The sequence below is a fragment of the Tripterygium wilfordii genome, chromosome 5 (assembly GCF_013401445.1).
Source record: "Tripterygium wilfordii isolate XIE 37 chromosome 5, ASM1340144v1, whole genome shotgun sequence".
Classification (NCBI taxonomy): domain Eukaryota; kingdom Viridiplantae; phylum Streptophyta; class Magnoliopsida; order Celastrales; family Celastraceae; genus Tripterygium; species Tripterygium wilfordii.
This window is the reverse complement of record NC_052236.1, coordinates 9,768,446-9,879,714: the sequence shown is the minus strand read 5'-3', so window position 1 is coordinate 9,879,714 and position 111,269 is coordinate 9,768,446. Positions and strand designations below refer to the sequence as shown.

At 36.8% G+C, this 111,269-nt stretch overlaps 10 protein-coding genes, 2 long non-coding RNA genes and 1 pseudogene across 21 annotated transcripts; 4 read left to right on the top strand and 9 right to left on the bottom strand.

Annotated features, from left to right (window-relative positions):
- Positions 1 to 6,640: 6,640 nt before the first annotated feature.
- Positions 6,641 to 8,684, top strand: LOC119999107. The gene is made up of 6 exons (XM_038846628.1): positions 6,641 to 6,734; positions 6,915 to 7,227; positions 7,370 to 7,446; positions 7,541 to 7,577; positions 7,679 to 7,784; positions 7,973 to 8,684. The coding sequence occupies exons 2-6, from the start codon at positions 6,960 to 6,962 to the stop codon at positions 8,580 to 8,582; spliced, it is 1,098 nt and encodes a 365-aa protein (XP_038702556.1). The 5' UTR covers positions 6,641 to 6,734; positions 6,915 to 6,959; the 3' UTR covers positions 8,583 to 8,684.
- A 10,584-nt stretch (positions 8,685 to 19,268) lies between these two features.
- On the bottom strand, positions 19,269 to 24,271 carry LOC119998217 (pre-mRNA-splicing factor CWC22 homolog). 2 transcript variants are annotated; one of them, XM_038845482.1, is made up of 8 exons: positions 24,123 to 24,249; positions 22,920 to 24,042; positions 22,612 to 22,801; positions 21,830 to 21,933; positions 21,611 to 21,713; positions 21,211 to 21,515; positions 20,432 to 20,737; positions 19,564 to 19,929 (listed from the first exon to the last, which is right to left on the bottom strand). In XM_038845482.1, the coding sequence occupies exons 2-8, from the start codon at positions 23,988 to 23,990 to the stop codon at positions 19,564 to 19,566; spliced, it is 2,445 nt and encodes an 814-aa protein (XP_038701410.1). In that variant the 5' UTR covers positions 23,991 to 24,042; positions 24,123 to 24,249. The 2 variants fall into 2 exon arrangements, with proteins under 2 accessions (XP_038701411.1, XP_038701410.1); XM_038845483.1 differs by having other exon boundaries at positions 19,269 to 19,929; positions 22,920 to 24,271.
- A 123-nt stretch (positions 24,272 to 24,394) lies between these two features.
- On the top strand, positions 24,395 to 24,930 carry LOC119998220. The gene is made up of 2 exons (XR_005468213.1): positions 24,395 to 24,550; positions 24,674 to 24,930. It is a non-coding gene; the product is annotated as an uncharacterized LOC119998220 (long non-coding RNA).
- A 2,072-nt stretch (positions 24,931 to 27,002) lies between these two features.
- Positions 27,003 to 29,736, bottom strand: LOC119998218 (pyruvate decarboxylase 2). The gene is made up of 6 exons (XM_038845484.1): positions 29,059 to 29,736; positions 28,756 to 28,919; positions 28,009 to 28,659; positions 27,811 to 27,928; positions 27,539 to 27,727; positions 27,003 to 27,434 (listed from the first exon to the last, which is right to left on the bottom strand). The coding sequence occupies exons 1-6, from the start codon at positions 29,581 to 29,583 to the stop codon at positions 27,264 to 27,266; spliced, it is 1,818 nt and encodes a 605-aa protein (XP_038701412.1). The 5' UTR covers positions 29,584 to 29,736; the 3' UTR covers positions 27,003 to 27,263.
- A 4,272-nt stretch (positions 29,737 to 34,008) lies between these two features.
- LOC119999046 (importin-11-like) lies at positions 34,009 to 50,647 on the top strand. 7 transcript variants are annotated; one of them, XM_038846542.1, is made up of 25 exons: positions 34,011 to 34,497; positions 34,619 to 34,728; positions 34,873 to 34,945; positions 35,547 to 35,608; positions 36,029 to 36,170; positions 37,882 to 38,097; positions 38,223 to 38,289; positions 39,703 to 40,102; positions 41,126 to 41,273; positions 41,397 to 41,557; positions 41,903 to 42,002; positions 42,703 to 42,777; positions 42,923 to 43,057; positions 43,435 to 43,524; positions 44,938 to 45,120; positions 45,228 to 45,332; positions 46,512 to 46,670; positions 47,156 to 47,200; positions 47,322 to 47,543; positions 48,931 to 49,037; positions 49,133 to 49,189; positions 49,278 to 49,350; positions 49,602 to 49,856; positions 50,219 to 50,252; positions 50,366 to 50,647. In XM_038846542.1, the coding sequence occupies exons 1-23, from the start codon at positions 34,357 to 34,359 to the stop codon at positions 49,761 to 49,763; spliced, it is 3,033 nt and encodes a 1,010-aa protein (XP_038702470.1). In that variant the 5' UTR covers positions 34,011 to 34,356; the 3' UTR covers positions 49,764 to 49,856; positions 50,219 to 50,252; positions 50,366 to 50,647. The 7 variants fall into 7 exon arrangements, with proteins under 7 accessions (XP_038702471.1, XP_038702473.1, XP_038702475.1 ...); XM_038846541.1 differs by having other exon boundaries at positions 34,012 to 34,497; positions 50,219 to 50,647; XM_038846543.1 differs by lacking the exons at positions 49,602 to 49,856; positions 50,219 to 50,252; positions 50,366 to 50,647 and adding an exon at positions 47,787 to 47,961 and having other exon boundaries at positions 34,009 to 34,497.
- A 1,241-nt stretch (positions 50,648 to 51,888) lies between these two features.
- Positions 51,889 to 55,275, bottom strand: LOC119999101 (ran-binding protein 1 homolog b-like). The gene is made up of 4 exons (XM_038846622.1): positions 55,003 to 55,275; positions 54,744 to 54,895; positions 54,216 to 54,341; positions 51,889 to 52,345 (listed from the first exon to the last, which is right to left on the bottom strand). The coding sequence occupies exons 1-4, from the start codon at positions 55,167 to 55,169 to the stop codon at positions 52,125 to 52,127; spliced, it is 666 nt and encodes a 221-aa protein (XP_038702550.1). The 5' UTR covers positions 55,170 to 55,275; the 3' UTR covers positions 51,889 to 52,124.
- A 2,400-nt stretch (positions 55,276 to 57,675) lies between these two features.
- On the bottom strand, positions 57,676 to 62,399 carry LOC119998411 (annotated as a pseudogene).
- A 1,024-nt stretch (positions 62,400 to 63,423) lies between these two features.
- On the bottom strand, positions 63,424 to 67,139 carry LOC119998371 (mitochondrial succinate-fumarate transporter 1-like). The gene is made up of 3 exons (XM_038845691.1): positions 66,584 to 67,139; positions 64,470 to 65,006; positions 63,424 to 63,880 (listed from the first exon to the last, which is right to left on the bottom strand). The coding sequence occupies exons 1-2, from the start codon at positions 66,989 to 66,991 to the stop codon at positions 64,470 to 64,472; spliced, it is 945 nt and encodes a 314-aa protein (XP_038701619.1). The 5' UTR covers positions 66,992 to 67,139; the 3' UTR covers positions 63,424 to 63,880.
- Positions 67,140 to 70,179: 3,040 nt separating this feature from the next.
- Positions 70,180 to 74,449, bottom strand: LOC119998306 (protein SCO1 homolog 1, mitochondrial). Its single transcript, XM_038845602.1, has 7 exons — positions 74,181 to 74,449; positions 73,842 to 74,048; positions 73,656 to 73,746; positions 72,509 to 72,721; positions 71,593 to 71,682; positions 71,362 to 71,494; positions 70,180 to 70,524 (listed from the first exon to the last, which is right to left on the bottom strand). The coding sequence occupies exons 1-7, from the start codon at positions 74,328 to 74,330 to the stop codon at positions 70,416 to 70,418; spliced, it is 993 nt and encodes a 330-aa protein (XP_038701530.1). The 5' UTR covers positions 74,331 to 74,449; the 3' UTR covers positions 70,180 to 70,415.
- A 2,236-nt stretch (positions 74,450 to 76,685) lies between these two features.
- Positions 76,686 to 80,013, bottom strand: LOC119998267. Of its 3 annotated transcripts, none has more exons than XR_005468217.1 (3): positions 79,953 to 80,013; positions 77,482 to 77,675; positions 76,686 to 77,381 (listed from the first exon to the last, which is right to left on the bottom strand). It is a non-coding gene; the product is annotated as an uncharacterized LOC119998267 (long non-coding RNA). The 3 variants fall into 3 exon arrangements; XR_005468218.1 differs by having other exon boundaries at positions 77,482 to 79,801; positions 79,953 to 79,980; XR_005468216.1 differs by lacking the exon at positions 79,953 to 80,013 and having other exon boundaries at positions 77,482 to 79,944.
- Positions 80,014 to 81,978: 1,965 nt separating this feature from the next.
- Positions 81,979 to 84,473, bottom strand: LOC119998392 (protein trichome birefringence-like 3). Its single transcript, XM_038845711.1, has 6 exons — positions 84,250 to 84,473; positions 83,942 to 84,161; positions 83,674 to 83,848; positions 82,994 to 83,193; positions 82,762 to 82,920; positions 81,979 to 82,688 (listed from the first exon to the last, which is right to left on the bottom strand). Exons 1-6 carry the CDS (start codon positions 84,404 to 84,406, stop codon positions 82,358 to 82,360), a joined length of 1,242 nt encoding a protein of 413 aa, XP_038701639.1. The 5' UTR covers positions 84,407 to 84,473; the 3' UTR covers positions 81,979 to 82,357.
- A 4,637-nt stretch (positions 84,474 to 89,110) lies between these two features.
- On the top strand, positions 89,111 to 91,820 carry LOC119998266 (omega-3 fatty acid desaturase, chloroplastic-like). Its single transcript, XM_038845550.1, has 8 exons — positions 89,111 to 89,727; positions 89,845 to 89,934; positions 90,040 to 90,106; positions 90,226 to 90,318; positions 90,410 to 90,595; positions 90,711 to 90,791; positions 91,053 to 91,190; positions 91,303 to 91,820. The coding sequence occupies exons 1-8, from the start codon at positions 89,201 to 89,203 to the stop codon at positions 91,486 to 91,488; spliced, it is 1,368 nt and encodes a 455-aa protein (XP_038701478.1). The 5' UTR covers positions 89,111 to 89,200; the 3' UTR covers positions 91,489 to 91,820.
- A 7,358-nt stretch (positions 91,821 to 99,178) lies between these two features.
- On the bottom strand, positions 99,179 to 100,732 carry LOC119998245 (trihelix transcription factor GT-3b-like). The gene is made up of 2 exons (XM_038845520.1): positions 100,269 to 100,732; positions 99,179 to 99,914 (listed from the first exon to the last, which is right to left on the bottom strand). The coding sequence occupies exons 1-2, from the start codon at positions 100,560 to 100,562 to the stop codon at positions 99,354 to 99,356; spliced, it is 855 nt and encodes a 284-aa protein (XP_038701448.1). The 5' UTR covers positions 100,563 to 100,732; the 3' UTR covers positions 99,179 to 99,353.
- Positions 100,733 to 111,269: the final 10,537 nt, after the last annotated feature.

Here is a 111,269-nt window from a genome sequence, read left to right as displayed (position 1 = left end):
ATATGAAGACTGAGGGCAAATGCAATGGTAAAATGTCATTGGGCCAACAAAGATGTTGTCTTTTGCTGATGTGGCTGTATTATAAAATGTGTTTTGCTTATGTGGTTATATTGAGGTAAATGTTTTGCTGATGTGGATGTATTGATATTTGATGTTTTGGTGTAGTTTTGTTGTGGATAATATGGAGGAATGGAATGTTGTTGGCCTCCATGTTGGGTGGGAAGAGAAATTATATAGAAATTTGTGTTTTGTTGATGTGGTTGTATTGGAATATGTGTTTTACTGATGTGGCTGTATTAGAATACGTGTTTGACTTGACTTTTTGTGTAATAGAGGTGGAGCCGGGCCAATGTTTTTGTTGGCCCAACAAATAAGCAACCATTGCATTTGCCCTGACTCCACTTAGGATATATTATGTGACGTGAGGGAAAATTTTATTTATTATTTTTTAAATTATTGATAAATTTTTTTTCACACATTTCCACTTTAATAAGGACATTTTTGTGACTCTCATCTCTTAAACTCTCCTTAACTCTTATCTATCCAAATAAAGTGCGTCAAGATAGTTTCCCTCCCATAACTCCCTATCCACTCACTCTACTCTACTCTTCATTTTTCAATCCAAGCAAAGTCTTGTATATATATATATATATAGTGATGACGTACAAAACTTTCTCTGGTTTTGATGACGTCGCTGGTCAAGAGATGTTATGTTATGCTGAGTTGTGTTATGTTATGCCAAACCTCGCTATGCTATGCCAAGTTTGTCCTGCACAATGAAGCATGTAAGCTATGGGGGTCCCCGAGGTTGTGACCTCTCCGACACTCAAGTCAGTACTTAAACAAGAAGGGAGAGTACTCGGTGTTTGGAGCTCTCTTCTCTCAAATGTACAAGAGTAGGAAAAGTAGCGTGTGTCGTTTAACTATGGTGGAGGGTCCCCTTTTATACTAGTTACGGGTTGGCAGTTACGAGCAGTGGTGGAAGATCATGGGTGAGGACGTAGATTTGTCAGCTACTCTTCTAGTAACCATTTCTATTGTGGAGCATAGCACTGGGGTAGATCGTTCTATGGAATCGAGCATGTATGCTCAGCGGGGTACCGAGGGTGGTCCTATGGTCATGCTATTGAACTCTTCTCCTCGCCCTCTTAGATATTCATTCTCTGGTATGCTTTCCATTCTATGCTAGATGTTAGGATATGTGGCATGTTCTTAGTGGAGGTTATTTTTGGTATTATCATATAGCATTTGATGATTGCAACTAGGGATGGCAAAAAAAATCGATCCGAGCACTATTCGCAGAGTTCCCGATCAGTTTAAAACCCGAAAACCGATCCTATAGGTTTTGGTTTAGTTTTCAAACCCATCATGGTTTAGGGTCGGGTTTGGTTTTTGATGTTGGGTTTAGGGTACCCGAACCGTTTAATAAAAAAATTCATTATAGTTATAATATTATAAATCATCTATAAAGGTATACCACTAGAATACTAAATTATAATATGATAAAGCATATTAAAATGTATATATTTATAGAAGCATACTAGTAAAACTATAAATTAAACTAATTTGAATTATAAAATCATAATTAATATAAATCATACTCAATATTAATTTATATTAATATAATCATAAAAAATATATATGTGGGGGAATATTCTCCCAATGACATGTGGCATAAGTCTATTGGTCATTCCAATAGGTAAATCAAGTCATTAACATCGGGTCCGCAATATCAGGAATTGTTTTTTAATTAAGTTAAACAATTTATCGATTGGAGGAAAGCTCCAAGAATTGCTCTGATAGAGTTATATACGAAGTGAATCTCTTTCACTATAAAAGGAGGTAAATTGTTAAGCATTTTTTCCTTAAGCTCTAATCGTGGTGATATTGGTTTGATTATCTAGGAAGCTAACTTGAGCGTCGGAGTGCCTACGGTCGAACAACGACCGTCGGGCCAACTGACAATCTTTGTTTTCAGGACTCAAGCGATCGTATCAAGGAGGAGCATTCATTGAACGTGGTGATCAGATTTTATTCACCACAATATATATTAAAAGTTAAATGGTAAACGGTTATGGAACGGTTTCGGGTTTGGAAATTTAAATGGTTTTTTAAATGGTTTTGGAACGGTTTTGGTATAGAGTATCGTAAATGGAAACGGTTTCGGTATTTCCTAATTGGAAGGATACCTAACCCATTGTCATCCCTAATTGCAACCCTTGGGCTGAGTTCAGTATCCAACAACATATACAAGACCAGAAAGGCTTTTTCTGAGGCCCAAACAATCCGGCCGTAGACCATCATGTTTAGGCTTTTACAACCTCCCGTCAGCCCAACAAAGGCTTTTTTTATGAAGAAGGATAATTCAAGGCCCAAATAAGCCCATACGAATTCGAAATAGTTGCCCAATCCAAGTCCAACCCCTTTCAATTTTCAAGTTTCAAGTTTTAATTACATAAATAATTAAAAAAATTACATTTGGCATACTTTTTTGAACTTCTAGAAGGTAGATATTGACATTTCTCCTGAGTGAATATTACTGCACATATATATTTATTTCCCACTGAAAACAACCTCTTGATACATAATTAATTAATTAATGTCCCATCTTCATCAATTAAAATAATTAATTAATAAACTATTTATTAAACTGTCCAATAGGAGTCTTAATTGCAACTTTGAAGAGTTATTGTTTTGGAAGGACGGTTTCTTCCCTCTTTCAAGGAATCGACCAAGTAATTCTTTTTTTAAATACCGTCGAGAAATATGATTTTCATTGAAATAGAATTTTAGGCACATATATACCTAGCCTAATCAATTGGCAACCGAGCCACCTCTCATTGGTTCGACCAAGTAATTCTTAAAGCTTGATTAGGCAAGATGTTTTATTTTTTCAAATTAATTAAGTGGTAAGCAAGCAGCTAGTGGGGCTGGTTTATATTTCTAAATGGACAAAGATACCAATAAATTTCAATTATTTTCGTGATGACCATACATGACATTGCCTCTGACATAAGAGCAGAATAATACCCAAAAGATAATATATGTAATTTGGGTTATTATATGTACAAATAAAAATGCAAGAATTAAAAAAGAAGTAGCTAGAAATTAATCAAAGAAATTAGATTAGGGAATGAATTAAAACACAAAAGGAATTGGACAATCTAAAAATAGGTAATTAGATATTAACATTAGTTGGGACGGGAGTTGAAAGGATTAACTCTTGTAAAAGGTAAAAGATATTAGGTTCAACTCCTACGTCCAATAAATTTCTTTGGAGCTACCCCATGGATCAAAAATCCTGTCTGGTGTATATAAGACGAGAGACTCATGTAATTAGGGTTTACCATATAGACCGTGCGACCGTGTCTTGGATGGATTCTCGAGTATGGTCGTGTTTTGGACGGATTCCAAGTTAGGGGAAAAACACATTAGGTGGAATATATGAAAAGGAGACAATTTATACCTTCGACGCTAATTAAATGATTTTATTTTATGCTCTTCAACGATGCATAAATGTTGACGTGAAGACCACCTATTACTTATTTGTTTTGATGCAAGAAATTATTTGTCTTGGGCTCCTTTTTTTACAACTAAACTACTTGAAGATGTAAAAAAAAAATATAAAGAACGAAGAAAATAAATTAAAATAAATATTGTTGAAAAAAAAAAGACGACCTAAAACCGGAAAATAAAAAAAATAAAAAATGATGTTTTTTTTTTTTAAATACCGCTAAGAAATATGTTTTTTTATTGAAATTTAACGTTGGATACACATATGTCTAACCCAATCGATTGAAAATCGAACCACATCTTCTTGAATGATTGAATGACAAGAATATTAGTCTACTTAAAAAATGAGAAAGAAAATCACAATAAATAAATAAATAAAATCCCTTCTTGAGATTCGTTGGCATGCATTGATAGGTGGGACTAGTATATGCATGAAGTGCGTGGACCTTCACGAAAACAGCAGTCTATCTACTTTATTCCAAGCCCATCCTATTCTCATATTACTAAATTTGCATGGCATGTTGTAACCTTCCCATTTCAATTGTTTAGTCTAAGATAAGAATTACAATTTGACCTACCGAATAAAATCAAAAAAAAAATAAATAAAACAAAAAAAGAAAGATCATAGCTGTGAAATTGAAAAGCTAGAATTAATGATATTACCAAAATAACACTCAACAACGAGATTGACACGTGGCGTGTGAAATCGAGCTCACGTCATTAGAGAAGTATCGTCAGTTATCAATCGAGATAGAGCTAAGAATCCTAACCAGGGAGAAGATATCCGAGGAGTCAAACCACGACACGATAACCAAGGATCGAGTATCTCGACAAGATCGAGATGCCTCCTTAGTATAATACCGAGCATAGTCCCTCGATAACCTGTTGTGAACAAACACCACGAAAGTCAAGAATCAAAAAGGATACTTAAGGAAAATAATTAGTAAACGCTATACGTTCTTATAAATTTGTCTAAGATCAAGAAAATGAGATATATTCTTACCAAAATTGAAACTCATCCAACTCATATAAAAGGAGGCCTTTCGCTACAGGTTAACCCTTATGAATTTCTACATTTTTGCCTGCTACTAGAGAGAGAGTTCCAAGCATTGAGCACTCCAATTTGATAATTTATTGAGTTGAGTGTCAAGAGGTCCCCCAAGCATACTCTCGAGTCTCGGGGCCTCCTTAGATTAAGGGTTATCCTGTGTAGCCATCCTCATCAATACTGAGAACAACATCTGACATCAAACCTATCGCCTGATACTTCATCAAGACCAAAGACAGTTTTGAATGTTATCAGACAACATGTAAGCATGGCATGCATGACTACCATGTCTGTGATGATAAATTAAATAAATTGGGATATATGTATATATACATAAATTATTGGTATTATTATTTTAGCTTAGGTGCATAAATTACTATATATTAAAGCCGACAGAGTGAACAGCCGAGTTGCAGAAGAAGACAGACATCCTCATTCTCAAATCTCAAACTGAGGGTAGATCCGCATTAATAGGTTCACGTATTCTCATGCAAATTGATAAAATATTTATATGAAATGACAAGAAAAAGTACTGTTAGGAGTTGACTTCACAGGCTCTAGGTGTGTTGGAGTGAATCTTTTCTCACCAAACACACACGCACACACAGACATTTTTTTTCGGAGATGTTAGGGCTCCTCATGTGCACCATGAATTGCTTTGATTTAAATGTTATCAAGAAATTAGGGTTTTGTCTTCATCTTGAGAAGGGGGTGAGAAATTTCTTCTTTTTTGTTTCTTTGTGTAAGGGGATATTAATAAATCTTGTTTTTGTGGTGCAAATGTCCATTGACCAACACTTGCATGCTTATCAAAGACTGGCTCCAAAAATCCTAACCCCTAATCATGTGTAGGGAACTTTTGAGATTACGATGTAAGAGTTCAAGAGTTATTACATCGAAGTGAGTTCAAAAGGCCTTATCTTAAAGAGGTTAATTTTCATAATATTTTTTAAAAAAACCGACTCCAAATACACATATAATGTCAACATTTATTTACTCTTACAACTTGATGTTCACACATGTTAGTTAATTGATGACAAATAACCAATATTTGCATCAATCTATAGTATCTAATTTAGAATACATTAATTTTTGAAGATGCTATTCGTGACTCTTAAGTCATAGTTGTTTGACTATGGTGGCCAGAGATTGGAGAAAATAATATATATATATATATATATATACACACACACAAAAGAGATTAAAAGTTAAGAAAACAAGACATAAGGGATCTTTTCTTCTCATGTCCGCTCACAGGATCTCTATGAATAAAAGCATACTAAAGTGAAACAACACTTTTGTTCCTTATCGCATGCAATCGATCAGCGTCTTAAGAGCCTATACACGTGGGTGGAATGAAAGGGCAACTCAAAAGTAGGTGTAAATTCACAGCTCTAGAATGTTGCAATCGGATCGATTTATGCAAAAAAGATAACAAATTGGAGGAAGAGGAGTTGATTTAGTGGTGGAAGGAAAAAAAATAATAATAATAGGGATTCCAGCAGGTGGTTCCTGGTTATCCCAATTATTGAGTTGTACGCACATGATTTCATGTGCATTATATGTTACATGTGAAATCCATGAATTTACTTGAATATCGTACGTCCAACTCAGCATCTGAGATATTAAATGTTGTGATGAAAGATTTGTTTCATTAAATTCGTAATTTATAAAAACATGTAGGGCTCACCTCACATCTAACACTTCACATTAAATGGATGTCTTTTAAGGTCACTTTTTAGGGGTCTCAAGCATTATCCAAACAATAAATCCAATCTCACACATCCTTGTCAAATTACCAAAATATCCCCCAAAAGTTGCAAAAAAAGTGAGCTCTTGAGCTGTCCTGAAAGGGGATTAAAGAGTCTAATTACTGCACAGTTGCTTGCTCTACCACGAGATAAGACTTTTCCATGAAGTTAGGTGAACCAAGAATTGGATGCATATGATGAGCCAATTATGACATCCATGCATGAATGATATATAGTAGGCATGTCAAATATATATATATATACACACACAATATAAAATCTTTAATAAAAAAGTATTATTGGGTGTCCAAAATTTAGGTGAGGAATTGTTTACATGTCCCAAGAGAGAAAGGGAGAGACAAAAGAGGTCTTCTGTCTTCTATGTCCAGATCTAGGGTTTCTCATCACATACATCTTACACAGTAATTTACTTATATATCCTGTCTTCCAGTAATTAGTTGATTGATTTTCCATTTTCTCTTGCCTTCTATTAACATTTATTCTTGCTTCTCAATGTCCTTTGACAAATCTTTCTATGATAGCTAGCTAGCTATAGTTACTATGATCTGTAACCCTAAATCCCTGTATGTGTTGATCTTCAGTACTCAAGACATGCGACTAGATTCCTAAACCCGGATTTGGAAAAGATGGAGGGGACTTCCGGCCACACGAAGTGCTCGAAGACAAGCCCTTCTAACCAAGAAGGGAGCGAGAGTGGCGAAAATGATGAGGACGAAAGTAGCAGGCCTAAAAATGGAGGAAGTTCAAGCAACAGCACAGTTGAAGAGAACAATAATGAGAAGAAATCATCATCAGTAAGGCCTTACGTTAGATCCAGGATGCCGAGATTGCGGTGGACGCCTGATCTTCACCTTCGCTTTGTTCATGCTGTGGAAAGACTTGGTGGACAAGATAGTGAGTATTAGGTTCATCATCAAAGTTTTTATCCCAAAAGTTTGGGATCGGCTACATCAGTCATAGATTATAGTTTCTATATAGATTGGAAGATTTTTGTTGAATTATTGATTCTTAATCCTTCCTTTTCTTTTGGGTGAAGGAGCAACACCTAAGTTGGTTCTCCAATTGATGAATATCAAAGGACTTAGTATTGCTCATGTGAAGAGCCATCTACAGGTTAGTATATATTTTCAATGAGTTTCATGCATATTTGATTTTGATTTCCTGTTGATACTCAATCCGTCTTGATCCTTGATTGGTTCTTTATTAGATGTATAGAAGCAAGAAGATTGATAATATGGGCCAAGGTAAAGAATTTTTCCTTGTAAAAAATGGAAAATAATAATATTTTCCGAATTGGGTTTGAAGCAAACAAGTTAATTTCTTATGTACATCTATATATGAGCAGTTATAGGTGATCATAGGCATCTTGTGGAAAGCAGTGGAGATCGAAATATTTACAACCTAAGCCAAATTTCTATGCTGCAAGGATATAACCAAGCTCATCTCTCCAGGTATATACATATGAACATATCAACAATTCATACAAATTTACAGTTATTCTTTTGGTAATAATCGAAAACGATATCATATAAGTTTATCTGTTGCACATCCGATATGGGTGTAAAATCAAGTTGTCAGGTTTTTTTTTCTCGGTCAATTAAATGTCATGGTAATGACAAATTTTTTCTCATTTTCCAAGGTATGGAGATGCTTCTTGGAGTGCTCGCGAATACTTTATGCATAGTCCTCGAATATGCCAGAGTTTGATCCCGGAAACTAAGCCTGGAATATTACATGGAACAGTCGCGGATAGGATCTTCAGTAGCAACAATGTCATGAATCGGACTAACTACACATTCCACACAAATGCACAACCAGTTACCTGGACAACACAAGAAATATTGAAGGATGCTTTGAGATCAAGAAATCGCTGCAGCGACCAATACAGCAGGATCGAGCTACAATCAAGTTCAAGGCTAATTGAGTCACAGCCAAGCATGAATCTTAGCTTATCAAGAGATTTCAAAGAAACAACTAGTAATTATCTACAAGAGTGGAAGACTGTGAAAAGAAAGGCGATCGATGGCGACCTCAATCTGGATCTGTCATTGAAGCTTACAACAAGCAATGTTGGGGAAAGAAAGCCAGGAATGTTATTGAAGGAAGGTGATGTAGACAGTACTGAATTGTCTTTGTCTTTGTTTTCGTCTTCTTCGTCGTCGTTGGCATCGAAGTTTAGCAGAGTGAATAAGGGAGGAGGAGGAGATGAGGAAGCAAAGAGGGCAAGTACTCTGGATCTGACTATATGAATGAGACAATTCTAAGTGAGATCTTGAGGTACTTGCTCCAAATTAATTAAGAATATGCATGCAGTACTTGATCATATATATATATATATATGATTATATATATATGCTGTCTTATACAAATTAATACCATGCCACTGCTATTTCTTTCCTAGCCTGTTTTTTTCTATTGTTTGCATTATATGTAGGTTCAATTTGTTTTTTCCGTTGTTTGGTTGTTTTTTCTTTTTTTTTTCTCCTGTTTTCTCTATTTCTCGTGTTTTATATTTTTTAGAAAACTTTTTTTTTGTTTTCTATTTTCAAGTTGGTTTCAAGCGATTTATTGTTTCCCCGTGGTTTTTAAAATGGACAACCGAATGTATTTTCGGGGTTATTAATACCATACCATTGCTATTTTTTTTCAAGCATCTAGGAATTAGGATTTGCAACTTTCTCCTCATTTATGTGCTCTATCTTTCAATGAGCTCACGTTGCACTTTAAGGTAAAACAGCATATAATGAAGACACTTTAGCTTATAAATAGATCGTCAAAAAACTACTAAGAGGTGACTCTATTAATAATCAATTGGGTTAGACGCAATTACATGAAGGTTCGATTTAAACCAACAACATTATGTAGGTTCAATTTGTCGACTACAGTATATATAGATACAACTATATATCACACAATTATTTCCAACAGTGAATTAATCAACGACTAAAGTGACATGATTGAAAATGTAAATCTTGGTTTGTTTTCTATTTTTTCTATTTCTTGTGTTTTCTAATTTTCCAAAAAACTTTTTTAAAAGCTGTTTTCAAGTGATTTCTTTTCTTTTTTTCTACATATTTTCAAAAATGAATAATCAAACGTGTTTTCGGGTTTGTAGAAAAATAGGAGCAATTGTAGAGAAGAATAGAGGCAATATTTGATGTGTATGTATATTGATGAAACATTACAATTACAATCTCATATATATAGGGATCAAACATTACACCCTAAGACAAATGTTCCATAATTTGAGGAGCAATTTATGGAACAAAGGTTCCATAATTTGAGGAGCAAATTGTGGGACAAAGGTTCCATAATTTGTTCCATAATTTGAGGAGCAAATTATGGGACAAAAGTACCATAATTTGAGGAGCAAATTATGGAACAAAGGTTCCATAATTTGAGGATATCAATAAGGTCAATACTCCCCCTCAAGCTGGATCAAGGGGATTGATTGAGCCAAGCTTGGACAATAATCGGTGAAAATGACCAGAAGACAAAACCTTTGTAAAAACATCAGCAAGTTGATCATGACTTCGAGTGTAAACTGTTTGAATAACTTGATTCTGAACTTGATGACGAATAAAATGACAATCAACTTCAATATGTTTTGTGCGTTCATGAAACACGGGATTAGCAGCAATATGCATAGCAGCCTGATTATCACAAAAGAGAGTCATAGGAAGACTACTTGGAAAACCCAAATCTGCGAGCAAACTCTTAAGCCATATTAGTTCACATGCACTGGATGCCATTGCACGATATTCAGCTTCAGCACTAGAACGAGCAACCACATGTTGTTTTTTGCTACGCCAAGAAACAAGATTTCCACCAACAAACATACAATAGCCGGAAGTGGACTTTCGATCAAGGGCATTTCCAGCCCAATCAGAATCACTATATCCTGTAATCCGTAAGTGACCGTGCTTAGCTAGAACTATGCCACGACCAATAGAACCCTTGAGATAACGTAAGATTCGTTTGACAATGCCCAAATGGAAAAGAGTAGGAGCGTGCATGAACTGGCTAACAAGACTTACACCATAAGCAATGTCAGGTCGAGTAATAGTGAGATAAATGAGCTTACCAACCAACCGTTGGTAATCACTAACTCCTTGTAAAGGTTCACTGGCTGTATCAAGATTTAATTTGCTATCCAGTGGAGTGGATGCTGGCTTTGAATTCATCATTTCGGTTTCCTCTAGCAAATCAAGAATATACTTCCTTTGATTTAGAAATAAACCTTTGCTGGAAACTGCCATTTCAATGCCAAGAAAGTAATTTAAGGAACCAAGATCCTTAATAGGAAATCGATATCGAAGAGTGGTTTTGAGTTGAGAAATAGCATCAATACTATTCCCAGCAATAATAAGATCATCAACATAAATTAGGACCACCACTATAGTATTGGAAGAATGACGAATGAACAAGGAAGAATCAGCTGTACTGCGAGAGAAACCAACCTCTTGAAGAACGGTACTTAACTTGGCGTGCCAAGCACGCGGAGATTGTTTCAACCCATAGATTGATTTGTGTAGGTGACAAACCAAGGAAGAATCTGAACTCTGTGGATGTCCTGGAGGTAGTTTCATATAGACTTCTTCTTCAAGATCCCCATGAAGGAAAGCATTTTTGACGTCCATTTGACTCATAGACCATCCACAATTTACGGCAACTGAGAGGAGAGTACGCACTGTATTCATCTTAGCAACAGGAGCAAACGTCTCTTTGTAATCTACACCAAAGGTTTGAGTAAATCCCTGGGCCACAAGGCGAGCTTTATGTCTATCAATGGTGCCATCCGAGTGAAATTTAGTTTTATATACCCAGCGGCTCCCCACTGGTTGTTTTCCAGGAGGAAGTTTAACAACACTCCAAGTTTGATTTTCAGCAAGAGCTTGAAGCTCTTCACCCATAGCTTGTCGCCATATTTCCTGAGAATTTGCTTCCTTGAAATTCTTAGGTTCATGAACAGTAGAAATAGCGGTGAGAAATGCCACATGAGCTGAGGAAAGACGATGATAAGTGACATACTTGGAGAGAGGATGGCAGGCAGAAAAAGTGACATAATCTTGAAGTTTTGTTGGAGGGACGCGATTTCGAGTAGGATTCCGTCGAACCAATGACGGTGAAACCTCATGATTATTAGTGGAAGCAAGCACATGCACATCTTGGAGATTCTCGGGCTGTTCGACTGGAGGATTTTCAACCAAATTTTCAGCTAGCACATTTGGAAGGAGTTCAGCTTGTCCAGTTGGAGGATTTTCAGTGGCCTGGTGCGGAACAAACTCAGCAATATTAGGCTTGTGAGGAACCCCTTCAGAAATAATCTCGGATATAGGCAAGGGAAACACGTCCTCTAAATCATCTTGAGAATTTGTATAATAAGGTGTTGCTTCTTCAAACATAACATCTCTGGAGACAAATAATCTTCGAGAATCAGGATGATAACATTTATACCCTTTCTGGGTCGAAGAATACCCCAGAAAAATACACTTAGCAGCTCGGGCATCAAGCTTATCACGATGAGCTGCTTGTATATGCACAAAGCAAGTGCAACCAAATACTTTCAAGTGAGACACATCAATAGTTTTCCCCTGCAAAACTTCAAGGGGAGATTTAAAAGACAGCACTCGGCTCGGAAGCCGATTAATGATATAAACTGCTGCTAATACTCCATAAGACCAAAAAACTTTTGGAACATGCATGTGAAGCATCAAAGCACGAGTTTTTTCCAACAAGTCTCTATTTTTGCGTTCTGCTACTCCGTTCTGTTGAGGAGTACCAACACAACTAGTCTGATGCACAATGCCATGAGAATATAAATACTGTGTCATATTTTTAGACATGAATTCTGTGCCATTATCAGAACGAAGTGTTTGAATTTTAGAGGAAAATTGAGTCTGAACAAGCATATGAAAATCTTTGAAGATATTCATAACTTCACCTTTTGATCTCAACAAGTACACCCAAGTAACACGTGAGAAATCATCAATAAATGTAACAAAGTATTTAAAACCATCAATTGATTCAAGAGTAGGTCCCCAAACATCGGAGTGAACAAGTTCAAACATTCTAGTAGTTCTAGAAGAAGAAGACACAAAAGGTAATCTAGTAGATTTTGACAAATGGCAAATTTCACAAGAAAAATAATTGGTATCAACATTTGGCAACAATTTAGTGAGAATATTATCTGAAGGATGTGCTAAACGCTGATGCCAGAGAACATGATCTGCCGAGGAAGAAGGAAAAAACGAGACTTGAGTACTTTTGCTAGGTTGAAAATTTCCTGAGATGTAGTAAAGACCTTGTAGAAAAAATCCTCTACCAATGATCTTCTTAGTGACAAGATCTTGAAAAAGTACCTCATGAGGAAGAAATATAACACAGCAATTTAAAGCTTGAGTGAGTTTTCTAACCGAAAGTAACTTGACTGGAAAAGATGGAACATATAAAGCCATTGAAGTCACATCTTTAGACAACAATTTAAGTTTACCTTCACCAAGAACAGGAACACCATTCCCATTGGCAATTGACACATGGGATGGAGTAGAAAATTTTTTGAAGTCAGACAAATTGGTTAATTTATTTGTCATATGATCGGTGGCACCAGAATCAACAATCCAAAAATCATGCACGGTATTAAATTCTATAGCAGTAGAGAATGCACTGAAAATACCTTCAAAATTGTCATTGGATTGATGTCCCGAGTTTGATAAGAACCCAGCAAACTTACCAAGGAGGGTTGTGGAATTAGAGTTTCCTATACCAGAAGCTCCATGTATTGAATTTGAGGTGCAATTTACTCTTCCCTTCTCCTGAAGATAGGTTGCAAACTCATTTATAAGGGAAATTGGATTTGAGGTATAATTTACCATATTTCCCTGTAATGTTTCTACAGCATGACCTGCTCCGATACCATGTAGAAAAATAGGAGCAATTGTAGAGAAGAATAGAGGCAATATTTGATGTGTATGTATATTGATGAAACATTACAATTACAATCTCATATATATAGGGATCAAACATTACACCCTAAGACAAATGTTCCATAATTTGAGGAGCAATTTATGGAACAAAGGTTCCATAATTTGAGGAGCAAATTGTGGGACAAAGGTTCCATAATTTGTTCCATAATTTGAGGAGCAAATTATGGGACAAAAGTACCATAATTTGAGGAGCAAATTATGGAACAAAGGTTCCATAATTTGAGGATATCAATAAGGTCAATAGGGTTATTAATTAATACCATGTGACTGCTAATTTTTTTCAAGCATCTAGGATTTGCAGATTTTCCCTCATTTCTTTGTTCTCTTTTCCAAGGAGTTCACCTTGCACACTTCAGCAGATAGTGAAGACACACTTCAGCCTATAAAGAAATCACCAAAAGAAATTAATTAAGAAACTATATATATATATTCTGTGTTTATATATAACATCGTGATTTGGCTTTCCAAGACATTATATTTATAATATATGAGTGTGTGTCCATATATAGACATTCAGAAGTACCTGTATTCTGTGTAGCATCTTGCTTGAGCATTTCCTCATAGAAAAGCCCTTCATCAAACCCAGGTATTCGGCGAATGATCATAACAAAAGAATTGGCAAAAAGGTTTTTTTTTGTCCCTCAATTATGGGGTAAGTTTCATTTTCATCCGTAAGCTTTTTATTTCTCCCATTTTCATCTCTCAACTATTGAAAATTACCATTTTCATCATTCAAGTGAGATTGGGGTTGAAAAATGCTTATGTGACAGCTATGTGGCACGTCAAAGAAATCTGATCTGACGAACAATAGGATGTCACGTTGAATTTTTTCGTCGACAGATTTATTCGAGGAACAAACGGGGTACTTTCCCATAGTTAGGGGATGAAAAGGGAAGAAAAAAATGTTAAGGAACGAAAATGAAACCAGACCAATAATTGAGAGATGAAAAGTATCCTTTTGCATAATAGAATTCAATTGTTTAATTATGTAGAAGCAATATTTGTTCCTGTAATTTTCTATTAAAATCAAAGTAAATTATTATTATTATTGACAAGTAGGCACATATGATTTACCTTCTCATTCTGTGCTCTATTTCGATGCTAACGTTAGGGTTCTATAATTGGAATTAGTCAGCATAAAATTCAATTAATCAGAGAAAACATTAATAAAAATAAGCAATAAAAGATTGAATCTAGAATTAAATTTTGTAAATGGTACCTATATCTGTAGTTAGAAGGTATAACCATGTTACCGTATATAGCATTTGCATTATGAGTAAATATGTTAATGTTGAAAATCCCAAGGCCCACTCACATCATAGATATTGTCTGGTTTGAATTATCCAGTTCTTATAGATATATCAAACCCGCATGATTTTGTTTCCCCTAGACGCAGTAAGTGGGCTAAGCCCCAACTCCCTTTAGCCTAGGAAAAGGTCTCTTATGTGTAGTAGGGACTTGTGCAAGCTTATATACCGCATGGTTGGATATGCCCCAACTGATGTGGTACTATAACACTTCCTCGCACTTGTGGGCTGGGTCTTATGTGTGGTAGGGACTTGGGCAAGCTTATATACCGCATGGTTGGATATCACCCAACTGATGTGGTACTATAACACTTCCTCGCACTTGTGGGCTGGGTCATGATAAACCCAACAAGTGGACAGATAAAGGTTATGCCCATTTAACTAGACCGAGACATGCTCCGATACCATGTTGTAAATCCACACCCCCCATATACACCAACAATATTGTTTGCATCGGGTTCGCAAGGCTTTGTTTCTCCTTAAACCCAAGCAAGTGGGCTAAGCCCAAACCTCTTAAACCTAGGAAAGTGTCTTGTTATGTATGGTAGGGACTTGGGCAAGCTTATATATCGCATGGTTAGATATCACCCAACCGATGTGGTACTCTAACTGTTATATATTATGCTTGATTCATTGGTTATACCCAAATGGATTTGCTATTGAAATAAATTTCAAGATTAATTATATTTTCATCATTGCATGCTTTGTTATTATTTTTATAGCTATGATGGGGATATCAATCGTTAGTATCTCAGCTACTAAGTTGTAGTTATCTCAACTATTGAGTTGTAATTATTGTGCTAAAATCACTAATACCCACAAACAATAGCACCAAATTGATTGACCAAATCAACAATTCAACCTTAGTATGACAAAGGCCCACCTCCATGGGCATCAGAGAACTAATTTCACTATATGGAGAAGTTACAAATCAAGAGAGACTACCCAATACATGTAGAACAAGCCCACCCTAAATGTTATCTTGTTCCTACAAGCTCTCTCAACAAAGAAAACCAATGGAGAAGACAACAAATACAAAAAACCTACTTATCCACAAGGCAATCGAAATTTCAAGAGCCGCTCTCTTGGATCTCTCAACTTTCTCTCAAGTGTTTTCCCTTTATAAGTGCTCTCTTACTCTTTTTCTCTTGCTTGACGGCATCCCAAAACCTAATTAGGGTGAAAACCCTTACAAATTTCCAATTTATGCAAGCTGGCCCCAACAGTCCAGATCAATCAGACTATGTTCCGATCGATCATGAAATGCCTCTGAGTCCAAAAAATTACTTGTTGACAAGAGCTATTCAGACGACACCAAGGGGTGTTCAGACGGCCACTCCAAAACAGTGCTAGAAAGTGCAGGAAACGGGCCAACAAGCCCACAGTAATTTACCCACATGATTTCATGTGCATAATGTATGACGTGTAAAACCATGAACTCACTTGACTTTTGTCTATCCAACGCAACAATTGGAATATCAACTGTTAAGATCTTTTATTATTTTCGTTATTTTTACCCCGTTTAAGTGTGCATTGTACGGTGTAAATTCACCAAATAAGAGCAATAACAACCATTTTATATATAACAACCTTTATACCACCATATCAAACCTAGGAAAGCCACCAGATCAAACCTAGGAAAGTACAGGTGTCAACAGAGCAATAACAACCATTTTATATATAACAACCTTTATACCATCAGATCAAGCCTAGGAAAGTATAGGTGTCAACAGGCCTCACGCAGGAGGTCCAAACAAAGCCCACACAGGGGCACAAACCAAGCCCACACAGGGGCACAAACCAAGCCCACGCAGGGACAGACTAAGCTCACACATCTCCTTATAAATATTTAAGAGGAGGTGAGACTAGAACCCATGACCTGAAATCAAGGACATGCGAAGTCATTGTCACTCAACCAATGGCTCATTTGCACAAACAAACATAGCTTTTAAGTTTGACGTTATAAGTTATGACATGGAAACTCACAATCACTATCCTTAGTTTGAATACTCAGGGCAAAAGCAATGGTTTGTTATTTTTTGGGCCAACAAAAATGTTGGCCCGGTACCACCTCTATTACACAAAAAGTCAAGTCAAACACGTATTCTAATACAGCCACATCAGCAAAACACATCTTCCAATACAACCACATCAACAAAACACAAATTTCTATACAAATTCTCTTCCCACCCAACATGGAGGCCAACAACATTTCATTCCTCCATATTATCCACAACAAAACTACACCAAAACATCAAATATCAATACATCCACATCAGCAAAACACTTATCCCAATATGACCACATAAGCAAAACACATTTTATAATACAACCACATCAGCAAAAGACAACATCTTTGTTGGCCTATTGAATATGCACTTAGTAATGCTAATAATAAAAAATGTCCGGGTTTACATTTGTGTGCAGACAACTATTTTTTTTTTAAAAAAAAAAAAAACTAAGGCCGGTGAAGTTGTAAATCTGCCAATAATGAGAGAAAAATAAGTAAAATCACAGTTTGTTTTGATCGGAGGCACAACGGCACCATCGCCACCGTTTTGATGTTGATGGTGGGGAATTGGGGATCATCGTCCCTCCTTCGTACCAGCATCCCACCAGGCCTGACCTCCCACTCGAGCTCCTCTTCATTCATTCTGCCCTTCGAATCCGAATCAAGCGTTGAAATACAAGGGTTTATCGCTATTATGTTAACTACTGATTTTACTTCTGCAGTACTCAGGTAAGACTATTCTTGACACCTCGCTAGAGATACAGTAATGGATCGATCAGACACCGGAAGAAACTATCTATGTGCAATATAATGAGAAGGAAGCTTAGAAGAGATAGAATAGGCAGAGAGAAGAAGAAGAGAGTTGGGAGAGAAAGCAAATCTCAATTGTATTCATTCAAGCAACTTACAAACCAAAGAGAAGATACACAGCACATAAACTGACCAATCACCAATGGTCATGTTGGTTTGAAAACAAATACAAGTAATGGTCATAAACTTAATGAAATGAGGTCGTTCCACTGCAAAGAAAAACGACAAAGAATGATGAGACTATTTACACTCCCCATTTTCCCATTCACATCCCAAAACACCCATAAAACCAAAGTTTGAAAACACTCCACCGTCCTACAACCTCTCTTCCATGCTCTTGATCCCATAGCTCTTTATTCTGTACGAGATGATGTATAGTCTTTACCTTCAACTTCGCATCGCCAACGAATATGCATCTTGATGTGATAGTGTGCCCATTGTTTAACGGCCACCCTGCCTCACTGAACATTTCACCATCTTCATTCGCTTTAAATACACACCAGAGTTGCTTTGGAAGCAATATCAGGTCGCGTTCATCTCTTCTTGTCTTATGCTTACCATCATCTACAAGTTCTTGAAGGTTGCTCCGCCATTCACAGGACAAGTTCAAAACAAAAACAAATCAAGAAGGAAATCAAACAATTCAAGTTTTTAATGCGTGATGCTTCATCAATGAAAAAGGTTTAAAATTAACACTCATATAAGAAAACAAAATTAACACTCATACAAACAAAAATAGGGAATGCAACTCGAAAGTTTTTTGTACTCTGTTTTTTGACAAGAAATGTATATGGGGTGTGTTTGATTTTTTTTGAAAAAACATAAAAATTGGTTGTATTCAGACCAGACTAAATTTTAGTGGGAATTTTTAATTTTGGGGTGTGAATGAAAAAATGAGGAATGCAAATAATCCCCACCCAAAGAATAATGAATATACAAAACGGTGCGTATTATATATATGAGGTCTAACACTATTGAGTTACAAAATTCGTGGTTGATCACACAGTTTTTGCGTTGTGAGAACTGCGAATCACAACAACGACGTCGTACTATTGCAAAACGATGCCGTATTTATTTTGATATTACCCTGTGAACTTGCTACTCCATGAGCCATAGATGGAGCTGGACCCGCTGGTGCCTGACGGTGGTTAGAAGCATGATATTCATGTTTTCTCATGAAGGTTCAATTATTTCCGGAGACGTAAATTTAGGTATGAATTTTCTACGAGTTTAGTTGTCATCCATGATTTGAGTAATTGCGCACGTTCGATGAGTTTACTCAATGCACACCCAAATGACAGTGATTACAGGTTCCTCTGAACAAAAAAAAAAAAAAAAAAAAAAAAACCAAGTGAGTCGCATAAAATTATCTAATGAGCTTTCAAAATACTAAGAAGGTTCTCTCTTTTAAAAAACTTATTCTTCAGCTCAACCGTAACCAATTTGCTTGTGTCAATGGCCTGCTCCTCATCTCAACAGCAGTACTATTCCTGGTTAAGGGAGACATTGGACTGTGTCATAATGCATCTACCAAAATTAGCAATGTGTCAAATAGGAACTACTCAACCCGCAATCCCTGGAGACGTAAAAACGTAAGAACTCCAATCTATAACCAATATGACCTGAAATGCTGAAGTTCCTAGCAAACAGTAACCTCTCTCATGTAAACAATCCGCTGTTGGCCATAAGATTCATAAACGCCGCTGCCACTTGATAACCATCAATCCAACCACCCAAGCCTGCTAAATTCAAGCTAAATCCAAGCTTGAAAGGTTGAATTCACTGCACAATGTGCTCAGAAATTCAGAGCCAACTACAAGCTAAACCAACAAACAATTCAATGTAGCAATAAAATCTTCCCGAGTCCCATGCAAATATTAGTCAAGAAAAGAAACCAACCTAGAAATATGCGTGTCAAGTGCTACAAAAATGTCAATACAATTGAATAACTCCCCCGATTGCCCGATTGTACTCATGAAGAAGGATTGGCAAGAACATATAACACGCGAACAGGCGCACAGCCATTGCGATGTACATATACAAAAGGCAAGACAATTTGTAACACTACCTGAATACAGCACATCAAACTTTTTAAACAATGCAGAGGGCAATATCCTTAATCCCTCTTCCTTCGTTTCCGGCGTCTGTCATCCCTGTCACTTTCTTTAGAGCTCGAAGATTCTGTCTCCGACTCGGAACTAGATGTATCTGAACCCAATGAACTAGAACTTCCAGAATCATCAGATTCTGGTTCCGATTCTAACACTTGCTCTTGTTGTTGCATGATCATCCGCGGCATATTCTTCAAGTACTCTCTCAAATTTTCAGTAATTCCTCCAAGCCCAATGGATGTAAAAAAATTGATGGAAAATCGTGTGTTCTTGGGGTTATCCCTCGGGAAAATAGATTCAAAGGAGTCCTGCATTGTTGGATCCATAAGTCGCTCATTTAGTGCACGTATGCCTAGATGTTCTGACAACTCCTGCATCGCAAACCATACAAAGGTTAACTTGATAGCTTGTCACACACATTATGAAGCTTCAAGCAGCATGAAAAAGTTAAAGGAAATATATTAGCAAGAAACAGGGGATAGCTTGAGTTGAATATACTACGATTGCCCGGTATCCCTTAAGTCAAAGATAATATCCCCAAACACAACCCACTGAAAAGAGATTGGGGGATCCTCACCAACACAGTATTATCTATAATTTTTCCAGGCAGAACCAAACTAATTTATCTGGGGCATTGATAACCCTGGCTACTGAACAATGTCGGGGCCAATCTACATCCACACATATCTGCTCTCTATACTTAACAGCAGTTTATCTATCTTCAAAAGAAACAGGTTGTTAGCTCCTTTTGAAACTTCCTACCATTCATGTCATGTATGGGCAGGAAAATAGCAACTAGCACTCTAGCATGTGCAAACAAGGAAAAAAAAAAGGGGAATATATCCAAGATTCAGTTATTCCATCTTTTCTTACCTGAAATAGAATCTTGATAAATATACGTGAGGAGGAAGTAGTGTCCTCCTCGGTTAAGCGTATGTATGCTAGAACATGCCAAGGCAGAGCATCTGTACCAAGTAAATGGGCAAAAAACTTCGCCACATTTCGTAGCTTGTTCGTCTCAAGTCGATGAATCATTGAATATTGACTGACAAAGCATTTTTCAAAATTTTCCTGGTGTACTTTGTTGATCATGCAAAACCGCTGCCCCAAAAGACCATAGTACCGAAGGTAAGTTCTCTCCTGACTGCAGCATTCCAAGAGCATAACGCATAACTCCATCTGCATACACCAAAACCAAGACAAATATAAGTACACAAGCATATGAGAACTTATAGAACAGCTGATCAAAGAGTGCAAAGTTGGAATGCCTGCAAACATCCAAAGAACAATAGGCAGTGAATAGAGAAAGAAAGTAGAGAAAAATAAAAGCGACAAAACAAATGGAAATCGTATATTTTGCGCAAACCTATGGCCTATGTTAAATATTGTTCATTCCAAAAACTTATTTGCAACCTCGTGCAATATGAGTCAATCCAATAATTCATAGAAAGTTTGGAATGCTCAAAAGAATTTTACCCAAAAATAAATGCCAAACGAAAAATGTATTTATATTCATTCTTCAAAAAAATAGACCAAAGATTTTCTGCATGAACCTGCCGTATTCAATTTCCTACTTAGCAGACATACATAAACAGATAATAATGTGCCTTCGCATGTGTAGGTAGATTAACTGCAGAATTCACATCACTTACCTCTTGACCTGGCTCTAACTTTATCTTCAAAAGTTTGTGACCAGCCTCCTCGAAATCTACACTCGACATAATTGTTAGATAGATTGTCCTTCGAAGATTTATTAGATTGGTCTCTGTCTCATCTTTTATTTGCATCTTCTCCTCTTCGTCCTCTGATTCATCTTCATCGTCGTCATCCTCATCGTCATCACTCGAAGCTGCATCAGAACCATCTTCATCTTCCGAATCTTCACCAAGGATTTGTTTCTTTAGTTCTTCGTACTTCTTCTCATTCTCCAAAAAGTTGGGATCCGGCTTGAAGATATCTGAACAACAACCAAAACTATTGATATTTGCAGCCACATCAAAACAAAAAAAGACGAATTAAGTACACGAAGATAAATTCATGTCAACAACATACCAAGAGTAATCTCCGGATCTATCTCAACCCCAAGAGATACATCATGAGTTAATTGGTCTTCCTGCTCCACAAGATCCAGTTCTGGACGGACTGCTGGGTGACCCTGAAAATTCCGTATGTTTACCCGAGAAAAAGCTTCAGCTCCCATGTTCAGTCGAATATAATTGTAGGTTAATGTCACACAAGAGGTCCAAAAGAAAGAAAGGAAACAAAATGCACCTGAAACTTGGCCTTTCTTATTGCAAATAGGCCTTCAATCAGGAACTGAACACGCTTGTCAATTTCCCCTTCATGAAGAATGCCACGAAACCGCTCAAAGATACCTATACCCATCCCAGGCAAAAGCTACAATATCAGCCTCAACATATAATATTTTACAGGCCACATTTTCAGTAATTCGATCATCGATGAGGTATATGAATGTGTGTGTGGTACGAAATAAGTTACAGGCTAACATAATCAAACAATAAAGTTTGCCTGAATAAGTTTCACAAAGATGAAACATTCAATAAATCACATCCAAACTGAAACGCAGTCCCATTTCAATATTCAACCATGACCTAAGCCACTTGAAATTATAATTACAGGAATTCCCCAAATGGATTACGATAATGCATCAGAATGTCAGATGAATAGTTCTTTAAGTTTCTCATGGTGGTAGAGGTCTAACTTCTGAGAAATTTCAACAAGAAAAGCAGAGGTCTTCACTCTTGTTGATGAATGGTTTCTACAGGTATCAATTATAATCTTCCTTTAAACGTTATCAATTAGGTAGAACATTTGGAAAAGAAGTAGATGATGTACCAGGATGCATTGTGAATAACTTTACAAGAGTAACAAGACTAAAAGAGTAGCATGAGCACACTGAAATTTCACAGAGCTGATAGCTGATAAATAAATGCAGAACTTCCTTTCATTCAAAATAAATGCACAACTTCACCAAACAAATTAATGAAAGTCAAAGCACAGCACAAAAATCTAGAAAACGAACAACTACCCACCATGCAGGCCTTTTGGTGCAAGGTCTTGTAGTATCGATCCGCACTCAGTGACAAAACCCACTGCCACCTCAACACTGTCATCAGTAGGCTCCTCCAGCAAAAGAGTGAGCAGTTCTAGAGCAATGAGCTCATCAGCAACTTGCTGGTTCACCAGATGTGCTATGAATTTAACAGCAGCGAGTAATTGAGGCTGCCCATGGAATCAATCACAAAGCCATCAGAACCGATACCACGTAGAAAAAAGAAAGAATCCTACCAGCATATGAATTGTCAAAATAGCATATGGCAGATAAGGGAAAGAAGCCCACCTTGTCATTCCGCTTGTAAGCTCTTTTGAGTTGCAAAACTATTCTTTTCAATAGAAGTTCACCCACCTCAGGAAATTTAGTGTTAACAACCGCAACTAATGCAGCAAAGACGTCAGTGAAACCTGGAGATGCCATCTGAGACTTCATACATGACCGACAAAAAAGACCCCTTCCCCTTATCATATTTTCAGCAAACAGCTCTGGAATAATGTTCTTTATATTAGTGGCATTAACTTTGTTCACAAGACCATTTATACTCTTCCTCAAAGCATCCCAGGTCAAACGTTGATACTCATTGCTACTTTTATCTTGAACATCTTTCATCATCCGAGCCAACTTAAATGGAGGAATGTAAACTCCACCGCTCTTCCCCAAATTAGCGGCATCAATATTTACTTTTCCTTCCCTTGATGCTGATTCCTTTTTAGGATTTGAATCTTCAGCTACCCCGCTATCACTTTCCTCTTTCTTCCTGGAATGCCTATGATCACCTTGTGATTGATTTCTCTCACCATTCTCTTTATCTCTTCGATACCCAACTTCTTCATCATTGTTTCTCTGTCTTCTATACTCATCTGTCCTATCCCTCTCTCTTTCAAATTTCCTTTCTGATCTCCTATCATTCCCATTTTCCCGACCACGACGAGAATGCCTCCGCTCATCCTCAAGCACATGCTTTCTCTCTCTTTCGGACCTCTCTCTCCTTGCCTGCTTATCAGCATCTTCATTGGAATGGACAGAATCTTTAAATTCCTCCTTATCCCTGCCTACTCGCCTACCATGCTTATCTTTGTCCCTATCACCTCTCCCCCTCTCCGGTCTGCTTCTTCCTCTCTCCACCAGCTTTTCCTCTGCATTAGAACCTTCTCTCATATTTCCACCCTCATCTCTGTGACTCTTCTCCTTCTCTAGTCCACCCCTTTGTCTCTCAACCACCTCACCATCCTCAGATCCTTCACGCCACCTTCTTCTATCATCGGGCCGGGTTCTCTCCCTCTCTCTTCCGTCCCTTCCTCTTCTTGCTACTTTACCCTCCTCATCACTGGATTCACTGCTGTATTTCATAGCCATAACAAAACAAAAGCTAATCTCACTCTTCGCCTACCACCCACTTTACCTACACCTTGATTCAGAAAGAAAATCTACCGAAATTATCTCTCTATATCAAGAGAACTTGATGAAACCGCAAAATTAAAACAATACCTAGCTAGGTTGAGACTTTATGTGGTGGAAATTGTAGAAACCACCGGTTGTCACAGGCGAATTCGAGGATCTCCGATTGGCAACTCGCCTTCGGGCTGGGATTGGGAAGACATCTCAGTATCTGTATGCACGCAGTGACGCTGTTCAAATTATTTTCCAAACCTATTTTGCATAAACCAAAAGGCCCTAGCGGATATTAAGGCCCAATAGAGATATCGTAAGGCCCGCCCGTTTTCTACAAACAAAATGAAATAAAAGGCCCATCCGTAATGTTCTCCTTAGTTTTCGCAGCACTAGGGTTTAGGTATAAATACTAAAACTCTTCCGGATTTCTGTGCTTCCTCCGTCGCAGTGTCACTAGGGTTTCAAAAGCGGCTAAGAAAGAGAGAGTGCGAGCTTCTGTGTGCCCTACGACAATGAGAGCCAAGGTATGTTCTGAAACCAAATGGTGCAAACATATTGTCTAATTGATTTGTAAATTCATCTCTGTTTCCTTCTCGGATTCATTCGGTTCGTTCACTCGGGATCTTTTGGTTAATTCTCTGTTACAGTGGAAGAAGAAGCGCATGAGGAGATTGAAGAGGAAGCGCCGAAAGATGAGGCAGAGATCCAAGTAGACGATTGGCTTTCTTAGGGTTTATTTCATTGATTGCCGTTTTTTGGTCCTGTGGGAAGGTTTTGTGACATTTAAGGTTTCAATTCGCTGTTCGTTGAGTTTTTTCTTGCAACTTAATGAAAGATGTTGGATTTTGCGTTTCTGTTAACGGTTAGTTGATCCATCAAATGGAATTTTTAGCTTGGATCTTAACTTTGTTGATGTATGCATTTTCCTGAGACCCTCTATTCACAGACGTAGAATTGTGCCCTCTGTAATTTACGAGGATTTGTTTGGTTCTCCACTACTCGGTTAGGAAGAGAATAAGGTTATCTTGTGGCCTCTGTTTTAAATAAATTAGCAAGACAAATGTGCTTCTTATGTTTAGGGTGTGCATTTCCTTGTTCATTTAAGGAATTGATTTAAATCCAGAGATTCGAAAGAATTTTAAGAGTCTCAGGAATAGGTATTAGGATTTAACTTCAATATATTTTCACAGTTTGTTTCAGAATAACTAGACTTATGTGATGAATGTTTCTCACTTTTAAGAGTCTACTTCCCTGAATTTTTAATCTGATCAGATTATGCATGATCTATAGCTGGTATTGATAGTGGAAATATTGATAAGGATTTAGTTTCGGCACTCGGTCTCTTTGGAATTGACTTATGTCATGGTCTATTTCTATAGTGAGTTATAGTTTTATAGCTGTTCCAGACCATTGCACATCAAAGATTGATGGCAACATTGTATTATCTGCACTAGAGATGAAACTGCACACGCATTTTTTTCCTTGGTGAGCAAATTCAGATTCTGATATGCTATGTCATAGGGGTTTGTTCCATTAGTTTGATTATGCTTTAGTATAGATGGCAAGATGAACAGAATCATCCCTGTGATATGATAGGTTCTGGATTCTTTATATGCTAATTGCTAAGTTGATTTTGGTAGGTCTGTATGAGTGAGTTTGCTATATAGATTGCTGGAATTATGCTTGCTTATATTTATTGTGCACAAGGTAGACCAACTGGTTGTACTATTGTTGCAGGAAGTTATTTTAGTTCCCTTTTATACAATGGTTGTCTGCAATTGAAAATTTTTTTTCCCTTAAAAATTCAATTTTGTCGTATCTGAATAATCGATTCATGAGATCTTTGGTTAATAAGTGATAACTAGTGGTTTGATTTTTGAATCTTGGTTCACAATATAAGAATCCCTATGAGTTGGACGAGCCATGTTCCTTTCATTGAGATTGTGTAATGTTTTAGGAATTAGCTGTGACGAAGTAGGACAATTACATATTTATGGCCTTTTGGATGCCTCTATTTACTTGATTTGTTATAGATTAATGCGACTTGGTTCCAGCTTTAGCTTTTGGGTATATTCTTGATAGTAGATGTGGATTCTTCTGGCTTTTTTTTCCTGCTCTGCCATATGTGCCTTTTGATTCACATGAAATTAATTCTGACGGATCAGGCGTTGGGGAAATGTACTTTGCATTTGGCTTTGACTTCTCTTTTTATAATTTGTTTGGAGTGCGAAAATCAGATTCTAAGGGAAGCTACAAACTCTGCACTAGCTGTGGAGTTAAGGAGGTTGGATGAATTATGAACCCAAAAGGGATTCATGAGAGTATTTGGTTGGATTTGTGAACCTAAAGGCGATTCAGGATAGTATTTTACTAAAGAGAAAGAGGTCAAGACTTGAGTATATGGTCGACACTGGCGGGTGACTGGTGGCGGGTACCAGTCACCGTCTACAAAGAACCAAAAAATTGCTCCTCAATCGCTACAGGCTGGAGCTGGTGGGATCATACCTTCATGGTTCATACACAGCCACCAAGTGGGCCACAAGTTTTAAAACTCCATAAATGTTGAACATAAAAATCACAGATATTTTTTTCCAATAATTGATGCACTCTGTCCCCCGCTTGAAAATTCAAATGTAGGTTAAACAATGACAAGGAATACACTACCAAGTTTACTCCAATGGTCTTTTGTCAATTGCCAACCACAACACAAAAATCCCACAAATGATAAAATCTCAATTGTGGGCTGCACGTCTCAATAATTAGAATATAAACTATTGAGATCCTTATCATAAACTCTTGAGATCCCCATCAACACTATAAAATATCGTACGTGCTAATTGTCCCAGCATTGGGATCAGGGATCACTCACTATAAAATATGTTATTTGTCCCAACTATAAAATATCAAAAGTGCTACTTGTCCTAACAACTGGGATCAAGGATCACATTTAAAGAGAGAGCATGTGATGGCTCCATATGTTCTTTAATCACTGAGACAAATATCATTTTCGATAAAATATTCATGTTATCATGTGGATCAATTTGTGCATATAGCCAAAGACAAGATAGTACAACGGAAAAGAGACCATAAAAAAAGATAGTCAACTCAAAAAATGAATACACACACTAACCCGCAGCACACTAGCAAGCATCGAACAAATTTGTTCTGCAACCGATCAATATAAAGGAAAATTTAACAGCTAGCAACTTAATAACAATGATGCAGTAATGCCCAAGTTTACTGAGGATTTGGCGGGCGACTATTGGCAGCTGATACCCTGGAGCCCCATTCCAGCAGCTCTTTGCTTGTATCATCCTTGTGAACGATCACTTCAATGAAGCACAAGCAATCCTTCTTAGGTCCAGTTGCTGTCTCTATTGCTTCAATCAGATCCTCCTCACATAAGACCTGGCAACATTAATTCAACAAGAAGTTTTATATTTCTCAATTTTCCTGCCTCAGAATTTGAGGAGATTACAGCAAAGTGTAATTCAGAGTTGCGAAAAGTTAACCTTGGTTGTCCAGCATTTGCCTTCTCCATTGTGGATTGCATCAACCAAACCAGTGTAGTTCCAATTCTTAATCACATTGTAAGGCCCGTCGTGGATCTCAACTTCAATGGTGTATCCACCATTATTTATAAGGAAAATGATGGTCCTCTGTTCACATCGCAGCATTGTCGACACATCCTGTGCAGTCACCTGGAAGCCAATCCCCGATTACGAATTAGTACCATAAGATTATCTATTAATGGTAACGTGCTTAACTGACTGACCATGCATACCTGGAAGCTACCATCACCGATGCAAGCAATAACACGCTTCTCTGGCTTAGCTTGTGCATATCCAAGGGTCGCACCCACAGACCAACCTATTGATCCATACTGCATCTGGAACTCATACCTGCAATTTCAAATTCACATGAACCATCTAACGTCATAACTCCTCATATAATTGATAATTAAGCATAATACAATTCTTACCCACAACCCTTTGGCAATTTGAGTTTCTGGCAATTAAACCAAGAATCCCCTGTCTCAGCGATCACAGCTGTTTCATTAGACAGCATTTTCTGTATGTGTTCAAATAACACATTAACCCTCAAAGGTTCTTTTGGAGCACTCTTCAAAGGATGCCCCTCAGGAACATAAATCCTGTGGTAATTCTCATAAGCAGTGGTGTTGCGCTTGAGCTTTTTCGCGAGTGCTCTCAGAAAATCCTTCATCAGAATGCACCCAAATGCAGGGCCATTCGCAATTGTGACCCTATCAGGCTCCACAATGACTGTCTTCTCTTTCTTGAGAAGAAGAGAGTAACCCACAGAGCTGTAGTCATTGAAAATGGGTCCAGCAAACAGGTATGCATCAGCAGATTCCACAATCTCAGCACAGAATGCAGTGCTCACAGCTCCCCAGTAAGTGCCAATGAAATGAGGGTGGTGCTCGGGCACAAGCCCTTTGGCCGATGGCATCACAGCAAGTGCATATCCACAAGCATCAGCTAGTTCAACAAAGGCCTCACATGCCTTCGCAGATCGCAGCTTAGGCCCAGCCACCATAACCGGTTTCACTGCTTTGTTCAAGAACTCTACAGTTGCCTCCACTGCTGCCTCTAAGCCCATCCGATTGCTCAGTCTGCAATCCATTCCATATAATTCAATAAGCAAACATAAATTCTAAAAAAAACATTTAAGAACCTCAATCAATTATTTAAGTAAACAAAACACTCACTTGGGAGTCAGTGAATATGGCACTGGATCTCGGATAAAAGTAGGATGGGGGATCGCCGGCAAGTTACAACTTATGCTAATATAAACAGGCTTGCTTTCTTTCAACGCTGTTGATACTGCAGTATCTATCAACTCATGTGAATCCTCCAAGTTATTCACCACAGCCTAAGAAAGAAGAAATCAAACACCCACAGACAAATTCAATATAAATAATCAATTGTTCTCAATTTCATAATCTTAGAAGGCAGTGGCATTCAGATTATTTGACAGTGAACAATAAGCACCGAGAATTGTGAGTTTTTACCTGATAGCAAGTGACATTCTGGAAGCACCGCAATTCTTGACTAAAATCAGGCAACCCAATTGTGTGGTGAAGAATTCTGTTAGTACCGTAATCGTTGGAGTTGGGCCCACCAACGATGCAAATGACGGGCAGATTCTCACTGTAAGCTCCGGCGATGGCGTTGAGAACACTGAGGCCACCGACTGTGAAAGTGACAACGCAGGCACCGACGCCACGCGATCGCGCGTAACCGTCGGCAGCGTACCCGGCGTTGAGCTCGTTGCAGCAGCCAATGAGGTTGAGCCCCGGTTCGGCGAGGAGGTGATCAAGGAGAGTCAGATTAAAGTCGCCGGGAACCGAGAACACGTCGGTAATGCCAACTTGAACCAACCTACGAGCGAGGTGGCGACCCAGTGTTGACTCGGACGAGTTGACAAAAGTGGTGGGGACGAAGCTCTGTATGGCCGAAACGCCATCGCTGGATAGACACCCAACGGTGTTGGTTTCTGCCTTACAGGTGTCGAGGGATCCGATCTTAGTGTCCATGAGAGCAAATTTAGAAAGAAAGCGTCAAGTTCTTGAAGAAAGAAGAAGGTTCAAGAAAGCTCGTTCGCTATCGCGAGAACGAAGAGTGAAGAGAGGATGAAAGTGTTGAGGGAATTTATAAGGGAATGTTTGGAAGGCGTAGTATTACCGGGGGCGGTCATCGTTTCTAGTGATGCGATGGCATCTCTCTGTTTGGATTCCATTACGACAACGTATTACGCGTAACCAATCCAAGCGACCCCTGTGTTGGGCAAGTAATCCAAAAAAAGCATGAGCTTACCAAATTTAATACCGCCAAACCAGATGGGATAACCTTAAATGGGCATAATTTTGTGGATTGCACAAAAAGGAGAATCCTAGTTTGCCACAACTTTGATCAGGAAAGACTAGGTGGTCTGATCAATTTTATAATTATACAATTGCTTGGGTGATAGTCTAATTAGTGAATATCTCTTTAAAGCGTATGAACTCAGGAGGTCCGCTGAGTTTGATTTTTACTAGAAACAATACCCCTTGTAGCAATGCGCACTTCGGTTGGGGCGGTACAAGGGACAGAATGGGGTGTTCAGATAAATCACTCAAATTCCATGAACAACGTTTTTTTGCGTGCGACGAACTTGAGACACATCCTACTTTTTTGGCTTTATGCCCGACCTGGTTTGCCGCTAAGCCATATGTCATATGCCCTGGGGGCGTAGCAATGCGCACTTATTATGTTATCAGGGGAAATTCTATGCGTGCGACTTGACGGCTCAAATTTAGACTCGTATGGAAGATTCAAGAGCAAATTTGTATAGTATCGTTTATCGATTAAAAAAAACAAACAATGATCATTACACATTGAAGTTTAGAACGACTACCTAGAAGTTGTGCTAAAATGCATGGTGTGGTAATTGAGTGTAGTTTAATGGAACGTGTTACTGGTTTTGTCATATCCACGATCGGGAAAAAAGTAGTCATAAATAAGCTCACGAGAGTTGCCATTTTTACCACAAATCCACGTCTTTGAAAATTAAAACATGGGCTGCCAAACGAGCCACATCAATGTCATCAAAATGATTAGGAAAATGCAAGGTCAACATTAATTAGACAAACTTTAATGTAGTAATTAGGTAGATATTAGCGTCGTGTACCCGAAGAAAAAAGAGAGGTCAAACGAAGAGTCAACCCCAAACGCTAGAACCAATTGCAAAATTGAGCTTTTCTTTTGCCAGCCACACATGCGTCATGCTTGGTGGAGTGGAGTGGAGCGGCAAAACAACGTCGCTGGCGAGCCCGCTTTCCGTGTTGCTCCACCAAATAGGCAAAAATTGTCGTCGATGCGTTGAGCCTTTGGGTTTGATCATGGTTTGTTTATTTGGGGCTTTACTTTTGTTTTAATAAAAACAGTACTTTGCAACAACAAGGGCATTATAGATTAGTTTCTCATCACAATATGTTAGCACCATGAGTCGGGACTAAGTAATTTTCTATATGTTATTGTGATGAATAAACTCACATAACATATCTTATGTGACATATCTTAATACATGTTTTTGAAGATGATATAGTTATAGTATATGAGACAATATTAATTAAGGGGGCTACACCCTAGACTCCATTTGAGGCATGCTATCTTGACACTCAAGCCCTCTCATTGGGGAGCGTGCTTCTCCCACCACAATATGGATCATGACCCAAACTGATTCAATCCATTATTATAACATGAAAAATGCTTGAAATCCTCTATTTATGACCCTCATTTTATCCATAATGTAAGTGGAGTGTTGAATGTTAAATGCGCTCTATTTGTGGACTGTCGTACATGCCATGTATAATTGAGGGTAAAATAATGGTCATAAATTGGGGTCTATAGCATTGCTCTTCTAACATCAAATGTTAGTACCAATGCACCATAATAAGATCCTTATGGCTTCGTTTGGTTCATTTGCTCGTCTGGTAAGAAGTGTGCTACCGTGGATGCCTAGGTGTCGTTTGATCAAATCTATTTTGACCCAAAAAAAGACCCCTTAAGATCCCCAATAATTTTGCAGAAATCTAAGTAGTTAATTGCGGACAGCCCATAAATGAGTGAATGAAGAAACCATGCGCAAAAGCTTTTGTTCGGCGTTAAAATAGAAAGCCAGTGGTATTTTTAGAAACCATAGAAGAGTTGCTGGTAATTGCAATTTGCAGTATCTTCTTTTAACCTAAAATAAAAGTTAAAAAGTAGGAGTAATAATCAATAAAGACAACCGCCCACAAAACCAACCGCCCGGCCATGCAAAACACGTAGTGACTCGAGCGTGCCTATGACGGACACGTGTCGTAGGAGCGCAGATAATTTCGTTGCCCCGTTGGTTTGACTTTTCAAAGATGCCACGTGGAATAAAAGCTGAGAATAAACAGGATTAGCAACCCGAGGACATTAGTAGAACTTGTCCTGTTATTAATATATATGTTGTTTCCAATGTAATCTTTGGTTAATTTTTGCTGATACTAATATATAGTGTTTTAAATGTTCTGACAAATTACTTACATGAGTATTATGTAATTTATTATAAAATAGAAACAATAAATTATCAAATTATTCTACATTTCATGTGAATTAGCAACATATTCAACCAATGGACATACGCAACACTAAAAAAATAAAATAATTATATATTATCAAACAAAAACATTTATTATTTACATATTATAATATTTAAATTTGTATAATATTATATTAATATTATACAAATTCAAATAAATCATTTATGTTTATATTTATTATTTATAGATGAGGTGTGGATACTTGAAATATTAGTAATAAAGTGAGGGTTTTTCATGTACTTAGTGGTCAAAATATCGAAATGCTACAAAAAAAAAAATGAACAATTTGAAAATACTATTAAGAACTGGTTTGGATGTTACTTCCAAATTAGCATTTGGTTGTTAAAACCATTTGGAATAGCATATATGTTACTCCAAATGATTTATCAAACGGGGGCTCAAGGTGATGTAATCTTATTTACTATTGTTTTTATGTGAGTAATCTTATGGAACTCTATGCGTGCTTGATCATTTTCTTTTTGTTTTCTAATTAAGAGAACCGCAAACTTTTTCAAATTTAATTTTTCCAAATAGGTTGGAGTTGGACAATTCTAATTTGCCCCCCAAGAATGTTTTTTAATGGAAGACAAATATTATTAGGAGAAAAAAAAATCAACAGGTCTTAAAGCCCAATACAACCACACAATCTAGGAAAAACGATCAGCCCATTGGGCCAAAACAGACCATTGGGCCCGTCAGTAAATCATGGGTGGACTATCACCATATCATGGTTTTATGCAAACACCAGACATTATGCATCAATGCAAACACCAAAAACGCAAAAAACAGTAACCAATGATCATGCTAAAACTACAATCCCACATAATATTAGGGGTCCGTTTGGATGAGCTTTTTTTGGAACATTTATATTAGTAGTTAGTATAAATGTTTCATGTCATCCAAACAACAATTTGTTGACACCTATTCCGAGACATTTTTATGAAGCATTTCTACTACTTTAAAAATGCTTAAACTTTGTACAATTTCACAATTTTTGACAAGCTTTTTCCTATTTTGTCCTAAGTCTATTATTGATATGTCAAATATACCCTTATTTGACTTAAGTTACGAACTCGACTCTCACCTCTAGTTACCGTATTGCTTGTACTGAATAAATAAATAAATAAAATAATAAATAAAATAAATTGATAATTTATTAAGTAATTTATAATTTATTATTATCTTTAATTCATTTAAAAGTCATTATATTATTTTTAATAAGTAAATTGTTTGTTTTGATACAGAGTATACAACAAATATGCATAATACCAAAATGCTACACAACACAAATGTTAATGGCAAAAGTACAACCAAACACCTACTCAACATCCAGTCGACATTTCTGCTATTAAAATTGTCCAACATTTTTGCTACCACCATTTTTACTGACATATCTATTACTTTATAAATATTCTACCAGACTAACCCTAGGTCTAACCACTTCCAGTTCAAACTCACCATCTACACCCACACCACGCTCAACTCCTATATATTGTTCTCAGTCATTCCTCTACTGCACTGTTTGCTTGCTCTGGTCTGAGTTGACAAAGTGTTATTTTAATCTATGGGTCCAAACGTGTCGAGTAAAGACTCAATGAACATCATATTTCAATCCTTATGTTTAAGTTTCATTAAATATTTAGAGTAAACTTATAAAATATCGATATAGATTTATGGGACTTTTAAGACTATATTTGAGGGACTCTAGCATTTTTCGGTTAAAATAAAAGGTATAAATTTAATAATTTATATGGTGTAAATTAAAATAAAAATAAGACTGCCTTCAAAGGAAAAGGAAAAAAAATTAATAACTTTTGTTCCTGAGAGGAGCGCTATAAAACAGCTATAGAGTCGACCACGAACATTACCCAGAGTGTTATAGAGAGTCAGAGCACGGTGACCTTCCTCCTGCTGTTTGATACGATTTCGGCCAAGTAGCGACCAACATACTTTTCCGCCCTTTTAAGTTCTCACTTCTATCTCTCTTGTCGCGAAGATGCAATCCCTTTAGCAGTCAAGATTTCTACTGGTTTCGTCTCTATTCGTCGCCATTCTATCAGAAACGTAGACATCAGGATTTTGCGAACCAGTGTCACCTAGCCATTTTTGGTGATTTGGTCAAATATTCAACGATTGGATTCTGGAATTCGATTACATTAGCTACAAAGAGCGGGCGGGAGATATTTGAGAGGCACAGGAATGGCGCTTTCGGCTTCGGATTTGAATGCGATATACTCGTTGCTGACCAATTCGATGAGCGGCGATGAAAGCGTTCGCAAGCCAGCAGAGGCGGCGCTCTCTCAGTTCGAGAGTAGGCAGGGCTTCTGTTCTTGCCTCATGGTATTCTCTTGGATTCTCCCTTTTCATGGGTTTCTTGGCTTTATTTTTCACATATAATGTGTTTACTACATATGCATATGTCGATGATATTTCCGGCGAAGTTAAATTCATGTAAATGCAGGAAGTGATTACTGCAAAGGATTTAGCGCCTCAGGTTGCCGTTCGATTGATGGCGTCGGTGTACTTCAAAAACACTATTAATCGTTATTGGAGAATCAGACGTGATTCTGTGTGAGAAAAATCGTTACTCTACTTTCCTGTCACCGTTATGCTTTAATACGAGTCTTGATATTAGTATTGCTGCCTTTTGTTGAAGAAAACTTCATACAACTTTTGATTTTAGCCTAGTCATTGATCCTTATGTTTTTCTTGTAGAGGAATTAGCAATGAGGAGAAGTTACATCTCAGACAAAAATTGCTGTCACACTTGAGAGAAGAAAACTACCAGGTTGTGAAGAAAGTTTCTTCTATTTCTTTTTGGACCATAGAAAGCTTATTCTAATTCTAATTTACCTTGATGCTTGTCTAATTGTCTTTTTAGTGTCACTTATTATCAAGCATTGTGAAGAGACACCCATTGTTCTACACTATCAAAAGCATATTATCAAATGGAAAATTGTTTTGAGTGATTTCTTTACAGGAAAAAGGAACACTGCATAAATTTCCAGAGTTCTGTATGTTCACCTCATTTTCTTTTTTTCTTTTGTTTTTAGTTTCAAGGTTATCAGCAGCTCATTTAAAATGTAGCCTGAAATTTCAATTGCAAACCAAATTTATGAGGTAAAATGGAAGGGGAAAAAATGGGGCTGGGGAACCACATTAATATGAGGTGAGAGGCTTCTGAATAACACAGAGAAGTTTTATTAGTAGTAATCCTACGGGGATAGCTAGGGGCCATGACCCTTCCAGGCCTCCCTCCCTCTTGCTTTTATGTAATTTTCTTTGAAATGTAAATTTCGTCTTATCTAGCTATACAATGCTCAAAAAAATTCATTTGGGTCGGTTGTCTATTTCTCTAACCTCGTATCCTTTTCGTTGTTCCGACCCAGATAGCTGTGATATTAGCTGTGCTCATTTCAAAAATTGCCCGCGTGGATTATCCCAAAGAATGGTACAATTTTTCCCCATATTTCTCCATTGACAGTTCCATTGATTGCAAAAGTCACAAGCTAAAGCTCTCGTATAACATTAGATTTAGTGGAAGAGTTTCAGGGGTGCAACCTAGAGGCCATATGTTCAATTCTTAATAACAGACTATCCACATATTATGTGGGGATGAGATTTGCGAACATTCTGTATGTCCTTGACCCCGCCCACTACTAGAGCCTTGTGCACAACATTGTTTACTTTTTACATTTATTTCTCTGTGCGTACAGTTTGCTTCCTCCTAAATTCTTGTGGCGCAACTATTTTTCCTTTTGTTTTTGTAGAATGTTATAGAGAGGTTTCATATCCAATTTTGTTCATTCGTTGATGGTTCTTTCATTGAGCTCATGAGTGTGCTAATCCACTGGTTCAATGACTTATATAGGCCGGAGCTATTTTCTGTCTTAGCACAACAGCTTCAGTCAACAGACGTTCTTACTTCTCACAGGATTTTTCTAATTATTTTTCGAACATTAAAGGAATTGTCCATTAAACGCCTACCGGCTGATCAGAGGAACTTTGCTGAGGTATACAATGTTTTATTCTATTCGCTTGTTAAGTTTGCCTATATTCTTTCTGATAAATATAAGATTTAAGGATATGTATGAACTATCCGTAGTTGGTATTAGGACTAATAGAGGAGTTACCCGAGAGTTTCCCATCACAATATGTTTACAACAGTAGTCGGCATTAAGCTCGTTCTTATTTGTTATAATGATGGATGAACTCACATGAAATATACAAGGTGAGGTACCTTGGTGCTTGTTTGCGGATGATATAGTTCTAGCGGAAAGACAATAGTGGGAGTTAACTCAAAGCTCGAGATGTGGAGGCAAACCTTAGATTTTTAAAAGATTTAAATTAAGTAGGACTAAAACAGAACATGCGAATGTAAGTATAGTAAGAGCATACAAGTGAATGAACAAATGATTGAATTCGATGAGGGAGAAGTAACAAAAAGTAAGGTCTTTAAATATCTTGGTTAGATTTTTCAAGATGAAGGAGACATTAGTAAATATGTAGGTCATAGGATTAAAAAAGGTAGATGAAGTGGATGAGTGTATTCGAGCTTTTTTGCATATGAAGGATTCTTTTAAGGTTGAAGGGAAAATTCTAGAGGTCCGTTATACGACCCGTGATGATGTATGGTTATGAGTGTTTGGCTATTAATAGAGAACATATTCAAAAAATGCAGGTAGTAGAATTGCGAATGCTTCGTTGGATGTGTGGCCGCACGAAGAAAGATAGGATAATAAATGAGACGGTTAAATTTAAGATAGCAGTAGCACCAATATGAAAATAAGTTGTGAGAAAAAGTTTAAGATGACATGAGCATGTGCAACGTAGAGATAGCGGTGTGGTGGCGAAGAGAATTGAGAGAATTTGTATAAGAGATAGTGGGAAACGAAGTGAAAGACCTAAAAAAATATGACTTGAAGTTGTAAGATAGGATATAGGTTCAGTAGGAGTTGATGAAAGTATAATTTTGGATAGAAATGAATGGTGGAAACAAATACACATAGTGGATTCCTATTAATTTTTCATAAACTCATGTATCTTATCCAAACTTTTGGGATAAACGCTCGGATGATGATGATGATATCCTCATCTTGTGCTTCCTTTCCAATTAAGCTGCCTGTCTTACTTAGATAAAGAGTGATGTCACTTCCATCACATGATTTTAGAGAGGTATCCTATGTGGAAGTATAAGTCTGTGTTTTGAGTCTTTGCGCACCAACAAAGTTAGATGTCTGGCGTTAAGTGGCCTTGGTAGTTATTTGGTTCTTATTGTACGACTGATATAGTGTTCTTTGTCTTTTCTCTCCCCTCCTAGGTCGGGTATTTTGATAATTCTGATTTTCTTCAATGGTCCTTGATTTGGTCCATCAAATCTTACTCCAGTCATGTTTGGCTACTGGACTATTGGAAGTAGCTCTTAAGTATTTTATTTTGAGTTTCACATGCATCCCGTAATGGACTCAACTTTGGGTCGAAGGCCTAGCTACATCAGTTGAGTTGCTTCATTACCTTGAAGTAGTTGTCTTCTCTTATCCAATATTGTAATAAATAATTGTTGCTATTATAATTTCAGAAATATTAAACCTCTTTCTCGTTTTGTCATGTCGAGGATGAAGTTAGCCGTTGCAACATATAGTTTTATTGTCATTATCCCTACCTTATGCTTTTATCTTCATAATGTGGGAATAATGCCATTCATTCACTTGCTTCCTTTGGCAGATATCCTCCCATTTATTTGATTATAGCTGGCGTCTATGGCAGAACGACATACAAACCATATTGCATGGTTTCTCTATGCTTGCTCAGAGCCACAAGTCAAATGCTTTGGAGCAGCATCAAGAACTTTATTTAACATGTGAGAGGTGGCTGCTGTGTTCAAAAATAATACGCCAGTTGGTTACTTCAGGCTTTCCAAGTGATGCAAAATGTGTACAGGTATTCATTCAATTCTTTCTCCCATTTGGTGATGATAGTTTTCTTTCTGCCTGATGTGGAGTTACAAAATGATTGGTCATGTTTTTTTTTCTTTAAATTTAAATTTTTTCATTGTAAATTTTTAGGAGGTTCAACCAGTCAAGCAGGTTTGTCCTGTGCTCTTGAATGCCATCAAGTCGCTGCTTCCGTACTGTGAGATTTCTCTCTCTCTCTCTCTCATTTTCTGCTCTTGAAATAGACATCTGCATCGGTCCGTGCTTTGTCTCGTGTTCTTGTTTGTCTGATTTATGAAATATCTAATTTTAAATAAGAAAAAAAAATTGAGAATAAATAATGTCTTTAGATAGCACATGCATGTCTAATTTAATGCTTTTACTATTTAGTTGCCTTTTTCGACTGCCTAGTGAACTTTCTGAATATAGTAATACTGAGCTGAGCTGCAGTTACATAGTACTTTCCAATTTTTTCTGCATTTCCAGATGTCTATTGTTTGCCTTTTCCTTTGATTAGTATAGCAGTAAATGCATACAAAGCGATCCTATCTTTGAACAGCAGAACAGGAGATGTATAATCCCAATGAAACAGTTGCACGCTGTATATCTAAAATGCATTTCATTAAGCTTAAGCTTAGAGCATCCACATTAGATTACCTAAACATAGATCCGTCTGTAAAATAGGGAACGATTATAGAGAACTTGTCAAATAGAGGTCTGCATCAGATTACCTAGAGGTTCCCTATTTTACAGAATATGAATAGTGATTCCCTACATCTAGCCACTATTCACTTTCCTAAACATAAAATAACTTTTTATTACTCTCCTCTCTCCTCATTTTTTCCCTCATCTCTCTCTCCTCAATCCTCTTTGTCACTCCTCTCTTTCTCTCTCCTCACTCCTCTCTCTCTCCCCCCACTTTTTCATCTCTTCTTCCAGATCATGAAATGAAGCCAAAAAAAACCTCCAATTTTTAGTAACATTAATTTATTATTTTAAATAACAATAATTGATTAATATTAAATATAATTAATATATTGTTTTAAATGGAATTAATTTATTATTTTAAATAGAAGTAATTTATATTAATAGAATAAATAAAGGAAAGGGAAATATTATTTTAATGCAGTAGAGAATATGATAGGTAATCTGATGCAGTGTTGGTTGGATAAAGAATCTCTACAATAGGGGAAAGTGACATTTTGTCTGTATTTTAGGGAATCTGTTAAGAGAAACTGACGTAAGTGCTCTTATATCATTACTGTCTTCTGTAGCAAGATGCAAGTTGCTCGAATGGAAAATTTTCAAAAGCATGGACAATACTTTTAGCTTTGGACTTTGGTTTATGTAAAGCACTTTAACTCTGTTCATGAAAATCTTTGCGGACTTGTGTTAGGTACCTTAAAGTTAGATATGGTATTCTCTTACTTGAATTTTTTATATTCCTAAAACCATTGCAATAAATTATATTTTGCACTCAATAAAAAAAATTTCTTAACTGGTTGCCCGCATAATGTATTTTGATATAATGCTAAGTTGCCTTCCCCCTTTATTGCACTTCATAGCAGACTAGCAGTTATTAATTTTACGCCTGAATTACTTTATTTGCCAGATTCATCTTTTCAGAAGGGGCATCCTAAATTTTGGGATTTTGTAGAGAGGGCTTGTATAAAATTGATGAAGGTTCTGGTTGCAATTCATGTCCGACATCCTTATTCATTTGGTGATAAGTGTGTGCTTGCGCCTGTCATGGATTTCTGTTTGATTACAATAACAGATCCTGAGCCAGTGATATTATCCTATGATCAATTCCTAATTCAGTGTATGGTAATGGTGAAACACATACTAGAATGTAAGGAATATAAACCAAGCGTCACCGGTCGTGTGATGGATGAAACTGGGATTACAGTAGAGCAGACAAAGAGAGCCATCTCTAAAAATGTTGGTGGTATTCTGGCTTCCGTTTTGCCACCCGAGCGCGTAGTACACCTTTGTAATGTATTGATAAGAAGGTAAAGCATTGCTTCTTTCTTCACTTGTCAGTTTACTTTTTGCGTTCTGACTTTGTCCAGACATTCAAAATCTGAGGTTTATCACCTGTATTCTAGTCAGTGTTGTTAAAGGCGAAAGGCGCACAAAGGTGAATGACCCTTCAAATGCCCAAGGCGCAAAGCGCATGCCTAGGCGAAGCTAGTGCAATTTTTCTTTAAAAAACGATAAATATTTGATGAAGGCTTTTATTATATAAAATGTTTGTTTTCCTTAAAAAGGGATAAATACATGATAAAGCTTAAAAAACCTCTAGGTCCTCCATTTCATTCGCTTCTTTTTCTTCATAACCCTCCAAATGCTAGAACAACTAAACTTCGTGAGTTGGAAGACTTGATCGCCCACCACCAGTGACAAGAAAGTTTAGTTGATAGTTGAGACTTGAGAGTCGTATTATAAGTAAAGGAGTTAGGAGAGACGGCAAAGAGAAGAAAAAAAGGAGGCAATAGAGATCTAGGGATAACTTAACCTCTTTTCTTTTACGATTTTACCCTTAAGGTCTTCACTTTTACTCTTTCACCCTTAAAATATCTCATAACTTTCCTTCTTTTCTCTCTGGTGCGTGCTCTAGGCACCTTGCGCCTGGTCTGGGCCGCACGCCTAGGCAACGCCTGGCTCAAGGCTCACGCCTGGGCGCACACCCGAGTGCCTGGTGACAACGACAACACTGATTCTAGTAAATACTTTCCAATTGCAATGTACTATAGTTTTTGAAAAAGAACTTTTAGGACAATGCTAGAGACTCTCAAAATATGACCCTCGAAAGTCCCCCAAATCTATGTGGCATTAAAATAGCCATTGATTAAAAACACACATATATGGCCCACTTCACATCCAACACTCCACATTAAGTGGGGGTCTTTTGGGGTCATGTTTTGGGATTCTCAAGCATTATCCGAACTTTTATAATGCTGTCCGCTTTTGGTTGTGGCATCTGCTCTTTCTGTAACTTCTTCCCTAAAATTGTGACCTTCATCTATGAACAGGTATTTTGTTCTTACAGCACGTGATTTGGAGGTATGGTACCGGAACCCTGAATCTTTCCATCATGAACAGGATATGGTTCAATGGACAGAGAAGCTGAGGCCTTGTGCTGAAGCTTTATACATTGTGTTGCTTGAAAACAATGTCCAAGTAAGTGATTATTAAGTCACACAGTTCTTACTGGAATGTGCTATATAAATGTCACCAATGCCTAGAAATATTAGTATTTACTAGTAGAAGGTTCATTTTTGTTGATCTTGGTTGTTCTTTTAGCTGCTAGGTCCTATTGTGGTCTCCATCCTTCAAGAGGCAATGAATGGTTGCCCAACATCTGTGACTGAAATCACTCCGGGCCTGCTACTTAAGGATGCTGCTTACGGTGCTGCTGGATATGTTTACTATGAGCTCTCAAACTACCTGAGCTTCAAAGATTGGTGTGTCGTTTCTACACCATGCTATTGATGTTTTTGGGGAGCAAATGCCTTGCGTATCTGACAAACTCCATGTTTTGGTGTCATATGGTCATATATTGAGTATGTAACACAAGTCAATAGGAGACAACATGTATGCAATTTTCCTAATATGGCCAGAAGATCGTAGTGCAGGCCCAGAAGTTGAAATAATATGTGATTGCAATGCTTTTATGTTAGGCAATGGTTATAATATTCTGTTTGTAAAGTTGGTCTGGTTGCACTATAAGTAAATCAGGCTGCCTGTCATTGATGTTTTTATAATCATGTATTCACTCATACTTTTCGCCCTCTGTTGTTTCTTTGCAGGTTTAATGGTGCTTTATCATTTGAACTCTCCAATGATCATCCGAATTTGCGCTTTATCCATCGGAAAGTTGCAATGATTTTGGGACAGTGGGTTTCTGAGGTGATGTGTCTTCTGAGTTGTGTAGTACTTGGACTGAATTAGCTGTAGCCTCACATTATTCGCTGAATTTGTTGCAATAATAATATCTGAATATTGTGGCATTTCCTTGGAAAAGTTTTAACATCTCAGTTTCATGCAGAGCATTTGTGCCTCTGTAGGCCATCAGCATTTCCTTCATAAATCATGGTGCATGGATAAGAATTACTACTGATTGTAACCTTCCTTATGGTGCTTCCACTGAATTAGATAGCTCTAGCCCATCCTCTCATACTGGTGAAGGTTTTCAGGCTAACTAAATGTCCCAATAATCTTTTTGACTTAAAAGAAAATGGATTTGAAAATTACTTGGTCTGGTTGGGAAAGCTTGTGCAAGTCCATCTAAAAGTGAAATGTATAAACTGAAAGATAGTATGTGCACCATATAGATCAATTGCAAATAATTTGCTATAGCTTTTTATGGTTTTAAGAGATCTTTTTGTAGTTTCAGAGCCCTGCAAGTATTAACGAATCTTTTAAGTTTTTAAAAATTGGTATCGGTGGTAAATATGTGTTGGCAATTTATTCGTGTGTGAATTCATTTTCGTCCTAATCAGCAAGTTTTCTTCATCTTTATTTATTGATCAAGTTCTAAATGTTGTCACAATCAAGTTCTGGTCAAAAAAAGGTTCTAAATGACGAGTTTCTGACGTCTGTGTGACAGGTTAAAGATGACACAAACAGACAAGTTTATTGTGCTTTGATCAGATTGCTACAGAACAAAGACCTATCTGTCAGGGTATGGTTCTTAATTTCACTTTTATAATGCACGTGAAATCTGCTGCTTATTACTGTTTTGCATTTTTTCTGGCAGTTTCTGCCTCTTAAAGCTTTTGGTGTTGTATGCTAATCCTACTACTGAGTTTGGGTGTCAATTTTTTTAGTTGGCAGCTTGTCGATCTTTATGTTCACATATAGAAGATGCAAAATTTTCTGAACAAGACTCTAGTGATCTTCTTCCTACTACTTGGGATTCGTGTTTTAAGTTGGTTGAGGAAGTTGAAGAGTTCGACTCAAAGGTATAGTGCGCACTCTAGGTGTGGTTTTTTTTGCGCTCGGAGATTTCTGTTTAAAAACGAAACATGTAAAAGAGTAATTGCCAACAGGAAGAACACACCCCAATAGCAAAAAAAAAGGTAAAGAACTCCCGTGCGCAAGGCTTTCGCAGTGTGCGTGGTCGAGGATAGGCAGGATGTACACATACCTTATCTTCACATAATATGTTGAGAGGTTGTTTCTAGGAATTGAACATATGATCTTTAGGTTGCACCATTGTAACTCTACCATTGGGCGCTTGAGCCACATGTCTGCTTGTAACACACCCCATTGAAGGAAGAACATAACAGCTTGTTTTGGATGCTTTACTAAATCTAGTGGCATTTTTATTGCATTTCAGGTTCAGGTATTGAATTTGATATCTGTTCTTATTGAACGTGTCAGTGAAGTCATTCCATTTGCAAACAAGTTGGTGCAATTCTTTCAGAAGGTATCGTGATAGCTTTGTTTTTATAAAGTCAGGTTTAATGTTATTTTTTAGCTGCTGGTTGCAGTGACATGAACATGGCATAGTGATAAAAGAGTGGTATTATGTTCTAAGCCATACAAAATTTTAGTTCCACAATTACAGTTTGATACAGAAGTGCAACTCTTGAAACACATGAACCTACCAAAAATGTTAGATGACACAGTTAAAGGAAGTCCTGCTCTGCCCTATTAGAAGTGGTGGCATGAGATGCTGTATGTTCAGTAGTACCCTTCCCAAGATACTATTGTTTTTAGCTTTCTTCTAATTGAATAAAAAATGTATATTATAATCCAAAGTGCTAAAGAGGTTCTAGCTATGGCATTTGATTGTGCAGCAGAAACATGGATCTGTACCATCTTGATTATGATGAATCTCATAATGGATTATAATTGATCTTACAAACATGAATCCAAAAGATAATAGTGAAGCAGCATTCATGTAGAGGATTCCGACGACTCCTTTTTTTTTCTTTCTTAAATAGCAATCCTTCTAATTTTTTGATTTAGGTTGACTCCAAAATTTTATAAAATTAAGACTTCTATGATGATGATGCATGGCAGTATAGTTGTTAAAAGCGCTCGCACTGTGCGCTTTAAGCGAGAAGCGATGTGATGTGCAAGGCTTGCGCATCGCTTGGTCTTGCATCGTCTAAGTTCATCAAGCACAATAAAGCATTCGCTTCTTGCGAAGCACTGAGCAATAAAGCGCTCGCTTCTTGCGAAGCACTGAGCAATAAAGCGCTCGCTTCTTGCGCTTGAGTGTTGTTCATGGTTCGGCTTGGGCTGATTGTTAGGCTTGGGACTGATTATTCTGAAATTGAGAAACCCACACAATTCTAGCCCTAATCAGGTGAATTCCCACAGTTTTGCCTTCATCTTTCGTGACTCTACGGTTCCTCTGCTGTCAACGACTCTCATCTCATCTCTCTTTCGCACCTATCTCGGTCGCTGACTCTCTCTCCGTCCCCGTCTCTCTCCCTCTCTCTGTTACCGATTCTCTCTCTCTGTGTCACAACGCCTCCCTCCATGCCTATCGTCCTCTATGGATTGTTAAGTATACAGGTTCTAGTCTTGTTCATGTCTCCTCTATATGATTACAAGGTGACGTGCATATGACTATATGTATAATTTTATATGCTTGATGAGTCGTTGACAAGTGTGCATATGCATTAAATCATTTCAATACATATATCATTGATCATATGTGATGAATTATGTAACTAATTATTGTGTTTATTAAATATTTTATGATTATTGCGCTTCACGTATTTGAAGCGTGCGCTTTGCGCACTTGACAATACTGCATGGCAGTATTGTGTTACCATTTCAGAAAGTACGGTTTTTTTTATTTCATTATTTTTAATATATGCTGAAGGTCTGGGAGGAGTCTTCGGGTGAGAGCCTGCTGCAGATGCAGCTTCTTATTGCTCTGCAGAACTTTGTAGTTGCACTTGGCTATCAGTCACCAAGTTGCTACAACATGCTGCTGCCCATCATCCAGAAGGGAATTGATATTAATAGCCCAGATGAACTCAATCTTCTAGAAGATAGCATGCTGGTTAGTAATAGTAGGCCTGTTTACTTTTGATTTTTTATCCACTAAGGCAATTTTAGATTTTACTAACCTTTTTTAACATGATAAATGCAATTAATTTAAATGTGCAGTTGTGGGAAGCCACCCTTTCTCATGCCCCTGAAATGGTGCCTCAACTACTGGCATACTTTCCTTGTCTGGTTGAGATCATGGAAAGAAGTTTTGATCACTTACAGGTTAGGAATAGTGGATGAATTTCGATATACTCTCTTGCAATCATAGTCTATACCCTCTTTGCGTGTACGGGTTACGTATACGTTGTTGTGTGATCTTGATTTAGTAACGTATACTTTGGTGCTCATTGGCTCAATTAGATTCACAGCGGACTCACCATATGTTTCATCCTTTGTCAGTGTAGGTACTTGTCCTGATAAATTTTCCATTTCAAAGCCATAGGTTAACCGATTAGGTAGGGTATTTCTACTCAGTTAAACCATATTTCTAGCACTTCACCTAGCACATGGGCCGAACAATCCCTCGATAATGAGAGGCCCAGTACGTGAATATGTAATTTTAACTCACATGAGGGGATTAGACATCCTACATGGGGGAAGCTCGTATGTGGGATCCCATGTTGGGTAAGAGCCCAAACTGTGGGCATGACATCCCTTGACAATAGGTAGCCCAAAATGTATGGGCAAATTAATTGGAAATGGGGATAGTGGAGAGCGGAAATCAGAATAGAACCAAGCGCCTTATGATCCAATTCTAGTTATGTTCATTAATTAATCATCTTCTCTAGGTTACTGCAAGTTATTCTATAAATTAATATGCCCTCAGGGACTTTGGTCTCCCTTATACAAGTATAAGCTTATTTTACTTTTCTTCTTTAATTATTTGTTTTATTTTATTTTATTTTCCTTTTTCCTTGCCAGCATATTTGTCTCAATTCAGGGAGTTTGGGAAAAGGGGAACTTGGACAGACGAGAATTTAGAATTTTGCTGTTGATATGTTTAACGCAATATCAGTGAGTTTTTATGAGGTGGCTTAGTCAAGATAGCGGAAAGTATAAAAGTGGTGTATTATAGATTGATAGATGGTAGCAGGTGATCACAAGATGCATCTTAAAATATTTAAGCTATGTTTGATATCGTAGCAGCGAATATTGGCCGAGATTAGCAGGGCTGGGACAGTGTCAAGGATGTGTTTGATTAATTATATGAGAATTGGCTTCAAATGAGTTAAATGTTGGAAATAGATTCGTGTGGTTGTCACCATGTTCTTGGGAATATGATTGAAATTGACTTTCAGAAAAGCTAAATAGTGGAAATAGATTTGCCTTGTTGTAACTGTTGCTTCGTGTTATTTTTTTAAGCTTTGATCAATGATTTTCTGACTCAAGTACAAATTCTAGGTTGCTGTCAATATCATCGAGGGGTACATTGTTTTGGGTGGATCTGACTTTCTTAGCGTGCATGCGTCTGCTCTTGCTAAGCTCCTTGATCTGATTGTTGGAAATGTTAATGATAAAGGACTGCTCATAACTCTTCCTGTCGTTGATATTCTAGTACAGGTAGCCAGAGTTTTGAGCTCATTAGAATAATATTCAGCATTGTATACACTATTAAATGCTACTTCAAGTGGTTAAACTATTGAAGTGGTAAAATCTGTCACTGCAGGCGACTCTTAGATGTCTGATTTTCACGGTGGCATTCCTTCAAATCATATGCTTTAAAATCTATGTTGGGTTATTATTTACTAACTAGTGACATTTTTCATTTCCCCAGTAGATATCTGTTTGCATTTCATGATATGGTCTCTAAAATAAGCATTTTAAATTAGATTGTTTGTATGCACTGAGTATAATATTGTTATTTTAATGTGCAACATCTGTGGTCATGGCTCCATATTCTTAATCAATACACCTGAGAATTAATACAAGCTTTAATGTGGTTCAAAGAGTCAAATGAACTATTCGGTCCCTAAGCCTGATGCTTAGTTCTCTCCATAAATCCAGTTGGTTGTATTAACTGTTAATTTTTTTTCCCATATTTGCAGTGTTTCCCAATAGAAGTGCCCCCATTGATTAACAGTACCTTACAAGTAAGCATGGTTCTTTGCTTGCATGTTAATCTTTAATGAGCTCTTTTGAGTTTTATAAGTGCTGTGTCGTAATACATTCTGGAGGCTTTCTGACCTTGTTTGCTTTGTCGAATTCTGCTAGAAATTAGTTGTTATTTGCTTAAGTGGAGGAGATGACCGTGATCCTTCTAAGGCAGCTATTAAAGCATCTTCTGCTGCTATCCTGGCTAGGATTTTGGTGATGAATACGAATTACCTTGCACAAGTAGCATCAGATCCATCGCTTTCGGTACTCGTACAGCAGGCTGGTGTCCCTATAGAAGAAAATATACTTCTATGTCTAGTTGACGTATGGATTGACAAGGTGAGTAGAGCAAGCTCCACTGTTACAGATACTGTGTAAGATCTCTAAAGTGTTTTTTTTTGTCTATCCTAATGTATAATGATGGTCTCTTGTAATTATTCATCCTCAACAGCGAGACTTGCTTGTGTTGCAACTATAGGGGTGGCTTCAACTATGAGATTCTGGTTTCTTAGATATCCTCTGCATTGACTTTTTTTAAGCAAACCATGCTTGTATAATCTCTGCTGGGTTTCTGTGCTTCAGGAAGTAAGGAAAAGTTATTATTTAGTCCCACCCCCAATCAGAGGGAAATATGGGACAGGGGAAGGAAGGCAGCATACATACTTTCATGCATATTTAAAGGCACAAATACAAGAGACACCAATACTGTCCTTTACGGAACATTTACAAAAGCATTATTATACTCCTCTTGTCTTAGGTTAGTTTGTTTGGGTAGGTTACTTATCATTGTAACCTGCGTTTGTTATTATTATTGTAATAAAATCTGAAGGGAATACAGGAACTGCATGAAAAGTGGTCAAGCCTGCTAAGAGAGGGGGACTTATTCTTTTCTGAAAGAGCCAGGATAGGGTGTTTTCATAAAAAGAACTGACAAATATAAGCTATTATAATTCAGATGCATGTATTTATAAATCTTGGGGGTTACTTCTCTTTTTGACCTGCATTTGTTAGTGTTATTCTAATAAAATCTGAACATTATTGTCGAAAGAGAAAAAGATATGGCAATGGCAGGAAATTTAGGAAACTGATAAAGCTACTAGGAGGCGGGGACAACTTCTTTTCTGAATGGCAGAGGATAGGGTGTTCTCATAAAAGAAACTGAAGGAATAAAATATAGTATAAGTCAAATGGATATATTTATAAATATTGGGGGAATTATGCTGTTAGTGTTTTATATTCCCAAGAAAATTTTTATGTTAGTTAACAATTTTAGATGGCTGTTGTTGTTTATTACTGAAGTAAAAATAAAAATTAGGTAGCTGAATCTTACTCTAAGAGGATCTGAGGGATTCTGGGTCTTTTGGATCGTATATATTGTTTATTAGGGCAACATAGATAGATACTGTTGGAGTTGTGTTTCTATATTTGATGATTTTATTAAATGTATAAAATGGGGTTCTAAATATGCAAACTACCTGAGTACCTCTCGTCTACAGTCTACAGCTGACTGCAATCAAACCATGCTTTTAGATATCTTATCCATGATCATGTTTTCTCACTAGTTTGGTAGGAGTTACAAGTTCCATATGACTCAATTGCTAATCCTTTCTTTTGTTGCTCCAAAAAAAATGCTAAATGGGTAATCCATGTGTGGTAGTCTTGGAATTATGAGTGAGTACGTAATTTTCTTCTATTGTTTCTGAGAACTATTTTCTGTTTATAACAGGTAGACAATGTCTCTTCCACTCAAAGAAAGATATTTGGTTTAGCCCTTTCTATCATCCTTACATTAAGGCTGCCTCAAGTTCTTGATAAACTTGATCAGATCCTTAGGTGTGATTTGATTGCAAATTGGATACTCTTATCTTCTGTTCAGGTATTTGATGATATTTGTATTCACATGAAAATGATTCCTTTCCCTCTTGCAGCGTATGTACTGGTGTAATTTCGGGTGTGAATGATGACTTAGCTGAAGAAGAGTCGAGGTAACATCACTTATGAATTTATTTTGGATTTTTTTCAGCTGCTTTAAGAGTTGATGATACAATTATTATTTTTTGTCGTTAATGGCAGTGGTGATAACATGAGCTCCAGCAGCTTCCATGGTGAGAGCACTATTCCGAGTAAAGAGTTCAGATGTAGACAGGTGAATATTCTTGGAATAATTTCAAACCTTCTCTCAGATGAATGTATTGATACAAGGATAAATATGCCTGAAGTCCCTCTTCTTTATCTAAAAGTGAAAATGGGCCTCCCTACCTTTTCCGTCCGAACGAAGCCTTTTCACTTATATTTGACTCCTAATTCTCCTCTATACTAGACGGTTTATTGTGTAATTATCCCTATTTATACAAAACCTTGGCTGTCTTTTTCTAACTGATTGTTCCACCATTTCAGATTAAGTTTTCAGACCCTATCAACCAGTTATCTCTAGAGAATTCTGTGAGAGACAACCTTCAAACATGTGCTGCTCTTCATGGAGAATTTTTTAGTTCAGCTATTGGTAAAATGCATCCTGCATTATTTGCTCAAGTGAAGCAGGCTTTGAAGATGCCATAGTCATTGAAGTCACTCTTTGTTGTAATCTTTCTGTGTTCTCGTGCTTGGAGACCTTCAGGCTTTCGTACTTTTCCATGCTTGAGAGGATATGCGGTGAGTACCTTAATCCTTTGCAATAACGGTACAGCTTCAATCAAAAATTATTTTCTTATTTGTTCTGTCGAAGTTTGTTACATATATGCGTGATACATATAGCTCCCTGTGCAAGTTACGTTCACCGCTTGTTGTGTGCGATAGCTCAGTTTCTATTCACAATGCCAGATGGTGCTAATTGCAATATTTAAGGTTTAAATTATATACCTTTAAGAAACCAGTTTATTCCACTTCATTGGAATATATAGAATAACACTTATCCTGATTACGGAAATTGGATATCATGCATGTCGTTGATGAATAGCTAGCTCTCTCATATTCCCAGTGCAGGTTGCACTGACCTGTGATTTTTTTTTTCTCAGGTTACATTGATGTTTCTTTGAGGTGTTCTGCCAGGTGGGTTGATGATTTCTAAATTCTTTGTATTTCTTGTACCACTGTTTTGAGTGATGGGTGCTCATTTCATTATTCACACGTTCGATTTGTATATGTCGGGACGCTGTATATAGCTTGCCGATCCTTCCATGTCTTGTTTTTCTTCGGCACAGAAGGGTTGCAGCAATTGAGTTAATAGGTTTTATTGTCAATCACCTATTGGGCTTGAAATTATACCAGAGACGGAAGCGCAATGTGCATGGCGTTTTTGAAATTTTACAAGAGGGGAAGTAATGTGCATGGTGTTTTTGTAGCGGGGATCAAAATATTTGTCTTTTCTGTTTATTATTTTGTTATAAATTCCTCTCACTGAAAAAAAAAATTGAGGACAATGGCATACATGGATTTTTACCTCGAATGATTTTAATTTTTTTATTCCCTGAACAGTATGTTTAGGATGTAGGACGACTTTGATCCGCAGCTCTACTCGCGGAAAACATTTGATATGTTATATCCTGTCAGAGTCAGACCCCCTAGGAGAATTTTGAGGATTTCAATTTGGGAGGAGACGGGGATCCGCTGAGATTTATTATTCACTTCATCTGGCAATTTCTCAAGCTTTTATTAACGGATTGGGGGCTCTAAATTCCTTAGAATCTATCATGTACCTTGCACCGATTCACATCTAATGGTGAAAAAGTCGTACATGTTTTAAAAATAAAAATTAAATTAAATTAATGTGATATGACACATTTTTTAAATCTTTAGATTTAAATTGTATCATTTATTATTGACATCCTCGAACCACCGTTCGAATTTTAATTTTAAAATGTAATTTTGGACGACGTAAATATTTCTTTTTAATGATGTAAAATAATTTGATGAATCTTATTTGCACTAGCATTTTACTAAGTATATCCCATTAATCTGTAAAAAATTTAATCTATCAACACTTGTACTTAACCATATCATTTCTATCCTAAATTACCCAAATTCTTTACCTCCTCTTTCTGTCCTTTTTCCCCAAATCCTTTCCCTCCGTCTCCTTCTTCCCTTACTTGACAGCAACGGTGATAAAATCCGGTTTCCTTGCTCCTTCTCCTCCCCAAATGCTTCCCTCCTCCTTCTCCTCACCAAATCTGGTTTACTTGTTGCACAGCATGTGAGAAAGGCTGGTCTGAGCTTCTTCTGAGTGCTGTGTGTGAATGGAAGGAAAGCTTCTTTTGCCTACAAGATCTGGAAGAAAGGCTGGTTTGGGCTTGGAAAAACTGAATTATTCGGCAGTAGTGGTGGAGGCGGTGAGGTGGTGGAGCATGGAGCAAAGTGACTAGAGTGTAGTTAAAAAAAAACACAAAATAAGGTGTACTCATAATTGTTGTGTTTTTCACTGAAATTTTTTAGAATGGGGTGTCCGTAATAAATATTGAGGTGCAAATAAAGTTCATCACTAATTTAAGCCTTAATCGAATAACTCATCACATTAACTTTGTAGTTTGTATACCTAAAGTGATCATTAGGCCATGGCTTATACGTGGGTTGGGTTTGAATGCTTGAACAAGGAAGTATTGCCCACTAAAGTTCTGGTTGGACTTGAGCCCAGCCCAAGGATGTATTCGGACACTCACTGTAACATGGAAATTTAGGAAAGCAAAGACGGCCAAGAACCATAAATATATGCCCACCATTTTTTTTTTTGATAAGCAAAATATATGCCCACTTAAAACCCTGGGACGACAACATGCTGCCCCTTCCAATTCACATGCAACAACACAACCACCTCTGCAATGCAAATACCAGTACGCCTCAAAACCAGTCAAATAATAACATGCACCAACCAAATCCCCAAAGTAAAACACAATTCACTGATCTCCTTGTGCCAGATGGTGAAGCAGGTCAATCCTTTTTATCTGTTTCCGTCGTTGCTTTCTCATCTTCGACATCTTTATCCTTTTTCGCTTCAGCAGGCACCTTTTCCTCTTCTTTCCCCTTGGTTTCACTATCTCCAACACTCAGCTTCTCAAGAAGTTCAGCAGCGGCTGTAGCGTCTTTATTTTCCTCTTTCTTTACTTGACTTTCAGCAACCTCTTGAACCTTCTCCATGAAGGTTTTGCAATCTGAATTAAAACAAGAACAAAAAAAAACCCAAGAGTGAGATTTGAAGACCATACTTCTAACATCTGTTTCCTGATCTTTACACCTAGCATAGAACACAAAAGGAACTATCAGAGATCTCTACACCATCTCTACTGCTTGGTCTGTCCTAGAACAGAACTTTTCATATGCTAATGACTGCGATTGTCAAGTTTAGCTGTTTTTTGGAGCCTAATCTTTTAATCAATATCAACTCTAATGCTGAAGAAAAAATCTGACGGGCACCAGCAAAAGACAAAAAATTTTGTGTGCTAATTTTACATAGAACTGATAAAAGAGACTTACCACTGGGCAACATTATTTCCCACAGCGTGGTATGGAATCCGGAAGCACCTCCTGAAGTTATTTATTTTTCACTTGGGAAGCAACTTGGGAGAAGATCCTTAGACTAAACAACCCTCAAAAGAAGGGCTGAAACTTAGCGAAAGAGATGTTATCCACACAAAAGGGGAGGAAAGTTAATCACGTTCTCTTCACTGTAATTGGTCAAGAAATATTGGGTAGCAGCTTGGTCTCTAAGGGGATAAACTGGGATGAGTAAACCTCAGCTAGAGGAGATAACAACATGGAGGCGGGTATGAAATAACAAGAGAAACAGAAATGCTTTACATTTCTTTCCTAGGGCTATGGGGCTGCTGTCTAGTTTCATGTGGAATTGAGAAGAATAATTTGGCAATCCATATTACGATTTACGAAGGAGTGAACATGCTCCTTTCCCTGACAAGCTTACAAGGCAAAAATAATAGGGCTACAATTGCAGCAGTCCCATGCATGACATTAGCAAATGCACCTATGAAATTAACAGTTTGTGTCCCTAGCACATTCCAAATCACATGTACCAGAGAATTAAATTTTTCATGTTTTTTGATAGACTCACAATCACCGAGGGCAGCATTAAAATTCTGACAATGTCCAAGGAGCTTAAACTTTGAAATTAAACAAGTACTGCAGCTACAAGGATCAAAAAAATCTTGCCTATAGGCAAATCCGCAACCCTGAACCCACTTAGACACTTGTATTGATTTTCTACCAATGAATCGTTACTTCAGGTTATATTCTAGAAGATCCATACATAATTGACTTTTACCAATAAATTGTTACATTAATTCCACAACAGCGAACCAGAATTCAATTTTGCGGCCCTTATTAAACTTTGCATTACACGCCGCAGTTCAGATGCATATTCCAGCTGCAAAACCCCATTTTGGAATGCTAAAGGATGCAAGAGCACAGACACACACAGAAACAAAAAAAAATAGAGAGAGGACCGACATTCTCTCAAAGCCAATACTCACAGGACTGACTCAGCAAGAATAGATTACTCGATGTATAATCATCAATAGACAATAATTCAACCAAATGCACAATGGAAGTCATGAAATGGTGGAAAACATAGATCTCTATAAGCCATTGGGAATAACGTTCTGTCACTCATTGTAATCAACTTTAATTCACAATTAATGGTTACCAATAATGAAATTGAAGTTGCAATTTTGTTCACGAATCTCCTCTGCAATTATTTCCATACAGCACATTCAAATACACTATAGATCATCAATTTCAAGTCTCTTAGAAAGCACAGAACATTTTTTTGTTACAGATCAATCAAATGCCAAGCCATAGATTGACAACATAAAAATTAAAAAGATAAATTCCCCCAGTCCTCAGAGATACATTGCCCATTCTATTTTTTCAAGGTGGTCAATAAAGAAAGGAACTAAACTCAATGCAATATCAAGCATACTGAGATTATCTACTACCCAAAATCAAGCAGTACAAAGTAAGAGAAAGCATGATGAAATAACACGTAAAAGTTAAAAACAAAATACTCACTCTCAATAGAAGCAAATCTAATGCAGAATAGCTCCTCCTTCAATTCCCCATCCGCAAAATCAGGTGCATGCCAGACACACGATTTATCACTCCCAGCGTGTGCTTGCACGGTCATTGTTGGAAAAACTGCAGAAAATATAATTTTGGACGTTAGAAAATTGTAGACAACGAATCACGCAGCCCACAAAAAAAATTCACTCCATGAAAAAATTGGAGACAGCATTTCAGATTGGGGAAAAAGAGGTACTCCATTCAGTCACTGAAACCTTCATTTATGTTTAGAACACATAAACATGCAAAGGAGGGAAAGAAATAAGGAACGAAACGCATTGGCATTAACATTGAACGGGAAAATTGAGAGATCCCTGCATTACTTGTCTAGATAAACAATACAGTAATTAAAGCACTAAAAAGTTCAAAATGATTCATGGCATATTCCCTCAGTTATCAAACTGTGGCAAATACTCGTAATGGAAGAAGATCGACTAATCCATATTTGAAAATTAGTAAAGAAGAGAGAAGGACGACCTAGATGGTTAGCGCAGATCTTTAGAGTCTTCGATTGGCGCATTACAAGCCGAACCTTGCCAGTCTCTTTGTGCTTCAACAGCTTAACACTTCCGGCGCCTCTCTCCTTCCACTGATTACCTTCTTTGTCAAATCGATACAACTTCGCTTTCCTGTAAAAATCAATCCACGCACAGACAAACACTCATAAAAATCCTGAAAACAGAACACAAAGCCCTAGGACTAAAGTAAAGTTGAGTGAGATGTATTGATTCCGTACAGATCTAGAATCGGATCTTCGTCTTCCTCGCCAGTGGTGACAGCCACTTCTTCGAGCTTGACAATGGGAGCCACCTGAGCTCCGGTGTCCTCGTCCTCTGCTGGCGCGTTCTCATCATCTTCTCTGTGATCGTCGCTTTGGTGCTGCACTGCTTCGCTACTCGCCATTGCTGGTCACTGCAGAATCTGGTAGAGAGAGCGATCGGAAAGTAGAGGGTTTTGGGTTGCGCGGGTATGGTCGATCTTTTTGGTAACCGAAAGAGAGTACGATGGCGTGCGAGGTGGGTCCCAATAACATTATGCGTGACAGGTGTATATGTCGTATTGTGCTTTGTTCATTTGGTATTCTCCTAAATGAACCGTAATATTGAGTACATCCCACTTTAAATAAACCTCAGATCCCATTTTATTCTTTTTAAAATTTTACAAAGTGTACCCCATAATCTCAGTCATTGGATCTCACCAACTGTTGAGATTAAAGAAAATTTTTAAAAAAATAAATAGATTCATCTTCAACCTAGCTTTAAGAGAGATTGAGGTTAAAACCTTGGAATCAATTGTCCTACATCCTTGAATGAAGAGACCGAAGGAGCAGCCTCCTAAATTACACCAGCGAATTAGAGGGACTAGTTCACCAAATAGCTTCAAATCCCCAATTGTTATTATGAAACCAACAAAACAAGGACCCTTCTATTCGATCCCTATGTCCCATCGATAAGAATATTGGTGCCAAAACGGTAAAGAAAGGAGGCTGTAAAGAAAGGAGGCCCATCCCATAGCTAGGGTACACACAATTTCAAGCAACTAAAGGAACCTGGGAAAGAGCTTCTTTCAGTCACCAACGGGAAGGAAGGAGCTAGTTTACGAGCAGAAAGAAAAGAGTGGACTGACTTACGGAAAGATCCAGATAAACATATCTCTATTGTTGTCTCTTTCTCGAGATCGAAGAGAAGACTTGGAGCTTGACTATGGCAACTAAAGCCTATAAAGCAACTCAACTATGGGCAAAAGGTGCTGCCTATAAAGTAGCTTGACTATGGGCCTCACAGAGTGAAGACTGGGAGCTTGACTATGGCAACTGAAGGAGAATGACAAAAAGAGGAGGAAAAAGGTAGGGTTGGCAGGGGGTGTGTATAGATTAGGGTTTTTGATGTTTTTTGGGATATATTTAGTAAAAGGTGGGGTGCAACTAAGGTTCTCATTATCCTATTCTTTGGAGTAGGACTATTTTTACCCCATGAGTTATTAAGTGCACCTCAATTTCTCGTCAAAAAACTCATTCTCAAAACACCCCAAAAGTCCCTATCATTTTTCAATCCCAACTATGTTTCTTCTTCCCTGAAACCCTAGATACCCAATTTGGTGTTGAAAATGGTGGAGATGGTGGAGGTGATGGTGTGAGGTGCTGCCATGGCAGCCATGATGTTAATCACCTCAAAATCGCATTCTTCTTCATGAACCCCCAACTCCTTCTCTCATTCTTCTGCCCCAAATCCATGGTTACTACTCGAGAGAAGCCTGGACTTCTTCTCGTTGTTTTGTGAAAAAGAAGGGCGAGATTGACAAATAAGGAGGCAAGTCAAGTAATGGAGGTAAGATTGACAAATAAGGACACATATATATGTATGTATATACCTCGTCTATTTGCTTTATTTTATGCTTTTGAAGTTTAGGGAGTTCAAAACCCCATGCCTTTGAGAAACAATTTGATTGTACAGAAGACAAAGATGTTTTTGGTGGAAAATGGAGAGGGCAGAAGCTTTGTGGAGGTTGAAGAAGGCCAAAGAAGCTTAGATTGTGGTGATGGTGGTGCTACCAGTCATGGAAAGTTGGAGATTTAGGGTTTGTGATTGGGGGTGCATTTTGTGTTTTTATTCCAAAACAGAGAAATGGGTGTATTAGTGAATCTTATGTTTTTAATTGGGGTGTATTTAATTTTTTTTGGGTGCATATAATGTTAATCATTCCTTGATTGTTTGTCAAGAAAATGGGGTAAAATAGTAAAGTGACAAAAATTTAATTCAACATTTTGAGGTTTCAAACAAAAAAAAAATAAATTATCAAACGAGAGGTGACTCAATTGGCAATCGACTGAGTTAGACATGTGTGCGTAAGGTTCAATATAGATGTACAATCGGGTTTATCAACAATTTAGGTGTGCAGGTAGAGACCCAATATTTTCTGAATTCTTTCAACAAAGATGTGAATTAGGAAGGATTGGTGGATGAAAATAAACCAGAGATTGAATCTTAATCTACCTCCCACTAATACATTTTTGTTATCAAGAGGTACATGGCATCTATAGGTTATTTGATTGGAATGAAATTTGGAATACACAAACTTAATGACAATGAACCATTTAAAAAATAAGCATATTCAATTGATATCGCTAATCTCTTATAAGATCCATTGATCAAAAGATCCAAGTGAATTCATAACCCGTAGGTTTCACAATCCCACATGATATGAAATTCTTTGCGTACAATTCAACAGATCGGATAACTAGAATACCAACTAATTAATGATTACGGTGTTAGTATTTACCAGAGCAACAGAGAGAGTAAAATAAAACTAGGGAGAGCAGCATTTCCTCTTTTTCTTTTGATTATTCTCTCATATCAAGTTAAACTGTCAAAGTCAGTCAAAATATGCATATCTAATTCGATGCATCCCGAACAACAGAAGGAAATGTCCATCCTACAGCAGTTTAGACATTGTCATACATTACATAATCATTTACAAGTTCACAGACCCTTCATCAGAAGAATCAAGTACCATACAAGAAAATACACAACCACTTCCTCTGGTATGAAACAACTCATTGACTAATCAAGAAAAAAAAAAGACTTAATTCACAGTTCCATGCTCACAAGAACATTTTGCAGCACAGGACAGGAACGTCAAAGCACTTGTACAAATCATTTACCATGTCAAAAGGCGATTTATAGCTAAATTTTTTATCCTCAGTTGCGAGTAATAGGTTTTAAATTTTAGTGCCTGCATGAGTAGGAAAGGAGACTCATTTAGGATTGTCAATAAACACTATTACTTGTTAACAATCATGACTCATAACTAACCAGTTGCAATGAGGAGAACAAAGTGGCAAAACTGAATAAAATGTTGTACAACAGGCTCATTCTTGTGATGCATCCATAGGCTCAGCTTCTGCCGATGCCCCAGGCTTGTCGCCCTTCTTACCTGCAAAAGAAGAAAAAAGCACTCTCTCAATATATACAAGACTAGAAAAACTCGATTCAGAAGAACATATGGTAAAATAGGCATTGTTGTATCTGTTTTTATCGATCTGTCAATAATCCATTTTGTATGATGTTCCTCTACAACTCACCTTTCTTCTTTTTTCCGCCTCCTTTCTTCTTTGTCTTTGTGCCCAAGGCCAACCAGGCCTTAATTTCAGGATCATCTATGGTTTTTGTAGGCTGCAGCTCTTGCAGAGGATGGGATGTTTTGGCATTAGCAAAACTGTGAATTTGATGTGAGCGACTAGATCACCTACAAAATGATCAACCCAAGCCCAAACATAAGCCGGGCTCAATATCATGGCAAAACCAAATAAACTAAAGGTGGCCGCACATTATCACCAGACTTCTCATGAAGAACAGGATATGGCTGCAAGAGTTCATGATTCACACATTCCACTAATCCCAAACGAGCCATTTTCTCTTCCAAAGCCCTGTTTAAGAAAAGATCCAAATGTTGAGCAATATGTGCAAGGGGAAAATACCAAAACACTGAACCATAAACAAACCTTGCAGAGAATGGCATGATTGGAAATTTCTGACTAATTTCACTAAAAATAAATCTGGAAGCTTTCATCTTCAAGCGATAGCTCTTGTCAACTGCCCTCTTGTAAATAGTAGTCTGCTTCTCCTCCAAGAGCTTGGGCTGCAGGGGAAAAAAGCAAAAACAAAGCATCAATTTTAAAGAATGTAAGAGGGAGATGTAGAACAAGAGATTCGTACGATGCTAACATTGACTCCATGATCACCTTGCCTTCACCTGTGCTTGCAACTATATCTACAGCATAAACTTCATTCTCCTCAAATTCTGCATCATCAATCCTGGTATCTGGACTAGAAACACTAAGTACGACCTTGTTCCCATCTATCACAAACTGCTTCAACTGGTGGCTAAGAACACCTTCAACAATTTTGCAGTCATAAGCAGCAGCAACCTTCTGAATTGCATCTGTTACATCTTTCTTCTGCAAAGAAAGGAGAGATTCAGTAAAAGGAGTCAAAGGGCTAACCGAAAAGCTTGAAGCAAGATCAATTAATAATATTCAAGACACTTAAGCGGTTCAACGAACAGAGAAAAAAAATGAGGAAAAGGAAGCATTACTATTTCTATTCTGGTTATAACACATCAAAAAATCATACTCTTGAAAACCAACTTGAGCCCCTGTATCCACTATAACACAATTTAATTTTTCATCTAAGCATCAAAACAACATTGGTATTTGTCCAGACATAAATTTATGCAGACGACAAAATAAATATAAAATTGGTATGGATGGACAAATTTCGTGTTCATGGCCCACTAAATGAGAAAAAATATTTCAGCTGAATTGAATGAGCTTTCACCAACTATATATAGATTGGTATCTACCACCCAAAACTAGCCAATTACAATGTCAGCAACAGGGAAAAGAGGAAACCAATAAGGAATTGATCACCTCGGCAAAGTTGCCTTTTCGTTCATCCCATGATTAGGGCTACCCGAATAACCATGTTCCACAATCATCAATTAAGGAGAAGAGACATCCGTGTACAATAAATATGATATAACTAGTGTCTCTAAGATATGAATCAATTAGTATAAGAATCTATTGCCCCCCAGTTATAACATACAAAACATTCTAGTTAATACATAATATAGGAGAAGCCTGCCTACTCTTACAAACTTCATTCATTACAGCAAGTGGAAACTGAATTCATTGCCCTTTTAACTTTAAAAGAAAGAGAAGGAAAAAACAGGAACAAACACAAATAAATGATGCTCTATCAGTGTAACTATGACTAAAAGCGGCTTCATTGGAGTAATCCATAGCCCAAGGCAGTTCACATCATGTGGAGATCACATCAAGCAAAGACAATACAGCATCAAATGAATGAAATGATTTATCTAATATAGAAAAAGCACACCTAGCCACCTAGGTACCCAGGGGGTATCTAGGAATGCTCTAACAACCATTACAATATAAGTAAAGAGAGTAATGTGAATGGCAGGCCTAGAGCTGACATTTTCAGAAACAAAAATGCACTAAACTATCATCACTAGCAACTTAGAAAAAACAGGAAATCCCACAACCATTTTCCAGAAACAGTACCAAGAAAATAAATCGAAAGCATCATTATTCATTAATATGATGCAAATGATATATCGGTTTAACCAGGTAATAGGTGTGATAGCATAGGATGTATCAACCTACAGCAGAACTGGAATGCCCAACAATATTGGCAACAGGGAAAAGAGGAAATCAACAAGGAATCGATCACCTCGGCAAAGTTGCCAGCGACATGTCAAAAAATGACAAACTTCAGGAAAGCATCATTAAAATGATGTAAAAGATATCGGCTTAACCAGGTAAAAGGTATGATACCATAGGATGTATCAAACCCATAGCAGAAGTGCGGAACTGGAATGCCACTCAAGCTTTATCAAATAATCCATTGTTTTGTAGACGACAAAAATAAATCTACTAAGAAACCTTCCTAAACTCAAAAGATCCAAAAGAAAAGTCAAGTAGATATTTAATTACAACACATAAACAACATAAGAAGGAAATCTTCAATGAACCGTAGCAAGAATAAAAAAAAGACCATCCACTGAGCTCTCCAGCCAATACAAAGCTAGCTTAGATCCCAAGTGTTGCTCACACACCAATCTGACACAACTGTTGTCGAGGTTTCTTCTGTTGGCTGAAACACAAACATCCCCTATTAGAGTAACTATGACATTCAAAAACTTCATTTGGATCTTAATCCTTAGCGTATAAAAAATTATCATCATTTAGGGGATGCTATCACATCAACTATAATAACAATTCCAAACAGTAGAAATCACAGAGGCTTCTGTCTTATCAAAATAAAATATAAATCTCACTGACACAGGTTTTCTTTTTTGGATCTTACCAACACAGTTAAAGTTTGTAACATGTGATCTATAGATATAGTCTAATTTAACTCTACCAGGTAGCATGTCACCATCCAAAATAAGGTAAGACCAGAGACATGACGATTTGCACAAAAAAATACCTTCTTCCCTGGCCTAACAAGCCTCATCGCGACTTCGACAGCAGTATTGACAGCTGCAATAACATCTACAGCTTTCCCTGTAACTGGCCCTTCTTGAAGGACATGGGTATGTGCAACTACAGCAATGTACCCATCAATGTGACACCCCATATCTCTGCAAATAAAAAACATTAGTAATTATCTACCTGGCTAAACACTGATTGTGTAAGCATATACACACATCAAAGAAATACAGTACACAAGCTTGAAAATGCTTAAGGCTTACATTTTCACCAAATCACCTTCTTCCAAAACTATCTCATCACTGGCAAGTGGTGAGAAATGGCAAACAGTGTTGTTTACAGAGATGCAAGTAGGAAATGCAACGCCCCTTTCAATCTTCCTCTTAACATTCTTGTACATGTTACCTGACTGCCTTAAAACACAATAAAACAGGACTCTCAATCCAAACTTTAAAAAAATTTTCATAATACAAGTCGCGTTAATAAATCAACCTCCATTTAAAATAAGACCAAAAATGAAAAGAATAAAAGACTTACTCTCTGATATATGAATCACCCTTCTCACAGACGTCAACAACCTTTGCCTTTGGCTTGCATTCCCATATCACTAACTGTAACGCCTCTGCAAATTTTCCCAGCTCAGCAAACAATCCAGTAGAATATTACAGAACTATACTACAAAAACTAATTACATAAACCGAATCTTCGACAACCACCAATATATATATTGGGTGTCTTTAAGCAAATGCAATGCACAGCAATAGAGAGTGAGTGTGTAACTGTTAATGATCTCGGCTGCGCTCTTATACTTGGTGACGACCTCAGGAGAAGTGAGATCCAACTCCTTCTCCTCCCTTTCATCGTCCGACGACATCCTTTCGGTATGTGTGAATATCGCGACTCCTGAAACAAATATGATAAACGAACTCAAGATCACGATGTTAGTAACCGGAAAGAGAGAATTTGATGAACATATAAAAGAAAACTCACAGGAAGTGTTGACGGCGGTGAATGTTTCGAGCGTCTGTTCGGCGAAGGCTAGGGTTTAAGAGGGATAAGAAAAGGTGGTAGGAGAGCAAACCCTAAAGTGGCACGATGAAGCTAGGGTTGGCGTAGCGGACCAGACGACGGCGTTTGCATTTATAGGAGTACGGTGTTCCTACCGCTGACCCTATAGTTTTGGCTTTAGTAGTGTTATGTACTTCATATAGTGATAGTCTATGAAAGTCCAAGTCTCTTAAATAAACTCTCAGACTTGATTTGGAAGACTTCGTATTGATTTGGAAGACTTCGTATGATATAAAATTATCCATTATCGGGTGTTTGAATGTTTTTTAAAATACTCAGGATAGTATAACTTTATACAAAAATAATTCTTATACGATGTCGATCGTATAATATTAAAATATCTCTAACTCATTTTTATTTTATACGAAGCACTTAGTATAACTTTATATAAAAATGGTTTTTATACGATGCCAACCGTTTAATATTAAAGAACCTTTAACTCGTTTAGTATAAGAGATAACATATCAAATGATAAAAAAGACCCTCAGCCTCACTTTAATTGAGAGTAATTTAAACATATTACTACAAATCTTATACTATACAAGCCTAATATCCAATTCTTTCCAAACACAGGATAGAATTAAATTATACATCAATTTATACAAGGATTAAATTATACATTGGATAGCAATATTATATTATCATATATGGAGCCTCAAAATATACGTTAGATTTAAAAAAAAAATTACATATTTGGAATCAACACTTAAAGCTCTTTCTAACAAGATCCATTGTCAATAAGTTTTATGGGGTGGATCTTAATTCCATTATTTTTTTCAATGGAATTTCAAAAATAATAGATTCAAAACTAAAATAATAAATTTTATACTGTACTTCAAAAAACAATGAAATTTATATTAAAACAATAATTTTTGAATAATAAATTCTGAAATAAAAGAGTGAAATAAAACTATTCCATTGATTTAATGAATAGAATAAATTCTGATGAGCTACATATCATTTTCGTTGGGCTTTAATTACATGACGCACCACTGCGTCTTTATTTTGCTTGCTTTGTTTTTAATTTATTTTGTAACCCCCTTTTAGCACAATTCTTTTTTCTTTTCTTTTCTTTTTCTTTTTTGAGAGAAAAGAAGACTTCATTAAACAAAAGAAAGGCTGCAATCAGCAGCAATAACATGGACAAGAAAATCTGGGCATATGTCAACCCAGTTTCTGCTCTGAATACATTGGATTCCCCATTGCTACCGCGTTGACTGCTTTTGTTTGCAGCTCTTTTTACATGACAACAACTAACAACAGCAAAATGAGAAATCCTTGGCACTTTTAAGACACAATCCAGCTTCTGAGAGGTTACTGTTTTCGTTATTTAGCTCCACAATGACCAGAAGAGAATCTCCTTCCAGAATGGACTCACAGTGAAGATCCTTGGTGGAGAAACTGGTGACTCAGAGCTGCCCTAGCTGCAAGGCATTCGGCAAAGAGCGGATTTGGAGGGCCCTTCAGGCGCGATTCTTTCAAATTGATGCACGCGAATCCAAACTGTGTTCGTCAAGCCGAACATCATCTGATTCTGCTATGGTAAACCAGAAATTAAAATCAATAGGAAAGACAGGTTAGAAAGGCCATCAAGACATGCAAACAATACATCAAATTCCAGACCCCTTTTTTATCCATAAAAAGGACCGACTTCATCAAAGAACATTTCTAGGTCCTGAGCCATTTGTAAGACAAAAGACCGATGGCAAACAATTTGGTTTTGCTTGTAGAGAGAGACGCCTAAACTCATGGTGCCTCTCAAAGTTGATTACAACTTCCTCACCATGAAGTAAACAACTCAAGATTCCAACGTCTGATTCAACTCAAGATTCCAAACAAAGCATGCAACTTAATTTGCAATAAAGAAAACATGCAAATAACTTTTAGCGAAAAGAATTTGATGATTCATTTCATTGCCTGATCTGAAAATTGCCCTGGCCTAGAAAAAAATGAAATGAAACCCCAAAAGACTACATCTACTTTGATGTATCAAATAAGGCATCGGCATCGGTCCACAAAACCAAAACTACTTGGGCAGAAACATTAAACAACTTCTGAATCTGATTCATGCTTGGAATGAAATTAACTATTATGAACCATAACAAGCAAAACAATGCAAATACCTATAAGTGCGCATTGTGAAGATATCTCCTCTCGTAAAATCCAGTAACTTGGTCTGCCACAGCCCACATAATAGCCTGGCCAGGTGGGATCCTCATGAGACGGGGTAGCAATCCTTTCCACAAGGTGAGAAGCCCTTCCTCAGCATATATTGTTCTGATGGCATGGAACATACCTTTGTACTTCAGCTCACCCCCCTCTCGACTTTGAGCCATCAGCCTTGTTTTAACAACATCAAAGGGGCCTGTACACACTGGACCTGCCGTTCCAGCTAGAAATCCTGATATCATAGACTGCCATGGTTGAAGTACTTTACCGTCACCTTCATGTTTCTTCCACAACAATATATCAAATGCATTTTTTGCAGTAAACATGGCAGCCTGGTTTGTACCATTCCGCATTACAGTAGGGGCTGCCCCTGCCCAGAGCCCAAAGAAGCCTTCCTCACGGATGATCGTACGAGCACAATGGATGGGACCCTTGTATTTTAGAAGCTCAGGACTTAACCCTCTTTGTTGCTGCAGTCTTATTTTCACTACCTGCACCAGCCAAAGAACCACCAACTTACAATTGATTCACATTTTCTTAACAAATTCTATAGATGCCGCTAAATTCAAATTCAATCTTCATGGTCAAACAGCAAGGGAAAATGAACACCAAATTCTCAGCAATATGAAACGGCAACCATTTTTTTCTTGATAAGTATAAAACGGCAACCAGTTTATCAATAAAACAGACGATATAAAATATGCTGCGGTTTAATGCTCTCCACGAACTTTGCTCATCAAAGGTAGATTCACTTTTATTTCTCTATTGGGGTTAAGGAGTAGAGATTTTTATAACTTATAGCATTTTGTAAGTGGAATTTATTTCAACAACAGTTCATCATAATTTTTTCATCAACTCCTATCTGACGAAAATTTACAATTGTTATCTGAAATGATCATTTCTCTTCATTGTATGAGGAGCAGCAATAACAGATTGAAGAACAGAGAGCAAGAAGACTAATTTATTTAACATTTGTGTTGCACCACTATATAGTTAAAAGCATCTACATCATACTTTAACATTATCCAGCACCTGTGATAAAGAGTAGGTAATCAAGAAATTACAGTTTAGCATTGACCACAAACGAGGTTGATACTATATTAACCCTCCAATGATAAAGTCAGTCATTTGTACTTGACAAATGTTCGTAAAATGATAGATAACTAGATGGCACCATACTCAACAGATGCAACAAAGAGAAGTTCACACAAGTAAATCCAACTCAAATAAGAACTTGAGAAACACACCACCCACCCCCCAACAAAATCCTCTTCTCAATTCCAACAATGAAAGCCAAAGCACCATTGATGCAGGAGAGGTAAGGATTTTCTTCGATGAGTTCAGGTAGGGAAAATTGAATGACTTCACGTTAAGAACTTGCATGTCAGATTTATGATCAGTACAACACAAGAATAGGGTGGCACTTCGGTCAAAGCAAGCTGAAAATTTGTAGAAAATTAGAAATTGTCCAAGGCGAGGATCTTAGTGATTCCATAAATAGAGACATGAAAGATGAAAACATGAATCACCCCTCTCATCCTTCTCCCTCGATACTCTTACCTCTTTATACTATCAACTATTTCACTCCATTGTCAAAAAACGTAATTCTTTTATCGTATTTGCTATTCAAAGAGAATATTGCTACTAGTTATCATTACCTACCACATATTCTCAGAAATCTCTAGCCATATGACCACATAGTCAAGTAAAGTCACCAGACTCCCGCATATTCAGAAACAAACCTCCAAAACAGAATTATCATTGACAAAAGAGTCAAGAAACTAGGTAGCGGGAAGTTCGAGCTAGAACCAACTTTAGTGTAGGAATTCTAAGATCAACGTTTTATAGATTTATCATTGATTCGTTATTGGAACAAAAATGCGTGGCAACTTTCCGATTTCAAACTCACAATATCTCGAGCATGGAAGAAATCCTAATCCCAAATTCTTGCGAGCCCAACTACAGAAATGCAACACCAAAAAAAATAAGGAACAAAATTACAATTAGAGTGAATAACATTCTATAATTCCACGAAGAGATGGAAGGGAAAATGCCTAAAGGCACTAACCTCAAATGGAGTAACGATAACAAGTGCCTCAAGAACCCCAGCACCGAACCCGGCCAACAACCTTCCCTGATTGCTGATATTGCCGGTCTGCGAGTCCTTAAACGCAGACTGCAGCACCGCATTGGATCCCATGCGTAGCGAGTACTTTAAGGTCAGGTGAGTCGCGAACGGTGTCAAACCCTTCCACAGTGCCCGCACGCCCTCCGTGCGAACCACGGTGGAGCCGCAGTGGATTATACCCTTGTAAGTCCTGGTACGATCCAGTTGAAGCCTAGTCTTAATAACATCTATAGGCTGCAAGCAACACGCCTCCACGATCCCTCCCAACGACCCAGAGACCGCCTTAATGTACGGTGGGATAGATTTCTTGGAATTCGCATTGGTGCTTCTAGTGTTTTGGTCCGTCATGATTTGCGCGAAGTTAATTGGCGCAAGAGTTGCTCATTTTAAAGAAGAGAAGTTGGGCAATGCTTCTCTTCCTCTTCTTCTTCTTGAATGTCTTCTCAGCGTCTGCGCAGCCGAGGTTAGGAGTAAAACTGGATTTTTTGACAACTAATGGGTGATGTTTACCGTTGGTATTTGAAGTGGCGACTGGAATTTCTTGGACCGTACCACAGAGATTTAGGCATCCCTCCAGACCAGGCCCATATCGTTGGGTTGGGCTATCAGTAGCCCAACAATAAGCCTTCCAGAAGTCAAGAGCAAAATTGCTTCATCGGCCCAGGATTCGAATCAGCCTACGTGTACTCACGGTAACCCCCTACGCTACTCTTTCAAATTCTTTAATTATTGCCTCAATTTCCACTGAAAGATCAGCAACTTGATATATCAACTGTAAAAGTTTAGATTGAAGCCTTCGAGCCTATTGTTTACTATCTTCTTTGATCGTTGGCTTGCCTTCATTCAAAATACTTGAACTTTTAACTCCTCTTGTCCATTTACTCGAGATAAACCTTTCCAGTATTATCATCTCAATTTTTCTTCACCATTAGATGTGAATTGTAGACTCTAGAGAATTACGAAACCTTCAAATTCATTAAAAAGATAAAAATAAAAATGTGATGTGACTCCAGAATTTTAAACGAATTGTGGAGCCCCCAAATATACTTGTTACATTTTCAAAAGATGATGACTATTTGCACTTCTTACTTAACTAAGTACACCCAATTCTAAATAAACCCTAGCAAAAAATATAACATTTATGAGTACACCCCAATTTTAGTTTTTTTTTTTTCAAATTTAACAACCTGCACCCAATAATTTCAGCCTTTGGATCTCGCCGAAGGCTGAGATAAAAAAAAATTTAAGAAAAAATAAAAATAAAATTAGAATTTTGTTGCTCGTCTAAACCCTAACCTTGCAACCCATCTTCTGCGCTAACCAAAGCAGCTAGGCCAAAAGCTTCTCCACCGACAAATTCCTCTCCATCTTCACCTTCCAAAGCCGGCCTCACGCCCCATCCCCCAACTTCCGAGCCGACAAATTCCCCTCCACCTTCATCATGTCATCATTGCTTGCTCCAGGGGTTCCTAATCAGTGCATCTTCTTTTGCATGATGAGGTGACTCATCAGACTCAATAGAGACAGGAATCATGGCAGGTTCTGGCTCATGAGCTGATGGCTTCTTCATATCTTCATAATTAGAGAGGACTTTCTGGATCTCATCATTACTCCGACAAAGGGTCCGTCGAAGACGGTGTGGGGAGTGAGGGTCCGGCGTTGTAAGGGAAGAAGGAGAGAAATGAGATGTGGTAGGGTCAGTTGGAGTGTTATTAGATTGAGTTTTTTTTAGATTTTTGAGGTGTACTTAGTTAACTCTGGGGTGTAATTAGTCCCCATATTTTCAAAATAACTTGCAAGGGAAATAACAAAACATTCACTTCCAATTAGGGCTGTTAAAAAAACTACCAAAACAGAACCGATTGGTCGATTTTTTCAAAAGAAAATTTACACATTTCTCCACTAAAATCGAACCAAATAGAAAAAATCGACCAAAAATCGAAAAAAAACCCGACAAAACCGACCTTTTGGTTTGTTAAATTTATGTCAAAAAACCAACCGTTAACACCCCTACTTCCAATGTATTAAAAAAATTTCAAAAGTTATGGATCTTAATGTTTTTTTGTCTCAGTTATCACAAATGCTGAGATGGACGCAAATGATTTTATATGAATCATGTGGGATATGTGGGACTCACAGTTTCACATGGATCATGTGCGTCAATCTTAGAATGCTTTTGGTATGACCATTTTCTATTTTCCTTTTCAAAAATGTAAAAATTGTGTTTGGTTATCATTTTCATTTTTAAAAAAAGGAAAATTCGAGTGCGTTTGGTTTAGAAAATATTTTGTATTTTATTTTTATTTTCTAAGAATAGGAAACATGTTTGGTTTAAAATATCAAAAAACTGTTTTCTATTTCTATTAATCGTATTATGAGTGTATTCATGAACGTATAATTTTTTATTATAACAGATAACACGTTTTTATTTTTTAATTATGGATTGTTCATGATATATGCTATTTGTAAATTTTTAGATAGGTGAGACTGATTTGGTTTAATTTTGTAGGTGTTTGAAACATATTTCATTTGAAAATTTACGGTATATTAAAGTATGATGAAACATATAACATTGTGGGGAAACAGATAAAATTTCAATAGATCCAAAATAGACAACATATAAACATATCCAAAATAGATCCATCAAACCAGAAGAAAAATAAAATACAAAAAAGGTTCACATATAATTTCAGCATATCCAAAACAAATATAATATATTAGCATATACAGAACATACATATATATGCTAATGACAATCAAAGGACGACTTTTTCATTTTCATTTTCGTTTTCTATTTCTATATAATCTATAGATCAAAAGCTCTGCATTGAAGATCTGTCTCTGTCGCAAGCAAAAAAAGAAGAAGCCCCGATCTCAGTGGCAAGGAAGAAGAAGAAGAAGCATTGATTTGTGTCGCAAGTGAAGAAAGAACAAGAAGCACCGATCTATGTCGCAAGCGAAGGAAGAAGAGAGAAGAAGCACTGATCAACAAAGAAGAGAGAAAAAGCAGTGAAAGAAGACGAGAGAAGAGGCGCCGATCAAGGAAGAAGAGAGAAGAAAGAGACGGAAGAATGGAGAAGCATGTTTCACTGTTTTGTAATACAAACGTATTTTGGTGAGTTACAAACTTTTGTCTTTATTTCTAAATTTTTGTTTTGATGTCACATCTTTTCCTTTTGTGTAAATCCCCTACTTTAAATGGTAAACTCTACAATTGTAAACGAATAATAGTGTCTCCAGATCCAGACAAGATGGGAGTTTTGGGTTCCTTTGCCGTGACCAAGTCTAGTTTAGTTTTAGTTTTTTTTAATCAGGTAATCCATTGTTTTCACTAACGCTGTCGTTGGAGAAAAACTCTACAATACGTGGTAGTCTGTTCGCTTGCCAACTCGCAATTCTAAGAACTTCAATTCTGCAAACAATGCTTAGCATAAATGTAAGAAAAATAAATTCTGCAAAACCGTGCAAGAGGGAAAAGAACTAATCTCGTAGTAAGAATCTTTTTCCCAATCATTTCATTTATTTTGTCAGCCAGCCAGCCAGCCAGCCTAAGTACTCCCAGAAAACCATTGAGAGAACCAATATGGGAGAAATGCCCCAATAAACTAATCTCACATCGTGAAGTTTACAGGAAAATTCTATGAATATGCCTAAGTTTTTCACCTACATTTCTTTCGGATACAATCATGTGCACAAAATCGAAAGCACATCTACAGTATCAAAGTTATTCTCAAAAAATCTGGAAAAAAAAAACATACATTGGCAGAATGAGCTACTTTTTGTATTGCTTTATCTCTTTAATCACACCATCGGTAAGTGAATCGACGTTCTCATTCTTCCCAAAGAATTTTACAAACTTCATCTCTGGAGACATCAGGTACCTGCAGACGATGAGATGAACTTTGTTAGACAAGACTTCAACGGCAGCGCCGTTAATCACAAAAGCTGTTTGGTTTCATAACCGAGCAGGAAGAGAACAGCTAGCAATTCTCTACCCATGACATGATAAAATCATGCAAAAATGTGTGAAGCAGACTCATGCAGTAAAAACCAACATTCCTTCACCAGGAAACTAAAAGCATCCCTAGAAAAGGGTCAAAGAGCATCTAGCCTGAAATGCATTTGAGGGGAAGCTTCCACAAAAGCAAACAAGTCATACTGTCCTAGGGTACTTTTGGCTTACTCAGCTATGTGCCCTACAGTCTGAGTATTTGCTCTAGGGAGGAGACTGATAATCACTATTTTGCAAGAAAAAAGATATGCATCATGACAGGGAAAAAGCTTACTGTATACTAAAGACCATCATAGTGCGGAAATAAAAGCTTCAATTTGCAGATATGCAACATCCAGTCCATATGTCTCTTACTGCATATAGCTAAAAGGATCGTCCAATCGTTTCAACATGTGATGCCTATTTTTCTCTCTCTAAATTTGAACATATGATGCCTAATGTTGTGATAAACAACTTTGCCATGGGCTCAAAGTTTTCCCCATTGAGAAGTAGATGTAAGTTCTTTTAAATCACGTGCAAAGTTAGTTAGCACACGTTACAAATTAACCACTTTCTATGAAAATAAAAGAAAAGAGCCGATAACATTGAAAGCAAAAGAAGTATTTGAAGATTAATTTGTAAGACATTCATCATTTGACATTATAAAAAACGTCAGCACCACTACATGCCAGTTTCAGAACAAATATGATAATAGTAGTTTACTTACATTACTATGGAATGATCAACAAGATAATCTGAATCTTCCTCCTCCGTCTTCATAAAGTAAACTCGATATGAACGGGCAACTTTCTTTATCTCATCCATTGTCCCAGTTAACCCAATTAATGTTGGATGAAATTCTAAAACGTAAAACAAGGAACATACATCTTACTTTTCTCAGCAGTCATAACTAATACACTAAATTTAACTAGCATAATTGAAAGTCCGGCAGAATTACCTTTGACATATTCACGCACTTGCTCAACAGTGTCTCTTTCAGGATCAACAGAGATGAACACGGGCACAATATCTAGCCCTGATTTTTTCTCTAGAAGCAATGGAAATGTAAACACATGAATATTACAATCACTAACAGATGATAGTGCAAATGTCCAATCTCATCAACTGAAATAACATTTCCGAACAACAGCAAAACAAAGAAAAGGTATGCCATGACCAACTTTAAAAAGTTATGAGGGGATACTCTCTAAATAATTTCTTATCTATGGTACATGCAACAGGCAAACGAAACATTGATCCAGAACCACTGAGTACGATAAACTTTCATCACAATCTAACATCAATCACAGAAATTATGAACATCTTCGTCTTTCTTTTTCAGAATGGCAAATCACGATTATCTCTTATAGAGCTTACTTAACAATTATAAGACAACATGTTATATCAAAGAGTTGGTGTGGTTAGTCACTTGTACAAGCCAATATGATAAGACTCCCAGTAATGAAACCTGCTAATGCAACCTCTTCTCTAACTCAAAAATGCATCAAGTTCAATAAACACTGGTAAATGCTGGTCCTGCTTTCATGTCTTAAACAGACAGTAACATCAAGACACTATTAACAGACAACTAAAGTTTTTTCAAGTGTCAGGAATACATTAATTAGATTGTAATTCCAGGACAGGAACAACAGAAATAAGATTCCAGTTAACAAATCCTAGAATGTTGTTGCTGAACTATACGGAATCATTAAATAAAAGATTTCTGCATATCTACTAAGTACTAACTACTAAGACATACTTTGCTCCACAACATAGATCTCTCTCTCTCTCTCTCTCTCCCTTTATATATATATATATTGCAATTTTAAAGCCATTAAATTCCATTAAGTAGAAAGAAGGGTTCCATAACTTACTTATTTTGTCAACCGCATCTGCAAGCTTTATTAGCTCGTCGGGGCAAATGTCGGGGCAATGAGTGAAGCCGAAATATACCACTGTCCATTTTCCCAAAAAGTTTTTCTCTGTTACATTCTTCCCATCATGATTAATGAGATTAAATGGGCCCCCAATGGCAGCTTTGCCTGCAGAGGGTCCCTCTTTCACTGCCTTCGATGCATTATTTATTCCTGTATCCATGAAATTTCAACCAATTTAGGAAAATTCCAAAAAATATGTATAATGCTACAAGAAACATAAAAGAGTTACTGATATGATCCCACTGAGAGATAATAATATGAAAAACTAGAAGCATAATTAGCTAAGGGGATAGGTGGTCTTGGCTTAATCTCATCCTTCGCTCCTCTCCAAATTAAAATGAGATATTCATCTCTCTCCAAATTAAAAGTGGGATTCTAGTTTCTATGGAATACTTCGCAGAAACCACTAAAAACATAAGGCCTTTCTTTGGTTTTGACAGAATACAGCCCCAATAATGCATAAATGTTGCACATAAGATGAACAACATGTGAAATTTACTTGTGTTTTAGCTATGTCACAAATATTTAGACAGCAAAATCAAGCAAGGATGTCAATATGACTATTGAAATAAAACTATAATCTCAATGTAACCCAAGTATTTATCATGATAACAATAGAGGCAGCAGTACTAAGATGATGATGTCAGCTTCTTTGTTTAATCGCCAAAAACAATCTGGTGAGGAAACTCAAATCTCGAGCAAACGAAAGGGGTATGTCCATGTCTTCAACTATTAAAACCATCACAATGGTCCAATACATATGTTGAAAAACTAAACTGACACGGCAGTAGAAACACACCAACACTATTGTGCATATATTAGATAACTCCTAGGTCATTAAAAAACTCGACTAAGACAATGGTGCAGGATTGGCACTCTGGGACGCATTGGGACAGAGACAGTTTTGAGAAATCTTCACTCTAATACAAGATAATATAGTACAAATTTTTTAATAACCATGAGACATGCAAAAATAGTGAGCATCAATTAACCAGGTAAGAGCAAAAATATCCAAGATAACAGCGAATAAACCTCATTTCACAGCGAAAACTAACAAAAGGTGCAACTCATAATAGAAGTCTACCTTCAATATATCGCTTCTTCTCCTTATCAAAGTAGTACAAAATTCCTGCCCCCGTTGCAAGAAGCAAGAGAAAACTCAACCATGAAACCGGCTGCGAATGGCAATCAAATCAGCACAGAATTTTCAAAACAAATACGTCTTACAAAGAAATTTTAGTTAGCAAAAGAATTACACAGAGAATTTTACCCCGCCACGGATAGGCTTCCCAGCACCACCGCTCTGTTGCGATTCTCCAGACGTTTCGCCTCCATCAGATTTAGTGTCAGTTTTATCACCAGAATTTTCGCCACCATCGGATTTAGTAGTGAATTTATCAGTAGTAGTAGTAGCAGTGCTCGACACGAATCTTTGATAAATCGCAAAAGACTGAAATCCATTTCTCGGATAGATGCCCTATAAAAAATCAAAGGAGGAGAGAGTGTGATCCTAGATGCATTTCTGTTCTGTCACTAAAACCGTCCCCAAAGACAGATAATTCTGCGAAAACATCTCTAACAAAAGAATGGAGGACAAAGCAGAACAAACCGATTGAACTTGAGGAAGAGTTCGATGCCGGAGTTCGTTCGAGACTGGCGAAGAAACCGTCGACGATGCCCATTGGCATAAACTGCGGTAATAAATTAACCGACTAAGATGGCGAGCACAATTGGCGTTTCTGGACAAAGCAGCCGCCATTGTAACCTCTGCCCCCAATTTTGATTGTTCCTACCAGAGGGGATATGCAGGGTTTATCATTTTGCTTCTTATTTTTGCGACTGAAAAAGAAAAACAATACAAAAAAGGAAAGGGCAGAGGGTCCAGACGAAAGTCGAAACGGCCCATTGGGTTCACAATTATCCAGCAGCTATTTTTCGAGGATCTGGGCCTCCATAATTTAAGAGTATGTTTGGTATCACTTTTATTTTTTATTTTAATTTTTAAAAAATTAAAAATATTATTTGTTTGTATTTTCTGTTTTGGTTTTTATACAAACCAAAAACAAGTTTTCAAAATTTTTAAAAACAAGAAAAAAAAGGTTTTTAAAAGTTTTGGAAACAGAACTAGTTACACTTATTATAGATTGTACTTTCTTTAAAATTTCAGATTGCAAATTACATACAGATATGAAGACAATGATCAAATATACTTTGGGTTATTATTTTATTTCTTTTTTTTTCTTTCTGCTAATGTTTTCAATGGTGAAACACGGCAAAGGCTGAAGTTATAAAAAATATAGTGGTGTGGATATATTCCATTATTATGAAAATAAAAGCATAAACACACATTTTTTTTTCAATTTTATGCTTTCATTTTTTGTTTTCAGTTTTTGTTTTTAGTTTTAAGTGTTCAACCAAACAAATTTCAATTTTATGTTTTCATTTTATGTTTTATGTTTTTGTTTTTTATTTTTGTTTTCAAAATTTTGGGAAGTGATACCAAACACAAACTCAAATTGGAGATTACAAATTGCATAGAGATATGAAGACAATGATCAAATATACTTTAGGTTATTGTTTTATTTCATATATTTTTTTATTTCTGTTGATGTTTTCAATGGTGAAAACACGACAAAGGCTGCAATTATAAAAAATATAGTGGTGTGGATATATTATATTATTATAAAAATAAAAGCATAAACACGCATTTTTTTCTTCAGTTTTATGCTTTCAGTTTTTGTTTTCAGTTTTAAATGTTCAACCAAATAAGTTTTAATTTTATATTTTAATTTTACGTTTTACGTTTTTGTTTTTTATTTTTGTTTTCAAAATTTTTGAAAGTGATTCTAAACATAACCTAAATTAGGAATTAGGGGTGTGTATCGGGTCGGGTTTTGGGTTATCGGATCGTGTTTGACCCAACCCGGTATTTTTTTAGAGGTAAAGACTCGGTCCGAACCCTGTTAAGGATTACCGAGTTTTGGGTCTCTGGGTAATCCGTTTAATTTAACAAACTAAATTAATAAATTCCCTTAAACTGCAACATCCTGCTCAAAGCCATAAACCATAAAAAAATTGACATGGGAACAAATCAAAGGTACTGCAATACATATCTGCTTCTTCAGTAATACATATCTGCTAATTCAATAAAATCAGTACAATATCAATATGCAGCACACCAAACCAGCAAGAACAAAACTTGTTTTCCTTAATACAAAGCTTGACATCAACTTTAAAACTTAAAAGTTTGCAGCACACCAAACCAGCACTGCAAGAGCCTAGTACTACCAAACCCCTTGACGTCGAAAAACTCTATATATTAAATTATTAATGCCAAAAACACAATAATATCAAAAGGTGCAAGAAAATGCAATGCCGTTAGCTCAAGTGCTCAACAAAGAAAATCAAAATTATCTAGCATCGTGGCACATTCCCAATTTAAACCCATAAATTTCATGCAAAATCAAGTCGAATCAGTAAAACACGTCTCTCAATACAATCATATCAGCAAAACACATTTTCCAATACAGTCACATCAATAAAAGATAACACCTTTATTGACCCAACAATAATTTACTATTACAAGTGTCCTAACATAAAAAATACAATCCCGGTACATGGACCTCTTAACTAAGGTCTAAGCCGGATTTGACCCTATCTGATAAAAACTTTGTTGAGTCGGGTTTTGTAACCTGGTGTACACCCTTAATTTAAATCCAATAATTTAATGAGTATGTCACATCATATCTCATTTTTGCTTTTTAATTTTAAAACTCATCTTACTTTTTCTTCATCTTTAAATTTGAATGATAGGCTTTTCAATTTTTAAAACTGATGCGACTTTTTCTCCATTATTAATGATTTGAATTATTGATTATAGAAAAATGGAACCCCCAAATCTCTTTTTCCAGCACAAAACCAACAAAATAGAACCACCAAAACCAACAGAAAAAACAGCGTTTTGCTTGAGGTTTTCTTTTTTAATTTTTTAATTTTTAATAATTTTCTTCCTTTTATTTTGTTTTCATTTCTTTTTGTTAGAAATTTGGAATAACAAGCCCATGCAAAAAAAAAAAACAACCCTGCATTTAATTAAACACAGAATACTGACAAATTTTAGGGAAGAAAAAATTAAAAATTGAGCCCTGGACCTGTGAAACCCGGGCATATTAAGCCAACACAAAATTTCCCCATCAGAGAAATCAAACAAGAATGGGTGAGGTGAGGCCATCTGCAGCTGGATTTGGTGAAGCATACCTATGGGGGGGACGAAAAGCCAAAGAATAATGTTTACTTTTGACTTGTTCTTCAGGGCATATAACAAAATTGCTCAGTTTCCCTAGCTCCTAACGTCTGCTAAACCAAGGGAGGTAATCTTGTGCTCACTGAACCCCTTGCAGAACAATCATCAATAAGATTACCAGGAGATCATTTTAACAAGCAACATCTTATCTGCTACAGATCATCATATCAAGTTTCAAGCTCTGACTTCTGCCTCCATGATCATGAATCTTTATCCCCTCTATAAACACTTCTCTTTACTTGTTTCTTCTCTTCTTTTGATGTGTTATGGTCCATGTTTTCTGCCTCAGGCCATCCTTTTTGATGCCTTGCTGTTTCTCTTTCCTTTTGTATTAATATACCTGCTGCTCATAAAAAAAAAAAAAAAAAAAAAAACAATAACCATTCTCCGCCTCATATCATAGATTTACAAATCTCATCTTAGTTGACATGGGGTGGCAGATAAGAGATTCAAAGTTCATTGCACGAACAGTTAATCACCATTGCATCAACGGTCTTTGGGCGGCGACTGCAGCAAACACAAAAGTTATTAGAGCCATCCACAAAAGATCAGAAAATCAAAGTAGTGGGTAGGATCCAAGCAGGAAATTTTCTGAGAAATCTTTCACCTGTTCAGAAAGTTCCCGCTTCTTTTGTGAAGCTGGAAAAGGGAGTGATTCCAAGATATGCAGAGTTGTAGACTAGCACCATGTCAAAAACAAATCAACAAATTAATTATGATAAGAAGAGAAGAGAGATACCCATTTTGTACATAGCCTCAATTTTCCTAGATGTTCTTACAACAAACCTTTGGAATGAGATACTACAATAAAAGGTTGAAAAATCAAAAGAAACTATAGTCAGCTTTTTCTACCACTAGATGCTTCAAATATAGTCTAATTGAAATTAAAAAAAAAAAAAACAAAACAGCAACCAACCATCCTTGAATCCAAAAGATAACCACAACATAAATCTTCGGTACAAATAATACACCAGCATTAAGATAAATGGAGATAGCAAATAATACCACTGCATAAACAATCACTCAGATTATCTAACAAATAAAACACACCCTACAAAGTACAAAAAATAAAAAGGCTCAGCCATTTGACAGACAACAATAATGTACTATTAACAACCAGCTATAAATCAAGCTTCATTGAGCTTCATGTATTGTTATCATTTTCACATAGATGAATCCTTCTAAACACAACAAATCACAAACCTGACTTTCCATTCGGTCAATGAAAGGAAAAAACCTCCTCTAACTTAAATAGAACTTATAATTCACCAATGGCCAATAAGAAGTTTTTACTAGATCAAGAAAATAGACCTCAAAAAGAAGTTTTTACTATTCACCGTGTACATGGGAAAAAATCTTTTGCATTTAAAAGAATTTCTTGACCTGCAGATAAATTCTTCTAAAACTCCATAGCAGCAGTTCTGTGCAAATCTACATTGTAAAACCAGGCCTCTAAAGCTAAAAATTTTAAATGGTAAAATGTTTCTTGTCTAACAACATAGTCATATATAGGCAACTTGGAACAAAAAAAAAATCATAATAGGCCAAAAGAACAGAACATGGGAATTAAACTCAACATGTTTTTGAAATTTCTCAAACTCCCAATTTGCAGTGAAAACAAATTACAAAACAGATTCCACTGCCGATTAAAAATTTAGAAGTTTGAAAATTTTGCTTCCGGGAGCGAACCAATTGGAAAGATGCATTATTTCCAATGGCCTAGAGTAAGAAGCTTTAACCAAGGGTCGAGTCCAACCACAATTGAACTGCCTCCCAGTCAATAAACTAATTACCAATATGCTTCCGGTTCTGAGCAGATGCATAAACTGGGAATAGCTCCTTGTATATGACATAGTCACAGAACAACTTCTTTAAATCCATTTAACTCACTGCCACACTTCTCCAAGTAAAGAAAAACAACAATCTGAAATACTCTCTGTAAAATAAACAAACAGACATCCAATAACAGCAACGAAGTAAATTAAGTAGGTAAACACACGCCAAGTTACTTCTATTCATCCCTGTCAAACCCAAATCATACAAGCAAAGCTTAACAGAATGGTAAAAAATATATTCAAACTTCATATTCTGCAGCAGATTAAAAATGAAAGGTTTGAAATTATTTTGCTGGAGAACATACCATACAGGGGACCATCACTCCTGACAGCTCAAAAGAAGCTTAAGATGACTATAGAAATCACCATATTGTATAATGCAAAGCTTTCATCATGATTTTCACAGCAAGATAGAAAGGAAAGGAAAAAATATGATATATATATATATATAACCTACTAAGACAAAGAGTTTCTCAAACTTCAAAATTTCAGCTAAAGCACACAAAAACGCATAGTGCTGTATGATAAAAAGACTACAAATTCTGATGTTGTTCCCCCTCAGCCTCAATAGACCAAAGAAGAACAACTTGTAATTGGCAAGATTCAGTAACTTAACATATTAGCATAACAAACAGTCTGTGTTATCAGAGGGGCCCAAAAAATTACAATACTAAAATTCCAACAAAGACTGAACTTGATTACTCACAAATTTCCCCATGACAAAAAATTATGGTATTTCCATGTGATTGAAAAAATCAAACAAGAACCACAATGCCAAATCGGATACGAAACCAACCACCAAACTTATAACACCACAATTTAAAACAGCAATAAATCGAATGTGCCTAGAACAAAAAATTATTCCAACACATGCCATGAATAGCTGATGAAGCTAACAGCCAAGGTCTCTCTCCACTTTTAGCAACACGGAATTAGAAACAAAATTCGGACAAATAATCTAAACAAACAGATAAAAAAAAAAGTATTCCCCTTTAGCGAGAGTATTAACGACTAGCTCATTCACCACGTCAGACAGAACCCTATGCAAGAAATTACCCCGCCATTATCGTATCTCCGGCTATACGACGAACACTGTGAGTTACAAAAAGAAATACAAAATAAAAATCTGCAAATCGAGATTACAAAGTTGATCTAAATCAAACTCAACACAGAAAAATCAAGCACTCTTGATTAGCCGGTATCGGAAACACTTGAACGATAAAGAGTAGAAGAGATCACTCACCGAAACAACGTGGCGATGAATATTTGGAATCCTCTAGATTCCAGCCAGATTACGATAATGATGGCAAATGCAATGGTAATTAATTCGCTGACCAACATTTTTGTTGGCCCGGTCCCACCTTTATTACATAAAAAGTCAAGTCAAACACGAATTCTAAGAGCATCCACAATGGTGCTATATTTAACATTGTTAACAACACTTTTTGGATAAATATAGCGCTATATCATCACAATGGGTATAATGGAGTGTATTTTAAGTACTTGAAATGTTACTTTTTTGATAAGTATAGCGCTACCATGCACACAATGGGTGAAAAATGACACTTGAAAATTTAGTTATGGAAAAATGATACTTGAGAGTTGAAGTATATATATAGTTGATGAATAGTGAAGAGAGAGGTGATAAAAAGGAAGAGAGATGTGATAAAAAGGAAGAAAGTGAAGATTAAAAGGAAGAGAGAGATGATGGAAAAAAAGTGAGATAAGATGAAAAGGAAGAGAGAGAAGATGGAAACGAAGAGAGAGAAGATGAAAAGGAAGAGAGAGAAAATAGAGAAAATGAGTATAGAGTGTTGGAATGTATGGAGTGTTGATGAATAGTATTCATTGGAGACCCACTCACCCAATTAAACTGTGCCACATAGGAGAGAGGAGAAGATAGAGAATGATTTTGGAGTGCTGGATATTTATGTTACCACTGTGGACGCTCTAATACAGCCACATCAATAAAACACAAATTTCTATAAACTTTTTCTTCCTACACACTTTCTCTTTCCACCCAACCCAACAACATTTCATTCCTCCATATTATCCACAACAAAACTACATCAAATATCAATACATCCACATCAACAAAACATTTATCTCAATACAGCCACATAAGCAAAACACATTTTACAAGACAGCTACATCAGCAAAAGACAATATCTTTGTTGGCCCAATACCACTTCACCATTGCATTTGCCCTGAGCGTCAATCTACATAGTCATGGACATGGAGTCGAGAGACGGAAGTCTCTGGGTTTTGGTGGTCAACATGATCCGTGGGCCATATATATAAGCCCGCCCAATTTATGGATCATCTAAGCCCAATCGGTGGATTATTTTGGGCCGAATATGCCTTTGTTGACTTGTTTTTTCCAAAATCTAAAAATTTTTAAAGAAATGAGAAAGGGAGTTTCGAACCCAGGATGATATATACCATTCTTATCATTCTAATGACTCGTACTTTTCAAAATCTAAAAGTTGAGATGTCATAAACCCAATACAACTTTTTTTTGATAGACCAATACACCATTTATGAATGGCCACATTATTGAACATTAATTATGGATGACCCCATATGAAAAAATTTGACCAGAATGATTGGAACAAGATTAGTTGAAAGTTGAAATAATTGGAAATCATAAAAGCATGTCACTATCAGATGCCAACAATATTGGATTTTCTCATAGAAATAGGCATTAACAAGTAGTTTTTTTTTTCAAATGAAAGTTATTATTATCTTATCGTTATGTCAAATCTTGCTAAGTTGGAATTTGACTCTTGATATATCGAGAAAGAATTACTTATCATAGGTCTGTTATGCTGATATCCGTCTTAAAGGTATGGATCTTGACAATACCATAAATGAAGAAAATATTGAAACCCAAGATTAAGCAAAAACAATGATTTGAGTTTTTCGTAAAGATAGTGGATAGCGAAGGAAAATCATTGTTTTTGTCGTAAAGATGGAATTAAGTTTGTACGCAACTGGTGTGACCACCACTTCGTATTCCCATTTCCCCATTAGTGAGAGAGTTGAGCAAGTCTAACTCCATCATCAAATAATGTTCACATGTTACAATTCGAAAACCTAAAGTTACAATTTATTCTAATATGCACACATGAATGGTCAAAAATCTACACGAATGTGCATATTGAAACAATTTTTAATTTGGGTTCTCTAGTTTGAACATTCAGTGATTGATTAAGTTTGACAATTGAACCTGATCAACTCTTTCGATGACCAAAATTACACTAGACGTGAGTATTGAACACGAGAGTACTTCACTTCAAAGCAAAGGAACACCTTAATAACCAATGGAAACACATTTGGGTCCTGTTTTTTTGGAGTAGAATCCGATCTCAGGGACGCCATCAAACAAATATTTAAGAACAAAGGGATTCAGCAAGGAAAGCAAAGAGGATAATCCAAAATGAGGGGGATGATCAGATTCAGGAAACTAACTTCAGCAATGTTTGTGTCATTAGAGGGACAAAAGAGTACATGAGAGGAAGCAAATTCTGACATAGAAAATTTGTTCAAAAATTAGGTTGGTCAGTGGGATGAATGATGAAGAAGTTATTGAGCAATTTGAGAGTATGGTGCAAAGGGAAAGTTCAGAATGGGCTCTGCAAGCTATTGCTACAAGTATGCAAGAAGAATCTGATTCCATGTATCAGGAATTCCTGGCAAACACCAATGTATGCAATCTGCATGGTGTAATGGGTCAGCTTTCTGTTCTTCAGTCAACAATTCGCCTCCCCTCTCTGTATAAACGGATGTGTGTCCATCCACGCGGTAATCAGATAGTTGAGTTATGTTGATGAAGGTGACCGGAACTTTCATTCTGCTCATAACGCTATCCACCACACTCATTACCCAGCCATCGTAGTTGCTCCCCCAAAACTTGTTCATGACTGGTCTGGTTTCATTGTAGCATTTTATCCCATTTGTGTGGTTCCATTCCGCGCTCCTGAAGAAAAAAATCAACATGAAATCTTATGATATTCACCTAAATTAGGATTATGTGGGTGAAAGAGATATACTTTATGTGTATTGGGGACATGGTGGTGAACAAGACTCTTGTTTTGTTGGGATTTACAGTGGAGTCAATCCAGTTAGCCCAAGTCCGCAAAGCCATTCTGTAAGCAACGCGAGTGTCCATCACTTCGTACCCTTCTTCTCCATTTGCAAATGAACCCCATCTGTTCTTACACATAATGTGATGCAATAAGCAAACCATCGATCTCGAATAGTCATGATTTTAAGAAAACTTACAGGGTTTTCACAGACAAGCGACTTGTCCACCATATGTAAGTATTGAACACAAGGATATCCACTCCTTCCCAGTACTTGGCATGCTTGGCGACTGAATCCACTTTTAGTACTCTCTTGTCAGGATCTGCTACAATATCAATATCCGTATTCGACTCAATCAGAAATGGAGCCCAATAGAATTCTATTTTAGCATCATATTCCTGCAATCGTGGTGTTTTAACAGATTCAATCGATAAATTGTGGTGATAGCCATGAAACAAATCACGAAAACACAAGAACCCAAACGAGTATAGCAGCAAAATAGAGGATAAGGATAGAAGAACAACATAGAATTTATCCTTGTTCGGACTCAATACGATATCTTACGTCCAACAATGATGCTTTTAGTATACTATGATTTCGATAATGTTTACAAGATCAAGAGTACAATAAATAGTCCTCACAAAACTCTAAGGTTGCCCTTACCCCTTCTAACGCTCTCTCCCTCAAGCCGCCTCCTTCATGCTCTTAGGATTATGTTACAAAACAGTAAGTTTTTCCTTATTTATATCAACCCTAATTATGACAGAATGCAGCAATTACAGTCATCTTCAACTTGAACCACTCCTTCACAGAAATCTTGACTGCAATTATAGTTCCTAGTAATTGATTTCACAAATGCTCATAAATCATGCAATTACCTTGGCTGTGAAGATTGAATGAGCAAGTCCTTGTGCCTCCATTGACCTCTTGTCTTCAGGTATAATTGATGCAATCATACAAACGAAAGACTCCCATTGATATTTCTGTACTGAGTCCCCAACGAACATTAGCCTTTTCCCTCGAAGTTTCTTGAGGGCACGATCTGGATCAAACCTATACTCATGAATTCATTATATAAAGACAATAGAAGTATAGAACAACCAGCAAATGACATTGAATTTCAGTGTAAACGAAATTGGTTTCAACCTAGGTAAGGTACAGTTACGTGGCTGCCATTCCCAGTGGAGATAATCTGAATCTGGGCGTCCATTCATGATGCAAGAGACTTGTCTATCTAGATATGGACATGAAGTGTCGGTGTACAGAGGATTAAAAGACTTGTTGAAGGTCCATTTTCCATGGACAACACTGCACTCTTCTGGATCGAACCGAGACCCATCGTCGATTCCGCATTTAAAATAAGAATCTGCTGACAAATACAATGAATTATAACATTTTCATGTAATACGGAACAGGGAATAAGCTTGATTGATAGATAAACTGAGTAGACTTACTGGATTTGGAGGCGATGCTAGAGCACAAGTACTTAATCTGGGAAATTGAAGAGGAAGAAAAACTTACTCTCTCTGTATATAAGAGAGTAACGAATGTTAAACTGCAGAATAAGACAGCAATAATGGAGAGAGGAATCTTTCGTTTTGGAGAATTCATTCGATTAGAAGGAAATGGAGCTGCTAAATGTTGAAGGGGTAAAGAGAAGCAGAGCACCAGAGACGGATCGACCGACGAGCAAATTTTGTTTGAGGTCTCTTCGAGCAGGAAGTGAAGTCAAAAAGTATCGTTGGTTTCTACAACAGCGTTTAATGGAGGTCCGTCAGGACAAAAAATTTTAGAAAGAAAATGTGACGATGGAGACCCGGTGGCATTTATATTCACGTGACCTGAATTTCCCCAAGATAGAGAATAATTTTGATGGAGCAAATATAAAAGTGTGTTTGTGCCATAAAAAAAAAATATATATATATATATATATATATATATATATATAAGTGTGATGTGAATCATGTGATGCGGTTCACCTCCAAACAGTTAGTATCATATTCAATAGGATCTTAACAATTCACAAACGGTTGATAACAATGCATAAATAATTAAGAATGGAGGTATATAGTTTGCAATTCAAAATTTTAGAACACATCAATCTATGGGTCAATTTGGTAGAGTATTTTGATTGATTTTCAATGCTAACGAAAAAACTCTAAAAAAAAAAATTTGAACTTAAAGTTGTGAAATATGTTATGGGGTGCTTGACGAACTAGAAGTTGACGTTAGCGGATAAACGGTTGAATAAAAATATTAGTTTAAACCTTATAATATTATATTTAATGATTTTATAACAAATTTCTTTATCAAATTTCTTTACGATTAGATTAATTTCAAGCATAAATTATAAATATCAAATTTGAAAATTACTTAAAATTTTTATCATTAAATTATATCATATATGAGCTTTTATTATATTTAATGTGTATTTTCATTTTTATAAATATTAAATTTAATTTATAATATTAATTAGAACAATAAAATATAAGTTAAACTAACAGTATATTATTATTGGCAAAATATTAACTGTTTCTCAAAATATTTATTTTAAACTAAATACAGTATTTAATATATATTATTAAAACATGGGGCCCACATTAATTTATGCAAAAAGCAAAAGACATACATGGGCCCCATAATTTAAAAAATGAAAAAAATAGGTAGAAATGTTTCCGCCCTCAGAAGCTCCATGTACACGAAGCTTCTGAAATGACAGCGGAACCGCTGTCATGTGTGCAACGGTTCCTTCAGCAGAGCCACTTCGGCTTCCACTGCACCAAACATGCGGTTTGTGAATTGACACCATCGCGCCACATAATTGTATGATGTGGCAAACCTGAGCCACTAGTTAGAGTGATAAAGATGATGTGTATTATTCTGGTGATCAGGGTTCGAATCCGCCTTCTCGTTTTAGAAAAAAAAAGAAGAAGAAATCGTATGATGTGGTGTGATAGAACCTCTCAATAATTACTGTCGTAAGGTGCTATTAGACCGTATTAGTAATAAACAACTATAAGTGCGTTTTGAAGAATTTTGAATCAGAGAAGCTTCATGCTTTAAGGTGGTGGAACCGTGGAAGAAGCCTGGAATTCTCAAGTCTCTGGCAGCCCTGCATTTGTGGTATATCAAAAAAAAAAAAATTAGCCCCATCTGCCTCTCGAAAGTGGAACAAACTGAGTATTCAGGAAAATATAGAAGAGAGTTTATGTGGAACTTAAAAGATATTCATGGGGCATGGTCATTTGATTTCAACATCAAGAAGGAAAGAAGTTTGCAAGCTGAATGGGAGGAGTGGATGTTAAGAGAAGACATGGTGTGGAGAAGCAAATCTAGAGACTACAGAGCAGTGGCTTGTTTCTAAAGAGCTCAATACAAAATATTTTTTCCATGAGAATCCATATTACAAAGCCCACGATTGCCACGAAGACCTCAATTAATGGATGTCGGATCATGAAGGTCCAAGTTCTGCAAGACTTGGGCCCGATGTCTGTCAAGGTCAGGCCCATCATAGGACAAGTCGAGCCCGATCTACGTGAAGGCCCACTAAAAGGCCAATGCCAACAGGTTCATAGAAACTCATATATTCTACAAAAGACTCAAATCCCATGCTATCAGGGAAGCTCTTATCTAATTCTTTAGGCCCAATCAAAGCCCAAGGCTAATCCGTATAGGTCGACATGTGCGAATAACGTGACTAAAGCACTATAAATAGAGGAGGCCCCTGCTCATTTATACTCCCAACTATATGGTACATCACTCTCTCTTTCTTTCTAAAAACCTTTCACCATTGACTGACTAGATCGTCAGAGTTTCCCTGACCGACACCACATTGGTGTCCAAACTTCACGATCGACCTCTCGTGTGATATTGAAGTTGTAGATCAAGAGGAGGCAGAACATAATCAACATGCATTTTAAAAACTAGTGAGGGTGAGCATGGTTCATAATTTCTTTCAAGAAGGTAAAATGCCGAAGCAGGAAAATCATTCAAATATTGTCTTGGTCCCAAAGCAAAACGGAGCGTTCCAGGTTAAACAGTTCAGGCACCAACCAATAAATCTTACTAAAGATTCAACAAAAGTATAGGTTTGGAGACATTTTTGTCAATCTGATAAAAGAATGCATGCATATCAATAGTCCCTTACTCTTATCTTATTTAATGGCTCCCCCCATGTGGTATGATTCATCCAACTAGAGGGGTGAGTCTAGGGGAACCTTCATCCCCTTTTTCTGTTTGTCATTTGTTCTTATATCTTCTTATCTAAGCTGTCGTTGAAGGCTGAAGTGACAAATGATCTCAAAGGATTCAAACTCAACAACGATGAGCCATCAATTTCCCACCTTTAAGCAGTTAACAATCCTAAACTAGTTCAGAGCTGGAAGATTGATTCAATCATTCAAAGTATCTCATCAGGGTTCTGCTTCTTTAAGGGCTTGAAAGCTGTAAAAGCCCACAGATAAGCAAATGGTCTAGCACACCATGATGGCTAAATGGGCCACGAAGGTTCATTGGACCGGGGCGCACTCCCTAAAACCTTTTACAAATCCAAAATGAATGGTCCTAACCCATCGTCATGGTTTGTTTGGGAGTATGTTGTGTTTTGATCTCCTGCAATGAGGTGAGATGAGGTGAGTTCTAAAACTTTGATGAGGTGAAGTGAGCGATGACAAAAAGTGTTTAGCGCGTCACTAAAAATAATGTGGTGAGGTGAGGGTAAAATTTATTTTTTTTATTGATATCAATTAATTTTTGATGAATTTATTTTTGAAAAGAACAAAATGAAATAACAATATTCATTGATGATAAAATTACAAAAAAAAATATTTTGACCTCGAAAATGTGGTCAACCGCGTTGCGTCGCAAGTGGAAGAATCCACAAACTTTGTTCTCTCTCATGAAGTCTAGCCGCATTCTCTCTAACCCTTTTGGAGAAACAAATCAATAGGAATTTAATTTACATTCTTAAAATTTCACTTATATTTACACTGAAAACTGCAGGTTTCGACAGCTGTCCAGACGTACACTTAACTTGTCTAGACGACAGGGAGTTCAGACTTGACTTTCTAGGATACCTGTTCGGACACTCAGATCATTCGACCGGACAATTATTCATCCTTCCTCAATCGGATTGTCTAGTAAGGGTCATCTGCCACTACCGTGCACCAGGACTTTTAGGACGGCTATAACCCCCGTCTGGACGGCGACTCTAGAAACAATATATCAAATGTCAGATAGTATAATTAGCCTCGACATTCAACACTAACATGATTCTTAGAGCTCAAACGTTATCAATTTTTTGATCAAATCCTAATAATCCCCACCTTATCAAGAAATTACATTCCTTTTTCTATAACACTGTCTTCACCAACAGTTACAACTCTCAACATAGAGAATCCTCATACTCCACACTCAACACTGACATGACTCTTAGAGCTTAAATGTTATCAATTTTTTGATCAAATCCTAACAGTGTGCCGTAATATACAACTTGGCCAAACACTCTTTTTATCAAAAGGTGATGCGTTAGGCAGGTGCAAACACATTGCCAAATTATCCATGTATTCTTTTTTCTTTCAATGAAAGTATGAAAGTTTCCATAAGAAAAAAAAACTGTATCTGTTTGGTAGTGTGTTTGCACTGCGTTCAGGTGCATCTCACCTCACAGCACCATAGTTTTTTGTGACACGCCAAACACTTTTACAACAGAACTCACCTCACAGCACCACAACTTTTTACCTCGCAGTACCTCACCTCACCTCATTCTCAAACGCTTACAATATATGTTGAATTGTCACACGTAATCAAATTAGGTCAATTATTTTATTTTATATTAATGTACAATGTAAACATTAAGTGATTTTATATTAATATTATTAGTCGTCTAATATAACCGTAATTTAGATACGTCAAATGCACCTCATAGCACCGCACCACATCACAGTTTTAAAAGTGATGCGTCAAATAACTTTTACGTTCCAACTCACCTCATAACACCATAATTTTATAACTCACAACACCGCACAACATTTCACAATAGTTGACAGCACCACTGTGATGGCCGGCCATACACATAATCGCATAAGCTATTTTGGGGGTTGGCAGCACAATAAAAAGCATGGGCTGTAATTTCTCTCTGCTTTCTATGAACTCATGTTACATGTGTAACAGGGGCCTGTCAAGTCCCTGTTGGACCGACCTTTGAAGCACCATAAACCCAATGAACTTCCATAGGCAGGTGAAAAACACGGGTTATTTGATTTTCCTCCATATCTTCAGTCATATATTTAATAGTTAATATTATATTATTCTCCTACCCAAGATATTTTGCTATTCTGACGGTTGTGTTCTATATACTTTGTGTTTCTCTGACACACGGACCCGAATTCTCCATCGGGGAGTTCAATGGCAGGTTGGGTCTTATCAGAATGTGGTTTAAAGCCTCTCCCTCAAAATTTCTCTAGACCCAGAACTGGAGCCGTCTCCAACAACCACACAAAGCTCAGATTCTTGCAATTAAACAAGAGTTTGACGGATCCAATTGTTTCTCCAGTCAAATTCTCAAGTGGGTGTTTCAGAGGGAGGAATTGGGGGTTAAGAGTGAGTGCTCCATTGAGGGTCGCGCCTCTGGATGAGGAGGATAAGAGAGTAGAGAGAATCAATGGTGTTAATGGGGGACAAGAAGGAGAAGAAACCGAGTTTAACCCTGGAGCGCCGCCGCCGTTCACGCTGGCTGATATTAGAGCCTCCATACCAAAGCGTTGTTGGGTTAAGGATCCTTGGAAGTCAATGAGCTATGTTGTTAGGGATGTTGTAGTGGTATTTGGGTTGGCTACAGCCGCGGTTTATCTTAATAACTGGCTCGTGTGGCCTCTCTATTGGTTTGCTCAGGGAACCATGTTTTGGGCTCTGTTTGTTCTTGGTCATGATTGGTAATTACATTATTCTGTTCAAAACTAGGCCTTCTTTTCTCCATGTTTACAGCTTTTTGGTTTTGTTGCTTATGTAATTCTTGTTTCTCTGTTTTGACATTGGATTTGGTTATGCAGTGGCCATGGCAGTTTCTCAAATAACCCAAAACTAAACAGTGTGGCTGGGCATCTGCTGCATTCTTCGATCCTTGTGCCTTACCATGGATGGTAATGAAGTCAATTTTGTTTTCTGAGTTATTTGATAATTGGTTAAATTGATGTATTCTTACTGCATAGGTGGTATTAAATGCATTTTTTGTGTGGAATTTGTAGGAGAATTAGTCATAGAACTCATCATCAAAACCACGGGCATGTTGAGCATGATGAATCATGGCACCCGGTATGTAATTCTCTCTTTCAAAGTTCTTTGTTCTTGCTTCTGTTAGATTCTGTCTCTTTGGCCACTTTAATACTCTTAAATACTCACATTTTTGCTATTTTGCATTTTCTTCCTTGCAGTTGCCAGAGAAAATATACAAGAATTTGGATAATGCGACGCGATTCTTGCGATTTAAGTTGCCTTTTCCAATGTTTGCATATCCCTTTTACCTTGTAAGTATGCCTTATCTTAATTGAACTCATTTCTATCACAATATTCTGCAATTAATTGCTGATTAATTTTTTTTTATTAATTTTATTTCAGTGGAATAGAAGTCCTGGAAAGACTGGTTCTCACTTTGACCCAAATAGTGATTTGTTTGTTCCAAATGAGAGGAAGGATGTTATTACTTCCACTGTATGTTGGACAGCCATGGCTGCTTTGCTTGTGGGTTTATCCTTTGTAATGGGTCCAATTCAGTTACTGAAACTATATGGCATCCCATATTGGGTAATTTTTATATATATATTTTCTCCTAATATGTTTTAAGCTGAAGTATTTGAATGCAAACTCTTCTCTTTTCCAGTCAAAGAATGCTATTGCTTGACTTTGCTTCAATTTGCAGGTTTTTGTCATGTGGTTGGATTTGGTGACTTACTTGCATCACCATGGTCATGAAGAGAAACTTCCTTGGTACCGCGGAAAGGTATGCTTTGCCAAAACTGAAATTGTATGATTCTCTTTCGTGACCGTTGTTCTTTTGCATATCATAGATGATTAGAGTCATGAAAGAAAATTATGGTGGTTGGAATTTTGTTAGTTGATTTTTGATTTAATTCTTACCTTAAATTCTACAACAACGAAAAGACGATCGGTGTTGACTTTTTTGTTTGTCTTTGTTTGTCCTGAAATTTATGTTCTGAGTTCTGATTATGATTTAAGTTTCTTCACACTCTTATTTGGACAGGAATGGAGTTATCTAAGGGGAGGGCTTACGACACTTGATCGCGACTTCGGGATGATTAATAACATCCACCATGATATTGGAACTCATGTCATACACCATCTCTTCCCTCAAATCCCACACTATCACTTAATTGAAGCAGTAAGTATATCTCTTCATCTTTGTTAAACCAAACTCGGGTTTTATTTTTTCAATCCAAAGAGAGTAGATTTGGTAATTTACTTGTCCTAATTTTTGCCTATTAACATTGCAGACCGAGGCAGCAAAGCCGGTGCTCGGAAAATATTACAAAGAACCAGAGAAGTCAGCACCTCTGCCTTTTTACTTAATTGGAGTTTTGATTAGAAGCTTGAAAAAGGATCACTATGTAAGTGACACCGGCGATGTTGTGTACTATCAGACAGACCCTCAGCTTACCGGCTCACCTAAATCGCAATGAACGAACACCCCGATTAGTTCCTCAGCTGGACCATAAGATGGTCTTCAAGCTTCTTATATTGAATTATTAAACTGCATTGTGTTGAAAAATTTTCTGACTCCCTTGAAGTCTCGACTCATATGTTAGTGAAGCAGAAGATGTAGACGGGATGGATTTATAAATCATTGTTGTAACAGTGAAGAAGAATTCCATAATATTTATTAGTTTTGAAGAGGAAATGGTCTCTTCTGGTTTCTGATGATGTCTCCTGTACTATTTGAACCAAATTTTGGGAATTGAAGAAATTGAGATAGAGATGAGAAATAAAAATTTCAATGATCCTGTTCTCTGTACTTGTTTGTTTCTTTTCTGGATTTTTGTGGACGGTGATATGAGTTTGCAGCCGGACTCAAGTTCGGATGAAGGAGGAGGGTTGCGGTGGGTTGACAGTCAATGTTAATATAAGAGCACTTACAATGGTTGGTATTTGATGGCCCATCGAGTGTTTTGTTGGCCCATTCTAATGGCCGAAGTAAAAAAAGAAACTCTAAAATGTATCAAATTAGCTTGCTCATTTTTGTTGGAGCATTGATGTGGGCATGGCAAATATCATGCTCATATATTTGCTCTTAAGTGGTTCCCACAGCACACACACTCACATTTTTACACAAAAATCAATATTGGATCTCACCTCTATTATACAAATCAAACCAACAAATTTACATCATTGTACCAACACATTTTGTTGACTCAGTCACATCACCAAAACACATATCTCAATATAACCCATCAACAAAACACGAATTCTCATACATTACCCATTCCCCATAAAAAAAAACAACTATTGTGATTGCTCTAAAGGCTCGGATAATGATGATGAACGTGATACAATAATTTGTGTGTGTGTGTGTTTTTTTTTTCTATCTATATTATGTGATGGAGAAGGAAACATGAAGCTGAAGAATCATGCCACACATTTGCTTGTGCAAGTGGGCCAAGCAGAAAAGACTTATGAAGTGTATGATAAAATCTTCAATTTTGAGATATCTTTTTGCGTGGCTTTGATTAAATGATTATTTTACCTTTCATCATGCATGATCAATAGTCAATACCATCACCAATTAGTAATTTGATTGATGGTCATCGAAGTTTTTGATATGTCATTTTTCTCTCCATTGATTGATTGATAGTGCACATCTAAGTTTGTCCTTGAGGCTGTGCGTTTATGGTGGCTCGGTAGCCAACTTTCATGTGTGTCTGCCTCATCCGCATGTGCCTTTGTTGTCCACTACTCCCAATAGTATTTAGGAAAAAAAATGGCTATAGTGGTTTCGGCCGAAACTATTTAAGGTATTGCTAACTTTATCCTTAAAAAATCGTCTCAAATATTTGATATTGGACTCACATTTATAAATAAGATCATTGATTTACACTAAATCGATATATGAGACTTTTTACGAGTTGAGATTGAAAATGTCTAAACGAGAGAGCAATGGAGATTGGAGACTTTATGGAAGAGTGGTTTATCCCTACTTGTGAACATCATAATTATTGTTAGTGTGTTATAATAGGCGACTTTGTAATTGTATTTGATAATCACGGTCAAATTGTGACTCCCAATCACCATATCCTACTCAACTACTCAAGTTTTGAACACTGATCAGCTGGGTCTTACCAGCAATCAAGCAAGCGAATCATGATGCTCAGTACGGGACAAAGTACGTGTTGCTGGGCCTTGATCTGATTTCAGTGATTTGGAATCCGTTTAAGTGGGCTTAGTTTACAGTTTCGTATTTGGATTTATTGGACTTGAGCCTGTCAAAAAGAACATAAAAAGCCCATATAACCTCCTTAAGCCCATTTCTCCTACAACAAATTTATTCCTTAATTTTCTTGGTAATAACCAAACAAGAGCAGCCTGCAGCCGAGCTTTCCAAGAAAGTAATGCAATATAAAAACTCTGTGCGATCTGTTTTCATTTTTTTTTTTCAAGAGCAAACCCCAAAAGTCAACAGATATCTTAAACATAAATTACAACACAAAAACAAACATCTCAATCCCTGCGTTTGATTAATTAGTACTAGCAACAAACCCGAAGAAACTCTGTGCAAAAGAATATGACATATATAATATTATTAAAAGCAATATGATTCAAACCTTTTGACAAATTGAACCTACAACGTACGGCATCTCCTCACATTTTCAACAAGGACAATACAATGAAAGAATTATTGATCAAGTGGGGAGGTCGTAGTATTCGCTGTAGTTCTTGACCTGTTTAAAGATTTGCATGCTGATGTTGCTAACATTTTGAGCTCCCATTGTTCATCCCTTAAATAGGTTTAATAGAGGGTGAGAGTGTATCCTCATTTAAACAAGTGATCAAGATTATTCCTAATCGATGTGGAACTCCAACACTCCCCTTCTACATGGGCTTGGCTTTGTTTAATGGTTGCATGAAGTTCAACAACACAGAGCATGTGAGAGGACTTATTTAAGAAATTAATACCCACAAATCAATATTTCGGAGGTTCACGAGGCTTTCACTATCTTTACTTCTGACGAAGACGTTTGGGTTCTTTGGGATATGTGGGCGAGCTCCGCTGTCGTAGTTAGAAAATATTCGATATTTCGATTACGATGAATTTTTTTTTTTCATTGAATTTGTTATATTGACCACAAAAAAATAAGAAGAAATTTTGATCACAAAAAGTGCTACAGTATTCCTCGACGACCTTTGTAATTTGACTATTGAGATGTACAGGCGTCACCTAAAAGTCAACAATTTTTGGACCCACCAATAAAATTTACAACACATGTATGACTAGGGATGGCAAAAAATCGATTTTGGATAGAATAACATCACGTGTTTATGAAATATTTAAATCTGGATAATAACTTAATATGGGTTAGGGTTCGAACAAGTAAACTGAGCAAATTTGTATTTGGATCCGCGTTTCGAACATGTAACTTATATTCAAACTTTGTTTAATTTGGATCGGACAAATTCGGTTATTTGGATTGAATAGAGTTTTGCCACTCATATATATATGAGGTCCATTTGTTTACATCGTTGAATTACACTCATAAAGCATAATTTAACGTAGCTCATTTTTTCTAAGCAATTAATATAAACGTCTCGCTTACTTTGGAGAAGGTAGAACTTCTTTGACTCTACGATATATATATATATGTTCACACGGTCCTACATAAATCCAATAGAGTAAGATAGATAAACTGGTATTCTCATTGTAGCCCACCAAGGGAGATTGCACACCTGATCCGAAAATAAACAAAGCAAGACCCGTTGATAGAAAGAAAGTAGAGAGAATCGCGTGGTTTATTAATATAATATCAATCCTGTCAAGTCAAGATCAAAGGTCTGACCCAACCATTTTTAAGGCAAAAGTCAACACGCTGAATGTGAACGCAATTTCCTTTCACATTCACTGTGACCCACGAGTCATCCTGATCTGCAAGCTATGCATTGCTTGCGAGGGATGAGGCCCATCCGTAATTTATTTAAAATTGTAAAATCTTTAATTTAAATCTAAGGATTTAGGAGGTGTGTCACATCAAATAATATTTTTGTTTTACATTTTTAAAAATTATCTTAGTTTTTATCTACCATTAGATTTAAATTGTAGACTTTAAAAAATTGCGGAACCCCCAAATCTACTTGCGAATGTGGTATGGAATTTGTCTCCATTTATTCATTATGTTGGAACATGGGTGTGGTTTTTGTAAATTTTGTTGGGCCATGGATCAAAATTATGGCACAATAATGTCACTTTGGTGGCGTTGTGTTGTTAGGTCAAACACAGGAGTATGGATTTTGATTGACCCCCATGTTGACTTGGTTTGTAACTTTAAGTCATACGAGTAGTTTTGGAGAAAAACTTTATCCCACTCTTGGCAATCCAAGCAATCAACAATACACCGTTGTGTGGTCTTTATATCCCTGCTTATGTCATGTCACCAAAACACATTTCCCAATAATTTTAGTGGGCTCAATGGCAATGACAGTATTACGATTGCTCTAAATGTTGTGTGGATTTTGTCTCCATTTATTCATCGATTTAACGGATAAGTAACGATTGCTTATATAGAAAGGAGCCTTAGTTTAATTTTCTTTTCAACTATGAATGAGAACACATATATTGTTGCATCAAAGATTGCAAAATGGTCCCAAATAAAGGATTGAAAATGATCCTTTAAAGGATTGAAAATGAGAGAATAATGTGGGATGGTAATGATACCCAAGAAGATAAGTTGTGTGCCACTAATTTAGTGCAAATACATTTTCGTACGTATGGAAGTGATCATTATAATTATATATTGCTTCCCCACAAGGATCATGGGACCTCATCTATGTATGGTCTCTAATAATTCTAACCATTGAATCCACTTATAATATATAGTCAACATTTTGATTGTGTTTTGTTAGGTTAGTATTCAATAATGGAATTCCAAAAGGCACAACTCATGCTATACAAGAAACCTAGGGGTGTAAATAGACCGGTCGAGCCAAATGGGGTTTTGGCATGTTAGCTAGGCTCGGTTTGTTATATTTTGTTGGGTTCGATCTTGTAGGGTTTTTAAAAAATTGACCTCAGACTCAGCTTGTTAAGATTTATCAAAACTCGATTTCATCATATGCATCATGTAGGACCCACAATTTCAATTGAATCATATATGTCCATCTCAATATTTGGAAAAAAAATGACATCCTTATCATTTTTGTTATATTTATAATAATATTTTATATTAAATAAATAGATTATTGGCTTATGAGCCGAGCTTGCTCAAGCTCAAACTTGACCCTTTTAGTAAACAAGCTTGAGAAGAATATCAAATTTGTGCTCATTTATTAAAGGACAATGCTAGAACCTTCAAAATTTGACTCTCAAAAGTCTCTTAAATTTATGTAACATTAAAATAGTTATGGATTAAAAACACACATGTAGGGCACACAAATTTATGTGACTCTCAAAAGTCCCTCAAGCATTATCCTTTATTAAAAGGGTCGAGCACGAGTCAAGCCCTTAACGGGCTATCCGCAAGTAGCTCACGAATAGCTCGGTCTGTTTATACTCCGAAGTAAACCTATAATAATTAGGCATGGGTTTAATAGAACTTGTTATCACTAAAACATAGTTTGTGTTCCAATTTGGACACTAAAAATCAAATTGTGCCAATACGGACATTCGGGCATATTTTTCCAATTTCGGTTAGTCAACCAGCCACATCAATAGGTTGAATGATCGAAATTGATAATTTCTATTCGGGTGACCACATTGACACAAACTAAACTTTCAGTGATTAAATTGGCACAGTTTGACTTTCAATAATCAAATTAGAGTATGGATAGTCTTTCACTGACCACAAATTCTATTAACTCGTTAGACAAAACATCGTGACAGCACATGCATTAGCACAAATCATGCGCGGCCGTACCTGCCTTTGACAAAACATAAATATTCTCATACGGTTTTCTTCGCTATGAATGAATGAATGTTTCTATAATAAAAATTCATAGTAAACACAAAGATGCTCTTCCAAATCTTCCACTGCAAATCATGTGCGTGCATGATTCAGACAACGTGGTCACTATTTTGACTAATCTCAAAGCTTGCAGTACTGTATGCCAGTACATCGAGCCGTTCAGAATCAGAGGAAAAATGTGACAAAACGTTATATTATGCCAGTCAAAATCTCTGAACAAGATCGAAAGAAAACAGGCAGCTGAATAGCTTTTCCTTTCTAGTATAATACGTACTGGACACACAACACAATACGTGTCGGTGAGAAATTCGCAAGAGGTAATATATAACTCCTGCCCAATTAAGACACACGGTTATGATTATGCTTTTAGCTGTTACACATTGCAATCAATTCAAAACTGGCTGCCAATGTCCAAGGTTATATACTACGCGGTGTTATGATGGCATATGCAGAGATTGCATGAGCTGGTCCGAACCCCACAGCCAGCAAAATACATAATTGCTCAATACACACAATTGCATAAAATAATGGAACAAACTTGATTTTAGTTTCCTCCCGCTTATTTACAACAACAAAAACTTGCACCCATATTTACAATGTCACCAGTAATGCATGGGTAATAAAAATCTCGACAATTCCAGTGGTCGGCACCTTTAATCAGGACAATATATAGGAAACCAAATTTGCTCAGGAATTACATACAACAAACAAACTTATCATACAATATAAGTACGTATAAACAAAGCGCTATTTATTTATTTTTTCAGTATTTAACCCATGAAAAACTAAATAACTATAACGATAGAGACAAAGGAATTTGAAAAATTGACACATTTGAAAACGTAACACCAAAGCTAAACCTACGTTTAAGCCTAAAACACACGAAACTTGAATCCAGTACTAGAGAGAAGCAATCTCATATATTTTTATAAAAACATAGAATGATATCTTACAAGATTACAACCCTTAATAAATGGAAAAACTTAAACAAAGAAAATTATAGAAATTACGAAAATTTCGAAATTTTTTTAAAAAAAATTCCAAAAATATTAAAAAGCTAATTGGAATGACACAACTCCACATTTAATTTCATTTACTATAAGTGAACACTTAGAACACGTCTATATACATGTATCATGCATGCATGCATGCGGAGAATAAAGTTATGAAATATTCGCGCCTACAATTCATATCCAATGGTGAAGCAAAAGTCATACAAATTTTAAAACTGAAAAAACAAAAATGTGGTGTGTTGTGACACATGTCTCAAGCCATTGGATTTCCATTGTAGACTCTAGAATTTGAAACTAATTGCGGAGCCCACTAATCCTCAATGACACATGTAAGAATCTATAGTTCCATACTTTTTTTGCATAATGAGCTTAAATTATTTGTCATGCCTGGTATTGTTTCCAAAGTATAACTTCTGTAAAAGACGAAATTTCAACCCTAGGATAATTTCTTCAATTTCTTAATAAATAAGTAATCCTGCATAACAAAATCTATAAATAAAATCAGAGAATAATGAATACAACCTCTCAAAAGTCAAATGACAAACATTTAATATGCAAATGTTAATGAGTGCCCTTAGGACACTGGATAAGAATGTATTTTAAGTTTTAAAAAATATGTGAGAGAGTGTTTATCACAAGAGGCATATTGTTATATATTGTAGTCAATTCTTAACAAGTGTCTTTAGGGCACCCGTTAACACTACCCTTAAATAAATATAGCCTTGTTTAAACATTTAAAAATAATAGTCCATTATATCCAAAGTGCACCACGCAGGAATTAATTGTGTGCCTAATTAAATGATGATTACTTCCTTGAGCATTATCTCAAAAAACATTAAGGTTTCTTGGTGGAGCAAGATATATATGCTATTATATATATTCCCACTAATACCTACATATATATATATGCATTGTAGTTCGTGTTCTGTGAATATCTAGACTTCTCTAAATTATAACATCAATAATAATGATAGGGATCATAGCTGATATCTCAATTATCCCTATTGTTGAGTCGTACATACAGAATTTTATGTATATCGTATGGGACATGTAGAACTCACGAATTCACTTGGATCATGTGCATCCAACTCAACAATTGGGATAATTGGAATACTAACTACTCGGATCTTTATCAATTTTTGTAACATAGAAGCAATTTCAATGTTGGCAGAACGAAAGGCGAGATCACATTGAAAAGGAACCCTCATGCGTTGGGCAAAAAGGATATCATGATATGAGAATTCTCTGAACTTAAGAACAAGTAAAAATTTATATTGATGAGATCTAGTTGAAGGACAAACCTCTCAAGGGCTTCTTTTCTTGTCCAAAAACAACAAAACAACAAGAACAACATTATCCCATCCATTGCTACATATGATCCTCTCTTCTTAGTTTGTTCAATAGTGCTGTAATAAGTGCATCCCTCTTCTCAGCTCTTGCTTCCTCTCTCATCCTTCTTTGTTCATCTCTTTCTCTCCACCTCCTATCCATCATTATCCTCTCATTCTCCAATGCTTCCATGGTCTGCCTCCACTCCATCTCCTTCATCATCCTCTCCTTCTCTCTTGCTTCAAACACCTCTCTCCATTGCATTTCTATTTGCATCTGCTGCTTCATGAAATCCTCTAAAATATCTCTTATATTATTACTACCACTACCACTACTACTACTAGGCCCAATAACATTTGGACTACTACTCTTACCCTTTTTCTTCTTCTTTATGGTAGGCTTCTCTCCTTGATCACTTTCTTCATTCTCATCTTCCTCTTCGGATGATAAGTTCATCAGCTTCCTCTTCGACCCGCTCGCTCCTCCTCCTTCTGCCTCTGCCCACAACATTCGTTGCATTCTCGCTGCGAAAATCGCTTGCATCTCATTGAAGAATGGAAACTGTTGCCTCACATCTTCTGCGTCCATTGTTTCACATCCCTAAAATAATAATAAATAACAAACCAAACACATATTTATTAATTAATAGGGTTTCTCTTGATGATAAATATTAAATTGGAGAAAAATAGAGAATCAAATATTTGAAAACAATAATAATAGGGATCTCAATAGATGATATCTTAGTTATCCCAGTTTTGAGTTGTACACACATAATCTCATGTGAGACATGGGAATTCTTCGAATTCACTTGAATTATGTGCTTCTAACACAACAGCTGAGATAACTGGATGTTAAACTGCCATGTACGATCTTCATCGTTTTCGATTTGAAAATGAAATGATGGAAAATCTTAGGATTTTGAAGGGTTTGATTTGGTTGAATCTAGCTACCTACCTTGTAACGAGTGACGAGGTTTTTCCATTTACACTTGCACTGCTCTGAGCTTCGATTGTAAGCCTTTTCTTTCATCCTTGAAGAGATAACGTCCCAGAGAAGCTTGTTCCTTTTTGTCTCCATGAAATTACGATCTAGTTCGGATCGAATCATCAAGAACTCTTTAGTTTCTTGAATACTCCATTGAGGAAACCTATCACCTACCCCCGTATCCACAGCTACCTTACTCATCTGATGCTGCTGCTGCTGCTGCTGCTGATGAGATTGATGCTGATGATGATGGTGTCCCTCCATAACTAAGAATCTAGAGAAAGCTACGAAATTGATTTTGATGGAAGAAAAATCGGGAAAACGATGAGAAGGAAAAGACTTATAATTAACAAAGGTGGTGTGAATGGGAAAGTGTGAATGGTCAAGAAGGGGAAAACCAACGAAAGAAAGAAAAGAGAGAGAACTATCTTACGCGTTAACGCAATCTCTCTCTCGCTCTCTCTCTGTCTTTCTTTTTGTGTTTTCCCATTGCGTCTACGTGTCGTCATGCTTACGAGAAATGTCTTAAACTTTGTATAGTCCAAGGGGTCTATATTCTCTACTACCGGTTTTCAAAATCTTGCTGTACACGCTATTATTATTTATTTTAAAAAATATTTAACTTCTGTCGAGTGCCTTTAATTTATAGTAATGATAGAGATCTCAACAGTTAAAATTCCAGTTATCACAGATGTTGAATTGTATGCATATAATTTTGTGTGCATTATGTGGGATCTATGACTTCCACGAATTCATTTGAATCACGTGAAGTAACCTCAATGAGTGATTTTTAATGGTCAATGAATGCCATTTGATGTTCATTTTAATGGGGCATGAATAAAAAAGGGTTGCAATAATGTATTATGTTGTCCCAATTTTGTTGAGAACAATATGATGGAAGGGAACATGGATGACCTCCATGTTGGCTCTAACATATGGGACCCACTTGTACTACGCTCACAATTACACCAAAAATCAATACTATGCCACACCTTTATTGAGCAACCACAATGACTCCATTTTAAGGGGGAAGGAATGCCTTTTATTGTCTCTTTTAATATGGCATGGGAGGAAAAGACCTCCAATGATGATAATTTGTTGTCCCAAATTCGTTGGGAACAACATGGAGGAAGGGAACATGGGTGACCTCCATGTTGGCTCCAGCACATGGACCCACTTATATCACAATCACAATTACACAAAAAATCAATACTTGATCTCACCTCTATTACACCAAAAAACAAGTCAACAAATTTATACTATTGTATCAATGTATTTTGTTAGCTCAGTCACTTCAACAAAATACTCATTCACATCTGCAAAACACATTCTCCAATATATTTTGTTGGCCCCAATAAATTTACACCATTATTATTGCTCTTACACCAAAAATCATATCAATAAATTTATATCATTGTATGAATACATTTTATTAGTCTAATTAAATCCATAAAAGACTCAACTACTTCAATAAAATACATCTTTTAATACATTTTATTCACCTCACCAAAATGACACTATTTATGGTCGCTATTAACGAGGTCTTTCAAGGTTTCAAGACTGTACGTGGAGGGTGTTATGTACAACGAATTTGCTGATACATATTTTTTTTGCATGGATTTGTGGATCTAAAGGGTGACAAGATGTCGTGATGATCTTTATGGGAGCCTGTGCGCCGTCCCTTTTTTTTTGGCTTTCTATGATCAGTACTTTTTAATCTTTTAATTAATCTCCTCCGCGTTATTCTGTCCGTCTTTGTCCTACACTCCCACGTGTGTACGCATACCACTTTTGTCCACGTGGCTTGCATGCAGAGATAGTAAATTTTTTTAAGGAAGGGACCCAGTTCCCTTATGGTTCACACCTGCATAACCCCCCGTGGTCCCTTGCCCAAGCAATTTGATCCATTCATCAGTTGCTTCAACGCGTACATAATATTAATCAAGTGTCTAAAAGAACAAAATTGCTAATCAATACCCTAAATTAAAGTATATAAACTATGGAGACCGACCTTCAAAATGTGAAAATCTAAGGGCGTATTGTCTTACTTACAAAAGTAGTCATGTCAACTTTAGAATGACATGTGGGATACTTAAATATTCTGGGAAAAAGAGGGAAGAAGCCTTGCTTGACTAGGCTTTTAATATCTTGATATGTATATATATATAGGGGGGTTGTAGGAGGTCCATTGACCGTGTACTCGATCGAATATTTCTCCCCCAAACTTTAAGTTATGAAACGAAGAATACTTATTCAATGGTCTTGTCGTATCATAATCAATAAGATGGTGCTAATTCATTAAGAGTTGGGGACAATATAAGCTTAATTAAGAATGGAGACATGTGGGTTATAATTCAAAATTTAAAAATGTACCAACTGTTTGTGAATTGACATTGTTTCATTAGTTATGATGCACCAAATCAACATATGACGTGATGTATGGAGATCAATAATTTCTCATGAAACTAGGCCGAACGATGTAATTCCGTGATTGACCCACTATTTTATTTCCTACATCCATAAAATTTCTCTGAAAAAAATAATAATTGAAGTTCTTTAATTAATCCACAAAGTATTAATATTTTCGGAGAATTTGTAACTGGCGATTATGAAACGGATCCAGTGTTGAAAAACCCTCAACCCATCCGATGCATCATTTTATTGCATCAAAAAATTTAAAAAAATAATAAATTTGCAGTATTTAGCATGATGAATTTAACAGCATATTTTTTTCTTCGAAATAAAAATCAAATTAACATGAAAAATATATGACAATTTTAGAATGTTTATGAACTAAAAATGTTTATGTTCGATCGGCATAAATTTAATTTTTGTTTACAACAAAAAATATACCTTCAAATTTAGAATGTTCATGAAAAATGCTACACATTTATGATTTTTTGGGAGTTTTTGAAAATTTGATGCACCGAATGGGTCTAGTGTTTCTCAACACTGTGCCTACCCCAAATCATTGTGAAACTCCTAGTTTGCGGCTGCCAAGGACACGAGCGTTATGGGCTAACAACTAGAATCATTGTAATAACAGTGATTGGCCCATTACAGATATTAAAGTGGGCTCTTGGCCCACGTAAGTGAATCGGGACTCAAGGCTGCCATCTTCAGTTCTTTACTGTGAAGGACAGAAGCATTTTGGGCCACTAACTAGAGTTTAGAAGGATTTTGTTAATTGTGGTCGGCCCACAAAGCATAATAATGTGGACTCTCGGCCCAGGTTACTGAATCGGGCTCACGTGTTCTACCTTTACAATGTTGGTCGTGGACTCGTGGGTGGGTTTCCAGTCCTGTTGAACAGGATCAAGAGATCAGCTGAGCCTTGTTGTCCATTGAATCTGATTTAAGTGCCTCGCATGATGTATTGTTGGAGAAATATGGTAGGATTGGTGGTGATTGCAACAAAACTTGTACAAAACTGGTGCTTCAAGGCGCGTAGTCGCTTTCCTTAAGACAGTATTTGCCCCCCACCAAATGGTTGCACTAGGTTACAGCAAATCTGCATCCAGGATACAATGAAGCTTGGTCTATGGACCACCTTCTTCTTGGTGCAATGGCAATAGAAGGTCAGAGTACTTTGAGAATAATCAAGAGAAAGAAAAATACTTGTCTTTCTATTTCTGCAGCAATAGAAAAACAATAGAAAACTTTATGAAGAGAAAATGGAAGAAAGTTGAATGAAAAATTGGATTCTCAAATGGTTGGAGAATAACTCTATTTATAGAGTTTGTGGTAACTCTTCACATAGGACATGTCTTTACAATGAATGATCATGTCCTTACATCGAATGATCATGTCTTTACAATGGTGACTCTTCTTTTAATACACCATAAAATAACATATCTTTACAATATGAAGAGTTGCCTCCAAACCAAATAAAGACATGTCTTTTAAAATGAAAGTGTATGTTAAAAAGTCATGTCTTTTCAAAACAAAAATCAAAATAATTTTGAAAAATCTCTAACAGTCTGCAGATTCAATGGACGAAGTTCAAGCAAATGATAGTATTAGTGTCAGCTTCGTAATAATATGATACGTCAGAGTATCACGAGTAACTCATATGACACTCATTTGTGTGATATCTCATAGATATTTCGAGTTCAAACCTCCTCATCCCCTGTATTCAAAAAAAAATAAAAAAATAAAAAATATGGTACATCTGATAACGTAATTCAGTGTTCTTTCAAGCATATTATTAAGAAGCTCCCTACAACAACTTCTTTTTGCCAGCGGATCCGTTGACGTCTGAAGGTAGTTTGGTGCAACGAAGTCGCTGTTACACCAAACACACACTTAATATTCAAAGTGTGACATTATTTCCACATATACTTAGATTCGTTGTACACACATTCTTAAAAGATTTAAATTTATCAAATTATACTTATATATAATTATCTTAAAATATGTTAATTTTTTACACACATATTTTTTCCTCAATATAAATAAATTGAGTTAAACATTGTAATCCTAATCATTTTACTTAAATTTATTATACAAATAATCATCTACTTTCTCCAAATTCAAAACCCAATTCAGTCAAAATTTCAATGATATTCGTTTTGTCAATTGTAGCTCATTCCTCAATTTCTCAATCTCAAACAAATAATATCCGTCAAGCTCCTCAAACCATGCATCTAACAAGGTGCAGTTATTTATGGATCTCGTACTGACAATTTCAATAATCATTGTGATGCAGCGTGAGATTATGGAACGCAGAAAATCGAACACACAACAAGGAATCAACTCTTCTATAATCCTAACTTATGCAACAAAGTCAGAATTATAGGTAAATCAGCTCACGCGCTTAGGCGGCCGTTATTTCATATATCAAACTCAATAATAATCTTCAATGACTCAAGTAAACTATAAGTAAGTCTGCGCCAGAACCCTAAGGGCACCCACAAAAGACATAAATGCCAAGTCTTTCAAAAGGAAAGAAAGTAATTTAAGTAATAGAATAATTAAGTAGTAGAAAAGCAAAACACTTCTTGTCAAACACCACGTCCAGGGTCACTTGCCACGCCGCTTCGTATGCTCAAACTCCTCCGTATAAGACAACGCCATATCATCAATATCATCCATACTATAAAGCCCATGACACACTACATCTCTGCCACCACCTGCATCATCCCCACTGGGTTGGGAAAGAGTCGACCTCGACGATAGAGGCATGGAACCAGCAGAGACAGCACCAGAATACGGAACTAAATGGCGAACATTAAAGACATCATGAGTTTTGAGGGATGGTGGCAGCTTCAAACGATAAGCATTGGAATTAATCTTGGCGAGCACCTCCACCGGACCAATTTTACGAGCCACCAGCTTGTTGTACTCACCCGGAGAGAACCTGTCTTTGGTCAAGACAGCCCAAACAAGGTCCCCCACGGCAAATTCTACAGCACGCCTCTTCTTATCAGCTGCGGTTTTATACCTGGAAGTAGAGTCCCGCAAATGTTGTACAGTAGTATCATGAATATGGCGAACCTGGGCCATCAAATCCTCTGCCTTCACACTAGGACGAGACATATCGGGAATAGGAATGAGGTCCACTGGGGCACGCGGATTATAGCCATAAATTATCTGAAAAGGGCTAAAGCCCGTGCTACGATTGACGGACCGATTATAGGCAAACTCTGCTTGATAAAGCCGCTGATCCCACAATTTAAGATGTTCACCCACCAAGCAACGCAAAAGAGAACCCAAAGAACGATTGACAACCTCCGTTTGTCCGTCAGTTTGAGGGTGGTAAGCACTACTAAAATCCAGTTTAGTGTTTGATAAACGCCATAAGCATCGCCAAAAATAACTGAGGAACCGCGTATCACGGTCAGACACAATAGAGAGTGGTAAGCCATGGCAACGATAAACTTCCCGGAAAAACAATTGAGCCACATGAACGGCATCAGAAGTCTTCTTACAAGCAATAAAGTGTGCCATCTTAGAGAAGCGGTCAACTACCACGAAAATAGAATCGTGACCCCGTTGCGTGCGAGGAAGACCCAAGACAAAATCCATACTGATGCTAGACCATGGTCCTTCGGGAATAGGGAGGGGCATATAAAGGCCTGCATTAGTGGCGCTTCCCTTAGAGATTTGACAGATACGACAACACTCTACGAAACTGGTCACCTCTTTGCGTAGTGACGGCCAAAAATATTTTTCTGCAACCAGTTTCAGTGTCTTGTCACGCCCGACATGACCTTCATTGTGAAGTTCTTGAATAATCTTCAGCCGTAGGCTACTATCAGGCACACAAAGTTGGTTCCCTTTGAATAAGAAACCGTCATGCAATGTAAAGGCACAAGGAGTTCCAGCATGTAAACCGCTCAATATTGGACTAAAATATGAATCAGTGGACAATAGATCTTTAAGTGTATCAAAACCCAAGACATGCATCCGCAAAGTTGTTAATAAAGAGGTCCTGCGACTGAGGGCGTCCGCAACTTTATTCACACTACCGGACTTATGTTTAATAGAGAAGGTGAACTGTTGAGTAAAAGCTGCCCAACGGGCATGTCGGGAGGATAATTTGTCTTGGTTCTGAAGATGCTTCAATGCTTCATGGTCTGAGAACAGAATGAACTCATTGTAAGCAAGATAGGAACTCCAATGTTTCAAAGCCCGAACTAGTGCATAAAATTCCAAGTCATAAGTGCTGTAATTCAGTTTAGGACCACTCAACTTCTCACTGAAATAGGCTACGGGTCTACCCTGTTGGCTCAGTACCGCACCAATACCGACGCCCGATGCATCAACGTGAAGTTCAAAAGGAATCTCAAAATCAGGTAGTAGTAAGATCGGTGCAGTTGTTAACATAGTCTTTATCACTTCAAAAGCAGTGGCTGCTTCTTCCGTCCACAATAATTTGCCATGTTTTAGACAATCCGTAATAGGTGCAGTGATAGAGCTAAAATTACGAATGAAACGCCGATAAAAGGAAACTAACCCGTGAAAACTACGCACCTCCTGCACTGTTGTTGGGGTCGGCCAATTACGCACCGCTTCTACCTTGGACTCATCAACAGCTAAGCCCTGCTTGGAAACCACATAGCCCAAGAATAACACGGATTCTGTCATAAAGTGTTGGACAGGAATTTTATTCTAGGGTATAAAGAACACTATCTATTAATTGACGGATCGTACTTAACACAAGAGGGGGGGTGAATTGTGTCCCCAAATTCCGATAGGAATCTCTTTTTATAATTTAAGATGAAATCAATGTCAATTAACAATTAGCACACAAATTTGAACTTTAATGATTATCCTAATCAATATTCATTTGAATGCAAGATGTGATACAATATGGTGAATGATCAATTATCAAATAATCAAGGAATTGCAAAAACAGATTTTTTAAACAACACACTGTGCACAGATTTTACAACTCAAATTTCACCTAGCAAATCAAGTCAGAATTCAATGAAATTTGGTATGCAGTATCACAACACCCTAATGAATACTATATCAAAAATTCAGATTAAAATTCAAAGTTTAGCTATGTGAACAGTGCACGGACAGACTAGTGGTTCAGAAAATTCTGCAATCAAAACACTTAATCAATCAACAAGCAAGCAATGGAATCAAGAAAGTCTACACAGCAATTTATAGTAGTTCGGAGACTCTTCTCCTACATCTACTACCTAGGTTCACCAACCTAGGATTTTTCAACCTCCACTAAGGATGTGGTTTTCTCAAGAGCTCCACAAAACTCACAAGGGTTTTTAGGTCACCCTTAAAACTGAAGATTTCAAGATAATCTTCAAACTTTACAACCAAGGGTTTCAAGCACTCCCTTAAACTCAACCTCAACAAGGTTTTTTGCCCAATGAAGGGACTTTTACAAGTGTTCGGTATAAATGGTTCACTCAAGGTTTGCACTAAGCAAATGGGGTTGAGGAACACTCAAGAATCACAATATCACCTCACGGGTTGGATAGAAAATGAAGAATAATGAGGATTTTCGAATCTGAAAATAAGAAGCCAAATGAGAAGCACTCCCTCTTTGCAAAAGCAAAATAGTGAGGAAGCCTTTAGAGTGGCTTGGGTAGAAGCTTGGATTCAATGGCACAAACTAGCTTGGAAGCTTTGAGAACAAGAATTTCTTCAATGTAATTTTTGGCTTCTCCAAGTTGGAATGAGGAAGAACCCCTCTTTATAATTTACCAAGCTCTTGTGATTTCCACCATTGGATCTTTTTCTATCTTCAAATCTCGACCTTCAATTACATGTGCAAATCTTGGCCATTGAATGAATAGATCATTAAATCTTGACCTTACAATATGTAGCCGTTGCACTTGCATTATTTTCCAAGTCTAGCTTTCCAAGATTTGAGTTGTCATGTGCACTTGCAGCCATCTTTGACAATTTGATCAAACTTGCACCAAATCTTGACCTTGGTATCTCCAACAATTTTGTCATCTTTGACCATTTGATCAAACTTACACCAAATCTTGGCCTTGGTATCTCCAATGATTTCCTACAAAATGTGTAGCAACTTGCAACAATCTTTGACTCCAAAAATCAAGTAAGATCTTCTTTTAAGTCAAAAATTGCAAGCAAGAATATGGTCTTATGCACAACCATTGGATTCACCTTTTAAATGGTCATCTTAACCCTTCAAGTCTTGTTGTAATCTGATCCATTCATAATTCAAAACAATTCAATCTCAGCCATAGATTAGTGTACCGTTGGAGCTTGTAGTCTTCAAGAATATCTTCATAATCTAAGTCTTGTCTAGTTGCAAAATATACTTTCTCATCTCTTACAAATTTCAACCATTGCATTTGTCCTTTAGCTTCATCAATTGTCTTCTCACAAAAATATGATCATTGACCTCAATAAAGGAAGCATGTGCAAGATCTTGTTTGATGAAGACAAGAGATCCTTCAAGTGACCAAACATGTCCCTCCAATCTTGACTTCAAACTCTGAATTTGGCAGCACCAATATATCCATATTATACAGCTCCAAGGCTAATTCCAAACATCAATCAAAATGCCTTAGTGGAAGGTTGATGAACATAGATTTTTCTTGGTTTTCTAGAGATCCAAGCTCATACTTGAAAACCGGACTTCAATTCACCTGAGCATACTGAACTCTGAGTCATATGAGACCACAATGATGATTAACCTACAAGGAAATAGGAGGTAGAACTCCCCAATTGCATGTAAGCTCAAAGAGCTTCATATAGAGCGCATAGGTTAATTACATTAGAAAAACAACCCAGAAAATTCGTATTACTGCATGATAAATCATTTTATATATATTAGAATGTCCACATAAAATTTCATAACAATCGGAAATCGTTTGGTCACTCAACCAAGCAATTTGATCACTAATAGTGAAACCGATAAATTCTAAGTGTAAATTCAAAGTCATTTTGCAAACTCAGTGTAAATGACCTTTTCTTTTGAACTTTACTAAATCAAATATGTTCATAGTGATGAAACTAAGATGCACACGAAATTTCATTTAAATCGGAGTTCATTTGGTTCACTACGTTCACAAAGAACACATATGCACAAAATTAGGTAAAACCTAGTTTTGGCGGAATTTAAGCATATGACCAAATATATATGTGATGCACTTAATTTCTCATGATTATAGTCCTAGAACATATATTAAACCTTCATGTGCATGTGGTTCAAGTTTCAAGTAATTTGGACCTAAGTAAGATAAATTATGATCATTAGAAGATTAATACCCTAACTTAGTCCATGTATATTTATTTTCAAAACTTAATTTCCAGCACTATCTCAAAAATATATAGATACCAAATTCATATAGAGATATGCATAAGCCTTCATTTGTATATGCACAATTAAGATATTAAACAATTAACCAAATAACCATTTAAGCATGTTTTCTAGCATTTTAGGATATGTTCAAGTAAAGCATGCTCACACACATTTTAGTATACAATCATACACAATCATCAAAAACACAATGTTGACTAGACACTAAGTCTTGGTCCAACAATCTCTTCATATTCCATTCGTATAAATATTCAAAAGTAAGAATCATCATAAACCAATATCTTTCTCAAGAAATCTTCAAGGATGGATACTCCTAACTCTCCACCTGTAAAAAGGTCTAGAACTGATGAAGGTTCTACTTCTAAAGAAGAAGAAGGTGGAGGTGATCCCAGATTCAACCTCTCCCCTATAAGGGAAGACGTATACGAGGATGATCCCCAGAAAACCATCGAATCTCTACAAGAAGCTTTGAGGGAAACCAAAAGGAGACTTAAAGAAGCAACCGACAAAGTTCAAGACTACAAAAGGCAACTTATGGTTTCAAAGTATGCCATACAAGGTGTTCGATATATGTCATGGGGCAGACAAGCAAGTACTCATGACCCAGATAAATTGCACGAAGCAATCACTGAGATCACAGTACAACTTGGATCTGTTGTAAATGGAATAGATAATGTTCTTTATACCCTAGAATAAAATTCCTGTCCAACATAAAGGAGCACTTACCCAATGCAGCAAAGAATTTTTCCCTCCGTAGGACAGTGAGTACCTCCCTCAGATGGTCTAAATGCGAGTCCATGGTAGTACTATAAATCAAAATATCATCGAAGTAGACCACAAGAAATCGCCCAATAAAAGGTCGAAAGAGTTGATTCATTACCCGCATGAATGTACTAGGTGCGTTAGATAGTCCAAAAGGCATCACGAGCCATTCGTATAAGCCTTCTCTGGTTTTAAATGCTGTTTTCCATTCGTCTCCTGGACGGACACGAATCTGATGATACCCACTCTTTAGATCCAACTTGGTGAATATAGTGGCCCCACTCAATTGATCAAGCAAATCGTCTAGCCGGGGTATGGGAAACCGGTACCTCACGGTAATTTTGTTAATTGCCCTGCTATCAACACACATTCGCCAAGTTCCATCCTTCTTTGGTGTAAGCAAGGCGGGCACCGCACAGGCACTAAGACTTTCACGTATATGA

Bases quoted from the DNA above. Each gene is read 5' to 3' on its own strand.
- LOC119999107 (XM_038846628.1), top strand. From the start codon at position 6,960: ATGGAGGGGACTTCCGGCCACACGAAGTGCTCGAAGACAAGCCCTTCT. The intron at 7,447-7,540 runs GTTAGTATATAT...GTTCTTTATTAG, and splicing joins ATGTGAAGAGCCATCTACAG to ATGTATAGAAGCAAGAAGAT. The intron at 7,785-7,972 runs GTATATACATAT...TCATTTTCCAAG, and splicing joins AACCAAGCTCATCTCTCCAG to GTATGGAGATGCTTCTTGGA.
- LOC119998217 (XM_038845483.1), bottom strand. From the start codon at position 23,990: ATGGCTATGAAATACAGCAGTGAATCCAGTGATGAGGAGGGTAAAGTA. The intron at 21,516-21,610 runs GTATGTTGTTGA...GTTGTTGTTCAG, and splicing joins AGATCCGGAGATTACTCTTG to ATATCTTCAAGCCGGATCCC. The intron at 19,930-20,431 runs GTAAGAAAAGAT...TTTGCGATGCAG, and splicing joins TTATCAAGATTCTATTTCAG to GAGTTGTCAGAACATCTAGG.
- LOC119998218 (XM_038845484.1), bottom strand. From the start codon at position 29,583: ATGGACACTAAGATCGGATCCCTCGACACCTGTAAGGCAGAAACCAAC. The intron at 28,920-29,058 runs GTAAAAACTCAC...CTTCTTTCTTAG, and splicing joins AGAATGTCACTTGCTATCAG to GCTGTGGTGAATAACTTGGA. The intron at 27,435-27,538 runs GTTAACTTTTCG...TAATGTTGCCAG, and splicing joins GCAAATGCTGGACAACCAAG to GTCTTATGTGAGGAGGATCT.
- LOC119999046 (XM_038846542.1), top strand. From the start codon at position 34,357: ATGGCGCTTTCGGCTTCGGATTTGAATGCGATATACTCGTTGCTGACC. The intron at 40,103-41,125 runs GTAAAGCATTGC...ATCTATGAACAG, and splicing joins TGTAATGTATTGATAAGAAG to GTATTTTGTTCTTACAGCAC. The intron at 49,038-49,132 runs GTGTGATTTGAT...TCCCTCTTGCAG, and splicing joins AAACTTGATCAGATCCTTAG to CGTATGTACTGGTGTAATTT.
- LOC119999101 (XM_038846622.1), bottom strand. From the start codon at position 55,169: ATGGCGAGTAGCGAAGCAGTGCAGCACCAAAGCGACGATCACAGAGAA. The intron at 54,896-55,002 runs GTACGGAATCAA...TGATTTTTACAG, and splicing joins GAAGATCCGATTCTAGATCT to GAAAGCGAAGTTGTATCGAT. The intron at 54,342-54,743 runs GTCGTCCTTCTC...TATTTTCTGCAG, and splicing joins GATCTGCGCTAACCATCTAG to TTTTTCCAACAATGACCGTG.
- LOC119998371 (XM_038845691.1), bottom strand. From the start codon at position 66,991: ATGACGGACCAAAACACTAGAAGCACCAATGCGAATTCCAAGAAATCT. The intron at 65,007-66,583 runs GTTAGTGCCTTT...TGGCTGGTGCAG, and splicing joins TTATCGTTACTCCATTTGAG to GTAGTGAAAATAAGACTGCA.
- LOC119998306 (XM_038845602.1), bottom strand. From the start codon at position 74,330: ATGGCGGCTGCTTTGTCCAGAAACGCCAATTGTGCTCGCCATCTTAGT. The intron at 71,683-72,508 runs GTAAGTTATGGA...CATTGCTTCTAG, and splicing joins AGATGCGGTTGACAAAATAA to AGAAAAAATCAGGGCTAGAT. The intron at 71,495-71,592 runs GTAATTCTGCCG...TTTACGTTTTAG, and splicing joins AGTGCGTGAATATGTCAAAG to AATTTCATCCAACATTAATT.
- LOC119998392 (XM_038845711.1), bottom strand. From the start codon at position 84,406: ATGAATTCTCCAAAACGAAAGATTCCTCTCTCCATTATTGCTGTCTTA. The intron at 84,162-84,249 runs GTAAGTCTACTC...ATTTGTCAGCAG, and splicing joins TAGCATCGCCTCCAAATCCA to ATTCTTATTTTAAATGCGGA. The intron at 82,921-82,993 runs GTAAGTTTTCTT...GTGTAAGAACAG, and splicing joins CGCTTGTCTGTGAAAACCCT to ATGGGGTTCATTTGCAAATG.
- LOC119998266 (XM_038845550.1), top strand. From the start codon at position 89,201: ATGGCAGGTTGGGTCTTATCAGAATGTGGTTTAAAGCCTCTCCCTCAA. The intron at 90,596-90,710 runs GTAATTTTTATA...TTCAATTTGCAG, and splicing joins TATATGGCATCCCATATTGG to GTTTTTGTCATGTGGTTGGA. The intron at 90,792-91,052 runs GTATGCTTTGCC...TTATTTGGACAG, and splicing joins TTCCTTGGTACCGCGGAAAG to GAATGGAGTTATCTAAGGGG.
- LOC119998245 (XM_038845520.1), bottom strand. From the start codon at position 100,562: ATGGAGGGACACCATCATCATCAGCATCAATCTCATCAGCAGCAGCAG. The intron at 99,915-100,268 runs GTAGGTAGCTAG...TTATTATTTTAG, and splicing joins ACCTCGTCACTCGTTACAAG to GGATGTGAAACAATGGACGC.